Source organism: Chiloscyllium punctatum, chromosome 19 (assembly GCF_047496795.1).
Source record: "Chiloscyllium punctatum isolate Juve2018m chromosome 19, sChiPun1.3, whole genome shotgun sequence".
In the NCBI taxonomy this organism is placed as follows: Eukaryota; Metazoa; Chordata; class Chondrichthyes; order Orectolobiformes; family Hemiscylliidae; genus Chiloscyllium; species Chiloscyllium punctatum.
This window is the reverse complement of record NC_092757.1, coordinates 88,634,666-88,761,586: the sequence shown is the minus strand read 5'-3', so window position 1 is coordinate 88,761,586 and position 126,921 is coordinate 88,634,666. Positions and strand designations below refer to the sequence as shown.

At 41.5% G+C, this 126,921-nt stretch overlaps 3 protein-coding genes across 11 annotated transcripts in view; all 3 read right to left on the bottom strand.

Moving 5' to 3' along the window:
* Positions 1 to 24,819: 24,819 nt before the first annotated feature.
* On the bottom strand, positions 24,820 to 79,995 carry gdpd1 (glycerophosphodiester phosphodiesterase domain containing 1). Of its 4 annotated transcripts, XM_072590010.1 has the most exons (12): positions 79,930 to 79,995; positions 79,631 to 79,801; positions 65,846 to 65,888; positions 45,511 to 45,646; positions 43,154 to 43,199; positions 41,799 to 41,920; positions 40,750 to 40,839; positions 39,734 to 39,867; positions 35,627 to 35,686; positions 34,894 to 34,945; positions 28,339 to 28,499; positions 24,820 to 25,215 (listed from the first exon to the last, which is right to left on the bottom strand). In XM_072590010.1, the coding sequence occupies exons 2-11, from the start codon at positions 79,764 to 79,766 to the stop codon at positions 28,368 to 28,370; spliced, it is 951 nt and encodes a 316-aa protein (XP_072446111.1). In that variant the 5' UTR covers positions 79,767 to 79,801; positions 79,930 to 79,995; the 3' UTR covers positions 24,820 to 25,215; positions 28,339 to 28,367. The 4 variants fall into 4 exon arrangements, with proteins under 4 accessions (XP_072446111.1, XP_072446108.1, XP_072446109.1 ...); XM_072590007.1 differs by having other exon boundaries at positions 24,820 to 28,499; XM_072590008.1 differs by having other exon boundaries at positions 24,820 to 28,499; positions 79,883 to 79,959.
* A 10,988-nt stretch (positions 79,996 to 90,983) lies between these two features.
* Positions 90,984 to 109,276, bottom strand: smg8 (SMG8 nonsense mediated mRNA decay factor). Its single transcript, XM_072590006.1, has 4 exons — positions 107,631 to 109,276; positions 103,670 to 103,815; positions 100,294 to 101,178; positions 90,984 to 94,006 (listed from the first exon to the last, which is right to left on the bottom strand). The coding sequence occupies exons 1-4, from the start codon at positions 109,147 to 109,149 to the stop codon at positions 93,809 to 93,811; spliced, it is 2,748 nt and encodes a 915-aa protein (XP_072446107.1). The 5' UTR covers positions 109,150 to 109,276; the 3' UTR covers positions 90,984 to 93,808.
* A 3,598-nt stretch (positions 109,277 to 112,874) lies between these two features.
* The window catches only part of prr11 (proline rich 11), a 26,733-nt gene continuing 12,686 nt past the window's right edge, over positions 112,875 to 126,921 (bottom strand). For 2 of the 6 annotated variants that reach the window (XM_072590002.1, XM_072590004.1), the window contains 7 exons: positions 125,807 to 126,055; positions 123,807 to 123,905; positions 123,634 to 123,732; positions 123,138 to 123,244; positions 121,971 to 122,033; positions 120,244 to 120,337; positions 112,878 to 116,186 (listed from right to left, as the gene is read on the bottom strand). In XM_072590002.1, the coding sequence (XP_072446103.1) occupies positions 116,115 to 116,186; positions 120,244 to 120,337; positions 121,971 to 122,033; positions 123,138 to 123,244; positions 123,634 to 123,732; positions 123,807 to 123,905; positions 125,807 to 126,055 (783 nt within the window). In that variant the 3' untranslated portion in view covers positions 112,878 to 116,114. Of the gene's footprint in view, positions 116,187 to 120,243; positions 120,338 to 121,970; positions 122,034 to 123,137; positions 123,245 to 123,633; positions 123,733 to 123,806; positions 123,906 to 125,806; positions 126,056 to 126,921 lie in introns of all 6 variants that reach the window. The other 4 variants (XM_072590001.1, XM_072590000.1, XM_072590005.1 and 1 more) reach the window with 3 other exon arrangements.

Sequence of the window (126,921 nt, the reverse complement as noted above, 5' to 3'; positions counted from 1 at the left end):
GTTCCAATAAACATCATTGGCTGTGACTTGCATTGAGATATCCAATGATTGGGGATGGTGATATGTAAATACACCATCTTGTTAACTAGTGCTCCAAAATGGCTGCCACATTATAGACTGGGAACAAGCAAAGAACAAAGATCAAAGAAAATTACAGCACAGGAACAGGCCCTTCAGCCCTCCAAGCCTGCACTGATCCAGTTCCTCTGTCTAAACCTGTTGCCTACTTTCTAAGGATCTAAATTCCTCTGCTCCCTGCCCATTTATACTTCTGTCTAGATACATCTTAAATGACAATGTCATGCCTGCCTCTACCACCTCTGCTGGCAATGCATTCCAGGCACCCACCATCCTCTGTGTAAATAACTTTCCACGCACATCTCCCTTAAATTTTTCCCCTCTCACCTTGAACTTGTGACCCCTAGTAATTGGAGACCCACTCTGGGAAAAAGCTCCTTGCTATCCACCCTGTGTATACCTCTCATGATTTTGTAGATCTCAATCAGGTCCCCCTCTGTCTTTCTAATGAAAATAATCAAATCTACTCGATCTCTCTTCATAGCTAGCGCACTATGTACATCCTGGTGAACCTCCTCTGCACCCTCTCCAAAGCATTCACATCCTTGTGGTAATGTGGTGACCAGAACTGTATGCAGTATTCCATATGTGGCCCAACCAAAGGCCTATACAACTGTAACATAACCCGCCAACTCTTGTACGCAATGCCCCATCCGATGAAGGAAAGCATCCTGTATGCTTTCTTGACCATTCTATCGACCTGCGTTGCCATGTTCAGGGTACAGTGGACCTGAACACCAAGGTCTCTCTGTCCATCAATTTTCCCCAGAGCTTTTCCATTTACCTTATAGTTCGCTTTTGAATTGGATCTTCCAAAATCATCTCGCATTTGCCTGGATTGAACTCCATCTGCCATTTCTCTGCCCAACTCTCCAATCTACCTATTTTCTGACAGTCCCTTTCACTATTTGCTACTCCACCAATCTTAGCGTCATCTGCAAACTCGCTAGTCAGACCACCTATACCTTCCTCCAGATCATTTATGTATATCACAAACAGTGGTCCCAACACAGATCCCAATGGAACACCACTGGTCACAGTTCTTCATTTTGAGAAACTCTCTTCCACTACTATTCTCTGCTGCTGCCCAGCCAGTTGTCTATCCATCCTGCTAGTACACCTTCGAGCAACTTCGCTTTCTCCATCAGCCTACCATGGGGAACCTTATCAGTAAATGCCTTACTGAAGTTCATGTATATGACATCTACAGCCCTTCCCTCATCAATCAACTTTGTCACTTCCTCAAAGAATTCTATTAAGTTGGTTAGACATGACCTTCCCTGCACAAAACCATGTTGTCTATCACTGATAAGCCCATTTCCTTCCAAATGTAGATAGATCTTATCGGTCAGTACCTTCTCCAGCAGCTTCCTTAACACTGGCATCAGGCTCATCGGTCTGTAATTATCTGGATTATCCTTGCTTAAACAAGGGGACAACATTAGCAATTCTCCAGTCCTCCAGGACCTCACTAATGTTCAAGGATGCTGTAAAGATATCTGCTAAGACCGCAGCTATTTCCTCTCTTGCTTCCCACAGTCACCTGGGATAGATTGCATCTGGACCTGGGGACTTATCCACCTTGATGCCTTTAATAATACTCAACACTTCCTCCCTCCTGATGCTGACTTGACCGAGAGTAATCAAACATCTATCCCTAACCTCAATATCTGTCATGTCCCTCTCCTCAGTGAATACCATTGCAAAGTACTCATTAAGAATCTCACCCATTTTCTTTAACTCCACGCATAACTTTCCTCTTTGTTCTTGAGCGGGCCAACCCTTTCTCTAGTAACCCTCTTGCTCCTTATATACAAATCAAAGGCTTTGGGATTTTTCCTAACCCTAGCCCTCTTAATTCTTCGTTTCAAATTGGTCCTACTTTCCCAATATTCTTCCAAATCTTCATATGTTTTCAGTCGCCTAGACCTTATGTATGTTTCCTTTTTTCTCTTAGCTAGTCTCACAATTTCACTGTTATCCATGATTCCCTAATCTTGTCATTTCTATCCTTCATTTTCATGTCTGTCCTGCACTCTAATCAACCTCTCTTTAAAAGCCTCCAACATATCAAATGTAGATTTACCCTCAAACAGCTGCTCCAATCCACATTTTCCCAGCTACTACTGAATTTTGCTATAGTTGGTCTTCCCCCAATTTAGCACTCTTCCTTTAGGACCACTCTTTGTCCATGAGTATTTAGAAAACTTGTGGAATTGTGATCACTATTCCCAAAGTAAGCCCCTACTGAAACTTCAATCATCTGGCTGGGCTCATTCCCCAATACCAGGTCCAGTATGGCCCCTTCCTGAATTGGACTATTTACATACTGCTCTATAAAACCCACCTGGATGCTTCTTCCAAATTCTGCTCCATCTAGACCTCTAACAGGAAGTGAATCCCAATCAATGTTGGGAAAATTAAAATCTTCTATCACCACCACCATGTTGCTCCTACATCTTTCCGTAATCTGTTTACATATTTGTACCGCTATCTCATGCTCACTGTTGGGAGGCCTATAGTACAGCCCCAACATTGTTATCTCACCCTTCCTATTTCTGAGCTCTGCCCATATTGCCTCACTGCTCGAGTCCTCCATAGTGCCTTCCTTCAGCACTGCTGTGATATCAGATGGGATATAAAAGCAAACCATTATTTAAATAATACAACTTGCATTTACAAGGCACCTTTATAGCATAGTAAAATGCCCAAAAATGCTTTGCAGGAAATAAGCACAAAGTTGGCACTGAGTCACATTGAAGATGTTAGGACTGGTGACCAAAAGATAAGTTTTAAGAGTGCACTGAAGGAGGAGACAAAGACAGTTAAGAAAATAACTCAAAAGTTTACAAAGGCTGTTGAAAGTAATGCTGGACAGAATAAATTTGGAAGTTGCACAAGAGACCAGAATTGGAGAAGTTCTGAGATCTGGAAGGGTGGTAAAGCTGGAGGAGGTTACAGAGCTAGGGTGGATACAGATAGAGAAACAGTACAAGGCCATGTGTGTTTTGAAAAAAAATCTTCCTGTACAGTTAAGAGTGCGTCAGAAATTATGGTATTCGTTCCAAGTTCCCGATAAGGACCTGTAATCTCAAGCAAAACTGTTAACTGTTACTCAGGAAAATGGCAACTTTGAGATCAGCAGGAAGTTTCTTAGTTCCGCTATTTGTGATGAATTTTAGCTTTTGATATTGGAAGGACATGTCTACAAACAATAGTCAGACCATTTCTAGGAAATGTATGATTAAGGAATAGTAGGGTGCTATAACAGGCAGATGGTGCCATTGGCATTCTGGAAGGAGGTGATCTAATGGGCCAAATCTGATCTCATGGTGTTTAGAATTGAAGATGCAAAGCCACAGCTCAGAAAGGTTGCATCTGCCACTGTTTTGTGTTACTCAGCGACTTTTATTTATACTGAAATAACAGATCAATTTAGGACAATCCTTGCCATCTGTTCCATCTGGATCAGTGCACAAATTAATCCTTCACCCCATAAACACTCCAGAGAGCAATAACCTCTCATGCTGGCTTGTAGCGTGGTCTGTATGAAGAGTTTGAAACAGTTATGTGACTAACCCATGGACTCAGTTTACCAGTGTTGCACTGTGTTATGTGTCTCTACAATTCAGTCACAAGTACAGGCTTCATTTTATTGCCCATTGTAAACCGCCCTTGTAAATACAAACACGACATTCGATCTCACATTGACACTAGCGACAACCTCATCCCCATCTCATTTGACCCCTCCACTGTCTCTGATTTGTCACACTGCTTGCCTGACATCCAATATCAGATGAGCAGAAACTTGCTGCTATGAAGAATTGTGAAGACTGAAGGCATTGTCTTTAGTTTGATACATTAACTCAATTGTCACTGACCTTCCCACCCCTCTCCATTTAACTGTTTGAGGCTGAACCAGGCTATTCACAGCCTTGGCGATACATATGACACTGCAATATCTGTGTGGCTCTGATAATGCCTCTTTTGTGCATCTCAGTCCTAATTGCTTTACCTTCAATTGTTTGGGCTCCAAGCTCTGGGAATTTCCCTCCCTATGCCAATCTGCCTCTCTACCTCACTTGTATCTTCTATGACACTTTTTTACAACCTGCTACTTTGACTAAGCTATTGGTCATCCTACCTAATATCTCCCTAATTGGCTCAGCATCATGCTTTTGCCAACATAGAAACCTCGAAAATAAGAGTTGGAGTAGGCTATTTGGCCCACCAAGCCTGCTCCACCATTCAATATGATCGTGGATGATCCAAATTAATTGAAACCCATCCTTCATAGTTTTGTCCATTCAATTAATCAAGCAATATCTCTTTGTAATTTTATGCTTCTTCCTCTATGCTGCTTTCAATGCCGTCCATCTTGGTGTCAATGAAGAAGTGTCTTCCTATCCCATGAGCCTCCTGGTAGCTCAGTTGGCTAGTTTGTGATGCAGAATGACACCAACAGCATGGGTTAAATACCCACGCTGGCTGACATTACCATGAAGGACTTTCCTTCTCAACCTCTCCCCTCGCCAGAGTCATTTTGACCCTCAGATTAAAACACCACCAGTCTTTTCTCTCTAATGAGAGGGCAGTGGTATGATATGGTAGGACTGCACTTTACTGATGTGGACTTTCATAACACTATTGATTCTTAGGCTTAGCATTGGATCTACTCTGAGGCATCTCTTTTCAGAGTCTCTCCATCATCACATGATCTAACTCATTACGTAACCTCACTATTTTCTAAATGGAGAGAAAATTCACACATCTGAAGTGCAAAGAGACCCGTGATTTCATGTCCAAGATTCTCTCAAGGTAAATTTGCAGGTTGACTTGGGAAGGCAAATGCGATTTGCCATTTATTTTTAGAGGACTTGAATATAAAAGCATGGATGTACTTCTGAGGTTCTATAAGACTCTGGTCAGACCACATTTAGAGTATTGTGCGCAGTTTTGGGCCCTATATCTCAGGAAGTATATATTAACCTGGGAGTGGGTTCAGAGGAGGTTCACAAGAATGTTCCCAGGAATGAAAAGCTTAATATATGAAGAATGTTTGAGGACTCTGGGATGATACTCAATGGAGTATAGAAGGATGAGGGGGACACTTACAGAATACTGAATGGCCTGGACAGAGAGGATGTTGGGAAGATTTTTCCATTGGTAGACGAGACTTGGACATGAGGGCACAGCCTTAGATTAAAGGGAAGATTTTTTAGAATGGAGATAAGGAGAAACTTCTTCAGCCAGAAAGTGGTGAATCTATGGAATTCACTGCCATGGAAGTAGATAGGTTTTTGATTGTCAAGGGGATCAAGGGTTACAGGGAGGAAGTGAGAGAATGGGGTTGAGAAACTTATCAGCCATGATTGAATGGTAGAGCAGACATGATGGGCTGAATGGTCACTATTTACTTGTACAGTTATCAGCCTGTAAATTCCTGCAATACTTTAAATGCAGGTGGCATCTGATCACCCATCCTGCAAAAAGCAGTGCAAACCATTGTAGTATATTTTCCGTCAGCATGACCAATGGAAGCCTATGGTTGCCATTGCCCTCCTTGGGCATGTAGGAGGAGTAATTGAGACTTCAACATAATCCTTGCAAGACACCATGAACTGTACCCTGCTAATTTGAGTACCTCTCTTTATATCCTGTTTGTCAGCTCAATAATGTGCCTTCAATTTCTTTGACTTCAGTTTAAGTCAACAGTCTCTTATGAGGAACTTTATTAGATGTCTTCTCAAGGTCCATATAAATAATATCCATTGACACTCCCCAACCATTAGTCATTTCTTCATAGAAAAAAAATTAGTTTTATTTTTCAGGTATGACAATATATTCCAGGCTGCCACTTCAGCGGCAGTATAGTAGGAGCGTGCACTGTTTAAGGTGCTGTCTCTTATATAAGACTGCCTGTTCTCTCAGATGGATTTATTTGGCCATTAGTTGAAGAAGTGGTGGGGTATTCTCTCCAACCTACTAAATGATATGTATTACTCAATCAATATCACTGAGAACGGATGATTATCTGGGTTCATTAGCTCATTGTTATTTATGGGACACCAGACACTCCTGAAGTCACTGCTCCACTTGGATCTGAATAGCAGCAGGAGATTCCTGCAAAGCTGGGAGAATGCTTCAAGAATGTCCTGCGGAACAGCCTCCATAAAGAGGTTAGATGTCCCCTACTGACTGATGGGACATATTTCAGTTTGTGACCCTCCAAAAAGGAAAAAGCTCAGTTGCAGTTTGTGCACTGAACTCATCAAGACATCTCCAAACTCATTGAACAGGAGTGGAATCAAATCATTCTTGAATGCGAGGGGCTATCTGTATGAAGAGAAGCTTTATGGAATTTTAATGTATGCAAATTAATTGCCTCATTACATTACAACAGTGACTGCACTTAATTAGGAGCAAAGTGCTTTGGAATGCAGAGTCACAATAGTCCCTGAGGGCTGCTCTCTCTTTAGACTGAAAAACAACTGCTGTTGAGATTAACCTTGGGGTTACTACACCTCAGGTGAAGAATAAAGTTAAGGCAGGACTTTCACAAATAACTTCAGCTAGATGGAGAAACTGAACCCCATATTGTTGGTGATACTCCACATCAGAAACCAGCCATCCAGCTAAATGGACATACCAAAGCCCTGACAGACTACTGACTGACTCCTGCTTCTATTCCTGTGTTCTTATGTCCTCATGTCCTCCACCTTAGGATGTTTTGAGACCGTGAATGGCACTAAATAAAAACAACTCCCCCTTCCTCAGAGAACAGCACTTTTCTTTGTACTTCCCGTGTCATCAGATCATTGCTTCCCTCTTCCTGTGCATTTTTCTTTCCGTACACCCTTAGCACCACCCTTGGATTCAACCAATTTTTAGTCCCTGTGCCTAGCAATAGAACTCATTCGCCTCTAACCCAACCTTACTTCACTGTTCAAGGTCTCATTTACACTGCTAATCAACTCACTCTCCAGCATTCTGAATCTTATCACTATAGCTCAATTTTCAGGTTGCACAGAAACTCCTTCATGTTTTAAATGCCCTTTAGACGAATGTAATCCTTTATTTGACTACTTTGTTATTTAATTCCATATCAGTAAACAACTTAATCTGCTCACTTGATTCCACATTGTTCAATTTCAGATCATTTTTCTGCCAACTCCACATTTTTTCTGATTATCTGCTGATTTGGTGAATGTATTTTTGAGCTATTTTCCAAAGTCGCCCTGTTAATCTCCTCAAATATCACCTGTAAACTGTAATTGCAGTCAATTGTGGACCAACATTCCTTCATTTATTGATCCCTAATTAATTTTGATGTCAACCCTTAAAGACAATACGTGTGTTCTCTCATCATGAACTCAGAATTCATGTTGAGATTCAACTCATTCAACTGGGTTCAACTGAGATTCAACTGGGTGATTCAACTCATATCTCATCTGATCTTCGAACCATTTTATTAACTCATTATCAATGTCAGTCATTCCAAATCAAGATCCCAATAGGTCCCTTGCTTTGTCATCAACGGTATTCAGGATAAGTGCTGAGCTCCCGTTCTTTCTGATTTCAAAGTTCACCCAACATGGGCATTAATAGATGCATAGAAAATAGAAGCAGGACCAGACCATTCAGCCCTTCGAGGCTGCTTCACCATTTCAATACTATCATCGTTCATCATCCATACTCAGTAGACTGCTCCTGCTTTCCCCCATACCTCTTGATCCCTTTAGTCTCGAGTGCTATATTCAACTCCATTTTGAAATTATGTAGTGTTTAGGCTTTGACTGCTTTCTATGGTAGTGAATTCTACAAGCTCACCACTGAAGAAATTTCTCCTCCTCTCAGTTCTAAATGACACACACATCAGAGGCACAGCCTGAAGGCTCTATAGTTTCCGTCTCTTGGTGCTCCATGGCTCAAGGTCTTACAAGATGATTTTTGTCCATTGCACCTGCCCCAAGCTTCAGTACATCTCTCAGCACATAGTCTTGGGTCTGGGAATGCTGCGACTTGCATTTGTTGACACCTGTTTGTGTTTGCATTGAAAAACCAGCAAGTTTCAGGCAGAGCGTCTTTCACTCAGTTGATGGTTCTCCAGATCCAGTTGATATTTGTCTCTCTGCGTGTTTCTGGGAACAGCTGGAGAGTCCCTGTTTCATGGAGCTGTTCGGGATAAATCTTGACAAAAATCACTGCATTTTGCTCCAGAACCTCTTTGCAAAGGCACTTTCCAGAAGGAGGTGGATAAGGACAGTATCCTGCTAGCCCTATTTAATCAGTTCTCCTATTACTTCAGGACTCTATTGATACACAGAGGTCCCTCTGTACGAATTCACTTCTCAATATCCAAATACCAAGGCTCTCTGAGATACATGGCCATTGGAGAGACCGCATATAAGAGGAACATAACAATTTGTGATAGAAATGGAGAAGCTTTAGAATGACAGAACAATTTGACTTGTATGTTAAGTGGAAATTGACAGTCTTCTCTTCATTCACATATGTGATTGAAAAGAAAGATCAATTCTACAACAAAGGAAGATTGAACTCTTTGTGGAATGACTGAATAAAATGTATGTATTGCATACTGTAGTTAAAAATTATCTGAAAGACAAGATGAATGGGTTAAGTACAAAGATGAGCAACTTGAAATAAAACAGACTCACTGCCACCTTGTGGTGTTTACAATAAACTGCAGAGGAGCGCACAAATATTTTACCTAATCAACATCCAGGAAAGGTGGAACTTGAATCCAGCTGTCTCGCTCAGAGGTAGGGACACTACCTGCACCGCAAGAGCCTCCAGTGGAGGCCCCCTTAAACATCTCAGATCACAGAGACATCTAGCATCACATAGCCTATTTATCACAACTAAACTCTCAGCTATGATACAGCAACTGTGGCCCACCTGGGAATTAGTTGTGTTGAACAACTTGCATAAAAGGTAAATAAAAAGAATGTTTAGTTCACAGTAGAGCTACCCTCTTGGTACAGTGGAAGTGTGTCATTGTAGTATTGCCCCTACAAGAGTAATCCTGAGCTAAAGCTCTAGGGACACAGTTCAAATCTTACCAGCTAGTGAAATCTAATGAGTAAAACACAAGTTAAAAGCTATTCTCAGTGATATTACCATGACCCATTGTCCGTTGTAAAAACCTATCTTGTTCCTTGATGATCTTGTGGAAATGAAATCTGCCAAACTGGCCTACCATATCGTACTGTAGGAGGTTGACTTTAAGAATGATCTACCTCTTATATTATCTCTGTCATCTTCCATTCCTCTTTGCTATCGTGATACTGTTTTAACATGTTTGTGTGACATGAATATTGAATCTTACAGTGCAGAAAGAGGCCATTTGGCCTATCACATCTGTAAAAATCTTCCAAAGAGCATCCCACTCTGACCCAACACAACCACTCCCCACCTTTGTAATTTACCATGACTAATCCACCTAGACTGCACATCTCTGGACAATTTTACCACCGCCAATCCATCTAACCTGCATATCTTTGACTGTGAGAGGAAACTGGAGCACCCAGCAGACATAGGGAGAATGTGAAAATTCCACACAGTCAACCAAGGATGGTCTCTAGTGCTATGAGGCATCAGTGCTAACTGCTGTGCCACCATACCAGCCAACATGTTTCTTCTTCTTATGATCTGGAGTATTATCAATCAGTGACCCTCCAAGCCCCTTTGTGTGGAACACGTAACTTCATCTTGGAAGGTAACATTAAATCTCCCACTTGAAACATTTACCTGTAGAATCATTGTCTGTCCAATCTTTCAATTTTGCCTGTGAAACATTTAAATACTTTTGTGCTGCTTTACATTCTTTGTGAGATTTTCTAGAAATATGGACATTGAGAATTCATCTTTTTAATCTCAAGAGCTTTTCCCTATTTAATTTTAATAGATCTCTTTTCTGTTATAATATCTTATCCTCTTACCTCATGGCCACGGCCTTAGATTAATTCAAATGGAATAAGTCCAGCAGATTCATTTGGGAAACTTTGGTGGCAAACAGTAATACATCTAATCCTTTGCCCCAATGCTGTGGGTATTCGAGACAGTATCCTTAATCATGGTTTTGAGAGTTGGGTGATATTTCTCCAAACTCCCTGTGTTTGCAGATTGTACACAGTTGATTTCAATTGTTTTATACCCAAAATGCTGAAGTCCTCCTAGAAAACCTTTGACACGAAGTTAGGAACTTTGATCAGATTGTATTTCAGTTGATAAGCCATAATGAGTAAAAAGAACCGAGTTAATATTTTCTCTACCTGAGCTATAATTGTCCTTAAAGGATTAGCTTCCAGAAATCAGGTTATTGCATCCATAACTGTAAAGATAGAACATAGAACATAGAACAGTACAGCACAGAACAGGCCCTTCAGCCCACGATGTTGTGCTGACCACTGATCCTCATATATGCACCCTCAAATTTCTGTGACCATATGCATGTCCTATAATCTTTCCTATAATAGGGCGACCAGAACTGGACGCAGAAATCCAAGTACGGTCTAACCAAAGTTTTATAGAGCTGCAACAAGACCTCACAACTCTTAAACTCAATCCCCCTGTTATTGAAAGCCATTACTGATGTCCTGCTGTTCAGGGTTCAGTGTTTACTGCACACAGCCACAGGCCACAAATTATATACAGTTTGTAAGAATGTTGTTCTTGTTCATTACCACATGTGGTTTGAATTTAACTTGCTGAGGGATATTGTGGACCTTTCTTCCCTGAGGCCATTCAACAATTTATTTTCTTTTTCAAATGTATTTATTCATTCACAGGATGTGGTCGTCATTGGCAAGGTGAGCTGTGGTGAGTCACCTTCTTAGCCACTGCAGTCAACATGATGTATGCCATTGGTGCCATGATGCTATTAGGGAGAGATTTTCACAATATTGATCCAACAACACTGAAGAAATAGCGATTTAGTTCGGGATTGGGATGGTGAGTGTCTTGGAGGTAAACATGCAAGGGATGGTGTTCCCATGCATCAACTCCTTTTGTCCTTATAGATGGTAAATGTCACAGGTTTGGACTCTGCTGTTGAATTGCTTGTAGATAGTACACATTGCTGTTATTTTGATGTATTTTAAGGTGCTGAATTGGCTACTGCTCAAGCAAGCTACTTTGTCCTGGTTCATGCCTACCTTCTTGAGTGTTATTGGAGTTGTAATCATCAAGGAGAGTGGGGAGTATTCCATCACACTGTTGACTTGTGCTTTGTAGATGGTGGACTGGCTTTGGGGAATCAGGAGATGAGTTACACATTGGATATTCCAAGCCTCTGAACTGCCGTTGTATCCACAGTATTTATATGGCTAGTCCAGTTCAATTTTATGTTATTGGAAACTCCCAGGATACTGATAGTGGGGTATTCAGTGATGGTAACACAATTAAGTATCAAGAATAAGTAGTTCATTTCTTTCTTATGAAAGATGGTTATTGCCTGGCACATGTGTACTGTGAATGTTACTTGCCACTTATCAATCTAAACCTGGATATTGTCCAGGTGTCTTGCTGTATGTAAGTATGGACTGCTTCAATATTTGAGAAGTTGCAAATGGAACTGAATACATTCCAACTGACAGTGCACATCCCAATGTCTGATTTTAGGAGAGATGGAAAATCCTTCAGATAAAAGTTGAAGTCTTCCCTGTAACAATGAACGTACTCAATGAATGGCAAGACACTAGGATGTTCAGAGGAAGAGGGATCTTGGAGTGCTTGTGCACAGATCCCTGAAGGTGACAGGACAGGTTAATAGGATAGTTAAAAAGGCATATGGGACACTTGCCTTTATCAGTTATGGCATAGATTATAAGAGCAAGGAGGTCATGTTTGAGCTGTACAGAACTTTGGTTTGACCTCAGCTGATGAATGGCTTTTGCCTAAAATGTCGATTTTCCTGCTCCTTGGATGCTGCCTGACCTGCTGTGCTTTTCCAGCATCACACTCCCAACTCTAATCTCTAGCATCTGCAGTCGTCACTTTCGCACAGCTGGAGTACTATGTGTAGCTCTGGTCACCATACTGTAGGGAGGGATCTGATTGCACTGGAGGAGGGGTTGCAAAGAAAATCCACCAAGATGTTATTGGCGGGGTGGAGTATTTCAGATATGAAGAGAAGCTAGATAAACTTGGATTATTTTCTTTTGAACAGAGAAGGTTGATCTGGTGGAGGTCTAAGGATATGAGGGACATGGACAAGGTGAATAGAAAGCAGCTGTTCCCCTTGATTGAAGAGTCAATAGCCAAGGGGTATAATTTTGAAGTGAAAGGTAGGAAGCTGAGAGGGGATTTGAGGATTTTTCTTTTAGCCAGAAGCTTGTGGGGATCTGAAATGCACTCCTAGGGAAGATAGCTGAGATGAGAAACTTCACAACCTTCAAAAAGTACTTGAACCGTGGTAACATTGAAGGTTATGGGGCTAGTGTGGGTGGGACAACTGTACATGGTAATGTATATTTGTTGGCACAAACTTGACAGGCTGAAGGGCTTCTTCTGTACTGAATGATTCTTTGATTATTTTGGGCCAGTCATTGCTTCAGTGTTTGGCACTTCCTGCATTAGTCACAAGATGGTGACATTAACCACATTCCAACCTCTTTCAGACACACAATTTACACTATACATACAGACGTATTACCTGCACATTTTATCCCAGTAAAATAATTTGAATAATTAGACATATAGCATTCTTGAACATGAGAAGCAATACTTGTAGTTATATGTTAAGACATCTTGAAGGGGTTATATTCAATGAATTACTGAGAATGATCACTATTGTAATTATGAATAATAGTGTAGAAGGAATCTATACAGTGATGTTCCAGGGCTTTGATAAAACTAGTCAATGAATCCCATTCAATTGCTCTTCCCTGAGTATTTATCTAAAAATTTATTTGAAGATCACTATTGAATCATCTTCCATTGACCTTTCAGACAATATGCCCCTGATCCTAACTCAATGTGTCAAATATCAGAGTATTTTCAAATCCTCATCGTCCTCTGCTACTTTTGTCAATCACCTTAAGTCTATTTCCCTCTGGTTACCAATCATTTACTCATTTGGAATAGTTTCTCCTTACTTATTCTAGCAAAACCCTTCATGAAGTTAAACAACTTGTTTAAAGAAAACCTCTAAATGTGAGGATATGGTAGTGTATTGAGATTAGTAAACCTGAGGTCTTTTGAGGAGACATCGATTCAAATCCTACTTGAACATCTGATTGAATTTAAAATCAATTTTCTGGGGAGGAAGATAAAGAGTTTGAGGACTCTGGGTCTGTACGTGATGGAGTTTTGCTGGATGAGGGGTTTCTTATGGAATAATATATAAATACTGTGGCTATAACAACAGGTCAGAGACTGGGAATACTGCAGGAAATAATTCACCACCTGTTTCCCCAAAGCCTGTCCATTCTCTCTAGGGTCCTGAAGAGGAGCCAAACTGGACATGAAACATTAATTCTGTATCTCTCTCTCACCAAGGATGCCATAAAACCTGCTGAGTTTCTCCAGCATTCTTTGTGTTTTTTCAGATTTTCAGCAACCACAGTGTTTTGCTTTTAATTCATTCTAACCTGCTGTGCGAAGACCCAGAAAAATCCATCCTCTCTGGTGACATTAGCATCACCTATTGGCAACTGATTGTTACCACACTTTTGGCCCAGATCCACATAGACAGTCGCCGGAGGCAGGAATTGAACCCGGGTCCCTGGCGCTGTGAGGCAGCAGTGCTAGCCACTGTTTATGTGGGTAAAGACTTGTACAGTATTTACATAGCACCTGTCTCAACCTCGGGTCACCTCAAAGTATCTTACAGTCAATTATGTACTGTTTGAAGTGCACTCGTTGTAGTGTAGGAAATGCAGCAGTGAATTTGCACACAGCCAGCTCCCATGAGTAGCAATGTGATAATGACCAAATATAACTGGGTTGATAGTGAGAAATTTCCATTGGATCCTTCCTACACATACAGAGTCTCACATCCTCTGCAAATCGCCCACAACAGATTTTCACCCAACTCCTTGAGGCATGTACCTTTGCAAAGGTGTGGAGAAAGATGCAATCGTTTTTGTCAAGGTTCACCCTTAGCAGCTCTGTGAAGCATTACTCTCTTCTACCAGCTGTTCACCAGTGTGCATGTTAAAACAAATATTCTGTGCCTGGAGGACCATTAACGTGGGTGAAAGGCAGTCTTTGATCTGCCAAAAACTTGCTGATCATTCTCAACTGAAAGCTACATATTGCAGGATCCAGGACTACAGTGAGTCCACGCTGAGTGATGCATTAAATTTTGGGCCAGCACTACAGAGGGAACTTGTCACTGACTATAAAAGCTTTTAGTTATTAAAACTGTGTAGGGCCCCTCAGACTGTACACCTGGCAGGGAATGTACACTGATTATTGAGACTGTATTGAAATTGCATTGAGGCACCTCAGAGCAGAACATGTTGCAGGCAGAAAAGCTTATTTCTATTGCACTTTTTATAATCTTCAATTTGAAAAATGTTTTGCTTTTGGGCTGAATGCCTGACAGTGAAAGAATATTGTAAGTATTAGCTGCAACTGTGAATTTAATAAGTAACGCACGATATTGGAAGAGACGGAATTGTTTTGCACTTTATAAACAGGTAGTTCTTCTATAATGCCGCAGCTGCGTTCCAGCAAAACCTCATGTAATAGAAAATGCTTAATATAAATAATGAGGCCTATGGGAAAAATGGTTAGGGGCAGACCAGCAAAAAACACGACCCATGATCACTCAAAAATCACACAAAAGTCTAACACAAAGTATAGCACAGCCTGAATGAAGGTATAAGTCATATTTATCAATTAAGCTAAGGTAAATTTAACACCGTACACTTGAAAACTATTGTTAATGCAAGGACAGAGGATCATCATGGTGCGTAGGTAGACTTCGTCATTCCTGTTGAACGAGCTATATCACATATTCTCTCCTTACACTGAAAATGCTTTATAATATCTATCTTCTCTTCCAGTGTTATTGCCTTTCTTATGCGTTCACCACTCACAATTTTATCTTCAGGACGCTTCTTGCTAACATGTTTGTCACTATACGCCTCCATCTTTTCAAAAAAAGGGGATAATTTAGAAGTATGCCTTTCACAAGAAGCTGCTCAATATACCTCTGTCAGAAAGGCAGAGTACAGTACCTCTTGCAGAAAGCTGCTCTGTTGGCAGCTGACATCGGCGCATGCACAGAACGGTACGAAGGCTGGCGCTTGCACAGAACAAACTTGCGAAATGATCACCCTTGGAATCACGCTGTTGAGAACATAGATAAGCGTTCTCAAAAATACTGTTCCTTAATTCCTCAGCGACGTTCTAAGCAAATCGCGCTCCCGGAACGCAAATTATCTGAGAACTACCTACAATGTCAATTTTGCACAGCTCTGTAATGTACCTTTATAAATCTTTAGAACAAATTACATATTTGGGGAAAAGAATACTGACCTTACAAGGGGTGAATGTGATTCTGTAGATGCCAGTTAAATAACTGTATCCATTCTGTTCACAGATTCATTGGAACAGAGGATGTTGTACAAGTAGGTGTTCAGTCCCATGAGCCTGCTCTATCATTCACTCTCCTTCACTCCTTTGTTGATCAAAAATCTATCCACTCAGTCTCCGGCCTCCACTACCTTTTGGGGAAGACAATACGACACACTTATTGTCCTCTGAAAAAGAAATTCTCATCTCTATCTTACATACAAATTAGGAGGAGTAGGCCATTCAGCTCCATGGCCCTGATCCAATATGAGAGGAGACATTCAAGTCATATAAAGCCAAATATTGCAGATGCTAGAAATCTGAAACAAACACTGAGAATACTGGAGAATATGTGTGGGAATTTTATTATAATGCTTTCGACAGAGGCTCCAACATCTTTCAGGTCTGAAGTAGTCATACTATACTCAAAACATTAGCTATGTTTCTCTGTCCACAGATGTTGCTAGACTGTTGAATTTCTCCAGCATTCTCTGGATTCATAAGTCATGACAGATCTGATTATTCCACATTCCCTTGATGACCTTTCTCATCAAGAATCTAGCTACCTCTACGTTAGAAATATTTAGATGCTCTGCTTCCACTGCCTTTTGAGAGTGTCCCAAAGACCTATAAAGCTCTGAGAAAATTTGCCTTCATGTCTTAATGGGTGATCCCATATTTTTAAATATAGACCCACAGCTGTGGATTCTCCCACAAGAAGAAACACCCTCTCCACATCCCTCTGTCCAGATCCCCCCAGGATCTTGTATTTTGCAATGGAATCCCCTCTTATTGTTCTAAACTCCAGCAGAACAAGACACCAGGTATTGGTGTAGAATCATCTCAGAACCCCTTCTAACATGTTTATATCCTTCCTTAAATAAGAAGACTAAAATGGTACTCCTGATGTGATCTCATCAGTGGCATATACAGTGGAAGCACAATCTCCCTACTTTTGTGTTAAATTCTCACAATAAACTATCACATTCTATTAGCTTTCCTAATTACTTGCTGTACCAGCATACTGACCTTTTATCGAGAGTTAGATGCTGAAAAAGCACAGCCAGTCAGGCAGCATTCAAGGAGTAGGAGAATCGATGTTTTGGGCATAAGCCCTTCATCAGGAATGAGACTTGTGGGTCAGGGCTGAGAGATAAATGGGAGGGGGGGATGTGGTTGGGGGCAGGTAGGTGGAAAAGCAATAGGTGAATAAAGGTGAGGGAGAAGGTGATAGGTTAGACGGGGCAGTGATTGACGCGTCTGGAGGGCAGTGCGGAGTTGGAGGCTTAGGACTAGGAAAATGGGGGGGGGGGAGAGGAGGAATTAGGAAGCTGTTGAAATCCACATTTATCCCATGTGTTTGGAGGGTCCTAAGGTGAAATATGAGAAGTTCCTCCTCCAGATGTTGGGTGGTAATGGTTTGATGGTGGAGGAGGCCCAGGACCTGCATGTCCTTGATGGAGTGGGAGGGGGAGTTGAAGTGTTCAGCTAGGGGGGTGATAGGGCTGGTGGGTGTAGGTCTCCCAGAGATGTTCTCTGAAACGATCTGCAAGAAGGTGTCCTGCCTCCCAGATGTAGAGGAGACCACACCGGGTGCAACGGATGCAGTAGATGACATTGGGACAGGTGCAGGTGAATTTCTGACATTTGTGGAAGGATCCCTTGGGGCATTGGACGGAGGTGAGGGGATGGTGTGGGCGCATGTTTTGCACTTCCTGCGCTGGCAGGGAAAGGTGCCAGGGGTGTGGTGTGGGCTAGTGGGGGTTGTGGACCTGACGAGGGAATGGTCTTTTTGGAACGCTAATAGGGGTGGGGAGGGAAATATATCTCTGGTGGTGGGGTCCGTTTGGAGATGATAGATGTGGCGGAGGATGATACATTGTATGTGGAGATTGATGGGGTGGAAGGTGAGGACCAGAGGGGTTTTGTCCTTGTTGCGTTCGGAGGGGTGGGGTTCAAGGGCAGCAGTGTGTGAAATGGAGGAGGAGCGTTGGAGGGCATTGTTAACCACGTGGGAAGGGTAATTGCAATCATGGAAGAAGGAGGCCATCTGGGACTTTGAGGTGGAATTGGTCATCCTGGGAACAGATGGGGTGGAGGCGGAGGAATTGGGAATAAGGGATGGCATTTTTGCAGGAGGTAGGGTGGGAGTCGGTGGGCTTGTAGTATATGTCTGTGGTTAGTCAGTCACCAGAGACGGTGATGGAGAGGTTCAGGAAGGGGAGGGATGTTGCTGAGATGGTCCAGGTGAATTTGAGGTCGGGTAGAAGGTGTTGGTAAAGTTGATGAACTGTTCAACCTCCTCATGGGCGCATGAGGCAGTGGTGATACAGTCGTCAATGTAGTGGAGGAACAGGTGGGAGGGGTGGTGCTGGTGTAACTGCAGAAGATGGACTGTTCCACATATCTGACAAACAGGCAGGCATGACTGAGTCCCATGCGGGTGCCCATGGCTACCCCTTTGGTTTGAAATAAGTGGGAGGATTGGAAGGAGAAGTTGAGGGTGAGGACCAGTTCAGCCAGGCAGATGAAGTTGCTGGTGGAAGGGTATGGGTTGGGACGGCGTGAGAGGAAGAAACTGAGGGCTTGGAGACCTTTGTCGTGGCAGATTGATGTGTACGAGGACTGGATGTCCATGGTGAAGATGAGACGTTAGAGGCCAGGGAAATGAAAATCTTGGAGGAGGTGAAGGACATGGATAATGTCACAAATGTAGGTAGGGAGTTCCTGGACGAAGGGGGACAGGACAGTGTTGAGGTAGGAAGAGATGAGTTCAGCAGTCCTCACTTTCTCCTACTAACCTTTTATGTTTCACTCACTGGTTCAGCCAGATCCCTTTCCATAAGTTCAGAAGATATAGGGGCTGAATTAGGCCATTTGGCCTATCGAGTCTGCTCAGCCATTCGATCATGGCTGATATGCTCCTCATACCCATTTTTCTGCCTTTTCCCAATATCCCTTCAACTCATTACCAATTACCATTTTAAAGCTATGCAATTGCTTACCATTTATATAGTATGCTTTTTTAAAAAACTTTCCTGCCCAAATGGACAATTTCAGTGTTTTTCACATTATAGTCTATTTGACAGATCTTTGACGACTCAGTAAACCTCTCAATATTCCTGTGTAGCCTCCTTTGTCCTCCTTACAATTTAGATTCATTGGTTTGATCAGCAAATTTAGCAACTATACCTTTGGTCCCTTCAAGCAAATCATTTATATAAATTGTAAAAATTGAGATTCCAGCATGGATCCCTATAGTACACCACTCATAATACCCTGCCAAACAGAAAATGACTCATTTCTGCTGATTTGCTGTTTCCTATTAGCCAATCTTCTCATCTTGCCAATCGACAGTGTTATCAATCAGCACTTCAAAGAAATGGTCTGCACAGTTTGGATTCTGCCAGAACTCTGCTTGTGACTTCATTTCAGCTTTCGTCAGTAAGGTGTTCGACAAGGTTCCCCTTGGGAGACTGGTTAGCAAGGTTAGATCTCACGGAGTACAGGGAGAACTAGCCATTTGAATACAGAACTGGCTGAAAGGTAGAAGTCAGAGGGTGGTGGTGGAGGGTTGTTTTTCAAACTGGAGGCCTGTGACCAGTGGAGTGCCACAAGGATCGGTGCTGGGTCCACTACTTTTCGTCATTTATATAAATGATTTGGATGTGAGCATAACAGGTATAGTTAGTAAGTTTGCAGATGACACCAAAATTGGAGGTGTAGTGAACAGTGAAGAAGGTTATTTCATATTACAACAGGATCTTGATCAGATGGGCCAATGGGCTGAGAAGTGGCAGATTGAGTTTAATTCAGATAAATTTCCCAAATGCACTTTGGGAAAGCAAATCTCAGTGGGACTTATACACTTAATGGTAAGGTCCTAGGGAGTGTTGCTGAACAAAGACCTTGGAGTGCAGATTCATAGCTCCTTGAAAGTGGAGTCGCAGGTAGATAGGACAGTGAAGAAGGCGTTTGGTATGCTTTATTGGTCAGAGTATTGAGTACAGGAGTTGGGAGGTCATATGGACTGGTTGGACCGAAGGGTCTGTTTCCATGCTGTACATCTCTATGACTCTGTGCACACTATCTATATGGACTTCAGTAAGGCATTCAACAAGGTTCCCCATGGGAGACTGGTTCGCAAGGTTAGATCTCATGGAATACAGTACTGGCTTGAAGGTAGAAGGCAGAGGGTGGTGGTGGAGGGTTCTCTTTCAGACTGGAAGCCTGTGACCAGTAGAGTGCCACAAGGATTTGGATATGATCATAGGAGGTACAGTTAATAAGTTTGTAGATGACACCAAAATTGGAGATGTAGTGGACAGCGAAGAAGGTTACCTCAGATTACAACGGTATCTTGATCTGATGGACCAAGGGGCTGAGGAGTGACAGATGGAGTTTAGATAAATGAGAGGTGCTGCATTTTGGGAAAGCAAACCTTAGCGGGACTCATAAATTTAATGGTAAGGTCCTAGGAAGTGTTGCTCAGCAAAGAGACCTTGGAATGCAGGTTCATACCTCCTTGAAAGTAGAGTTGCAGATAGATAGGATAGTGAAGCAGGTGTTTGGTATGCTTTCCTTTATTGGTCAGAACACTGAGTATAGGAGTTGAGAGGTCATGTTGCAGCTGTACAGGACATTGATTAGGCTACTTTTGGAATATTGCTTGCAATTCTGGTTTCCTTCCTATCAGAAGGATGTTGTGAAACTTGAAAGGGTTCAGAAAAGATATACAAGGATGTTGCTAGGGTTGGAGGATTTGAGCTATGGGGAGAAGCTGAACAGGCTGGGACTGTTTTCCCTGGAGTGTCAAAGGCTGAGGGGTGACCTCATAGAGGTTTATAAAGTCATGAGGGGCATGGATAGGATAAATAGACAAAGTATTTTCGCTGGGTGGGGGGGGTTCCAGAACTAGAGGGCATTAGCATAGGTATATGAATGGGAAAGGTTTAGAGGGATATGGGCCAAGTGCTGGCAAATGGGATTAGATTAGGTTGGGCTATCTGGTTGGCATAGACGAGTTGGACTGAAGGGTCTGTTTCCCTTTAGGGTGAGAGGGGAAAGATATAAAAGGGACCAACAGGGCAACTTTTTCACACTGAAGTGGTGCATGTATCGAATGAGCTGGTACAGATGAAGTGATGGAGACTGGTACAATTATAACATTTAAAAGGAGTCTGGAAGGATATATGAAAAGGAAGGGTTTAGAGGGATTTGGGCCAAGTGCTGGTAAATGGGACTAGATTAAGTTGGGATATCTAGAGGCATGGACAAGTTGGACTGAAGGGCCTGTTTCCATGCTGTACATCTCTATGACTCTATGCCACTCCTACACTATGAGCTTTTATTTTCTACAATAATTTTTGGTGTAGTACTTCATCAATTCTGTTCTGGAAATATAAGTACAGTGCATCCATTGGTTTTTCTTTATCCACAGCACATTATTTCCACAAAGAACTTGAATGAATTGAATAAGTGTGATTGTCCTTTCACAAAACCATGTTGATTTTACCCAATTACTGTGAACTTATTTAATGCCTTGCTATTAACACTTTTTAATAATAGATTGAAATATATTTCCTATGGCTGGCCTGCAGTTTCCTGCTTTGTCTCCATTTTTGAATAAAGGAGGTATATTTGCTGTTTTTGGTCTAATGGAACCTTCCCTGCACTTAGGAAATTTTGTAAAATTAGAACTAATGCACCATCTCCCTAGCTATTTTTTTTAAAAAGACTCTTGGATGACATCCATCAGGACCTGGGCACCAACAATTGGCTCAGTATTGCTTCCCTGATGATTGACAGTTTCTGATTTCTTCCCTCCCTTTCAATTTCTGGTTTACAACTATTTCTGGGATGTTACTTGTACGCTCTGTAATGACACAAAATATCTATTCATCTGCCATTTCCTTATTTTCCATTATTAATGTCCAAGACTTACTTCCTATAGGACCAATTGTCATGTCACAAAAAACAGATTGCTGGCAAAACTCAACAGGTCTGGCAGTATCTGTGGGGTCAGAGTTAACATTTAAAGTTCAGCAACTTTTTGACAGAACTGCAATGTTGTTAACTCTTTTCTTTGTAAAGTATCTGTAGATTTCCTTATGATCTGTTTTTATATTTCTAGCTAGCTTTCTCTCATACTCTTAACTTTTCTCTTATTAGATTTTAGCAGTGATTTGCTGTTCTTTATTTTATGTCCAGTCTTCTGACTTATCACCCATTTTTGTGTAATTATGTGCTTTTTCTTTAGGTAGACACCCTCATAACATTTAAGAAGTATTTAGATGTACCTATTTGTAATGCCAAGTTCGGGGAAATGGGATTAGAATAGTTAGTTGGCTGTTCTTGACCAGTTAAGACTTGATGAACCAAAATGCCTTTTTCTGTGGTATAGACCTCTATGACTGTTTTATGAAGAGAGAGATTTGGGAGACTGGATCTGTATCTTCTGGAATTTTGATGAATGGGAAGTTACAATATTGAAACTTAAAATTCCAACAGGGTATGACACAGTAGATGTAAATGGGACATTTCTCTAGGGTGACGATTCTAGAACCGTGGGACATTATCTCAAGCTAAGAGGCAAGGCAACTTTAGGACTGAGATAAGGATGAATTTCTTCACACATAGGTTGGTGAATCTTCGTAATTATGCAGCCCAGAGGGTTGTGGAAGCTCAGTTACTGAGTGCATTCAAGATAGAAATCAATAATGATATTTAAGTGGAAGAGAAATAGTACAGGAAAATGGCACTGAGATGATCAGCTACAGTGGGGCAGACTCAATGAGCTGAATGGTCTAAACCTGTTCCTACTGTATCACTACTGACCTACCCCTTTACTTAATTTGCCAGTTCATTTTTGATACCTTTGCTTTCACGCCCTTTTAAAACTTTAAACCACTAATCTTAGATCCATTCCTCTCAGTCTCAAACTAGATGTACAATGCAACCATAATATGGTTGCATTTTATGTCTGAGGTAATTAATTAATTCAACCTTGTTCCACAATACCAGCTCCACCCTGCTTGTTGATTGGTTCCAGAATGTGCTGCTCTAAGGAACTGTCCCAGAAACAGTGTATCATTGTGGTTACCTTTGTCTATTTGAATTTTCCAATCTATATGGAAATTAAAATTCCCCATAATTTTCAATGTATCATCTTCCTCACCAATTCCTATTCTTATTTCTTTTATATGCCACCGAATCTTGTTATGCTTTGGTAGCCTGTCCAAACTCCCACAAGTGACTTCTTGTTTTTATCATCTCTAGATCATCCTTCATCATTGCATATTAATTTCTACAGTGCACATAGAAATGAAAAATATTGTCTCATAACCTTCATAGAAATATTGCTGTATAATGACACAGATTGTGACTTCAGTATTGAAGTGTACATGAGACGGAGGTACGACCTGTAGATAGGCAAAGGTTGAGGGATGGCTCTGTTTGTTAGTGATGGTATTACCACAATAGAAAGGGAATTACTATTGGAAGTATATTCATAAACAGGGCCTTGGGTTTTATCCTCTTACTCTTTGTAATCTCTAGCCTGATGTGTTGATTTAATCTTATATTTGTATACACCAACCCTTCCCATTTATCATTTCCAGTAACAATACCTCTTACTTCATTGCTACTTTTTGATTTAACCAGATCTTCACAAATTTGATCCTTTTCCTCTACTATTCAGTTTAAAACCTACTTCCCTTGTTACATAGCTCCCTATAAGACTGGGCCCAAAACTGTTGGTGTCAAGACTGCATTAGTGGTACAGTGTCCACTTTCCCCAACAGTGGAGAGGGAAACCTCAATATTAAGCGATGGCCCTCGCTTTAGTCTCCACCACAAGAGAAACATCCAGTGATTATCCACATGATCCAGTCTCAAGTTCTTATATGTTTCATTAAGTTCATTGCTCATTCTTCTCAACTCCAACAAGTTGCACTGTTATAGCATAACAAGGGTAATACAGAGAGAAAGAGACACAGCAATCACTAAACTATTATCAGCTTCCAAAAGCTGTTACTGTATACATAAACAGCACTACCCCAAAAAGGCACAATATCTTGGGGCCAGAGTTTCTTGTTTGGGGCCCAGTTGAGAAATTGCACTCTTTGCCTACCACTTAAAGAATGCAATAATTTTCATTGACAAAAATCACATGCACAACTTTCTATGACAGCCGATTTGGACCCTGTATTAGGATTTAAATTTGTTTGAATTCTCTATAGGGAAGAATGTATTTGTGCAGTAACCTGATAATTTTATTAATGACTAAAAATGAGTTTATTAGTGATGTTTCAGTTTTGGTGTTTAGATTATCAACAATTTTAAATCTTTTAGGTGGTTCCCAATTTACCAAGTCCAACTTATGCTTGTACCTACAACTGATACAAGATAATTTTAACGATCTGACGTGTGGAAATTTCTTCACATATATGAATGGCTATTTTATATTGTACACAAGTTGGACACTATGCAGTATAAGGCAACTTCTAAACGTATTCAAAAATGGAACTCAAATCATAACCTGGGGAATGCCTGTTTGTATTAACAAAAATCTATATAGAACTATTTAAATATTATTGGTGCACTCTAGCCAGTTTTTTAAATAACATGCCAGCTACTGCTTATGTGCCTCAGAAAATGAACACAATTTGCATAGCTTTCCTGAGTTGAAGGTAGAGGGGGACATACAGCCAGATTTCTGAGCAGGGCCTGATCCAGACTGGGAGACAGTGAGGTCTACAGATGCTGGAGATCCAAGTTGAGTGTGTGTTGCTGGAAAAGCACTATATGTCAGGCAGCATCTGAGGAGCCCTACCCCCTAGACTCCCAGCCTCATTCCTGGTGAAGGGCTCCAGCCCGACACGTTGATTTTTCCTGCTCCTCGGATGCTGCCTGACCTGCTGTGCGTTTCCAGCAACACACACTCAACCGTGATCCAGACTGTCCTGTTAACTGGTGTGATAAAACACAACTTGTGTTTTAAGTTTGCCAACCTTTCTTACTCTCATCTAGTTGATTATAACCAATGTAATCTGGATATCATGAGTGGTGGCTTGACTGTCTCAACTGCAAAGAGTAGGAGTCTGTGCATAACTCCAGGAGGGGACCAGACAGACAAGGGTAAGGTACCACACATTTGGCACTTTGTAAATAAATCACAACAGACACTAAAACAGGCAAGTATATTAAAGATTTTAAAAAACATTAACACTAATAAATCACAACATTTTAATTACATTAATGATTGTTAACTTACGCACAGCGTTTAGACCAACACAAAATACATCCAAGTTGAATTATTACAGTGGAAAACCCCGTTTTGTCCATGAATCCATTTCAGCAGCAAGTAGGACATTTAACAAATAAGTAAAAATAAAACCCAAACATTTGATGACCAGCAAATGTTAATACAATCATTTTTTTTAAAAAAGCTACAATAAAACATTGAAACAATCCCAACACTGCACTTCAATTGAAGAGGTGCCTGTTCTAATGCATCAGGAAAGCACAGTCTATCATTGCCATCTGAACTCAGACACTGTGCCTTGGAAAGGTTGAGTGGAGATCTCTCATCTGCATTACACAAATTAAAAGTGTTCTCATCAGTTCAATGAAATTTTGATACATGGGGCAGAATGGTACTATTTCAGGAGGCCCCATGCTCATGCTGAGGAGACATGGGTCCAAATCCCATCAGGGCAGCTTTAGTACAATTCATGACTCTGGAACAGAAGGCAAATTGAACAGTGATCATGACAAGGACTGCTGGTAATAAGCCACGTGGCCTACATGTGACTCCAAACTCTTAACTGTCTTAAAATAGCTGAGCAAGCCTGTCAGTTAAGGTAAAACAGAACTGCAGATGCTGGAAATCTTAAACCAAAACAAAGCTCTGGAGACACTCAGCAGCTCTGATACTAATTGGTAGAGAGATAAAGTGAACTGGCCTTCAATACAATGGAAAAAATAGCTGAAGGGAATCACTTGGATTAAAGGTAATTGCTGGGTACCCTGTCCCAGTAAACTCTATCCCAGTCAGAGTCCACATTTGAAAACAGCAACAGGCAGGATATCAAATCAAAAAGCATTCAAATGGAGTGTACTCTCCTGGTTATAGGAGGCATAGTTAATAAGTTTGCAGATGACACCAAAATTGGTGTGGTGCAGTGAAGGTTATCTAAGATTACAAAGAGATCATGATCAATTGGATCAAAGGGCTGAGGCATGGCAAATGGATTTTAATTTGGATAAATATAAGTATTGAGTGTAGGAGGGTGAGGGATGACCATATTGAGATTTAATAAAATCAAGGAGGGCATGGATTAGCAAGGGTCTTTTTCCCTTGGGTGGGGGAAGTTCAAAACTAGGGGGCATAGTTTTAAAAAGAGAGAGGAGGACACATGGGGCAACTTTTTTAAAAACAGTTCATAGTGTGTGGAATGAATTGCCAGAGTAAGTGGTGGATGCAGGTACAGTTACAACATTTTAAAGACATTTGGATAAGTTCATGAATAGGAAAGGTTTGGAGGGACATGGACCAAGCACAGGCAGGTAGGACTAGTTTAGTTTGGGACTATGATCAGCATGGACTGGTTGGATCAAAGAGTCGGTTTCTATGTGCTGTATAACGCTGACTCTGTATTGTATATTCAAACAAATCCTGGCCAATCCCCACACAGTTTGCTGACCTATCCTGGCACCCAGATGAGCAAAGTTTTGATTTTAAAAGTGTTGTCCTTGCTTTCATAACCCTCACTTATCAGTTTAATCTCATGCTACCCTATGATCCTCTGAGACCTCTATGTTCCTCCAATTCGGACCTCTTGCACATTTCCAATTTGTCTCTGGCAACAGTGCATGCAGTCATCTGGATCCTAAACTTTGGAATTGCCTCCTTAAACTCATCGGTCTCTCTTCCTTTCCTCCAAGCCATTCTTTAAATCAAACAATCCTTCATTTGAGCAATTTGTTGTCCACTGTTATCTTCTAATGTGACTCTGCCTCCCATTTTGTTATGCATCTGTGAAGAGCCTTGGGACATGTTACAAAAGGTGCTATGTAAAAGCAAATTGTTGATGCAAACTACTAAGGAGAGATTCATAAATCATAAAAGAATATAATTTATTACCTTGTGATTAAGACTTGGACCTATCAGACTTAATTCAATGGGAGCAAGTCTACTTACTCATTGAAGCCTGGCAAGATCTTATTCATCTCGCCTCCCCAGTTTGGTTGGAGGGAGATGCTGTTCTTAATCAACTTCTCAAAACTAGAAGCATTTACTTCTCCCACCTCACCTACCCCTCTCCCCAAAATCACAATGCTCAAAAGCAGAGTCAGAAGTAGTTGAGGCCTGATTTTGAAGCTTCAAACTGAACCACATACAAAGTAGGAAATCCCCATCTGCTTCCTCTTTCAATCCTGCAATACTAACAAAAATCACTACCCCTTACTGATTCTTGTATTTAAGAAAACAAAAATGGAAAACGATGGTGTCACAGGTCTGCTGTCTGAAGAAAGAGACAGTTAACACCTCATACTGCTGAAGAGAGGAACATGGTGAAGTTCTTTTTTGCCTTGCAGTCTTCAGGACAAATGCAAGAATGTCAAATTTCCAACAAGCAAAACTGCTTATGTTACAAAGAAATGGAATACCAATTGGTTGGAAAGGCTGGCTCTGATCAACTAAGGCATTGCTGTGGCAGAAGCAACAGGGAACTACAGGCTCAAGCTCTTGGACAATTAGAAAATGACTAATTTACTCTTGTCAGAAGCAGCCAACATTCATACAAACAAACAGTCTCTGCATTATTCACAAACAAAAGTAATCTTGAGCCTTTATTTTTGCAAAGCCTATAGTTCCCCATGTTTTTCTTCCTCCAGGATGGTGCCTCAGCTGGAATTGACTTAAGAAATCCACACCCTTTTTCTCTTTTTGGTATAATTAGCTGTGACTAACTGAAATTTGGCATTTTTGCACTTATCCTGATGAGAGAAGGATGCAAAACATCAACCACATTCAGCACACCATCATGCCATATTCCAGGTACGGATTCTTTGTTGATATATCACAATCCCCTCTCCACCTAAATCTTTTAGGCCAACAGTGAACATACACTAAGCACATAGACAAAAATTGACTTTCCACAGGTCACTAGCCTAAACATTTCCAGAATGCCGAATTCAAATGCTTAATGAGTGGTGGGAGTAGACTTCAATCAACACTTTCAAAAATTAACAGGATTAATAATCAAAAAAGTTTGGGTTTTGGGACTAAATGGAATCTCACGCTGTGAGCCAGGGCTGAATGGTCTCCTGTGCAGTAAGATTCTGTGATTCAATGGTTTCAACTATATCATAATATAAATCCATTAGGTTGCTTTATATACAAACTTACATGAGTCAGTAACAAAAGATAAATGTGTCATATTCCTGACCAAGGAGGAGGGTGTTGCCCTCAAATAACTAGACTCAGTCCTTGTAGATGCTTCAAACAAAATTATTAACGTTAAAAGATGAACGTTTTCTGCAACCATAAATTAGTGTTAACCGACAATGAACAAGCCTGAATGATTGGGAACTGCTCTGCTATTGCTACAGTGAACGTGGTGGGTGCTTGTATTACAAAAATACTGAATTGACAGGCCAAAGCTGGTATTATAAGCTGAAGGGTTTTCTTTCCCCTCTGTCACCCACCTTCACCCATGCCCTTCCCATCTCCATTCCTACTGATCTCTGCAAGGATAGTGTTCCAGAAACTTCTTCAACTGGGATGGATAGTCTGTCATGACACCAGTCGCTCCCAAATCAAAGGCCCTCTTGAAGTCTTGTTCATCATTTAAGACCCATATGTAAATCTATAGGTGAAAAGAACAGGGAAGCTGATTACAGGTAGGGAACAAGTTATAGGCCAACAAACTACAGGTCATTCTGGTGTAATGCGTGTCGTGTTAACACAAATCAGCTATAATGTAATGAATCAGGGATGTTGCTTGGATAATGCAAATTTTCTACTGAGCAGGTATCGTGATTTTCTATAGCAATCTTCTACAGTGTAATTTTCTACTGTGTTTTCCAATAATGCGGTTTTCTATAGTGAGAGTGTTTGCAGGGGTATGCAACTGTCCTGTTCTAGCAGAATGACCTGTAATCCCCTCCTCCATCAACAATGTAAAACACACTCAGCCTGAGCCCCCACTGCACCCTGAAGAGATACTGAGATGCTTGGGAATTTCTTACAATATCCCCTCCTTCCCCTTAAAACCTCAAAAACTACATCTTTGCTTTAACCCACTTGAGAAGTTAAATCCTCCTGTAAGGTTTGAAACATGCAGTTCTCATGCCATGTGGGAATTTTAGGAGGCTACATGTCTAGGAAGCTTTGAACTCTGTGCAATTTGGGTGTGCTGTCGAGCATCAGAATACAGTTTTCTGGTTATAGTTTTCAGAATGTAGCTGCCCTGTGAACACAAGTTTAAGGATGTTAGATGGATGTGCATTCAAGTGATGGGCCTTTGGGGTGTCTGCTTTTAGGGGTAGACAAGGGAGCCTGTAACTTATTCTAAATCTTGCATGTAGTGCTTAAGGTTTGGAAGTGAAGGACAATGCCCTGCAGAATGACCTACATGCCGCAACCAGTGAGTCTGTATGACAAAAACAGGCAAGTTTTAATTAAACTTAGGATTTTTAGGAGCGGAGGTGGAAGCTTTGAAATAAGGGCCAGTAAGGTGATGTAAATTATTCCCATCTGCCAGTGAATGGAAGATAGGAGAAATGAGGATTTTTAGTATGGTTTAGGAGGACTTCCTAATCCTGATATTAAGAATTTCTTTCGTTGCCTCTTGACTGAGATCAGTGTGATTTGCAGAAAGTTCATTATTGGTTGAAAAAGTCAAAGTATATACAGTAAAGAGGGGCAAAGTGTTCTTAATACAAGCAAGCTGCTAGAAATACCAACTCTGGTTTTGATGATTCTGGATAATCTAAGATGGAGGACGGGAAAAATTTCACAGCTGCTCCTTTTTGAGGTATTTTAGGTGCTGGAGGTGATTTCCTCAAACCCCAGGAGCAGCAATTACTGTTTTATGTGCTTTGCATTGTTTTGGAACTTTGGGGAAAAAAGTCAAAACAGCAGCAGTTTTAAAAAGGGAGAAGAACAGACAAAGGAAGCACATGGTGGGGGAGGGGGAGGGGGACAGAAAAGTGGGGTGGGGGGGGTGGACGGAAGGGGACAGAGAAACAGACACTGCCTTTGCTGTTTGAATTCATGTATCGCTGGACATCAGAGTGCATCTGGGAAAATTAAACAGTGAAATTCACAACTGATCTTGGAGAAACTGTTGGGCGAAGTTCATAGCACAGAATCAGATAAGTTAATTGTTGTTTTAAGTGTGGCCTACAGAAAGTCTGCAGTAGTGAGTAGAGTTGGTTCTTTCTTGATTATATATTTTTGGAGACATGTCTCTTGATTAAACTTAAAATATAAGCCATAACTATTAATTTAACCTGGGGCAGTGTTTGTAGAAGAATAAGATGGTGTTATTTTCTGGGTCTATAGATTGTGAAGGAGCAAAACATGGCCTTTAGTAGAGTGCTATGTATTTGTCAGATGTGGGAGTTTAAAGAGAGTTGAAGGGTTATTCCGGATTACATCTGCCATAAATGCTGTTGCTTGCGAATCTTCTCAGATCAAATGGATCGGTTGGAGAGAGTGTTAGAAGCAATGAGGAATTTGCAACAGCAACAGTATGTGATGGATGGCAGTTATAAGAAAGGGAGAATATAATCTCAAATACAGCCACATTGATGGGTTAATTCCAGGAAAGGTAAGAGGTCGGCAGCTAGTGTAGGAGTCTTTTATGGATATACCCATTTCAAACAGGTATGCTGTTTTGGAAAATGTAGGGAGTGATGGATTCTCAGGGGAAATGTAGCACAAACAGCCAAGTTTCTGGTATTGAGACTGGCTCCAATGCAAAGAGGGGTACGTCTGGTTCCAAGAGATCAATTGTGTTAGGGCATTCTGTAGTCCGGAGGTACAGACAGACGGTTTTGTGGCCAGCAGCGAAAAAGCAGAATGGTGTGTTGCTTCCCTGGTGCCAAGATCAAGGATGTCTCAGAGAAGGTGCAGAATGTTCTCACAGGGGAAGAGGGGCCAGCAAGAGGTCATGGTCCCCATTAGGACCAATACTATGGGAAGGGAGATAATAGAGAGTAAGGCAGAAATTTACAAAGGAGGTCCTTGAGTAGTAATATCTGGATTACTCCCAGTGCTACGAGCTAGTGTGAGCAGGAATAGGAGGATAGAGCAGATGAATACCTGGCCGAGGAGCTGGTGTAGGGAGAAGGATTCACGTTTTTGGAACACTGGAATCTCTTTTGGGGTAGAAGTGACCTGTACAAGAAGGATGGATTGCAACTAAATTGGAAGGGGACTAATAATATACTGGCAAGGAAATTTGCTAGAGCTGCTTGGGAGGATTTAAACTCGTATGGTGGGGGTGGGCCCAGGGAGATAGTGAGGAAAGGGATCAATCTGAGACTGGTACAGTTGAGAACAGAAGTGAGTCAAACAGTCAAGGCAGGCAGGGACAAGGTAGGACTAATAAATTAAACTGCATTTATTTCAATGCAAGGGGCCTAACAGGGAAGGCATATGAACTCAGGGCATGGTTAGGAACATGGGATTGGGATACCATAGCAATTACAGAAACATGGCACAGGGATGGGCAGGACTGGTGGCTTAATGTTCCAGGAAGGATAGAAAGTGAGGCAAGAGAGGAGGGGGAGTGGCATTTTTGATAAGAAATAGCATTACAGCTGTACTTAGGGAGGATATTCCTGGAAATACATCCAGGGAAGTTACTTGGGTGGAACTGAGAAATAAGAAAGGGATGATCACCTTATTGGGATTGTATTATAGACCCCCTAATAGTCAGGGAAATTGAGAAATTGAGTGGGCGGCACGGTGGCACAGTTGTTAGCACTGCTGCCTCACAGCGCCAGAGACCCGGGTCAATTCCCGCCTCAGGCGACTGACTGTGTGGAGTTTGCACGTTCTCCCCGTGTCTGCGTGGGTTTCCTCCGGGTGCTCCGGTTTCCTCCCACAGTCCAAAGATGTGCAGGTCAGGTGAATTGACCATGCTAAATTGCCCGTAGTGTTAGGTAAGGGGTAGATGTAGGGGTATGGGTGGGTTGCGCTTCGGCGGGTCGGTGTGGACTTGTTGGGCCAAAGGGCCTGTTTCCACACTAAGTAATCTAATCTAAAAAAAACAAAATTTGTAAGGAGATCTCAGCTATCTGTAAGAATAATAGGGTGGTTATGGTAGGGGATTTTAACTTTAAACTTTCCAAACAAACTGGGACTGCCATAGTGTTAAAGGTTTAGATGGAGAGGAATTTAAGTGTACATAAGACAATTTTCTGATTCAGTATGTGACGTACCTATGAGAGAAGATGCAAAACATGATCTACTCTTAGGAAATAAGGCAGGGCAGGTGACTGAGGTGTCAGTGGGGGGAGTACTTTGGGACCAGCAACCATAATTCTATTAGTTTTAAAATAGTGATGGAAAAGGATAGACCAGATCTAAAAGTCGAAGTTCTAAATTGGAGAAAGGCCAATTTTGACGGTATTAGACAAGAACTTTCAAAAGCTGATTGGGGACAGGTGTTCACAGGAAAAAAAGGGACAACTGGAAAATGGGAAGCCTTCAGAAATGAGATAATGAGAATCCAGAGAAAGTATATTCCTGTTAAGGTGAAAGGAAAGGCTGGTAGGTATAGGGAATGCTGGATGACTAAAGAAATTGAGGGTTTGGTTAAGAAAAAGAAGAAAGCATATGTCAGGTATAGACAGGATAGACCGAGTGAATCCTTAGAGTATAAAGAAAGTAGGTGTTTACGTAAGAGGGAAATCAGGAGGGCAAAAAGGGGACATGAGATAGCTTTGGCAAATAGGGTTAAGGAGAATCCAAAGGGTTTTTACAAATACATGAAGAACAAGAGAGTAACTCGGAAGAAAATAGGGCCTCTCAAAGATCTGCAAGGCGGCCTTTGTGTGGAGCCACTGAAAATGGGGGAAGATACTAAATGAGTATCTTGCATCAGTATTTACTATGCAAAAGAATATGGAAGATATAGACTATAAGGAAATAGATGGTGACATCTTGCAAAATGTCCATATCACAGGAGGAAGTGCTAGATGTCTTGAAATGCGTAAAGGTGGATAAATCCCCAGGACCTGATCAGGTGCACCAGAGAACTCTGTGGGAAGCTAGAGAAGTGATTGCTGGGTCTCTTGCTGAGATATTTGTATCATCGATAGTCACAGGTGAGGTGCTGGAAGACTGGAGGTTGGCTAATGTGGTGCCACTATTTAAGAAGGGTGGTAAGGACAAACCAGGGAACTATAGGCCAGTAAGCCTGATGTCGGTGATTGGCAAATTTTTGGAGGGAATCCTGAGGGACAGGACGTACATATATTTGGAAAGGCAAGGACTGATCAGGGATAGTCAACATGGCTTTGTGTGTGGGAAATCATGTCACACAAACTTGATTGAGTTTTTTTGAGGAAGTAACAAAGAGTATTGATGCGGGCAGAGCAATAGATGTGATCTATATGGACTTCAGTAAGGTGTTCGACAACGTTCCCCATGGGACACTGATTAGCAAGGTTAGATCTCATGGAATACAGGGAGAACTAGCCATTTGGATACAGAACTGGCTCAAAGGTAGAAGACAGAGGGTGGTGGTGGAGGGTTGTTTTTCAGACTGGAGGCCTGTGACCAGTGGAGTGCCACAAGGATCGGTGCTGGGTCCTCTACCTTTTGTCATTTACATAAATGATTTGGATGCGAGCATAAGAGGTACAGTTAGTAAGTTTGCAGATTATACCAAAATTGGAGGTGTAGTGGACAGCAAAGAGGGTTACCTCAAATTACAACAGGATCTGGACCAGATGGGCCAATGCGCTGAGAAGTGGCAGATGGAGTTTAATTCAGATAAATGTGAGTTGCTGCATTTTGGGAAAGCAAATCTTAGCAGGACTTTTACACTTAATGGTAAGGTCCTAGGGAGTGTTGCTGAACAAAGAGACCTTGGAGTGCAGGTTCATAGCTCTTTGAAAGTGGAGTTGCAGGTAGATAGGATAGTGAAGATGATGTTTGGTATGCTTTCCTTTATTGGTCAGAATATTGAGTACAGGAGTTGGGAGGTCATGTTGCAGCTGTACAGGACATTGGTTAGACCACGGTTGGAATATTGTGTGCAATTCTGGTCTCCTTCCTATCGGAAAGATGTTGTGAAACTTGAAAGGGTTCAGAAAAGATTTACTAGGATATTGCCAGGGTTGGAGGATCTGAGCTACAGGGAGAGGCTGAACAGGCTGGGGCTGTTTTCCCTGGAGTGCTGGAGGCTGAGGGGTTAGGCTTAGGACAGGAAGGGTGTTGTGGGGGGGGGGGGGGGGGTGAAGACATTAAAAAAGAGAGACATATGGGGCAACTTTTTCCACACAGAGGGTGGTACGAGTATGGAATGAGCTGCCAGAGGAAGTGGTGCAGGCTGGTACAACTGCAACATGTAAGAGGCAATTGGATGGGTATATGAATAAGGAGGGTTTGGAGGGATATGGGCCAGGTGTTGGCAGGTGGGACTAGATTGTGTTGGGATATCTGGTCGACATGGACGGGTTGGATCAAAGGGTGTGTTCCATGCTGTACATCTCTAACTGCTGAAAGAAGACTGGAAAACAAAGGAAATATTGGATGCTCTCTCAAACAAAGATGCGTAAACCTTGGAAAGGACATTATTCTTCCAAACCGGAGTTTTGTACATATGGCTCTATGGCTCCCCGAGACACATACCATGATGAACATCACTCTGCCTGAAGGACCATGAACCTGGTGAAAGATGCCCTTTGGCCTGCCCAAAATTTGTTGGCCTTGACAGTGTTGCATACTGGCACATTCCAAGGTCAAGGACTTTGTACTGAGGGATGCACTAAAGCTTAGGGCAACTGCTGCTGAGGCCCAGTGGGGAAAGACCACAGTCTAAGGTCTTTCTGCTTAAGTATAATGTGGGATGGTTTAGTTATCAAATCCTCTCATGCCTCAGTGTAAATAGTGTCCTGATAAGAAAGAAATGCCTTGGGTTTCTTTTACAACTGGAGGACAAACAAACAAACGTCTTCTTCCACAAGGATCTCAGATGTTGAAGTCACACAGGCATCACACAATAAAAGTGCACGTTTTACCTGAATGCCTCGTGCTTTCAGATGCTCAAACAGCGATGTCCTCATTAGCAAACTGAGTGGAAATGAGAAATACCACAATTAACTTTGGGATTCACATTCCCAACAAAGCTGAATTTACTCTTGCACAGCGGTTCAAGAGTTTTCACAAAGACCAGAGAACTGAGCTATTGGGGACACAGCTTCACTTTACCCTGGTACTCTGGCTGAACTAAAGGAGCTGCCTCACTGTCTCCCAGCCATAGCACAGGCCCATGTAATACCTAAGCTCATGTGAGGATGCCCTGTCCCTCCAACTCCATTAAGGGTCAACATGCCTCTCTGCAGACCTCAAGAACTTGCTACGTGAATGCAAGACTGAGGCAACCCACATTCCCCAAAAAGCTGAGTTTCCCCAATTTCCCCAGCCTGTCGTCACAGGGAAATTGAGAAGTTCATTTCCCCATAGGAGGGGGGACACAGAGTATAGCAGCAAGACGGAGAGACGGAGAGTGAAATAGATGGGAACAAAGGAAATAAGTGCGAGAAGACAGCATTCGGCCCATTGACCCTACTGTCATTCAGAAAGATCACAGCCGATCATCTCGCTCTTTTCCTACCATTCCCAGTACCTTGATGTCTTTGTATCCAGAGAGGGGGGAAAAGAGAAACAGAAAGAGTGAAGGATAGGGATGAGGATGGGACAGACAAATAGAGGAACAAGCAACTCAGTGTCCATTCCATTGCAAGAACTCACGTGTCAGCGAGCCAAATCATAAACCGGTAAATCCTTGAGATCTTCTTTGAATCTTTTAACCTGGATATGAAGCAAAAATACATTTGGTGGGGTGGGAAATGTAGCATTAATTTCCTGTTAATGCCTTGCCTGCATCACCTGTAACAGGGACTTGTGACACTTCCAACACTGAAAACACCAAGTGGCAGAATTATAGACCTTTCCAAATGTGGCCCATCTCTGGAGAGAGCAGCTAAAACACCTGGTGAAATGGTGCAGATTGGAGTCTGTTAGATAGGATAGGGTGAGGCGGTTACACAAACTGAAGATCAAAGCATTAAACCTTAGGAAAAAGAATGTGATGTTCAAACTTCTGAAAGTTAAATTTTAGGCTATGTAATATTGGCCATGTGGGTGTGAAATCAGACAGCAGTGTCTCACACAGAGGGTTGCATTAGAAATACGTGACCCAAAAAGCTGTGGAAGCTAGCGGGGTCAAGTGAAATTCTCCAAGGAGAAAAAGTGAGGGCTGCTGGAGATCAGAGTCTAGAGTGTAGTGCTGGAAAAGCATAGGTTAGGCAGCATCCGAACAGGAGAATCGACATTTTGGGCACAAGCCTTTCATCAGGAATATGCCCGAAATGTCAATTCACTTGTTCCTCAGATGCTGCCTGACCTGCTGTGCTTTGTCAGCACTACACTCCTGACACAAATTCACCAAGACCCAAGATTACTAGACTTTGTAAATGAGACTGAGTGCAGGTGGGATGACTGCTTTGCAGGATATCTCTGCTCTGTTGACAAGAATGAGCCACTCCTTGCTCCCATACTCACTTCTGTTGGTGGTCTGCTTGTTTTCCAATGAAGCCCAAAGCCACTTTAGAAGCAGTCCTCGCTTTTCGTTTAGGCACTTTGCAGCCTGAGGCTCAACATCAGGTTCAATAACTTCAGAGCATGAACTCTGAAAACTCTAACCTGTATCCTCTGTCTCCTCTCCTCATATCTCTATACCACCACACCTCTCCATTTCTTGATTGGTTTCTCAGTTTGCTTTTAATAGAACTGACTCATGTTCTGCAATTAACACATACTTACGGATCTAAATCCCTTCCCTACAATCTTTACCTCTCCCTTTAGTTTTGTGACAGAACACAGAACAGTACAGCAGAGTACAGGCCCTTCAGCCCACTATGTTGTGCTGAGCATTTATCTTAAATCGAAGATCAACCTAACAATTTCTCCGACACCTACATACCCTTCAATTTCTGCTATCCATTTGCTTGTCCAGCAGTCGCTTAAATGTCTGACTCTACCACCACCCCTGGCAGTGCATTCCACGCACCCATCACACTCTGCATAAAGAGCCTACCTCTGACATCTCCCCTCTACCTTCCACTAATCACTTTAAAATTATGACCCCTTGTGACAGCCATTTCTGCTCTGGGGAAATGTCTCTGGCTATCTACACTTTTTATGCCTCTCAGTACCTTGTACACCTCTATCAAGTCATCTCTCTTGCTTTTTCTCTCCAGTGTGAAAAGCCCTAGCTCACTCAACCTCTCCGCAAGACAAGCCCTCCAATCCAGGAGGCGTCCCGGTAAATCTCCTCTGTGCCCTCTCTAAAGTATCTACATCCTTCCTATAATGAGGCGACCAGAACTGGACACAATATTCCAAGTGTGGTCTAACCAGCGCTTTAGAGCTGCAGCAAAATCTCATGGCTCTTAAACTCAATCCCCCTGTTAAACACCATACATCTTCTTAACAACCCTATCAACTTGGGTGGCAACTTTGAGGAATCTGTATATGTGGATCCCCAAGGTCCCACTATTCCTCTACACTGCCAAGAATCCGGTCTTGAAACCAGTATTCAGCATTTAAATGTTACCTTTCAAAATAAATCACTTTGCATTTGTCCAGGTTGACTTACATCTGCAACTTCTCAGCCCAGCTCTGCATCTTGTTAATGTCTTGTTGTAGTCTGCAACATGATCTATAATACCACCGCCCTTTGTTATCAGCAAACTTACTAACCCACCCTTCCACTTCGTCCAAGTCATTTATAAAAACTACAAAGAACGAAAGCAGATCCCTGTGGGACACCACTGGTCACCGACCTCCAGGCAGAATACTTTCTATCCACTACTACTCACGGTCTTCTTCTGGCCAGCCAATTGTGTATCCAGATGCCAAATTTCTCTGTATCCCATACCTCCTAACTTTGAGTGAGCCTACCAGGGGGAACATGATCAAGTGCTTTATTGGAAACCATATACACCACATCCATGACCCAGCCTTCAACAATTTGTCTCATCACAGCCTCAAAGAACTCAACAAGGCTTGTGGGCATGATCTGCCCCTTACAAAGCCATGCTGACTATCTTTAATCAAACTATGTTTTTCCAAATAGTCATAAATCCTGTCTCAGAATATTTTTCAGTATCTTGCTTATCACAGAAGTAAGATTGACTGGTCTGTAATTCCCTGGGATTTCCCTATTCGCCTCCCTCCAATCATCCAGTACTACCCCTGTAGAGAATTAGGATGCAAAAATCACCAGAGGTGCACAAATCTCATTCCTTGCTTCCCGTAGTAACCTTGGATATATCTGGTCCGGCCCCGAGGACTTATCTATCTTTATGCTTACCAGAATTTCCAGCACATCCACTTTCTTAATATCAATCTGTTCAAACCTATTAACCTGGTCCACTGTGTTCTCACTATCAATAAGGTTTCTCTCTCTCTCTAACGAATACCATAGCAAAACACTCAATTAGGGCCTTCCCTACCTCTTCAGACTCCAAGCACAAGTTTCCTCCACCATCCCTCATCGTCCCTACCCTCCCTCTCTCTGATCATTTTCTGATTTTTCACGCAAGTATAGAATGCCTTAGGGTTTTCCCTAATCCTTCTCGCTTTTCCATGTCCCCTCCCATCTCTCCTCAGTCAATTTTTGAATTCTTTCCTAGTTATCTTGTAATCCTCTAAAGCTGTGCAAGCTCCTTGCTTCCTCAACCTTAAGTGAGCTTCTTCCTCCCTCCTGACGAGAAGCTCCCCTTCTCGTCATAAAAAGCTCCTTCACCTTACCATTCCTTGCCTGTCTCAGTGGGACAAAGTTATCCAACACTCAAGTGCTCCTTAAACAGCATTCACAATTCTATTGTGCATTTCCCGTAGAACAATTGTTCCAATTTATACTCCACAGCTCCAGTCTAATAGGAGTATAATTTCCCCTCCCCCAATTAAATATCTTCCCATACTGTCTGTTCCTATTCCTCTCTGTGGCTGTGGTAAAGGTGAGGCAGTTGTGGTCACCATCACTGAAGATCACATTCTCTTCTGTTCAATTTGCTCTTTCTCATCTTTATTACAGAAAAATACCAATCACTTTTCAACCTTTTTCCAATTTCAAAGATTCAGCAATTGCAGCATTTTGCTTTTGTTACTAGAGTTTTGCTTGGTCATAGTACCAATTGAGATGAAACAATGGCAAGTAAAATAAAATGGCAAAGCAGACTTGAAGAGCTGAATAGCATATTTCTGTTTCTATGTTCCTTATTCTCTAAATTCCGCTTTATGGACATACCTGTTACAAAGCTGATGTTCTGGGAGATAGACTAAAGGAGAAATGGGGTTAGTGGGTTTAGTGAAGTGCCATGAAGAACTCCAAAAATGCTGACAGGGTGGCAAAATTCAAGCAGGATTGCAATCCACGGCACTGTCCATCATGCCTGCTGTCGTTGGGATGTGGGGTATCAATAGGATTATACAATGATGCCAGATACCTGAAGGCTGAACAGGTGGCTTATCTAGTCCACAGCTTACATTAATGTGGAAAGCACCCATGCAAACCCATAGTGCAAGTGTGGGGGTGGTGGTGGGGTGTTAATGACATCTAATGGGAGTAAAGCAAACAGAGGGCACGACAAGAATTAGCCCTGCCACCAATATAAAAGGTATCAATTCACCATCCACGACACTACCAATCCTTCCAATGGATCTGCCATGACAATGCCAATCTGCTCCACCCTGTTTATTCACCCTTAAAATGCCAATCCACCCAACGGTGTTATTATGGCAACTGTAATCTACACAATGACATTGCAGACGGCAGAAGAGTTCACTTACTTCAGCATAATGGAGGGCATGGGTATCTCCAGGAACTGCTCCCGAATTGGGAAGAAAGGCAGGAGCCCCGTGTAAAACAACCCCAGTATAAGAAGCACTCGCTGCAGACTGAACAAGATTGGAATGTTCGGATTCTGTCAAGGAAAGAAAGAGAAAGTCCTTTAGACAAGGATTGACAAGTTACAAAGCTTGTTGTAAATAGCACAGCCAGTCTTTGCCTGTATGAACATACAAATTAGGAGAAGATAGGCATTCTATCCTTCAATCCTGCTTTGCCATTCAATAAAATCAACAGTTTGTGTTTTAAATTCCACACATTCCTAGCTACTCCTGATAGCTTTTGATTCTCTTCTGCCCAGCAATATTCTATCTACCTCTACATTAAGAAATATTCAATGTCAGAAATTCGACCAAGACCTCTTAGACAGCATCTTCCAAGCTCTCACTCACTTCCATCTAGAAGGGGAAGAGCAGCAGTTACATGGGAACACCACCAAGTGCAAGTTCCTCCCCAAGCCATTCACCATCCTGACTTGGAAACGTATTGCTATTCCTTCACTGTCTCTGGATCAAAGTCCTGGAATTCCCTCCCCAAAGATATTGTAGGTCAACCTACAGCATATTAACTGCAGCAGTTAAAGATGGCAGCTCACCAGCATCTCAAGGGCAACTAGTAATAGACAGTATATGTTGGCCCAGTCATATGCCATGAAAAAAAATTCTACATTTGGCCATGCAGCCACTGTTGTACAAACAACATGGCTGTTTCTATGCAAACCATCTTTGATATGAAAGATTAATTAATTCATACCCCTTAGCATCGAAGGGTAGATATATTAGCAAACAACCAGGAGGACAACTTATTCTTCCAACAGTGTAGTGAATCTTTAATATCCATTGGTAGCCTAGTTTAGTGGGGCTAAACTTTAACACTTTTACCACTCTGGTTAAAGAGATTTCTTCTGAATTCCCTATTGGATCTCTTGGTGTATCTCCCATATTGCAGTAAAACTTACCGTCTTGTAACATTTCTTCACAATATTGTCACTGGTGTTGCCCCAGACAGTGATGTCCTGTCGATTAAACTCCTTCACCAAATCAGATACCTGCCAGACAGACACACCAAATCTGGAGAAGTTAGGACATTCAGAAAACCCAGAAACATTAAGCAGTTTCATTACACAGCTTTCTACTTTGTGCCATCAACACTGTTAAACATCAAAAATGAAATCACACTTTGTGATGATCCTTTAATGGCATTGATGTTGCCATGACCTTACTCCTCATTTCCATGATCACCTTCAGACTCTCACCTACAGGCATCTTGTGCACCATCCAGTTTGATGGAGCCATCATTGGTTGTTGTGCCTATCGCTGGGCTTTTCTCTTTATTCTCTCGAGTTGTGGACACGAGCTGATCATTTGTTGCCCACCCCTCATTACCCTTGAATATTTTGGCTTGCTCAGCCATTTCAGAAGACAGTTAAGAGTCAACCACATTAATGTGGATCTGAATCACAGTAGGCCAGACCAGATAAGGACAGCAGATTTTCTTTCATTTAAAGGACAAGAGAACATCAGTTGATTGTCTAACAATACTCAACCCTAATTTCATGGTCACCATTCCTAGTTTTTATTCTAATTTTAACCAGCTGTCATTGTGAGATTTGAACCCATGACCCCAAAGCATTAGCCTGGGCATTTGGTTCACAAGTTCAGTGACATTACCACTACAGCAAGGTCATCTGTACTGTGGGATACTGGAGATTGTTAACTAAAGAGAACATTTCTGGGCCAAAGTTTGGGCTATAAGAGAAGATTGAACAGTTCTTGCAAAAATGGGCTGAATTCACTGAATCCATGCTGGAAACCTCAGATCAGAGTGTGTCTGTGAAAGAGTTAATGCTCCAGAATAGGATAATCATGTCAGGAACAATTCTGATATTGGTCATCAACCTTAAAATGTGAGCCTGTTGCTGTCCCTCCAGAGACTGTTTGCACGACTGGGTGTTTGTGAATATTTCTTCATTTTATATCTTAAATTTATTTTTCTCCTTTTTGCTACCTTTTCAATGAGTGCATCATTGTTGACCTTGATGTCAATGTTGATGGGAATCTTTGGAAAGGCTTCAAGTACTTCCCGCAGGAGAGGGATCTTTCTGTCCTCTCCTCCCACACAGAAGCAATCTAAAACAAAAGGACCAACAATCAGTTGCAGGATAAATGGTAGCACTGGACCGGTTGCACAAAGACAGACTGCACCATAGTGCCTACAGGTCAGAGTTACCAAGGTATGCAATCTGGCAGAATGGGCTTGGAACTGATTTTTCTGCTTGTGACATTCAGATTTCTGCACATCACAGTGCCTTCCCCAACAGAGGCACAGCACCTTGAAACCAATCTCCACTTCTCTTCCACAAACACACATTCCCACTCCCTTCAATATCAGTCCTAACCTGGTCTTTTGTATATCACATCACCCCATATCCTTTGCTCCTCCATTAGTGGCCTTGTCTTCAACTGCCTGGGTCCCAAACTCTGGAATTACCTTAAGGTGCTCTTCCATACCATTGAAGTCACTCCCTTAAACTCACCTTTTTGACTGAGTTTATCTTCCAAATATGTGAACAATTAATTGGGAGTGGGCCAGTCCATTCAATTTGTTGAGCTTGCCCAGTCATTCAAGATGATCACAGTTGTTCTGATTACTTGACATTCCTCTCTCTTATCACAGGAAATCACTATTACACTCAACAGGAAATTCAAGAGAAATTGTTTTACCCAGAAAATGGCAAGTGGGAGATTTTGCTAACCACAGGGCAAAGTTGATATGAATAATATCTTTGGGCATCAATACTTTCAAAAAAGGAAACTGGGTGGAAATTGACACAGCTAAACCCTATATGCAAAATCCACCTACTGCTCTCCCACTGAACTCCATCCCACTGCTTATACATATTCAGCTGAACACCACCTAAAAGACTGAGGACTTTCTGAAGCAGAGGGGCTTGTGGGTACTTTAGTCACTATTATTGACTAATTATAAGAAGAAATGATTCATTAGGAAACCAATGACACAATGGGACAGTTTAAATTGAAGTTCACATGCTGAAATCTACTGGAATACAATTCAACTATCCATAGGTCACAATGTTGGTGCTGTACCTCAAAGTACACACACTCTCTCATGTCACACAGAATTCTTACATTCTTACTGCTGAGATTAGCTAATATTACTGCATAGAACATTACAGCAGAGATTCTCAGCCAAAATGGTTTCAGCATTAGGTGAGATGGCACAAGCTGCCCATGTGAGCACATAGTGGGGACAGGGTTGGAGAACTAGAGAACGATTGCTTTCCAGCGACACTACATCCTTAGGCCACTTCACTAGCTCAAGCAATTTGTGGATCTTCTCACCTTTCTTGAAAGAGACATGCAGCCTGCAATGGTAAGGTGGGAGCTCCTAAGACAGGTTGGCAGCAGGCAGGGAAAGGAGAGAAAAAAAAAAAGAGAAAACATTACATGTGTACATTGATTATTTCAGCCTTGACATGGAGTACGCACTTGATACCTCAAACACTTTCTCGCTCCAAAAATGCAAGTCAACAGTTACAGGAGTCACAACTGCGCAAAAGACAAGTTCAAAGTACAAACACAAAGTGACTCACTCAATGCAAAGTTAATTCTTTTGCAGAAGGGCGGACAAGGGTAGACAAAAGATCCTAGAGAAACTCTGGAACAAGAAGCAATCATTCCTCCTACCGCATATCTGTTCTGTACCTTACAACCACAGCTGTCAATAGGTTTTAAAGCTTTCATATGACCTCAACTGGCTTCAATTAAGACCATAAATTAGATGGATTGCTTTAGGCATTGGTAGCTCAACAATCCGTCTGATCTTGTCCTTCACAAATTTAATGTCCTCTTGGACTGCAACCCATCTGATTGACCCAGGGTCACCCAAATGACTCAGGAAGCAAAATACGCCCTTGGGTACAATCTAGTCCGGGCTCATCTAATAAACATTTGATAAATAAAGCTGTTCCTGCAGCATTAAAGGATTCCAGGGGTTGTGACTGCCTTTTCTAAAAAAGAAATTCACACAAGATGACTGATCAAGTAGATGATAACAGGAAAGAGGTTCTAAGTCACAAAATGGAATGTTCTGAAGTTAATCTAGCCAGGATTGGGAACACTGCTGCTTCGCTATCAGATTGTTCTTCATGAACTTTTGAACACTTGAGTTGTCCAAGGGTTGTGCAAGTTGCTACAGAAATGCAAAGTCCTTCTTTTGTGCAAACAGAGGGGGTCCTCCCTTCTCACCTGCAGTCCCCTGACAGCACTCCCCTAGTTCTGCACTAAGACTAGAGTCAGCTGTGGGTTAGGAGCTCAACTCCTGAAGTGGGGCTTGGACCTTCAAACATACTAACATGCTATAAGACTTGGCTGGTGACTGCAGTCAGGAAACACTTGGATATTATCCAACCCAAATTGTCATTCCAAGAATTTCAGCTATTTCAGACTGTTGTCAGGAATCAATATGACAGAACAGACTGAGTCAGACAGATTAAGTCTGTCTCCTTGTCTCAACCCTCCCATCTTGGCACTTACCCAGCTGATAATCTTCCTCTGTGCCTATCCTGAACTTGCCCTTTGCAGCTTTGAACTTATGGCCATTTGTACCTGTTGCACTGATGTTTTCCAAATGTTGAAATCTTAACCCAAACCTTTACACAAGAATAAAAAACTGAAAGAACTGCAGATGCACACTAAGATTGCAGGAACAATACATGAGAGAGCAGACCTGCATTGGTTGACAAAGAAATATAGGATAGCACACATTGAGAACTTTTAAAAACAAAAAATTCAGAAGTTGCTGAAAGAACTCAGCAGGCCTGGCAGCATCTGAGAAAGGGTCACTGTTAACTTTCATTTCTGTTCAGATGCTGCCAGATTGGCTGACCTTTACTCAAGAATGTACGGTTTGATAATTAAACATTATACAATAGTTCAATAGGACATTGAGCAGCAGCTGGGGGACTGGGGTTTTTATAAATTCCAATCACAACAAAGTGTACATCAGACCATTATTACAGGTGTGAATTCTATCTGGAGAAACTTGGCATTTAGCTTGCTTTTTTTTCTGTTGTGCAAGTGTTTCACAGCACTGGACAGCCACAGACACCCTGCATCAGCTCAGTAATCATCACGGAATCAGAATGTGGGGTTCTAGACTCACTCCAGAACATGAGCAGGTAATACATGCCAGTGTACAACCACATACACTATACTGTTGGAAGGTCAGCACTGGGGGACTGCCACAAGGCAATATTGGAGGGTCAGTACTGAAGCAGTGCTGCACTGAGAAAACTGGACTGCCGGCATCATGCCATCAGAGGGACAGCGCTCAGGGATCGGCAGCACTGAGGAAGGGGCAGCATCATTGCAACATTATATAATGCTGCCTATGCCTTTTACTCACGGGGATCAGAGAGATGCCCTGCTACTGTTCAGCCAAGAGCCAAAAAGGTTCTCCATGCATGCTATCCTATATTTCTTCCTCAGCCAATGCAGATCTGCGCTCTCATTATTATTCCTGCAACCTTGCTGTGCACAATATGGCTTATGACATTTAATGAAAGACAATTCACCATACATGACAAAGATGCTGGTAAGTCAAATGAAATTATGTGCCAAGCACTGCAAAGTGACAAAACCAATTTAAGGAAAATATAAGAGCTACTTAAAATAGCTTTCAAAAGTTTGTCACTTACTGAGAATGTGAGGTCAGCTATGTCCACATCCATCCCGGTGGTTCTTTTCAAATTGTCATCATGTGACACAACCACTTGGCCATCTTTGGTCATGTGACAATCAAGCTCCAGCATCTCTGTTCCCAACTGCACAGCACTGAAAGTCAAACAGCAAACAGCATTCCCATTACAAATAGCAAGGAGACCAGTCCAACTGTAAATTACTATTTTAATAAATTTTAGATGCAGGTGTTAAAAATGGCACCACCGCCACCCCAAATGCCAACTTCCTGGACAGCTTTAGTTCTAATATTGATAATTTGATGTTTAACAGTCTCAATGTTTATTGCCTGCTCTGTCCTGTCCTTGTTTCCGTCTCTAGAGTTTATCCATCTTACCCTGAAATGCTGCTATATTTACTCTGTGCACCAAAACCATGTCAACAATACTCAAATTTCTCTTGCTCTCACTCTGTACTCATGCAGGAATGCTTAATTTTTAAAATTAAAATTAAATTTATCGTACTAGTTTCACCAAAAAAATGAATGTATCTTAGAATAAAGGACACAGGTGGAGACCATTCAGCCCACCAAATTCATGCTCGCAGTCCAAAGCATTTCACGCTGACATAAAAACATCTACTAAATCTAGTCAGTCTCTTCTATCCCCAAAAAGTGGGTTTCTTCACCCAAGGTGAGGACTGTAATATAACATAGCAGAAATCTTTCTTTAAATTATATACAGCTTGAGGAGATGACATTCGGAGTAGTTTTGGTCTTAATATCTGAAGGGTACATTTGCAAGAGAGGGGCGGTGACAAAGGTTCACTAGGTGCAGTCCTGGAATGCACAGGCTATCTTCAGAGGAAGAATAGAATAGAATGGGTCTACAATCTCGAGTTAGAAAATGAGAGGTGACCTCATTTATGAGAGAGTCAGGTAAAAAGACAAAAATCAGGCCAGCATCCTAGCAACAGTGATCCAGATTCCAGTTCGACTCATCAAAACTAACTTCAGAGATTCACACCCCATCTCAATTCTTATATTAGGTTGATCTTTTCAGAGACGTTATTACACACCTCTGGAGATGAGGTTTGAACCTGGGTCTCCTACCACTGCACCATGAGAGTTCCCACACCTAATTTTCAATTACTTTATTGCTTTGTTTGTAAATAACCTCAATAATGGAACATATGCTAAATTGGGTTGCAATGGGCTTGAGACCTGGCATCAACTTTTGTTCAATTGCACTCCTATGAAATCCCTTGTGATGTTCAAGGTCTATGTAAATGCAAGTCACTACAGTAACCTAACATACAGGAGCAAAAATACCATGAACATCTTAGAATTGTTATCTGAAACAATAGTTGACATTATAGCTTTCAAACGTAACCACTCCATGTTGCTAAGTATTAATGTAGTTTCAATTGGACCCACTTTCCCTATAAAATAGGGTCAATGAGTCTGGAATCGGCTTCCCATTGATATTGCAGACCTTTGGAGATAAAAGCCTCCAGTCAAAATGTTTCCTTAGTGCCATCCATGGCTCAGTGGATAGCTGTTTTCTCAGAATGCTAATGGCTCAAATTCCACTCAGAGCTGAAACAGAATCCATCTCTTTCCATGCGGTACAGAGGGAGTGCAGGGCTAATATCTTTTGGACAAGAATTTAAACTGAGGCCCCACCTGCACTCTTGGGCACTTTTTCCAAAAAGCAAAGAAATTCTCTCCAGTGTCTAGACTAATATTTTCTTCTCAATAAACCAATGATCTGGTCACCATACTGCATTACCATTGTCCAGGATCTTTCTGTTCATAATGTTGCTGCCAATCTCCACAGTTCTCATTACTACTGGGAGATCATGGGAAAGAAAATGGATATTGAAATGAACTGTATAAAATTATAGGATGTCCTGGCGTGGACGGAGGCCATTAAACCTATTGTGCCTGTGCTGCTTCATTGAAAGAGCTATCCAATTAGTCCTACGTTCTCTCCCCATAATTCTGGGGATATTTTATTTTCCATTATTTTTCCCAAATTTCTTTCAAAAGCCCCTACTCAACTTGCTTCCAACATTTTCAGGCAGTGTATTCCAGATCTTAACATCTTGGCACAGATTAAGTTTAATTTCCCCTCTGGCTCTTCTGCCAATTATCCCAAACAGCATTGCTGCCAGCCTTTCAATCAGTGGAAATAATTTTCCTCTGCCTACTCAATCAATGCCCTTTATGGTTTTGAACCTGTCCATTAAAGGGCAATTTCTCCCATGTCTTCACACAAAGTATTTCGTCCCTGGTATTGTTCTAGTAAGTCTCTTCTGTATTCTCTCCAGTAGAAGCCTTGTGCTGCAGTGGGTAGCATCCCTTTCCATGGATCAGAAGCTTTAGTTTCAAGTTCCAGTCCAGGGTTTGATGACCATGGAAGATGCATTCACAGTTTAGCAACAAACAGGTTGAGTAAAGTCACTACAGTTGTACCAAATTAAACAAACTGCTCTTTCATTACAGCAGTTTAACTTGAGGGTCACCACGCCTCAGACAAGAGGTGAGGTTGAGAAGGCGTGTCCTTCATGGTAACCTCAGCTGGTGTGGTAACTGAACCCACACACTGTTGGCATCACAAACTGGCCATCTAGCCAACTGAGCAACCATTGAGTAATAACCTGCAAATCCTTCCAAAAAAGTACCGAAGGAGGGTGGATAAGAACCACATTATGGAAAGTAATTATTGCTTTCATCATCATTAGCCATAGTGCCAGGTTATCATGTGCATTTAAAAGTGGGTGCTACCACAGCAACTCAAACCTCACTTGGCAGCAGTACTGGGGGTATTGCAGACTGTTGGATGACTAGTGCCAATCCTGTGGAGTACAATTCTTGTCCTAGCTAGGGTGGATTCAGGAACAGCCTCTTTGCCCCATTGGAGGTCATAGCACTGTGGGTCATAAAGCTATGGAAACAGACCAGTCGGTCCAACTTGGCTGTGCCGACTAAATACTCTAAATTAATTTAGTCCCATTACCAGCATTTGGCCCATATCCCTCTAAACCCTTCTTATTCATATACAATTCCAAATGCCTTTTAAAGATTGTAATTGTACTAGACTTCACCACTTCCTCTGGTAGCTTATTCCATAAAAGCACCACCCTCTGAGAAAGAGTTGACCCTTAGGTCCCTTTTAAATCTTTCCCCTCTTACCCTAAACCTATGCCGTCTAGTTTCGGATTCCTCCACCCCAGGGAACAGAACTTGGCTATTCACCCTATCCATGCCCCTCGTGATTTTATAAAACTCTAAAAAGGTCACTTCTCAGCCTCCAATGTTCCAGGGAAAAACAGCCCCAGCCTATTCAGTCTCTCCCTATAGCTCAAACACTAACCCTGGCAACATCCTTATAAGGCTTTTCTGAACCCTTTCAAGTTTCACAAAATTCTTCCTATAGCAGAAAGACCAGAACTGAACACAGTATTCCAAAAGTGGCTTAACCAGTGTCTTGTACAGCCACAGCATGACATCCCAACTCCTATACTCAATGCACTGAACAATAAAGGCAAACATACCAAACACCTGCTTCACTATCCAGTCGACCTGGGACCCAACTTTCAAGTAATTATGAACCTGCTTCCAAGGTCTCTTTGCAGACCTACCTTTGAACAGAGAACCCAAGGAGAAGATACCCCCAATTTTTTGATCTCCTTCCTGAAATGCATCATCCAGACCTGAACACAGTTCTCCAGCTGGGACTAGTTGTAGAGAACTTAAATCCTGCTGACAGGAGAAACAGTGCTGAAGCGTTTCATCGTGCACTCATCAGGACAAATGCAAAGTTGATTGGCTGTCAACCCAACCCTGAGTAGCTGAGGGGTTGCCATGGAGAACTAAATGGGTACTAATATGCTCCCTGTAATTCAAAACAGTTCAAGTCTTGAAAGTGAATGGGTTGACTTGCCAATCATCAGCCTTTTCTTCTGCAGTATAAATTGTTGATATTATATGAAATTTATATTCTTGCATTTGTCCTCACTTAGGAAAGATAGTAGAACTGTCTTGCTACATTTCAGCTCTTATAAGGATGTGAAAGGTCAATTTAAGGGGGGGGGGGGGGGGGGGGGGGGAGGAAATGAACATGCTTGGATACAATTTGTTCTTGGATACAGTTTACATTAAACTTTAATCCGTTCCAGTTGAGCATTAAGACTTAATGGGGTTTCTTCAATTCACTCCTGGTTGGAGGAACCAGTCTATGCTTCTCTCATCTTAAGAGGCCAAAGCAGTGATTAAAACATTACATTAATTACACAGCTGATACCATCACAGCTATTTGTTCCTATATTCCTGTCCAAATGCCACCCTTGCCCTCTTTTCCTGAAGGCAATGACTCATTCTGCAGCGCCGCTTCATATCCTTTCTATACCTCACAGGAGGCCTTTTGTTAATCATGCAGGTTGATAGCCCATGTGAGATGCTAGGGGTAGCCACAAACAACATTTCAGCAGCACCTGTGCGGAAGTCAAATTTTGTGGCCATTTCTTCCTTAAAAAAGTAGAGACGCTATGAAGAAAAGGTGCATTTTTAAAAAGTGTTGGCTTTTAACACTAGGGTACATTCACCCAAGTTTTATTTCTTTCAGGTTAAAATTTGTTATTCATTAGCCTTGACTATATTCAAATATAATTTTTCAGTGGTGTCCGACATTCCATCCTCTGCAAACTTATAGTCATCCAAGTTCTGCTGTCCACATCAAAGATCACATCAAGCACCTTTTCCACTGCATCCCTATATTGACTGCTAGTTAAGCAACATCTTGACTTAAATTTTCATCCTCATTTTTAAATCCTGTTATCACCGCATCCCTCCCTATTGCCATAATCTCCTCCAGCCCATGATCCCAAAATCTCTGCAGCCTTTTTCATTCCAGCCTCTGGCACATAATTGACTTTGATTACCCCACCACCAAGTTTGGATGGCTCGCCCCTCAAATTTGGGAATCCTTCAGCAATCTTTATGCCCTGCTCTCCTGGCTTAAAACTATCCTTGATTACCTGTTATAAATTCACCAACTGTCTCAGGATCAAAGTTGGTTTCAGAGTCAGGTCTACAAAACAGAACAAAGGCCCTTTGGTCCATTGTGACCACGCCGGTCAAAAACATCAACTAATTATTCTAATCCCATTTCCCAGCACTTAGTCTTGAATGCTTTAACATAAGTGCACATGTAAATCATTCTTAAGTATTGAGGGTTTCTGACTCTACCACCCACATAGGCAGCAAGTTCCAGACTCTCACCAACTTCTGGGTGAAAAGGATTGGCCTCATCTCCTCTAAACCTTCTGCCCCTTATCTTAAAAATCTATGTCCCTCTGGTCATTGACCCCTCCATCATGGGGAAAACAATCTCTTCCTGTCTACCCTATGCCCCTCAATTTTATTTGTCTCAATCAAATTCTCCCAGTCTCCTTTGCTCAAAGGAAAACTACCTCCAGTTTTGCCCATAACTGAAGCCTAGACAACATCCTGGTACATTTTGTAGTAGCATTTGCAGAACAGATGTTTCACTGCATAAACGCACTAAATGAATGCAAGTGGTCTCTGTTGACTAGGTTTTTGAGGAATGAGCAAGGACACCATTGAGAATTGAATCATTTTGTCATTCCACATGCAAACACTTGCTAACATGAAACGGAGGCACGAATATTAAATCAGCAGCAAGTATAGACCTGCATCTTTTACTGAGAGCAAGAATCTCTCAGATCTGTGATCATCCTGAGGTAAACATATGTTAACATCCTTTCAATATCAAATTCCTTAAAATCACTGCCCAACATCTGGAGAGAAAGCAGTATAAGTGCCAAGTATTCCAGCAAAGAAAGCAGTGGAGGCTACAATGGACAGTCAGTAAGTGACAGTGTCATTCATATCTTACGAATAAATGTTTTTCAAAAATGCCAGGGCGGTTTGCCAAAGGTACAAAGTATTGCTGTTGAAAGGTCTGGCTTGTAACCTAATCAATGATTCATCACAAGGTCAGGTTTCAGGTCCTGCACATTATCAATGCAGAATGATTGTACAGACTGGCCTCTTAAAGAGATAAGAACGAAATGACCTGACAGGGGTCCAAGACACACTACAAGTGTTTGATAGAAACATCTTTGTCTATCCTATGTGTGGCATCTACATCTTGGAGCCATGAATATAGTACTGCCATAAATATAAGTCCACAGGGAATTCTGAACAGGTGTGATAAACTCCTGAATGTGGATCTCCAGGGTGGGGTTGAGACAATAAAAAAGACAAATTTGCATCTCAGTATCTTTCACAAACAGGATGTCCAAAAGCTTTTTACAAACAATTATATACTTTTGAATTCATGTTCTAATGTAGGAGACAGCAGCCAATTTGCATACAGCAAGCTCAAAGATATTGCACATACAGCCAAGTTAGTGGATGGGGCCTAGCATATTGTTTCAGCTCAAGACCAGCAGACAGTGTAGGGTTCCCTCAGTACTCCATTTGAGCAACAGTCCACATACATGCATTCACTCCTGGAGTGGGACTCTAAACATCTCACCACTCAGAGCTACCACCTAAAATACTCCTGTTAGAAAGCACAGATGCATATAAAGGGAAGTCATATAAGCACAGGAGGGAGAAAGGAAAATAGACAATCCAGTTAGGTTGATAAGAAACGTTTGTAATGAATAACCTGGATACAGCTCATGGACCAAATGGCCTGCTAACTTTTTCCTGAGCAGTACATTCTACATTAGCAGATGTTGTAAATGGGATGGCGCAAGTTGCAGCAAGTGATCAGGATCAGGACAATGGACAGAACTACACTATGGACAGAACTTCTTGGAAAGTGTGCCATGGGATCGCTCACATTCAAAAAGGTCAAATAGATAGAGGGTCAGTTTAATATCTTATCCCAAAGACAGCATAAGAGCATGGTACCGCACTGACATGTTGACCTTCAAGAGGTTGGGTTCTAGTCTTAGAATCAGAGCTTGAACCAAGATTCCAACTGGCCTGAACTGAAATCATGGCACCCCTTTAACATTCCACTAAAGCCCTAGCCCAATGAAGGATCTCCCAAAGCATGGGTCTCATGGCACGGATTATAAACCGCTTCCCTGATTCCCTCCCCAAATGCAATTCAGCCACTGGTTGGGAAACACATGACCCATCTTTAAGGTGAATTTGGAGACAGCAATGCTAAACAGCCCAGTCTACACATCCAGACAGGATCAAGGTCCTACAGCAAATTTCACTCCCATTAACGTCCAGTTAGTTGTCAATGTTTCCAATTTCCACAGAGTCAGGAAATGCTGGGTTAAATCATAATACAGCAGGAATCAGCCTGCAGGCCTAAATTCAGGAGCGAGGTGTGGAAAACAGGGAGAACATTTAACAAACAAGACAGTGACTGTCATTCCCAAGAATGATTTTAAATAATTCCTGCGCACAATTAATCCACATCTAATGTGGGATGCATATCCCATACAATACATTTCTCTAGGTTTAAGGGATTGCATGTTGATAAGGATAGCCTCAGACTACAAGAGAATTTAGACAGACTGGTCAGATGGAGCTAATCGGCAGCAAATGGAATTCAATCTGGCTACGTGGGAGGTGATGCACATGGGCAGGACAAACAAGGAGAGGGAATACATGAAGAATGGTAGGATCCTGGGAACTACCAAGAATCTGAGTGACCTTACTGTATATGTTCACCAGCCCCTTAAAAGGTATCAGGACAGGTTGATAAAGTGGTTAAGGCAGCATATGGTATTTCTGCCTTTATTAGTCAAGGCATAGGCTAACAAGGTCCTTTTTCTATGCTGTAGATTGCTATGGTTTATGGTGGATGATGGTGGTGTAGTTATCATATCACTGGAACAGCAATCCAGACTAATCTATCAGGGATACTGGTTCAAATTCCACCACAACCATTGCTGATGGAATTAAAATTCAATTGATAAAAGATGGTCTCATGAATGAGAGTTTGAATCACTACCTTAAAAAACTCCTCCTTTAGGGAAGGGAATCCTTACTCATCCTGGCCTACATGTAACGCCACACCCACAGCAATGTGGGCGACTCCTAACTCTTCCGCTGAACAGGCCAGGAAAGCCAGTCAAATTCAGCCAATTAGGAATGGACAACCAATGCTGGTCTAGCCAGTGATTCCCACATTCCACAAAAATTAAATGAATTGAAATTACCTCTGATTTTTTAAATATTAAGGTGGATTTGCAAGAACACTAAACAACTCTGCCCATTTCTACAGTCCCATGCTCCCAATATTCTATTCCAAATCATTTACAAAGGGGAAACCTGGTTTATTCAGTGGCAATGAATAGATAAAATGATCTACTAATAACACATTACATGGCTTCAAGTGAATGGAGGTAACTGCCCTGCAGCAAGGGGATTCTTTTGTGTCACAGTTATTTCTCAACACTTGCACTATTTCACATCTTCTCCAGAAAATAATCAGAGCATTTAGAATGAAGCTAGCAGTTAGCAAAGCAAACAGTAGAGCATTTTAATACAAATTTCCATCAGTGAAGGGGGCCACAGTGGAATTCAGAAATTGGTCTTGTCTTCCATGTTTTCAAAAACAACTGATAGGGAAAACAGAGGGGGAAAAAAATGTATTTTCTTCAAACTCTTTCACTGTCCTTTCACCCAGACCAATTCTGACCAACCGCAGCCGCTCATGAGGAAATACAGGTCTGATTCTGCTGAGAAAAGTACAGAAATAAAATTGACAAGTGATAATCCAATATTTTCACCCATTTCTGAATGCACATGTCACAGGCAAGGCCAGCATTGGTTTGTTATCCAGCCCTAATTTCCTTGAAGATGGTGAAGAGCCAACTCCTTGAACCACTGCAGTTCCCACAGTTCGACCTCTCGATAGTGGTTTGGTACAAAATTGTGATTTGTTTGGCCATTTCAGAGGGGGGTTAGGAGTCACCTGCATTGCTGTGGGTCTGGAGTGACATGTAGGCCAGACTGGATAAGGACAGAAAAAAAACCTGCAGATGCTGGAATCCAAAGTAGTTCTTCCAGCCTCCTGCCTGTCAAGACTGGGTAAAATCCACATCACCAGCTGGATTTCCACAATAATTGATGAATCCCAATCACTGGGATGGGTTTTTAATTCAAGAATTATTTATTGCATTTACAGGAGCTGATGGCACAGCAGTAATGAGATTGGGCTCATTACTGCTGGGTGCAGTAATGCAGGTGCAGACTCTGGGGAAAAGATCAAATCCTACCCCTCAGCTGGTGGGATTTAAGGTCAGTTGACAAACTATTTCACCACGGTCTCCATTGTTACCAACAGAACAAGAACCGAAAAAATGATTATAGACTGATCAGGCCGGTGCAGTTGGTTGCTCTTTCACCTTTCAGAAAGCAAGGTTTTGGGCTCATGTCTCACTTCAGAGACTCAAGCACAGGTTCTTGGTCAACGGCCCAGTGCATTGCCCAGAGAGTGAGAGATGCTCTTGACTGAGGTTGAGCCTGCCCAATATCTAGTGAGGGTGGGGAGGGAGAACAGGGCTGACTTCTATGGGTTTGGTGTTACTTCATTAAAACAGGATTGTCCAATCACTTACCTATATCAGGGTTTGTGGGCTCATGCTGAACACAAATAGTTGTTATGAAGGGTCATGGCACTTCCAAATAACTTGACTGTCTTAAAATGTTCAAAAGCCAGAGAATGAAAAATATTACAAAATTGTTATCTATTTTTAAAGTGGGGCATTTGAATAAGTCTTAAAAGTTTTGATATTTTGTTATAATTGCAACCAGAATTATGCAAAGAAATGAAATGAAAAACAAATATTATTCTTAACTTGCTCTAGATTCAAACACCTCTAATTAACCCAGTTGTCATTAACAATGCAGGACTGGGGAGATCAAAGATGGCAGCGACCCAGTACGTCTAAGTCTGCAGTGCTCTGCCTAAGACTTGGGCAGAGTGGGGCACACACCCTTACCTCCGCTTTTAAATCACTTAGGATAGCTTTTGCCCTGCGTACTTAGCCATTTTAAATCAAACTTGGACAGTTTGGTGTTCTTTTAAGAGTGACTAACAGCAAAAACTCCCACAGCTCGCAACAGATGGGGACCCCTCCCGCAGCAGCAGAGACATCCACAGCCACTTCGGGGGACTTACCTGATTTCCCTGGCTGCCAAACTCCAAGAGAAGTTCGACGCATTTATCGAGGAGACTTGATCCAGGTGGGAGTCTATCTCGGTCATGCTTCTGGGTCAGGCCCGGGCTCTGGAGCAACAAGTCTGGACCCTGGAGGAATGCATGAACGACCTCTATAATCGGGGTCGTTGGAAAAAATATTTGGTTGCTGGGCCTCCCTGAATGGGAAAAGGCCAGTTTGTGGATTTTTTGTTTTAAAAAAGAGCAAAGGCTCCCACAATTATTGAAGTTGGAGTCGGGTCCAGGTGGAGTGGGCCAACCGGGTTGTTGTACGCAGGCCTGGATCAGATCAGCACCCCCACCCGATCTTAATCCGACTCCAATGCGATAAAAAGGAAAAACAAAAGCTGAAGGCCTCCAGAGTCCTGGGGAAGGATCCCCAGGCCATGATGCACAAAAGTTCCAGGATGTTGTTATTTCAGGACTTTTCTCCAGCCGTGGTCCACAAGAGGGCATTCGATGAGGTAAAGAAGTGTCGAAAGACTTAAATATTCAATACTCCATGAGTTATCCGGCAATGCTGCGCTTCAGCCATGGAGGATCCGTTTATAAACTTGGATCACCGGAGAAAGAGAAAGAATTCTTGGACTCGCTCAAATATACTGCGGGACTTGAACTGTATGGGTAATGACTTTATTTTTGCTCCGCTTTGTTTACCCTTTTTTTCCTCCCCTTTCTTCATCTCGCTTACACTCATCCTTTCCTGGGGGTGGGGTGGGCTTGTTCTTTATTCTCTGATCACCTTTTTATAGCTCGTGCAGCTTATTTGATTTGTGGGGGAGAAGGGCTTTTTTTTTTAAAAAAAGCAGGGTTTACTTCTTTCTTCATCTTGCTTAGTTGCCCAATACTTGCTGGGATTGTAATTTTGTAACTTTATATATTTCTATGCTGTACTGTTTTTACTAAACACACCCAGGTGTTGGTGTGTGTCTCACTTTTAACTCTGGCTTTAAAAAACACTTGCATTCATTTACTCCATTTTATAATGCCTGGGCCAGGAGGGGTTATGGTGAGGTTATAGATAGTTAGTTATGCCCCCTGGGAGCAAGGGGGAAAGTCTCCTTTCAAATAGGTTTTGTTTTTTCTACAAAGGAAGAGTTTTTAATTGTGTTGATTTAAATATTTCAAAGAATTTTTGTATTTGCAAATTTTCTATGGTCTTTATTCAATATATTTTGGATGGGGTTCTTCCTCTTTGTGGGGGGGGTGGGGGTGTCTCAGGCTTGCCTGGAGGATCATGGCTAGCCATTCGCTTAGATGGTGCACCTGGAATATCAACTGGAGTAACTCACCAATCAAAAAGGAAAAAGATATTATCAAGTCTTAAAAGAGAAGGGGTTAATGTAGTTCTCTGACAGGAGACACATCTACTTGATAAAGAACACAAAGCTACAACAGGGTGGATTTGGTCAGGCTTTTTTTTCATGTTTCAGCTCAAACAGCAGGGGAGTCGCCATTCTAATTCGGAAGAATCTTCCTTTCCAAATGTTAAGCCAAATAAAAAAAAAGGGGTCTGGACGGTATATATTGATCAAAGCCCTAATACATGGACAGGAATATGGAATCTTGAATTTTTATTGTCCCCGGCACAACCTTTCAAATTTGTAACGGCTGCGTTCTCCAAGTCAATGGCTTTCAGGGTCTGCCGTACAATTATAGGGGGAGATTTTAACTGTATTATTGACCCAAAGATGTATAGGATACCTAGAAGCACTATGGGTATATCGGAGGTCTGGACAACTGGCAGATCTGAATAAAGAGCTAGGACTAGCAGGTGTATGGAGAGGTCTCCATCCCCAGGGTAGAGACTTCATTTTCTATTCTAACCCACACAAGTGCCATACCAAAATTGATGTGTCCGTTGCCCCCTTGACCCTTCTGAATTTGATACGGTCCTGTAAAATAGGTAATATAGCTTATTCTGATCGTGCCGCAGTAAACATGGAAGTCAAGACTAGGGATGATGGGATAGGCCCCTGACATTGGCATTTCGATCCTTTATTTAAGGATAGCAAATTCAAAGTATTTTTCGCAAGAATTCAAATCCTTAAGGGAAATTAATTCAGGTATGGCTAGTAACCCTTTGATGATGTGGGAGACCACAAAGGCATATGTGAGGTTGGTCATCTCATATTCCACGACCCAGAAAAGACAAAAAGGAGAGAACAGCGCCTGCTTCACACTCACCTGAAGGCAGCTGAGACAGTGTACATTGACAGGCCCTCCGTTACTAAGCTACAAAAGATCACAGCCCTTAGGGCAGCCTTGAATACCACACTTACCCAAACAGCAATGAGTGAAATATTATTCGCAAAGCAAAGATTTGAATACCTTGCCAGAAAGAAAAAAGCTCCCCAAGCCATTACATCCATGAGAGAAAGTGCTGGTACCTTGACTTGTGACTGTAAAAAGATCAATACAGCCTTTAGAAAGTTCTATTTTGAACTGTGTAAGTCGCAGGACTGAGAGGATAGAACTGGGAAGATGAAATCCTTTAAAAATTTGGATCTTCCAGGCCTAACCTCAGAGCAGGTGTTGATCTTGAATGCCCATTGACAACTGAAGCAGTTCGGTAGCTTCAGAACGGCAAAGCGCCTGTGCCAGGTGGATTCCAGGTTGAGTTCTATAAAGAATTTATAGGGGAACTGGCAGAGCCACTCAAATACGTATAATTACTCAGAGTCATGGCTGCCTCCCACCTTCATTGAGAGAAGCAAATATTTCTCTCATCCTCAAGAAGGGAAAGCCCCAGAAGATTGGTCTTCTTATAGACCCATATCCTAGTTAAATGTGGATTTCAAAGTTCTTTCAAAAACGTTAGCATTAAGACTGGAGAGGGTCTTACCATACATTATAAAAGCGGACCAGATGGTGTTTATAAAGGGTCGCAGATCAACTAATAATGTTAGAAAGGTCTTAAATATGATACAAGCACATCAACATACTTGGTTTAGTGTCTCCCTAGAGGCAGAGAAGACATTTGATCGGGTAGAACAGCCATATCTTTTTTATATGCTAGAAAGGTTAGTGTCGGAGAGGTGTTTACTAAACAGGTTTCAGTATTATATAATGATCCCAAAGCAGCAGTGATCAACGGTTTAGGCTCAGATAGCTTTAGTGTCGGCAGGGACCGTCATAAGGGATGTCCTCTTTCACCACTATTATTCACGCTAGTGATTGAACCACTAGCAGAGGCTATATGTACTGACCCTAATATAACTGCTCAGAGGGTTGGATCAGGCAAGCACAAAATTACTCTATGTGGTTGATGTCCTCCTTTTCTTGTAATCCTTTTAACATCCGTGCCTTGCTTAATTCAAGTGGTCAATCTATTTGTTATGTTCTCAGTTTACAAAATCAATTTTATGAAATCGGAGGCCATACCATTGGGAGGTCTTGCCAGTGTATCTGACTTACCGGACAGATCTCGTTTTCCCGTTCGGTGGTCACTAGAGGATTTTCTATACTTAGGTATCTTTATCACTCCAGTATTTGGTTAGTTGTACCAAGCCAATTACGTACACTTACTGGAGAAAATGAGGCAGGACTTCAACGCTGGGGATATCTCCCAATATCCTCATGAGGCAGAGTAGCCTTAGTCAAAATGAATATCCTACCTAGTCTTCTTTATCAGATAAGAATGCTCCCCTTGATGATGCAGAGACAGGCGTTGCATAAGCTTTATGGCTGGCTCAGCTCCTTTATTTGGAATCATAAACGGCCTCTTATCAAATTAGAAAAGCTGCAGCTCCCACAAGCAAGTGGAGGACTGGACTTTCCTGATTTCAGGAGGTTCCAATTGAGGTCCTTATTATCTTATGTAGCTGACTGGGTCTCTTGTGACCCACAATCAGTCTGGTTAGATATGGAGACCTCCCAAGCAAAATGTCCCCTCAATCTTTTATTTATGGACAAGATGAGAGCTATTATGGACTATTGTAAAAGCTTTATTGTATTAAATACAATTAAAGCTTGGAGGATAATGCGACAAGATTAAGGTAACCCGCAAAAAACCTCCCCTTATAACCCCTATAGTGGGAGCATTGGGATTCCAGACAGGGCTTACAGATGCTATATTTAAAACTTGGAAGTCCAGAGGTATCTCCTGCTTGGGAAACCTGTTCAATGGGGAGGTTAGGATGTCCCTTGAGCAGTTGCACCAGAAGTTTGGACTACCTAACAGGGACTTTTTTTGGTATTTTCAAATAGGAGACATTATACAAAAGACCACACAGATAGTCAATCCCTACAAATCGAATAGGGAAAGGAGAATGCTATGGCCGATGGGGCCACCCTCAGTCAGTACTCTTATCACTCACTCTGCAATAAAGGTATCGAAGGACATAGAACAATTATATAAAACCTGGAACCAAGAATTAAAGTTGGAAATCTCTTCAGAAATGTGGGAGGACATCTGGAAAAAGTGTCAGAAAGATCTCTATCTGTAATAGAACTCAGGCTATTCAATTAAAGATACTTCACAGGGCTCATATAGCACCTGAACAACAAAATTCAAGGCAGGAGCATCCCCAATGTGTCCTAATGCAAAATAGAAGTTGGCACTCTCACGCATTGTGAGAGCCATAAGATTCATAGGTACTGGGATAGAGTAGCAAATGCCTTGACAGAGATCTTGGGTATGGAGATTAGATTGGATCCAGAGTCCCTGCTTTTGGGCTCTTCAGATTTCTCCTCCCTGAATGTGCACAGGAGGAAATTATTTACCATCCTCTCCTTTTGTGCAAGGAAAAATATTTTAGTGAATTGGGTAGCTGAAGGCCCCCCCAGGACTTTCGAATCGGCACAGGAGAGTCATGGAATATATCCCCTTTGACTTCCTCACAAATATGGGGCACCAAAAAAATGGAATTATTTTATAAAATATGGCAGCCCTTTTTGAACTATATCGACACATATCTCAGCCATATTGTCCAGGGCTTTGTTTAGCTGTGGAAATGGTTCTGGCTAGCTCTGGGGCCTCCGGGAGGAGGATTCCTGTACAAAAACGGGTTTTTATGACGACTTGATGTAAATCTATTGAGCATGTATTTAATTACTTTGTTTACTGTTAGTAATGTAGGATATCCTATTTTATGTTTTGGCTGTTTGTACAACAGATTAGCAGTTAGTTGGATTTTCTTTTTCCTTTTTGTTTTATTATTTTTAATTTTATTTGTTTAATTTTATATTGGTGCTTATACTTGTTTGTATTACTTTTGTAATTTTGTAAAAAAAATCATTAAAATGTGTTTTTTTACAATAAAAAATACGTATTATAAAAAACAATGCAGGACAAGCAAGTCCTAGCACAAGAAAAGAGGAAGCGCAGTGTTGCCATGGAAATTTAGAAGGCCTGTCTTAGAACCTCATTCACGTTTGTTATTGAAAGACTGTTAAGGACAGTCCAGGGTGCGTAGAAAAGCAAAGGAACTGCCAAATCCCACATTATGTTCGAGTGTTTGTGGTAGCAGAAAGGTCAGAGTTGACACACATCATATGACTAACTTGATAGTCCTTTTTTTGGAAGTGCTGCTTTGCGGGAGAGCTCTGTTAAAAGTATAGCATAGCCAAGTGTCTAGCTTCCATTTTTGGATCATGGGAGCAGATAACAATGCCTTTTGGAAAATTAAGGAAACAAACTCAGATGAGTTGAAGCTGACAGGAGACTGAATTTAGTTTCTGTAACAGAGTTAGTTCTGAGAATGTGAGGGACAAGTTGATAACACTGTCAGAAAAGTATTAATTTTTCCTTAATTGACAGCTAGAGTACAAAAGGAGAGAAGTTATGTTAACTTTTCTATAAATCACTGATTAGGATTCTAAACATCATTCATTAGAAAATATGTCAAGGCCTTGGAGAAATTGTACAAGAAATTCACTAGAAAAGGGCTAGAGACGAGGGATCTCCGTTAAGTGTAGTAACTACAGAAGCCAAGATTACTCTCCTTGAAACAGAGAAGGTCAAGGGGAAATTTAATAAAATCATATACACAGTAAGGCGAAGACAGTCAAATCTCTATCTTTCATTCATCAAGAAAATTCGCTAAAATGTCAAAGCACGCTGATTGATTGACTGGTGCAGGCAATTCCACAGGAGGATACACCAGTTAGATCACTGACAGTTAACTGCCAAACTTTAACCAGCTTGGTTGATTGATATGGAAATGCCTTGCCTGGATAAATGAATGGCTGTCACCTATTTGATGCATTGATACAGTCGGTGTTCTTTCGGTCTGCAAAGAACAGAGCTGTTTTACTGTATCAGATGAGTCTACTTGCCATTAATTCAGCACTCTCCTTTCATACAGTATAGATGTTATCATTACATTGGTACTCTTGCTAAAAGAGCTGATACTGCAAGACAATTGATCCTGTAAAAATATACAATTAAAGGAGGCCCTTCAGCCCATTGAATTTTCAACAAATCTAGTTAATCACATTCCTCAGTCTGTGCATCCTGGCAATTTTTGCTCCTTCTGATATTTATACAAATCCCTTTGAAGGCTATCCACTGAAATTCTATCCAGCACCTGATCAGGCTCCGCATTCCAAATTCAAGCCACTTGTTGGGAGTAAAGATTTATTCTTGTGTCAGCTCAGATTCTTTTCAGAATCACCTTCAAGCTGTAAGCTTGAAAGAAAGCTGGAATTCCAAAGGATAGATGCCAATAGTTACTTGCCCCAATTTATCTTGAACAGAGGGGGTTGCTCAGTCTTTTCAGAGGGCAGCAGTTAACAGTCAATGCATCTGTAAGTCTAGAGTCACATGTAGGCAAGGATGGCAGATTTTCCTTCCCTAAAATGCACAAGTAAACAAGATGGTGTTTTGTTTACAATAACTGATTCAGCTGTCATCACTGATACAAGATTCATATCCCAGATTCATTCACTGAATTCAGCTGCTATAGTGGTATTTGAACCCATGACCCCAGAGTATTGATCTAGGCCTCTATTTACCAGTCCAGTGACAAAACCATTATGCCACCATCTCCTTTTTTATAAATCCTTCAGCTAAAGAAAACAGCCTCACCTATTTAACACATCCAGCACTGTCATGTTTTAAATATCTTTCAGATTACCTTGACCTTTTCAGCTCAAAAGGAGTTCAAAACATTTGGAAGTTGTCAAAGGCAAAAGGGGGAGACTGTTTTCATTGGCAGGAGGGTCTGTACTAAAGGACACAGGGGAGAGGAGATTATACTTCATGCAGAATAAAAGAAGAAATAGGTTCAGCGGGCTAGACTATCATTCAATAAGATTAATGACTGGCCTGATTATCATCTGATATTCAGTGCCCCAGGCTCCACTGTTCTTAGGGGAACACCATTCTACAAACAAAGTGACCCTCTGACAGAAGATATTTCTTCCCAGCTCAGTCTTAAATGGGAGATCCCTTATTTTGCAACTTTGCTCAGGGGAAACATCTTCACAGTATCGCTCCAGTCAATGCCCCTCAGAATGTTGTCAATTATTCAATCAGATCACCTCTCATTTTTCCCCCCCAAACCACAGGCTGAGACCCAAGTGGGGCACAGGATGAAAAACTGGGGTTGAAAAGTCAGACCATATTGACAGCAAATGCCAACTCTGACAGATATCCAATCCCCACTCGGGCAATTTCCACTGACTTGAGACATCAGTGGAGCTGGCTCCATTCTGGTGCCTTGAATTTGAGCCAGTGACAATCACAAGTTGGCCCTCAGTAGGGAGGTGGCAAACAGGGTGACGGGACAATGCTTTCATTACAGGCACCTCTATTTTATGCTGAAGTCTGAATTCTAACCACCCATTCTCTGTGAATGCATTATTTATCAGGTATAATACACAAGAAAACATGCAGTCTGAGCTATAGTCTTATGACAAATATATCACACACTATGGGTCAATTTGAATATAAGTTTTTAAATCACTGGATGTAACCTCAACCCCCATGACTGGTTCTTCCAACTCTGCAGTCACGTTGATTCAAAAACACCTGAAATGGTGTGAGAGAGAAACTGTTTGAAAAACAATGATCTGAACTTGACAATTGTTACAGCCATTCAGTCCATTGTGCCTATACCAGTTCTAATACGTGCTGCCAATCTCCTGCCTTTTCCTCACAGCCCTACACACCAAATCAACTAATGCCCCTCAATGCCTCAAATGAACCTGTCTCCACCACAATTTCAAGCAGTGCATTCTCGAGCCTAACTCCTTGCTAAGTGAGAAGATTTTTTTCCCCCTCATCACTGGTACAAAACAAGTTACAATTTGGCATGTGCAGCCTGTTTTGGTGGTGAAAACGGATTCCAATTGCAATTTCAACAAGAAATATTTGTAAACAAATTTAAAAATTGCATAATTGCAAGGCAAGTGGGACTAATTAGATAACTCCTTCAAAGAGTCAACATGGATGGGATAGGCTGAATAGTCTATTCTGGCACCCTCAGATTCTAACCACAACTTTTGAATAGAGTGCACGTCCAGCTAGAAGACATATTGACAATACTGCTCAAGGGGACTGGCTCTCTTTGCCTACCTCAGTGTGCAAATATTATTTTTGAACCCACAGTAAACTGTACTGCCCTTCAAATTAATCAGAGGGGCACAAGAGAAGCATCAATTGGCATGATGCAGGAATCATTCAGGCGCCTAAAGTCTGAAGGTTCCCAGACACTCATTTCACTTGCTTTCTACAATGGATTCATTTACCTTGTAGTCCCGAGAGACCAGTTTATACAAATACACTAAAGCAGAGGGCAAGATTACACATGCTTTCAAATGGAATCCTACAAGGCCAGCCCAGGCAGTGATGCAAGAAACTGGGTTGTGTTAACTCTTCTGCTTGTGGCTGGTGACTGCAATTCTCCCTGATTTGTGGCCAGCTTCTCTTCTCCCTCAGCAGAAATGGAGCTGCCTGAAAGGGTGGGGAATGGAAAGAAGAACCCAGGAATAGGATCTGGTCAGTTTCCAACAACTTGGGTCTGGATCATTGGGAGGAAGTGTTTGTGGGGGTTGGGGGGGGGGGGGAAGAGGCATGGAGAGTCAGGGATTTTTATTTTTGCTTTATTTTAAACTAAAACATTGGGTGGTCAGGTGTCACAGAACCTTACATGTGGGACAAGCAGAGGGCTGGAGAAACTCAGCACGTCTAGCAGCATCTGTGAAGAGAGTGTGTTAATATTTCAAGTCCAGTAACTATAGGTTGTTCTGCTATACTGCACATTTCACTAACTTATTCACTAATGTGATTGATGAATTGGGTACACTTTCTAAAGTATGAACTTTTAATACATGTGCTGGCTGTAATGTGATTACTTCACCAACACTAAGTGCTGTTTCTAAAGCACAATTTTTCTATAATTGGGGTTGCACAAGAACAACCATTGCATTATAGAAGAATTACCTGCACTCCTCATGAATAGATTGGGGGAAATCTCCTCCAGGGGCCAGTGCTGCCAGAGTATGGCTCCAAATAAAAAAAACAAAAGAAAACAAAGAACAGAAAAATTGTTGGAAAAGCCCAGCAGGTTGGACAACAACTGCTGAGAAAAATCAGTTAATGTTTCAGGTCCCATGACCCTTCCTCAGAACTGGAAGCAAGTTTATCCTCACAGTATGAAGCCTAAACTGTGCCAGCACCTCAATTTGGCTTGTTCCCTGATCGTGCCCAATTCCAACTGCCATCTGGAGGTCCGGTCTGGTCTCCAGAAGCTCACACCTGTCAGCTGAAGAGTAACATTGATGGAGGGCCCAATACATTATCCTTATTCCCTCTCACCATCTTCAAAAAAACTTCAGTTTAATGATCTTCAGGCACAATTTTGCCAGCACTGGATCTTACCAAGCTGTGGTTAACCATTATCAATTTCTGACTTGACAAATATTGACCGTCAGTAATTGACCCTGAACTCCCAGCATGTCAGAGACAAACCCTGTGATCCTGAACCCATCCACCAATTCCACTTGCGTTGTGATCTCAACCCCACTTGATACTTTGTGCTGTGCCTCCCTGCTTGCACCTATCACTCAGATAAAAGCCTTTCCCCAAGTACCAGATGTTAAGGTGAAGTCACTTCAGCATCCCATTACACGCTCAATTCAAATTACAGAATGAAAGACCCAGCATGGAGCTGGTGTTGCTTACTGCCTGAAGGCCGCCATTGTGTTTTCCAGGTTCTCTCCTGCACCTGTTGAAAGGGAAAATGGAGACACTTCAACATTCAGAGCTGAGCATTAGCTTTCATTGAAGATGACAGTTTGGTCACTGATGGCGTATGGCTGGTCAAAACAACCCTACCAGGTCACTCCCCACAAAACAAGCCACTGCCCTTCAAAGCTGGAACACCGTTTTAATTTAAACCATTGCATGCTCACCCTGAGCCAGTTTTGATCCGCGAATTAGACACTTGAACACAAACTCACATCCAACAGTCTGGTACAGCACTGAGGGTGTGCTACACTGTTAGTGATGCTGCCTTTATAATGAGATGTAAAGTAGAGGCTGACTGGCTGGCCTCTTGGGTGATCTTAAGAGCCCTTGGCACAGTCAGGCAGAAAAGCAGGAAAATCCTGGCCAAGATTTATACCTCCATCAATACCACAACAAGCAAGTGATTAATTATTGCATTGGAGTCTGCGGAAGCTGTGGGCAAATTGGTTTCTACGCTTCTTATAATATTCCTACACAAAGGATTTCAGTGGTTGTTACACATCTGAGGACATGATCATATTGAATGGTGGTGCAGACTTGAAGGGCAGAATGGCCTACTCCTGCACCTATTGTCTATTGACATCACCTTCTTTGGGGTCTTAACCTTATCTGCTGTGCTGCATAGATAAGTGATGCAGTTTGTATTGTTGGATTCCTTGGCAGGTTTTGTTTTCTTTCCCAGGGTGTGTTTGCTGCTGGAGAAGGAGAAATGGTGTAAATATGGGAGTGAGCAAGTGTGCACTTGTATCCAGCCTCTCCAGAAAATGACACTGAAAGATAACTGTAATAACACATGAAACCCAACTGGAAAGGAAAACCTTTATTGTTGAATATGATAACAGAGCTACTACTTGTGGCATACATTAAAATATACATTATCCTATGTATCTGTTTTTAATCAATTTTTTCAGATATTAATACAGCCCTGAAGTAGGTGGGACTTGAACACAGGTCTCCTAGCTCAGAGATTGCAACACTACCACTATGCCACAAGAATCCTTGGTCTGCTTTAAAGACATTTACAAATCAACCTGCTCAGGAGGTGGTGTCACACTGCTGGAGTAGGTGGGACATGAACCCAGGCCTTCTGGAAGAAAGGTAGGGACACTACCACTGAACCTCAACAGCCTTTCGGTCTGCTTTATAAATGTTTTCCAATAAACCTGCTCAGAGAAATGTTATCACTGGAGCAAGTAGGACATGAACCTGAGCCTTCTGGCTTAGTTAAAACACTCTGTGCTCCACAAAACCTTTAGTTTTATGTTATGAGGGCAAAGGTGATAGTTCTGTATGGACAGGCCATTGCCCATATCCAAGGGACTTCATACTCAAGCTCCATTGGGAAATTAATTTGTGATTCCCAACGGGTCTTGCAGGGGTCATCTCAACAATGGAATTTTGTTTTTAAAAATGTTGTGCATGGGATGTGTCAGCATTTATTATCCAATCCCAATGCCTCAGAAGGTTCTCAAACTACTACAGACCTTGGGGTGTAGGTAGACCCACATTACCATTGGGAAGGGAATGCCAGGAGTTTGACGCAATGACAGAACAAATGATACAGTTTGAAGTCAGGATGGGGAAGTTGCAGGTGGTGGTGTTTGAAAAAGAAACATCCTGGGGAAAAATTAAAAACAACTGTCACCAAAATGACTGAAAAGGTTACAACTGGTTTTGAGCAGTGTTCACTGCTGAAATATGACATTTTGGTACAGAATTGCAATGCCTGGTCCATTTAGCAACACAAACAAAAATCAGTGTTTAAACCACAAAACAACCAGTTACATGACCACTGGCTGCACAGGGGAGAGTTAACTTACCAAGGCAATGACAAATGAAGATAAATTTTGTAATCAATCTCACGAAGCTGGAAGACATACAAAAATCAGCAAACGAATAAGGCAGCAACTGGGGTATTTCCAAACATTCAACAGATCACTGCAGACCAGTCTGCAAATGTTTTGCTCTGGGAACCCTTACCATCTGTTCCACTTGTTAACAAACGGGTGGGAAATAGTTTCATCAGGAAAGCCATTACTTTTCCAGCAAACTTCATGCCCAAAGTAGACTCATTAGATTTGAGACAGATGCTGCCATATCTAGTGAGTTTCTCCGCACTTGGTTTGCATTTCAGATTTCCAGTATATGCAGTACATTGCTTTTATTGAATTTGTTTTTAAAAAGTTGTTCTTTTTGGGATGGGTCCTTCTCTAATTGCCCTCAAACAGGTCTGGTTAGTTACCTTCTTGAACCACTGCAGTCTTTTGTCTGATAAGACCACAAGAAATTCAGAACAGAAATAAGCCATTCAGCCCCTCAAGTCTATTCCACATTCATAAAAGGATAATGACTGATCTGACATTGCATTCATTTTCCTACCCCTTCCCCATAACCCATGATTCCAGAATCTCAGCTTTAAAGTATACACAAATATTATACCCCCCCCCCCCAAACCACCGGTAATTTCTCCAAGAAATTCCTCTTCATATCATTCGTAAATTGGTGCCCCTCTTACTGAAACTATGTCCTCTGGTCATAGGCTCTCTCATGAGGGAAAACATCCTCTTGGCATTTACCCTGTCAAGCCCCTTGAGAATCCTCTATGCTTTAATGAGATCACCTCTCATTCTTCTCAATTCTCGTGAGGAGAGTCCCAACCTGTTTAGCCTTTGACCATATCAGAGTGAACTTTCTCTGAACTGTCTCCAATGAAATCACATTTTCCTTAAGGGAACCAAAACTGCTCACAGTACTGCTTTCAATTTTAATTTGAGATTTTTAAAAATTGAATTCAAATTTCACTATCTGCAATTGTCTGCAACAGTTTCACATGATGAGGGCAGTTAAGAGCCAAACTCATTGCTATGGGTTTAGGGTCCCTGAAAGTCATCAGTGAACTTAGGTTTTTAAGTGACCGCCTGGCAGTTTCCTACACATTATTTGAGACTAGCTTTTATGCTGTAATACAAACAGAAAACTCAGGAAAAACTGAGCAGGAAAAGGGGGGGGGAACAAATTTTTTTTTAAGATTACTTACAGTGTGGAAACAGGCCCTTCAGCCCAACAAGTCCACACCGCCCCGCCAAAGCGCAACCCACCCATATCCCTACATCTACCCCTTACCTCACTACGGGCAATTTAGCATGGCCAATTCACCTGACCTGCACATCTTTGGACTGTGGGAGGAAACCCACGCAGACACGGGGAGAATGTGCAAACTCCACACAGAGTTGCCCGAGGCGGGAATTGAACTCTGGTCTCTGGCGCTGTGAGGCAGCAGTGCTAACCACTGTGCCACCGTGCCGCCCACAGAAAAAATCTGATTTTTTCTTGCAGGACTCTTTCAAAAGAGGGGACATATTATACTCAATGCTCACTTTGAAAACATTTTATATGGAACTTGGGCATTACAGGCAAGGTCAGCGATTTTGTCCACCCTTAATTGTTCTTGAGTGCATTTAAAAGCCAATTGCTTCAAGGCTGAGTGTCTGGAGTCATATGGGGGACACAGTGGCTAAGGATGGCAGATTTCCTTCCCAAAAAGGACACTGGTGAACCAGATGGATTTTTACAATTATTGCCGATGGTACACGATCACCATTAGAGTAGTTTTTAAATTCCAAATGTTAGTTTAATTTCAATTCAATAATCTACCATGATGGTATTCAAACCCATGGCCTCAGAGCATTAGTCTGAGTTTCTGAATCGTGGGTCCAGTGATATTATGACTGTGATACCACCTCTCCCCAAAACCACTTTCACAGGTGCTGCCAGACCTGCTGAGCTTTTCCAGCAATTTCCATTTGTGTTTCTGCTGAGTTTCTCAAGCAATCTCCTTTTTTATTTCTGAGATTCAACTTCAGCGTTTCAGTCAGAATTAATTATTGGAGTTTAAACTCCACCAGCTACTATGGTAGGATTTTTACTCATTTGCCAGAATTCCAGCGTGGGCCTTTGGTTTACCAGTAAAGGTCAGCCCTCTCCTCTATGCACTGTACAAGGGTAGAAAGACAAAATCAACTCATGCTAGCAGCATACTTGCAATTTCCCTGGGTCATTATCTCCAGCTTTCTTTCTCTTACTGGCTTCTTAATACATTTTAAGTTTAGAGGGTTGGTAACAGATTAAAGACCCTTGCAGTTTTAGATGCTTTAAACAGCAAATTGAAATTTATTTTTCAACTTTGAAGGGGTGCAGCAACAGAGTTTCGCAGGAGTCTGGGTCAATATTTCACCCACATTGGCATCATTAAAACACATTATCTGGTTGCGTGTAAACTGGCTGATGAGTTTCTGATGTTACAACAGGGACTACACTTGAAAAAAGTACTTCACTGCTTGTAAAGAGCTTTGGGGAAGTCCTAAAGATTCAATATAAAACCAAGTTCTAATGTTTCTCCCCAGGGCTTCCATTGCTGGTCCTGAGCAGAGGTAATTAATTCTTCAATTGAACTTGTGATGTTCATAGTTTGCAGGATTCAGTGATTTAACACGTTACAGCTCATGGCTTTTTGAAAGATATCCTTGACCACAGTCTGCTGATCTTTCTCAAGAAAGAGGATTTCAGCATTGTGACCACACATTCCCACTCTCATTGTCCACCTCCCCCAAACACACCCTCACTCATACCTTCACAGTTGTGTAACAGCACAAATGAGAAAATAAATGTTCTATTACTATCTCTCTGCACACTTCCCATAATCAGACACTGATCAATCTGTTAGGTGAATCCAGCTACAGTTGGATGACTGAGGGAAAGCAAAGTAAACAAAATTCTTGCTCCTGATCATATAACAATGATATAAACATGGATCTGTGATGAGTAAAGCATTTATAGGGCTTTTCTTGATTTGTTGGCAGCCAGCCTGCTCTATCACCATCCACATCTTTCTTTGACACAATTACACCTGGATTAGCCATTTCCATAAAGATATGCATGTTTCTTTTCAAATTACCCCACCCTTGTCTTTATAATTATATTCAGCACAATTATATTGTGCTCCTGACTCTGGCCACTTGCACAGCCCTTATTTCACCCATAGTGGCCACTCTGAGTCTAAGCAACTAAGAGCTCTGGAATTCCTTCAATAAACCTCCCTCACACCTTTAAAATTCTCTCTAATCAATTTATTCACCATTTGCCTGGATTTCACCTGATGCGGCTTGGTGTCAAACGTTGCTTTATATACTTCAATGAAATGCACTAGGCTTTTTGACTGTGTTGAAGGCACTACACAAATGTAAAAACTGTTGATGCTCCTTCCCCACATGGCAAAACAATATAGTCAGCCTCAAGTGAAGAATGCTTTGACAACAGGCCCTGTTGACTGTATACAAACACCCTGAGGAGCCTGGAGACCATATCTGATTTAAATTAAAAGATTGATCATAGTGCTTTGGCGTGGCTTGAAATATTAAATAATTGAATTCCCAAGAGATGAACTCCAGCCAAACCTTGCTGATCTGTATCTAGTTTAAGGATCGGATCTTGTGGTAGACCTAGAACTGCTGATTGATTCCAGTGATCAAAATCCATAGTCACAATTAGCATAGATTACTGTGCAACTTTCAAAGAAAAAATGCACTTGACCATCTATTACATTCTTAATGACTGATCTTCAGCTAAGTGCTGCATGATCATTGTTAAGCTTACTGAAGTATGGGGCAGCTACATCGAACTTAAGATATGTCTGTTTCTTTATTCTTCTTGTTGCTGGCTGGGCCAACTTTCACTGACCAACCCTGACTGCCTCAAAAAGGTGGTAGTGAGCTACCTTTTTGAACTGCAGTAGTGCATACGAGGTGTAGGCAGAGTAAAAGTGCTGTGAGAACAGAAACTCCAGGATTTTTACCTAGTAACACTTAAAAGGAATAATGATATAGTTCCAAGTCAGGTTTTTGTAGGACTTGTGGGGGAAACCATGGTTAGTAGTATTCTCATGTGCCTGCTGTTCCTCTTCTGTCTGAACTGCAACATTTGAGTGTTTGGAATACATGCCAAGTCTAAGCATCCTGCCCACAATGTGACCCTTTTAGCTCTGGTGTTGTACTCTAGTGACATGCACACTCTTGATGGTGTTTGCAGTCCTATATTAATTCCTGCTCTCTTCTGAGGAGTGGGCAGAGAGATCACAGGCTCATTTATTCTCCCTCCATTTTCCTCTAAAATCTTCAGAGCAGAGATGGATAGAATCTTGGGTAAGGGAAGAAAGTGGGTAAATGGGAACAGGATACAGATCAATTGTGAATGAGGGAGCTAGCTCAATGGGGTCAAAGAGTCACTGTTGCCATTTATGAAGCTGCACACAGATTGACAGTTAATGAACTGGGTCCCCTTTCAGGGCAGAGGGAATACCACAGGAATTATTGTCTGGTGTGGAAGGAAATCTTTGCTCATTTGCTCTCTCGTGCCTTTTCTTTAGAACCTTTCCCAAAGGTTTTCCAACAAAGCTGAATCTGGATGGAATGCTGTTTTCTAGGTGAGAAAATCTCATACATACAGTTTCCAATTTTATATGTTCCCAAGTACAGTACTGGAAAGTTAGACAGTCAATACAGTCTGCAGTCACAAGAATGAGAAGCAAGATATATAGAAACAAAATTAAGGTGCTATACAATAATATTGATCTCACTCCTTTCAAATGCTGTATCTACCCTGTCTTCATTGACTCTTGGACTCCACAAAATTTGAAATTTAAAGTGCCTGGGTCATGTTGAAAGCCTTGCATAGCCTCAGCTACTCATTTCTTGTAAGCTCCTCCAGTTTCAGATCCATTCCCCAGATATTTTTTTCCTCAGAGTCCAAACTCTTACTTGTTCCAGGTCTGTCCTCACACTTTGAAAGTTGCTCCTTAAAACCCTCTGCTCCCCAACTCTCCCTCAAACAAACTCTTCAAATTTCACATTCTGAACGGTCTTCTGTCACATCACTTAACACAGCTGACTTGATTGATACTATTTCATTTTACACCCAGTACATCTACATTAATTGTTGGTCGAGTGCAGTGGGAAGAGTGCATGCCTTGGAGTCAGCACCCTGGGTTCGAGCTCCACTCCAGGACTTGATGGCAATGGGAGGTGCATTCAATACAGTCAAACAGGTTAAATGTCAAGCTGGAAATTCTGCCAACTCAAGTCAATGGCAGGCACTAAGAACAGGAGAGGTATATGGTCAGCCATATGATGGAATGAAAGTAGTCTCTCCCAACACTACCCATAGTTTCAGGCTGCAACACATGCAAAAGTACATGTTGTTCACAACAACTCAGACTCCCCTGATGAAATGCAACATACCAGCCCCAAAATTTACATTGGGACATTTTGTTCTACATTCAAAAGGCACTTCATGTTATAAATACAGATTGTGCTTGTACTTATGGAATTATTCCAGGTGACCTGCACTGACCTTTTCCTGATCGGTGAGGGAATAGATTAAAGACACCGCAGTCATAAAGCTTTGACTGGGCCTGGTGTCCAGTATCTGCAATCACAATCACAAAATGTTATCAAGTTCAACCAGAATAAGCAAAAGAACAACTAGCTCCATCAGGCATCAAATGACTATTATGGAGGGCATGTTGAGCTTAGCCAGACAGCTTACTGGCGTTACAACTGACTTTGAATAACCGGAGTTCATAAGAAGTAGAATACAGACATCAGGAATGAAAGCAGGATTAGGCCATTCAGCTCCTTGAGCATCTCCTTCATTTGATGGGATCATAGATGACTTTCTCCTCCATCCCACACTATTCCCACATTCACGGTTTCCTAAGTCCCTGAAGTTCTATCAACCACTGTCAGTCCTGAATATACTAAAAAGGCTAAGTGTCCACAGCTGTGTGGGGAAGTTAACTCCAAAGATTCACAACTCTTATGCAATAAAGGAAAATTTTTCTTCCATCGAAGAGACTGTCCAAACTGGGGAAAGAGTCACTGTGTCCATGCCATCAAGACTTTGCTGGTGCAACAGTCCCAAGAGATGGTCTCCAGCCAGATGATCTGTACTAAGTGTCAGGATCTGATTCTGTGGAAGATCTGGAACTGCTGACTGATCCTTGTGATAGAACCCACAATCATAACTAGCACACATTATTGTGCAACTTTCAAAGAAACAAAAATGCTCTCAACCACCTACCACACTCTTAACAACTGAGCTAGAGTCAAGTGCTATGTTAGCATCATCAATTGTCAAAGTATGGGTCAGCTGTAATTAACCTCAAAAATGTGTTAATTTTTCCATGGGATGTGAAAGTCACTGGCTGGGTCAGCATTAGTTTGGAGAAACCATGGCCTAATGGTACTATTGCTTCACTATTAATCCAGAGAACCACACAACGTTCTGGGAACCTGGATCGAGTCCCACCATGCCAAATGGTAGAATTTGACTTCAATAAAAAGAAAACCTGAAATTAAGAATGTATTGATAATTAGAAAATCATTGCCAGTTGTCAGATAAACCCATCTAGTTCACTCATGTCTTTTAGAGAAGCAAACCACTATTCTTAGCTAGTTTGGTTAACATTAACTCCAGACCGACAGCTAACATCTGGGCACAATCACTGGCTTCACCATTAATTCTTGTGATTGACTAAGAAACTTATTGCCCATCCCGGATTGTGCCTTAAGGAGAACTGCTTTCTTAAACCATGGCAGCCCATGTGATGCTGTTACCCCATGGTGTTGTTGGAAAGGCAACTCTTGGATTTTCACCTAGTTCCTGTAGAAGGAATGGTGGCATCATTTTAAATTGGCACCCACCCCTCAGGATCAAATCTTTTAATGAAGTCACCTCTCATTCATCTAAACAAAATTCAAAAAAGTTTATTCAATTTCTAATTCTGGGACAACCCTATCATTCCAGGAACTTGGTAAACATTACTGCATGCTCTCCAAAGCAAGGGTAATGGCAGGGGAGACAATTGACCAGATAGCCAATTGCATTAGATGCAAGCTCCCAATTATTCTTGATTATTTCGCAGGATGTGGACATAGCTAGTAACAGCAGCATTTCTCACCTATCCCTAACTGCCCTCGAATGGAATCAGTCAAAAGTACATCGCTGTAGGTCTGAGTCATAAGTAGGCCAGACTGATTAAGGCTGGCAGATTTCCTTCCCCAAAAGTGCATTGATGACACGGATAGACCTTTTACAACAACCCAGTAATTTCAACATCACATTTACTGATACCTCAGCTTTTTATTCCAGATTTAATTAATTTTGAATTTAAATGTCCTAGTTGTTGAACATTCACTGTTGGATAATTAGTCTGGATCTCTGGTTTACTAGTCCAGCAACACCAAGTCACAGGCTTTTTTATCTTTACAAAGAGTGCATTGTGAAATTGCCTGAGTTCATTCTATATTCCAATCAGATACTAGTTCTAAAATAATATTGCTATTCTGTCTCCACCATACCCCTATTCCTTCCATCCATAAGCCCAAGTCAGACTTCACACTCCACATAATTTGGCTGAAACATTGATTAAGCAACTGTAATTGTATATTGCATCTCACAGCAAAGGCAGGCAGGAATACTGGAATCAGCAAATGAGCAAATAATCCTTCAAGATACTGATGATTACGAGAAGATTACACAGCAGAGCTATCATTGCAAGCACTGAATTCAGATAACCATAGCCCTGGTTCAGCAATTCACTGCAACTGAAGGGATTACAACATGGGCTTCGGAGAGGAGATGGCCTCATTATAATTGAGACATTATTTGGACCCCATCTTATCAGGTTGAGACTTCACTGCAACTAAGACACATTCTCCCAAAGACATGGGCTACCTTTCAAAGGGAAAGGCTACACCCATACCAATGGGAAGCCCAAACATGCGCACATATTCCAAGTCTCACAACACAACAGACAACTTCAGAAACCCTGTCTGCTGCCCTGGTCCCACCATAAGCCAACTCTAAGCCTAGATGTAACAATACCACACTTAAATTTACTGACGCCAGTCCACTCAACACAACAGGGAACATACCCTTTTCACCCAAATGACAAAACACCATTCAGACAGCTCATGCACCAAATTAATGCAATGCAAAACCTCTAAGCTTTTGATTATAAATATCACAGCAAGTTGGGGAAGATTCCAAATCAGAAATAAAACATGAACGCTGGTATAATTTCATCCCTATTCAAGGAGACCTGCAAAACTATGTCCATCTAACCTGACAATTTAGATTGTCCCTAACATGACAATTCAATGAATATGACTGGTAATTAATTGATCCACACTGATTGGAAAGCACGCAGTGCGTGCTGACTTATTTATCTGTATGGGATGGACTGGTTTTGGAAAGGATTATTTGGATAGGGATTTGTCAGGAGAAAGTGAGGACTGCAGATGCTGGAGACCAGAGTTGAAAAGTGTGGTGCTGGAAAAACACAGCAGGCCAGGCAGCATCCAAGGAGCAGGAGAATTGACGTTTTGGGCATAAGCCCTTCTTCAGGATTTGTCAGGAAAAGCAACCCAGCTTTTCAGCAAGCTCACTACCTATATTCAACCCTTTCCCATTCTCAAATAGCCTACACTCAGCATATGAATAATGGATCTTGGTGCATGAATAATAGATATATGTTGAGATGCACAATTTAACACAGGTAATTCTACCACTCAGCATATATGCAAGACAACTCAAAAGGCTTAGGTGCAGTTCATACCGTCCTGAATGGAAAGTAGTGAGGTACAAACCATGTTCAATCAAATCAGGCCAATGTTGGACCCCCAGTGAAATATGGGCATCAGGGCTAAACACAATTGCAAAGATTAATAACTCAGGTGACAGAGCAGGACCATTCAAGGGAAAGCATAAAAGTGGAATGGTCAGATCTGGAAACTGAGCAAACAGGAACTCTCATTAAACAATAAGCAGAAACAAGCTAAGACTCCAAGTTTGACCATCTGGACAACAAATACAAACATTTCAACAAGGATTTGAGACAAGTTCCTTCCAGAGATTTCAGTTCATTCAAAACCTGTTCGCATCCTATCCTGCACACACTTGCTGGTCCTGCTTTGCTGAACTATGGTTCAATTCCCTCATGTCTCCAATTTAAAATGGTCACCCTTATGTCAGACAGGATGTGTTGTGATGCAGTGGGTAATGACATCTGGGCTTAAGACTTAATTGTTGCCCACAGAGGTTGCATTCACAACATAGTCAAAAGGTTTTGAAATTAGCCTGTAAATTCCTCCAATATTCCCATTCTTACTGCCTGCCGTCAGTCATATCTCCTGGTCAGTCTTCCTGCAGAAGGCCACTGCAGCACATTGGTCAACACTATTGACCAATCCAAGCAACTCCAACCCTCTGAAATGAGAACAGGAGAAAAGACAAACAGGTCCGCATGTTTAAAAAAACAATTACACTGCCCTCTCAATCTCTAATCTTGTAAGATCAGAAGAGTTCCATACTTAGATGTACAGCACAGAAACAGATCCTTTGGTCCAACTCGTCCATGCCGGCCAGATATCTGAACCTAATCTGGTCCCAAATCTCTCTAAACCTTTCCTATTCATATACCAATCCAGATGCCTTTTAAATGCTGCAATTGTACCAGTCTCCACACTTCCTCTGGCACCTCATTCCATATACACACCTCACTCCATGTGAACACGTTGCTCCTGGGGTCCCTTTTAAACTTCTCCCCTCTCAACCTAAACCCATGCCCTCTAGTCCTGGACTCCCCAACCCAAGGAAAAGACATTGGGTATTTACCCTATCCATGCCCTTCATGATTTTGTAAACCTCTATAAAGGTCACCCCTCAGCCTCCGATACTCCAGGGAAAACAGCCCCAGCCTATTCAGCCTCTCCCTGAAGTTCAAATCCTCCAACCCTGGCAACATCCTTGTAAACCTTTTCTGAACCCTTTCAGATTTCACAACATCCTTCCAATAGGAAGGAGACCAGAATTGCATGCAGTATTTCAGTGCGCAGTATGTCCTGTATAGGCACAACATGACTCCCAACTCCTATACTCAATATTCTGACCAATAAAGGAAAGCATGCCAAACGCCTTCTTCGCTATTCTATCTACCTGCGACTCTACTTTCAAGGAACTATGAACCTGCACTCCAAGGTCCCTTTGTTTGGCAACACTCTCCAGGACTTTACCATTAAATGTAAATGTCTTGCCCAGGTTCACTTTTACAAAATGCAGCACGTCACATTTATCTAAATTAAACTCCACCTGTCACTCCTCAGCCCTTTGGCCCATCTGATCATGATGCACGGAGGTAACCTTCTTTGCTGTCCACTACGCCTCCAATTTTGGTGTCATCTGCAAACGTACAAACCATACCTATGTTTACATCCAAATCACTGATAGAAGTGATGAAAAGCAGTGGACCCAGCACCAATCCTTGTGGCACAGCATTATGCACAGGCCTCCAGTCTGAAAAGCAACTCTCCACCACCACCCTCTCTTCTACCCAGTTCTGTATTGAAGTGGCTAGTTCTCCCTGTATTCCATGAGTTCTACCCTTACTAACCAGTTTCCCATGGCGATCCTTGTTGAATACTTTACTAAAAGTCCATATAGATCACATCTACCACTCTGCGACCACAACCACCCAAAATCCTTTTCCCAGTTAGTGATGTTTTAAAACATACCATGTTGATAAAATCGTGCAACAACTCTACTCATTTTCTCTTCTAAGTCAGCATCTACTTATTTCTGAGCATTGGTCTGCAACTCACTGATGCTCTCCAATTCCATGTTAAGCTCAATGTCACTTTGGCAAAACAAAAGCACAACCAGACCTTAAACACACTGCAACACTGAAGCCCTACTTCTTGTTAATGGTCTCATTTTCGACTGCAGTTAACAGGGAGGGCAGATTCAGGACTGAAATGGCTAATTGACCAATTCCCCTTCCTCTCCCCAGCCTAGTCAAGAGATACAGAGACCAACTGCAACCAACCCACCTGAGAATGTCTGAAGAAACACAAATGTGGGATAGTCCTGTATGGCTGTATACTGGTAATCCAACTGAACTGTTTCGAAAACATCAAGGTTAAACATTTGACAGGTGACCTCAGACTATCCTAAAGTTTTAGTGGAGGCGAGGACCTAGGAAAAATCTCAAATTATCTCCCGAGAATTCTCGCCTCTGACGACTGACTCAATCATCCTCAGAGGATATCTGGGCACACACCATGACGGTGCATACTGTATACACGATCTGGGACAGGTTGAATGATTTCACAATCTCTCATTAGGTTCTTCGGCAGACAGCGTGGCGTCGACCGCTGATTGGAGAAGCAGGAGAAAATCGAGGGTGAAGTAGAAGGGGTCAATCAATATTCTAATGCCCGTAAAGAGAGAAGGACAAGAACGTTTTAAATTGGCCTGGTGACAAAGGAATAGCCGGCAGTGACAGGACGCGGGGAGAGGGTTCTTCATTCCCCCCGGATAAAAAGTGTATGTGCGAGAGAAAGAGAGAGAGTTTGTTGCTGGCGGATTTCGAAGGGTGTGGGAGAGAATATTGTCTGAAAATGACAACCAGAACGTTTTTTGGAAAAACCTTTCGCATCGTAACGCGCCACAAAAAAATCACGCAAGGATCGTCATTGTACAAGAGCAGCAATTACTAACTAAATAAAACCCCTGGAATGAGCACCCCGTAGAAATGTTAATAACGCAGAAAGAGCCTTGCAGTCTTTACCAAGATCCGCTCAGGTGGGGAGAGGCAGTTTATCTTACCTCCGCGGTGTGAGATATGCCGGCTCCTGAAGCTCTGTTTCTTCTTTTTGTGCAGCAACCCTGGGCACTTGAAGAGCAAAGCCGAGGACAGCACATAACCTCCCAGAGTGGACAGAATATACATCGTTGCTGACATTTCTCCCTCCGTAGCAGCCTCTCCACTTAATGCCCCTAAATAGAAAGATATAGATAAATAGATGTGCGCATTAAAAGGTATACACGGTTACAGCGCTTTAAAAAAAAAAGACACACAAGTAGGTATCCGGAATGAATGGGGAAAGATTATCGGCAGAATTGACCTGCTCCAGGGCCAGAGCCGGTCTGGAGGAGTGCGCCGTCACTCGCATCTGCGCAAAAAGACTCCCGGAGCGCCTTCCCCATGGGTCACTGATTTTGTTACAATTCCCGTGGTTGCGCAGCCAATGAGCTGCATGCGCAATCAGTTCGGCCCCGCCCCCTCCTAGAATGTTGCAACAATAAAAGGAGTCTACGGCTGCGCAGCGATCTGTCCGTCTGACACTAAAGTAACGAGACCATCTCCGATAGAAAGATGAATAACAAAGCTGGTAACCCCGGGAAACATGGAGGAGCTCAAGAGGGACTACGCAGGTTGGAGAACCGTGAAGCCCCTCTTTGAGTCCCCAGTGGACTGGTAGGAAACAGTAAAAGGGAACATAAAGAGGTTCTTCATCCTCAAAGGTGTTCAGGAGGCAAGAGAGAGGTGGGGAAAACTGTCCCAGCTCCAGGAAAGTATGCAGAACCTACTCCTACTGCAGATGATGGGGGTCAATGTCATGGAGGACCTCAAGGAGGTGAAGGGCCAGCAAGCCTTGCTCTTTGCCTCAGAGGCCTCCAAGATAATCTTCTGGGCCAGGGTCTGCTTGGTGGAGCAGGACAAGGTGTGCTCATGTTTCTTCTTCCAGAAGGTCACAAAGAGAGCTCTGCTCAGCAGCCTAAAGGAAGAAGATGGCTTGATAATGTCACCTCAAGTTGACGTCATAAAGATCAGCAAATCCTTCTATATCAATCTGTATGACACAAAGCCGACTGAGAGTGCCGCCTCCCAGTTGTTCCTGTCCTCTATCACAGAGGTCTTAAACGACAGAGCACGGGAGAGGCTGGACCAGCTGCTATCTCTAGACAAGCTGACCAAGGCCCTTGAGTCCTTCGAAAAGAATAAAACTCCCAGAAGTGGCAGCTTACCGGTTGACCTCTATTCTGCTCTGTGGGACTTGATTGGCCAGGACTTGCTGGAGGTGCATGTCAGTATGCTTTGGGCAGGTACCATGAGTGAATCCATGAGGAAAGGCATCATCACCCTCATCTACAAGTGGAAGGGGGAGAGAGAGGAACTCAAACTGGAGACCAATCTCACTGTTGAATGCGGATTACGAAATTCTGTCAAAGGTTATCGCCAACCGGGTCAGGTCTGCTCTGGGATCGGTGATTCACCCTGACCAAACCTGTGCTGTACCAGGCAGGAAGATTGCCGAGAATGTCTCACTCCTCAGGGATATGATCATCTACGTGCAGGACAGAGGGTTGGACACCTGCCTGATCAGCCTGGACCAGGAGAAAGCCTTTGACAGGATATCACACACTTATGAGAGCTGTTCTCTCCAAAATGGGCTTTGGGGAGGGAATCTGCAATTGGATCAGACTGCTCTACACCAACATTGTCAGTGCAGTCTCAATCAATGGGTGGGCATCAGATAGCTTTACAGTCAGATCTGGAGTCAGGCAGGGCTGCCCCCTCTCCTGCCTTGTGTGCTACATCGATCCATTTGCTGAGTCCATCAGGAAGGATGCGAGCCTGAGAGGGGTGACTATTCCAGGCAGCAAGGGCCTGCAGGTTAAGGCCTCCCTGTACATGGATGATATCACCGTTTTCTGCTCTGATCTGTGCGCAGACTCATGTGCATATGTGACCAGTTCGAACGGGTTTCAGGGGCCAAGGTAAACCGAGGCAAGAGTGAGGCCATTCTCTTTGGGAACTGGGCCGACCAATCCTCGATCCCCTTCACAGTCAGGACCGACCACCTGAAGGTGCTGGGTATTTGCTTCGGGGAAGCTGGGGCATGCACCATGTCTTGGGAGGGGTGTATCAGCAAAGTGAGGCAGAAACTGGGCAGATGGAAGCTCTGGTTGCTCTCCATCGCGGGAAAAAACCTGGTCATCAGGTGTGAGGCACTGTCATTGCTGTTATATGTGGCACAGGTCTGGCCTATTCCCAGAACCTGTGCCGCTGCAGTCACCTAGGCCATCTTCCAATTTATATGGAGGTCAAAGATGGACCAGGTATGAAGGGACTCTATGTACAAAGATCTGGGCAACGGGGGAAAAAATACACCCAATGCCACCCTCACCCTGATGGCCACCTTTGTGTGGGCTGCATCAAGCTGTGTGTGGATCCCTGGTACATAAACACCAAGTGTCACTACATACAGTGGTTCTATCTGTCCCCAGTGTTGCAAAGGATGGGCCTGGTCTCGCTGCTGCGGAACGTTCCGAGTAGTTGGACCGTTCTGTATCACCTCTCCTTTGTGGAGAAGTTTATGAAGAAAAACACCTTTGACCACAAGTCCATCAGGAAGTGGTCAGCATGTAGTGTCCTTGCGACCCTTCGGGAAAAGGAGAGGGTGGATCCTATCAAGCAGTTCCCTGAGCTGACAGTCAAAGCCATTTGGCAGTATGCCTCATCGCCAGAACTTTCCAACAAGCACCAAGACATGGCTTGGCTGGTGGTGAGAAGGGATCTGCCTGTGAGATCCTTTATGCATGACAGGACTCTCAGCCACACCGCATGCTGCCCTCTAAGTGGCTGCAGGGGTGACAAGACTATCATACCTCCTTCTGGAATGTGCCTACGCAGAAGAAGTCTGAAGAGGAATGCAGTGGTGTTTGTCGAGATTCGTCCCGAACAGCGCCGTGACGCGGGACTCGGTGCTCTACGGTCTGCTCCCTGGGACGCACACAAAGACAAACATCAACTGTGCCTGGAGGATCATAAACGCTGTGAAGGACGCTCTCTGGGCGGTCCGAAACCTATTGATCTTCCAGCTGAAGGAGTTGACCCCGACTGAGTGTTGCAGACTGGCACATTCTAAGGTCCAGGACTACGTGTTGAGGGACGCGCTGAAGCTTGGGGCAGCTGCCGCCAATGTGCGGTGGGGAAAGACCATGGTGTAATATCTGCCTGCCTAAGAAGAACAGGGGGCCCACGCAGTCATTTGGGCTCTGCTGACGCCTCAGCTAAATATATGGACATATGATTGATAAATGTACAGACCTGTATATAAAAATTATAAATTCTGATCTCTGTACGTAAGTTTTTACATATGTATGGCATGACCAACTGTACAGACCATCACTTTAAAGTATATTCTTGAAATTTAATAAAAGTGAGATGAATAGGTCACAAGTGCAATCTCTGATCTTGCAAAATGAAGTAAAAGATAACAAGAACAGAAATTGCTGGAGAAACTCAGCCGCTATGGCAGCATTCGTGAAGACAAAATTAACATTTCACATCCAGCTCGGCAGAGGTTACTGGACTGAAACAGTAACTGGTTTGTCTCTCGATCTGCTGAGTTTCTCCAGCACTTTGTTTTTATTTCAGATCTTCAGCATCCCGAGTTCTTTTAGTAAAATTAAAAAAAGCAAAGTCGCTGTAGTCCCAGAGGATTACTCCCTCATCACAGGTTAAACTATCGGAGGGTCACCACGCCTCAGCTGAGGGAAGTGGTTTAGAAGGTTGCATCGTTACTGTTACCTCTAGCCAGTGACAGAAACTGAACACACACTGTTGGCCTCACGCTAAATTGCAAACCAGCTGTCTAGCGGAACATCACTACTCTGCATTCTGGCAATCCTGGAGAAGAGGGGAGGAATGTCCTGCAGTGTGTTTTCAATTGCAATGGACAAGAGAAAAGAAGCTGAGTCGAGGTTACAAACTTGATTGGTTGAAGTGTCTGCATGATTCTATGATTAACCTCACTCTACCAACAAGTAGTACATAGACTGCAGTGGTTCAAAAAAGTAACTCAGCATGATTTCAAGGGTAACTGACAACAAGTAATAACTGCTGGCAGCCAGTGATGCCCATGTCCCAGAAATGAATAAAAAGCAAAGCACCCTTGAAACATATTAGTTATAACTGGCAACACTGGACATATGCACTGCTTAAAGAAAAATAATGCTGAGCAACAGAAATAAAAATATTCTATGAAATTACATATTAAACACAGCCCTTGGGACCTGCGCAACACTAAAATATTATCAGTTCTTTGTTCGGATTTACACACATCTTCAATGCATTCAGACACTTTTTAAATTTCAAATTTGCTCTTTATTTCGAAAGTTTGTACTTTTCCTTTGTGTGCAATACAAAACCAGTGTCAATGTGTAATATTAAGTTATACTTTTAACCTACATAATGGATTTTTAAAAATCTGACCAAATCTCACTTAAATATAGCTTCAACATCAATTTAAAGGCAGGCTTTTTATGCTAGAATTTTCTGACCGAGACAAAAAAAAGCCAGTGTACATTAGGGATGTCACGGTGACTCAATGATTAGCATTGCTTCCTCACAGTGCCAGGGACTCGGGTTCAATTCCAGCTTTGAGGAGATAGCGGGGACTGCATATGCTGGAGAATCAGAGTCAATAAAGTGTTGCACTGGAAAAAGCACAGCAGGTCAGGCAGCATCTGAGGAACAAGAGAGTTGACGTTTCGGGCATAACCCTTCAATAGGACTATCCTCTGAAAATGTTGGAAAGTGTGGCGCTGGAAAAACACAGATGGTCAGGAAGGGCTTTTACTCACATCAATTCTCCTGCTCCTCCGATGCTGCCTGACCAGCTGTGCTTTTCCAGCGCCACTCTGACTCTGATTGCCAGCATCTGCAATCCTCACTTTCTCCATCCCTCGTATGTTATGATACTTCAAGATCTTGGCCACTGTTCTGAGATTTCCTGCCTCCACTATTCTCTCAAGCAGTAAAATATACTAATACATGACAAATATTCTGAGATATAAATGCAGACATCTCGTCTGACCAGGAAATATTGACTCTGTAGGTGTGCTTTTTAAGTTGTTAACAGGGACACTACTTACACTTTTCTGAATCAGGAGCGTTTAATACTTGGGTGGGAGCCAACCTGTTACAGGCTCCATTCGAATGATAACTAAATCAGATTCAGACAATCCTTGCTATTCCCAGGTGCAGTTTGCACTTTCATCGACCTGGAGGTCACTGAGCTGTAAAAGATCAGAGAGGCAACTGTAGCAAAATATCTGCTTCTCATATGGCAAAAAAAGGCCCCTGAAAATAATGACACCGATATGCAAATAGTTGATCTTCAGATTGTTCAGGCTTGCATTTATTACAGCCCATAAAAGCAGTTTTCAATGCCATATTTCAATTGAAAAATCTTGTTTTCTTTTAGAAATTTTATGGATAAAGTGTATTTTTCTAAGAAACAAAGGTTAGCTGTAGCTTCACTGTATGCCTGACACATGTATTTTGCAAACTTAAACAATAATTCTGAGGCACCCAAACATGCTTTATGGAGACAAGTTAAATGTTATTGCACTTCACAAAATATTCCATAATTTTCAAGTTTAAATATTTAAAAATATTGTGAATAGGGTATATTTTGGAATATGTTTTTCAGCAGTCAAGATAAAGGGAAAGGAAAACATACCCAACACGACCCTCATCCAGATAGCTGCCTTCATGTGCAGCTGTAACTACATTGTGCATGGACCCTTGATACAAAAATAGAGATTCTGTTTGCCTCGGTGTTGTGAAGGATGGGTCTGGCAGTTTGTGATGGATTGCTCCAAGTAGACAGACCTGTGCTTTGTGGAAAGACTAACAGTGAAAAATGCCTCTGACAATAATTCTATCAGGCAATGGTCCACATGTAACTTGAGGCATTATGGGAAAAAGACGAAATAGATTCTGTTGGATCCTGTGCAGATTGAGTCATTTGACAAAATACCTCACTGCCAAAACGTCAAACAAGCACAAAATGCAGCATAGCTACTGGTGAGAAAGACCATTTCCATAGATGCCTGGAATTTTACTACTTTTGCATAATACCTTCAAGGTGGCTGTGACGGGAAGAAGATACAAAGAAGATCTGGAGAGATGCAGTGGCTTTTGTTGAGGTTCACTCCGAACAGCTCCGTGATACGGGACTCTCTGCTCTACCGGCTGTTTCCAGAGATGCACCCCAAGACAAACATTTCCTATGCCTGGACGATCCTCAATTTAGTGAAATATGCTGTTTGGTTTGTCCTCTTCTGAGTGTTCGAGGAGAAAGTGAGGACTGCAGATGCTGGAGATCAGAGCTGAAAATGTGTTGCTGGAAAAGCACAGCAGGTCAGGCAGCATCCAAGGAACAGGAGAATCGACGTTTCGGGCATAAGCCCTTCTTCAGGAATGAGGAAAGTGTGTCCAGCAGACTAAGATAAAAGGTAGGGAGAAGGGACTTGGGGGAGGGGTGTTGGAAATGCGATAGGTGGAAGGAGGTCAAGGTGAGGGTGATAGGCCAGAGTGGGGTGGGGGCGGAGAGGTCAGGAAGAAGATTGCAAGTTAGGAAGGTGGTGCTGAGTTCGAGGGATTTGACTGAGACAAGGTGGGGGGAGGGGAAATGAGGAAACTGGAGAAATCTGAGTTCATCCCTTGTGGTTGGAGGGTTCCTAGGCGGAAGATGAGGTGCTCTTCCTCCAACCGTCGTGTTGCTATGGTCTGGCGATGGAGGAGTCCAAGGACCTGGATGTCCTTGGTGTAGTGGGAGGGGGAGGTGAAGTGTTGAGCCACGGGATGGTTGGTCCGGGTGTCCCAGAGGTGTTCTCTGAAACGTTCCGCAAGTAGGCGGCCTGTCTCCCCAATATAGAGGAGGCCACATCGGGTGCAGCGGATGCAATAGATGATGTGTGTGGAGGTGCAGGTGAATTTGTGGCAGATATGGAAGTATCCCTTGGGGCCTTGGAGGGAAGTAAGGGGGGAGGGGTGGGCGTACGTTTTGCATTTCTTGCGGTTGCAGGGGAAGTTGCCGGGAGTGGAGGTTGGGTTGGGGGGGGGGGGGCGGGTGGACCTGACGAGGGAGTCACGGAGGGAGTGGTCTTTTCGGAATGCTGATAGGAGAGGGAAGGGAAATATATCCCTGGTGGTGGGGTCCGTTTTGAGGTGGCGGATGATACGCTGTACATGGAGGTTGGTGGGGTGGTAGGTGAGGACCAGTGGGGTTCTGTCCTGGTGGTGGTTGGAGGGGTGGGGCTCAAGGGCAGAGGAGTGGGAAGTGGAAGAGATGCGGCGGAAGGCATCGTCAACCACCTCTGGGGGGAAATTGCGGTCCTTGAAGAAGGAGGCCATCTGGGTTGTAAGGTTTTGGAACTGGCCCTCCGGGGAGCAGATGCGGCGGAGACGAAGGAATTGGAAATATGGGATGGCGTTTTTACAGAGGGCAGGGTGGGAGAAAGTATAGTCTAGGTAGCTGTGGGAGTCGGTCGGTTTATAGTAAATGTCCGTGTTGATTCGGTCTCCAGAGATAGAAATGGCACTGACACCCTCCTTCGACTGACTGAACTGGTCCTCACCCTGAACAACTTCTCTTTTCAATCCTCCCACTTCCGCCAAACCAAAGGAGTAGCCATGGGCACCCCCATGGGCCCCAGCTATGCCTGCCTCTTCGTAGGATATGTGGCACAGTCCATCTTCCGCAGCTACACTGGCACCACCCCCACCTTTTCCTCCGCTACATCAATGACTGTATCGGCGCTGCCTCGTGCTCCCATGAGGAGGTTGAACAGTTCATCCACTTTACCAACACCTCCCACCCGACCTCAAATTCACCTGGACGGTCTCAAATTCCTCCCTCCCTTTCCTAGACCTTTCCATTTCTATCTCTGGCGACCGAATCAACACGGACATTTACTATAAACTGACCGACTCCCACAGCTACCTAGAGTACACCTCCTCCCACCCTGCCCTCTGTAAAAACGCCATCCCATATTCCCAATTCCTTCGTCTCCGCCGCATCTGCTCCCAGGAGGACCAGTTCCAAAATCTTACAACCCAGATGGCCTCCTTCTTCAAGGACCGCAATATCCCCCCAGACGTGGTCGACGACGCCCTCCACCGCATCTCTTCCACATCCCAATCCTCCGCCCTTGAGCCCCGCCCCTCCAACCGCCACCAGGACAGAACCCCACTGGTCCTCACCTACCACCCCACCAACCTCCATGTACAGCGTATCATCTGCCGTCATTTCCGCCACCTCCAAACAGACTCCACCACCAGGGATATATTTCCCATCCCCCCCCCAATCAGTGTTCCAAAAAGATCAATCCCTCCGTGACTCCCTCGTCAGGTCCACCCCCCCCACCCCCCACCAACCCAACCCAACCTCCACTCCTGGCACCTTCTCCTGCAACCGCAAGAAATGCAAAACGTACGCCCACACCTCCCCCCCTTACTTCCCTCCAAGGCCCCAAGGGATACTTCCATATCTGCCACAAATTCACCTGCACCTCCACACACATCATCTATTGCATCCGCTGCACCCTATGTGGCCTCCTCTATATTGGGGAGACAGGCTGCCTACTTGCGGAACTTTTCAGAGAACACCTCTGGGACACCCGGACCAACCAACCCAACCACCCCATGGCTCAACACTTCAACTCCCCCTCCCACTCCACCATGGACATGCAGGTCCTTGGACTCCTCCATCGCCAGACCATAGCAATACGACGGCTGGAGGAAGAGCGCCTCATCTTCCGCCTAGGAACCCTCCAACCACAAGGGATGAACTCAGATTTCTCCAGTTTCCTCATTTCCCCTCCCCCCACCTTGTCTCAGTCAAATCCCTCAAACTCAGCACCGCCTTCCTAACCTGCAATCTTCTTCCTGACCTCTCCGCCCCCACCCCACTCTGGCCTATCACCCTCACCTTGACCTCCTTCCACCTATCGCATTTCCAACGCCCCTCCCCCAAGTCCCTTCTCCCTACCTTTTATCTTAGCCTGCTGGACACACTTTCCTCATTCCTGAAGAAGGGCTTATGCCCGAAACGTCGATTCTCCTGTTCCTTGGATGCTTTTCCAGCAACACATTTTCTGCTCTTCTGAGTGTTGCAAACTGGCTCATTTCAAGATCCAAGCTATGTGCTGAGATACACACAAATATCTGAGGCAGCTGCTGCACAGGCACAGTCGAGAAAGATAGTTGTCTAAGGCCTTTCCGCCATAATGTGCATAGGAGTTGTAAACCATAGAAAACACATTAGCTGTGTGTCTAACAAAGCGAGGTTGCATGATGAATATCAAGACCGCTGGAATTGTCTTGAAGTACTTCAGAGTAAAACATAAAGAGAGAAAAGTTTACCCCTATTGTACTTTTTTTTAATGATGTTTAATTGGAAATGTTTTGCCTTCAGGCTGCACCTTTGAGTTGGAATATACATTGTAAATATTAAGAGTGCTATAATTGTAATGAGGCACTTGAGTGAATCCAGCTGCATTGATGACCAGCTGAAGTTTATTGGACTCACTAATTTGCAAATCAAATGTTTTGTAATATACTTTACAAATTTTCTGAATAAATTGTAATTTTGAATAAAATGTTTGTGGAATTGCACTGTAGAAGTCCTTGCAGCCAATTTTGTGCATAGTCGACCCCCTCCAAGCATCAATGCAATGATGACCAGATAATGATTTTGTGCTTTTGACTGAGTGACGAATAGTGGACAGCAGGGATGACCATCTTACTCTCATTAAGAAAATAAGGCCATGTGATTTTTTTTACAACCACCTGAGCAGGCAGTTGGGGTCTCAGTTTAAAACTCAGTTGAAAGCTAACACGTTGGTTGCTGCAACTCTCCAAAATACGGCACTGCAATGTACAGGAATAGCAAATGAATGAGATGCTTTTCAAAAGTACAATTGAAACAATTTACATTTATAAAATACTTTTAACTTAGTAAAAAGTATCACAGAAATACAATTCAATAAGAACATGAAGAGTGAGTCAAGACAGATGATCAAACACCTGATCAAAGAGTTTTAAGGAGTTTTGCAAAAAAATGATAAGTGAGCTTAAGGGAAGGAATCCTCCAACTGAGCCTCTAGTTTGCTGAAGGGACAGCCCTCAACCAATAATGGGCCAACAGAACTCAGTGACACGCAAGAGGCAAGGAAGACAGAAACACATAGTTCACGTAGCGTAGTTCTTGGGATATGGGTCTCACAGACAAGGTTAACATTTGTTGCCCAATGTTAATGACTCTTGAGTGGCTTGCTAAGCCATTTTCAGAGGACAGTTAGGAGTCCACCACTACCTTGCTGTGGGTCTGGAGTCACATCTAGGCAATACCAAGTAGGAATGGCAGATTTCCTTCCCTTCATATGTGTAAGTTAACTAGATGCTTTTTTTTAAAAAAAAAGGTAATATTTCCATGGTTGCCATTATTGTGATTAGCATACAATTCCAGATTTGTTAATTTAATTTAAATTCCAGAGTCCTGATAGCGTTAAAAAAAAGGCCTCTGGATTACTGGCGATGTCACCATTAGGCCACTGATTCCCTGAGGGAGATGTTTACAGAAATAAGAGAGGGATGAAGTCATGCAAGCATTTAAAAACAAGGTTGACAACTTTAAAACTTGAGGTTTCTTCCCAGATCAGGGTCAAATGTCAGAAATGACACACGAGAGTTAGGATACAAACAGATGAGATGAAATTTATCAAGAGGAGAAAATGGGAGACAGACCAGGAGAACATTGGAATAGGAACACGAGACCTAGAACAAGAATTATACCATTTGGCCTTTGGAATCTACTCTGCCATTCGATAAGATCAATTTTTCTAATTGTTATCTCTACTCCACTTAACTGGCAGCACAACCCAACTCCCTAAAACTTGTTGCTTCCTTGTCTATCAAAAGTTCACTTAACTTTTCCTTGAATAAATTCAATTATCCAGTCTGTATTGTCCCATGGGGAAAGAGAATTACACAGACTGACAACCCAATGAAAGACAATATTTCTCCTCATCCGAGTCTTTGATGGAAGATCCCTTTTTCTTGATTTCATTTATTGTCACTTGTACCGAAGTACAGTGAAAAGCTTTGTTTACGAGCAGTACAGGCAGATCATAGTAAGCAAGGACATACAGATCATAGGGTAAAAAAAAAATTTTAAACAGTGTTCCCTTATTCTAGACACCCTCCTCGTAGAAGGAAAAATCCTCCCCTATCAAGTCACCTCAGGATTATCAGCGTTCTATGTTTGGAATAAAGACACAAAGGAAAATTTCACAGATGAGCTGAGAAAAGCAGACTGAATATTATGGATGATTAAGTAGCCAGTCCATTTAATTAAAACTATATCAATTAAAAGAAACACAATATTGCATTCTGTATTTTGGATTATATTCATGAACTTTTCAAGATTCACCAGTGTTAGTCCACACAAGGTTAGCTGCATCAGACAACAAACATAGGTTTCTCTGATATTGTACATTTCTAATGATGCAATTTCAAGTTCTGATATTGTGCTCTGCACTGCATAACAGCACCAGTGACCCAGAGTTAGGCTCCTATTCAAGCCATCCTGATTTGGAATTATATTGTCGTTCCTTTACTCTCACTGTATCAAAATCCTGGATCTCCCTCCCTGATAGCATTGAGTGTGCCTACACTCCAAGAAGGCAACTCAGTATCACCTTCTCAAGGGCGACCAGGGATGGGCAATAAACAATGGCCTTGCTAGAGATGGCCACTTCCCATGAACAAAATGAAAACAATGACTTAATTCAATCTCCTTTGAAAGGGTTCAGCAGTTGGAACATCACATTCATCTGGATGAAGAACAGATATTACATAAAGTAAAAAGGCACTGAAGTTACAGATTTTTGCAATTATATTTTAATTTGGGATTTGCAAAGTGAGAATTGGTATCTTAAGCCGTGAGGCATACTTTACATCTATTAAGAGGTTGTGTCAACATTAAATCTTCAAAATCAAGAATATCACACATCTAAAATTATCTTAGACTGCACTTAACACTCCCATAAAACTCAGCAACCCCACTCCCCACTATCACCTCCTCAGACTCCCAACTGATCAACTTCCTTCCACACAACCACTTCCAGGTTTGGGCCACAAATGTAAGTGATCAGACCAGATGCTCCACCATATTCTCAAGGATAAGTCTCACTCCAAATCATCAGACTGCCAAAGACCTTTTGATAGTAAGAGAAAGAAAAACTCATCACAAAACTCTGCTGACAGACTCGATGGATGGTTAGACTGGCACCACACTTCTCAGGATGTGAATGGAGTGCCACAATTGATATGACATTAAACTGGCCACTTTATCATCAACTCAAGGATCAGCCCACCACAGTAGGGCTCGTGAAACTGATCTGGATCCATGGACCCAATGGAAACTGTCACTCGGATGGCTGATCACCATTCATTGACAACAAATTTGCATTGGTGTCAGTGACTTAGTTGTGAATGATTTCAGCACCTAAATGCTTCCCACTTGATCTGAGCTCCGATTAATTTCACACATCAAAAGCCCTGCTCAAACACTTTGAGCCATTGTTTTGTAGAAGTTATAGGTTACTGCTGTATCGGGGGGAACTGATAGATGCTATTGGACCACAGTCATCCCGAGGAATTCTGCCCAGAAATACTCAAACTTCATACAACTGTTTATGAAGGAGAAAGTTAATTTTTAGGAATTTCCGTCAGCTCTCTGCTGGGACAAAATCCATTGCCATTCCCTTCACCCAATTTTATCCCTTCTTTTCTGAAGCTGCTGCTGGGATACTCCTCCACATGAGGCCAATGCTCTCTGAATCTCACTTAAGTAGCCATTCTTCATGTCAAGTCAGACAGTGAGGTTATTTGTCCATGGGGACACTACAACCAAGCCAAACCATAGCTGGGCTAGACACCTTCTAACACAGTTACTAGAGAGTCAGAAAGAGTCAACTTCCCATCCTAGTCCTCCAACACTGAGTTGGCTGAAATTCCAAGTCAGAAAAGATCAGGACATTAAACCTGGAACCACTTGCGGTGTCTGATTTAGCATTGCATTGGAGGGCACACCAATTAGCCAGCAAGACAGTTTAATTATTTTTTTTATATAGAAAGTCTCACCATTGATTTAGCAAACTTACCTAGCAACAGCTGAAAAGCAAAAGGTACTCAAAAGCCTCAAGGGACATTTGTTTGTCGCTGGACCATTTAATTAAAAGCTATCATAGTGTAAACATTCAAATTCAATTTACCATTCTGAGCAAACGTTTGCATGGGCACAAACCCAATGCAAAACCATAACAACAGTTAACTCTTCCCTATTCAGCACAACTTGCCAGTTAGGGTGCATCAGGTCAGACTGCAGGAGCCAGTGAGCTGACAAAACTTTTTTTTGTAACTTGCAGCACACCACGATGAATTTCAAGAGGATGCTGGACAAAAATTTGAGTATTCACTGCTACCCAAACCCACTTTTATAGACCCAGGTAAAGGTAATCAAGAGACCAATCAATAATGGGAAGCTGTCACTGGAGGTTTTGCAGTGCAGTCAGGATTTGGCTAAGGTTTCTCAGTAGCAGTATATAGACACTAGGATCCTTAATCAAAACTATGGTTTTTGATGAAAATCACTGAGCTATCCCTTTACATCTGACACCAAACCAATTGCTGCATCATCAACCACTGACAGTCACAACTGGGCTCATGGTTTCTGTCATATGACAGGGAAGAAGTCACTTTCCTAGAAAAACAAAGTGCTGATGATGTTTGTTCACATACTCCAGGGGAAAGTTTGACCAAGACAGATTGCATTTCATTTTACCAGAATATACACAGTGTGAGAAATACTGTAATAGGAAATTCCCATGGGCTTGGAGTCCTTAACCCTTTCAGTCAGAGAAAGGTATGTCTGCTTTTTGTTGAATGATTCTGGATGCACTCCTGGCCTGTTCAGGTGACAGGAGGATTCACATCACTGAGGACTTTTGGGTTTAACCCTAAGCTGTAGCTTGGGCCATGCCAACATATGATCCTTCCCACCTTTCTGCAAAGACAAGAGGTGGAGGGAAACAAGAACTCTTCTTTTTTCAAAAAGGCTTCACGTAACCAGGAAAGCATCTTCACTGTGGGATAGCCTTAAGGATCCCCCGTAGCACCCGGTAGCTCATCAATGGCTGGTTCTCTTTCGGGGGGAAGCAGGGTCCACGATCTGTGACGTAGGCATAAGGGAAACGAAGAACCCAGAGTCCATCTGGTGGAACAGGTATTTCCTGCTTCTCGGGGTAAAAGACAGGACAGGGTGGGGGTCCAGGCTGAACCTGCAAGGTAAAGAAAAATTCAATCTGACACACTAATAGAATCTGAATTCTTTCATTTGCAAATTTTAAAAAATGCAAAACATTGCATAGAATGGGGATTCTCTAAATCTACTACTAAACTTTAACAATGGACGTCACCAACAGTCCAGGGAGCAAACGCCTGTGCTCCTGTTAGAAAAATGAACGTGCTTTAACTCCCATTCCAGAGGCTTGACCACATAATTAATTGAGACAGACACTCCCACTTCAGTGAAGTGCTACACGACTGAAGGCACAGTCTTTCGGATGAGGCTATAAACCGAGGTCCCCTGTCTCCCCCCTCAGGTAAGTCAAAGGCCTGAACAGCAGAGGCAGTGGCTAAATGACCAAGTGAAATGTGCCAGCTCCCCCACCCCTCCACTGCAAGTTTTCCTCTTTAATGGAGTGGCTAAATTAGATTTCTTGGGTTAGGTGTTATCAATCACATTTGAACTGATTAGAAAATGTTTTCATGGATATCAGTAACATTAAATGGGTGCACAATAGTTAAAATTGCTGCCTTACAATGCCAGTGATCGGAGTTCAATTCCAGACTCAGGTGACTGTCTGTGTGGAGCTTGCACATTCTCCCTGTAACTGTGTGGGTTTCCTTTGGATACTCCGGTTTCCTCCCACAGTCCAAAAAATGTGCAGGTTAGGTGGGATTGGCCATGTTAAATTGCCCATAGTGTCCATGGATGTGCAAGCTAGATGGATTAACCATGGGAAATGCAGGGTTACAGGGATAGAGTGGGGGTAGTTCTGGCTGAGATACTCTTCAGAGGGTCAGTGCAAACTTGATGGACTAAGTGGTCTCTTCCTGGACTGTAGAGATTCTATGATTAAATGCTTTATTGTAGCCTCATCAACTACTGCAGGTTTTCTCTCCAACATCATAATGACCAATACTGATCCGTCCACTCATTTGTATCGAGCAATATCCCAGAATGCCCAAAACAATAAAGAATCAGATGCTCTGCTTCAGTAGTATCGATTGGTTAGATATTGGACCAGGAACCTGGCTGGAACAACCCAACTGCTCTTCTTAAATATGAGGGATCTTTAAATTACCCAGAAGGGCTGATGGGCCCTTTTAAATTTAACGTCTCAAAGATAACACCTCCGAAAATGCAGATCTCCCTCAGTGCTGTATTGAAGCATCAGCCTAGATCATGTCTTAGGAATGGGGCTGAATTTAAGACGTTATGACTTGAAGGCGAAAGTACTACCTCTAAGCCATCATTACCAGCTAGACTGAGTGTTAACTTTTGCCTCTCCGAGCCAGAAAAGAAGATATCAAATTGAAAATATCAAATTGTAAGGAGTTGGCGATTCTTACCAAATCCAACGTGCACTATAAAAGTTCAAATAAACAAATGTACATACTGAAATGGAAAATGGTCAAATTCAAATAAGATTTTACCACCTCATTTCATAGAGGGTGTAAATAACATTAAACACTCCACAACAATCCTGGGACATTTAATCAACTGAAGATTATCGATAAATGAATGGCAACAAGGTTGTTAATACTTTTGGACAGAAGAATTAGTTTTATTACACACACAGCTCTAATTTCACTCTGCTTTCTAAAATATTAAGGCCTTTGTTGTACTGTTTAAAGCAATTCTGACCATGACATTCAAATCCTTACAACACGTTCACTCATTTGCCTATATTTCATATGTACTTTAAATGGTGCCTGAAAACACATATTTTATGTCTTACCAAGATTTTGTTCCAATGCCATTTGGGAAACCATATATTTACTGAAGATGAAGAAATTATCAAAAGATTTCACTTTAAAGTTCTTATATTTAGAACCAACATACATCAAACGTAAACAAATAGACAAAGAATACGTGAAATAAAAAGCTTACTTAAATATCATATACAACAAAGATGGACCTTACAAAACCACAAACACATGCATCACTTTCATCTCATTGCACAAAAATAAAGAGTTTGGGCCTCTGGATTGCTACTGCAGGTGACACTTCTACTGTGTCACCACCCCTAATTATTGTGCAATGAAATAGGATTAATTATTGACCTTTGAATGCCGTCACCCCTAGGCAGCATAGGTGATGGAATTTTACATTCAATTTGAGGAAGAGAAGTGGGGGGGGTCGAAGACTATAGTTTTAAAACATATATCAGGGCAATTATGAAGGCTTGAAAGCAGAGGTGAATTGGAAAGTTAGACTGAAGTCAAAAAGTGTGGTGCTGGAAAAGCACAGCCAATCATGTAGCATCTGAGGAGCAGGAGAGTTGACTTTGAGCATTAGCCCGTCATCAGGAATTTGGGTGGGGGGGTGGGCTTAGAGATAATTGGAGGGCATGGGGCTTGGAAGGCAATGGATAGATGAAGGGGGAGCTGATAGCGATAGGTTGGAGGGGTGGGTGGAGTGGATAAGTGGGAAGGAAGATGGACAGGTAGGACAGGTCAAGAGGGCGGTGCCAAGTTGGAGGGTTGGACCTGGGATAAGGTGGGGTGAGGGGAGATTGGGAAACTGGTGAAATTGAGATTGATCCTGCGTGGTTGGACGGTTCCAAGGCAGAAGATGACGTGTTCTTCCTCCAGGCGTAAAGTAGTATGGGTCGATAGAAATGGAGTGGCAGACAGCAAATATGATATTCTAGAATATACAGAATACTTACAGTCCAACAAGTAGGAAACATTTCAAGGAATGGACCCACTATCTGTGGTTAACCCGAAAGATTAAAGATTGTATCTAACTTAAAGAAAAAGTGCATAATTGTGCAAGTCAGAAGATTGGACAAAATATAAAATTGCAATGATCAAAAATGAATTCTTAATTTTTCTTTCATTAAAGAGAAAGTGATCTAAAAATATAAAATAGATAGTAAGAGTTTCTATTAATATTGAAAGAGAAGAGTTAACAAAGTGAGTGTTGCTTCTATAGAAAATCAGACTTAAGAATGAGTAATAAAAAATGAGGAAATGGCAGATGAATTGAACTCTGGTAAATCTTGAAGATATTTTTCATCAATCTTTACTATATAAGATATAAGCAACATCAAAAAGTAGCAACAAATCAGGAAGTGGAAGGGAGGGAGGAATGCAGGAAAATCAGAATGACCAGATAAGTGATATTGAGTAAACTGCTGGAGCTGGAGGCTGATAAATTCACAGGTCTCAATGGACTTCATCCTAGGGTCCTCAAGGAAGTGGCCAGGGAGACAGTTGATGTATTGGGTTAATTTTCCAAAACTTCCTTGCTTCCAGGATAGTTCCATTGGATTGGAAGATTTATGAATGTAACTGTTTTATTTGAAAAGAGAGGAAGCCACAAAGCAAGAAATTACAGGCACATTAGCTAATGTAGAGTGAGCCACAGAGATCAGTGCTGGGATCTCAACTCAATAATAACTTATATAATTGACTTGGATGAAGGCACAGAATGTATGGTTGCCAAAGTTTCTGACAACACACAAGTATGAAAGTAAGTTATGAAAAGGAAATAAAGATGTCACAAAAAGATATTGATAGGTTAAGTGATTGGACAAATATGTGGTACATGGAGTGTAAAGTGGGAAAATGTGAAATGTCCAGTTTCACAGGAATAACAAAAAAGCAGTATATTATCAAACGGTAAGATTGTAGAGTTCTGAGCTGCAGAGGGATACGGGCATCTTTGTACATGAATCACAAAAAGTTTCAGCAAGTATTGGAAATAGCTAATAGAACGTTATCTTTAATAATGAGGGAAACAGAATATGAAAGTGAAGGAATTAAACAGAGCACTAGGGAGACAAATCTAGATAATTGTGCACATTATCAGCCGCCTTATTTAAGAAAGGTCATTGGAGACAGTTCAGAGAAAGTTTACCCAAACAGTATATGGAGTGGGTGGGTTATCTTAGGGGGAAAAGTTGGACAGACTGGCTTGTATTTGACGTTGTTTAGAGGAGTAAGGATTGAATCAAGTCAAACATAAAATCCTGATGGATTTTGACAGGGCAGATGAGGAGTGAATGTTTCCTCTTATGGAATAATCTATAACTGGATGGGGGAGTGGGTGGGAGTGCAATTGTCACTGTTTAAAAATCAGGCATCACCCAGCTAAAAAATAAAAGAGATTAGGTAACAAACTTTTCTTTGAGCCAATCCTGTGTTTTTGGAACTCTCTTCTTGAACAATTGGTGGAAACGGAGTCCTTGAATATTTTTAGGGCAGAGGTTGATAGTTTCTTGTTAAGCTAGGGATTGAAAGATCAGTCATAATAATCATGAATGATGGATCAGGCTTGAGGGGCTGAATGACCTATTTCTGTTCCTGATTTGTAAGCTGCATCACTTTCTGTGGACATGTGGCACCATAACTTAGCTAGGTTCACAAAAATCTAAATGGCACAGATCCCCCAAAAACTCCTTTACCTTGATCCTTTAACAGACCCTATTAAAGGACTTGTTTGACTTTGGTAAATCTAAGTGTCGTCAAATGGTCCATTTCACAATCCCCGCTATAACCCTGCCTTAAGCTATCTGGCTTCTTTAACTATACTTCACACACACATGCACACACACCTCTTCATAAATATATAATCTCTGTTCTCTTATCTGTTGCAGCTCTCTTTGTACTTGGCGACACAACTTTCAGCTTCAACTTACTTTCTACAAGGGTCACCAGGTCACATAGATGAGTTTATTTTTAAGTAATATCCATGAAAATTACAATTGATCCCATCTCCTAAAAATCCTTTAAAATATCCGATAAAATAATCATAAATTCCAAAAACCTTCTAAAGTAATTACAAATTTTCTTTTCAATATTGTTTCTGGGTCAAAAGGTTGTCACAACATGCCGTCAAAAGTCTTGTTTAACCTATTATCATATATGTTTGCCCACATTGTAAATTTCTTGGTTAACATTTCAATTCAATTATGCCATGTCAACTGTCACAATGTAATTGCAGGCTGTGGCCACTAGGTGACTCTGCATTTTCTCTAACAATTCTATCATCATCAGCTTGCTGTGGGCAGTTAAGAGATCCATAAATTACGACAGTGAAATCAACTTTTTATTTACTTAATCATGGGACGTGGATGTCATTGTCTCGGTCAGTATCTATTACTCACCCGAGGTTACCGTTAAGTTGGCAAGCTGCCTATCATTGCTTGTTGTAGACATGTTACCACAGCTACTTTAGTCTTGTATGTCACTGCTCTCTTCAGACAAACTGCAGGTTTGGAAGGGCACATCCAATAGTTCCACTGCCTATGAGATATTAAAGGGTTAATTTGTTCTGCTGATCTGCAGGAATTGAATGTTCCAAGGCGAAGGGTGGTATATCTGCGTCTTACAGGCAGAATGTAAGGAATTTACATTCCTATCCCTTGCCATTCAGAGCTATTTGTATGGCCATTTCCTAGCTACTCAGAGTAATAGAATTACATTATCATCTCCTATTCAGAAATTAATAAGAACACAGCAGTTAGAATTCTGGCTGCTCCGTGCAGTTAAAAAATGCTTCACAACAGATTTGGCCATTAAGGGATGAATTATATTAAATGTTTCTGGAGATGATCAGGTCACTGCATTGTCTCGAGTGGCATGTGACTGTGGGAGGATGGCTGGGGTTTGCCTTGTGGGCATTATTGACTGCGATGTAAAGATTTTGTATAAAGTAAGGACGGTTTTTTGTTCAGGGAGATCTTTGACACGGCTCTGCAAATCCTGTGAATTGTGTTAAAGGTTGGTCCAGAAAGGTCATACTGTATTGTGCTTAATAAACCGTGGCTGTTCACAGAAGTTGGCGTGTTGCAGTTGCATCAAGTGTGTAAGAATCTCAAGAAAAAGAACCTAACAGCTATGTTCAACAACTCAAATGACCATAATACACAAATTTCACACACTCAACATGATGTCTTTTTGACTCAAGCAACTTAATGACAATAATGCCTTCATTACATTCCCTACCATAAGCAACAAAAATAAATTGAGGACAGCATAGGGCAACCAGCAAATGCACTGACAACTGGTCTGAGTGTAAAAACAGATATAAACTGAAACAAATATACGTGAGGTATGATCATGAAATTATTTAAACTGACCTAATCCCAGGTCTCAAGGTAATGGTTGTAAACAAGTCCCATTTTCTTGATTTGTGAGCTTATCTCAAAGCTGTCAAATGAATTTCCACTTTCAAATCCCACCTTTGTTATTACCCCCTGGATTTCAGATACATGTCTAACTTGGCAAACCTACAGGGCACAAATAAACACTTTTGCAGCCAGGATCTTACCTGTGGTGTGAGTACAATCTGTAACGGGGCATCAGGAGCCACAATGAAAAGCCTCATGAGCTGGGCGTAGTGCGGCTTAAGGCCTCGGCCTTGAGATGGAGACAGGATGTACAAGGGCATGTCAGAGGAGAGGGCTTTGATGGCAGACTCTTTTGGCCCACTCCCCATTACCTTCATAATCTTTTCTGGCCCCGAGCACATGAATCTGCGACCCCGAGAATCCTCATATTCAAAGCCAACAAACGCCCGTGCGATGTCATCCCTCCGCCTGCCTCGGCCAATCACAGTGCCAGCCCGTTTGGTTGGCACAGATTTGTTGGGAGCAGGCCAGGAATTACTGTCCATGTCAACTTCATCCTCTGACCTGGTCTTGATGACTATGTCCCAAGGCATCAGGTAATTCGTTCCAGGAATGAAGCCACTCTGGTCCAGGCCCCTGTGAAAGTTGTAAGCTTTGGAAGGCCCCAGCTTGACGAAGGACCAACTTGAAAATTTAGGCAAAAGTCCCTTTGGACAGCTGGAATTTAACATGCCAGGCAGATATTCCACTGTGGATACCTGGCGATCCACAAGACTGGGTCTCTTTTCTGCTTTAGCTTCCCCTCCTTGGCCATGTGCATCTGGATTGTCTCCCCCTGCATGGGGGTCAGGGGGAAATGTACCTAGACTGTCAGTGGATTGTCCAAGACTGAGTGCTAGACTGAGACTCGTGCTCTCTCCTTGGGTTTGAGCCTCTTTTTCTTTCATTTTCTCTCCTTCACCCTCTTGCGGGGGCAGTGATGATACACTTGATTCATTTTTTGCTGGGGCTGGGTCGGGAGTGCTGGGTTGAAAGACAGGAAAGTAGAAGTGCTCGAGCTTCCCACAGCATTTCTCCTCTTGAAGCTGCAACAGCATTTTACAATAGTTAGATGACTTTATTTACAGCTTTCCCAAATTTAGCATTCAAATAAATTCTACTTTCATTCAAATCTCTGTTGCCTGCATCTTAATTCTCACCACGTCTTGTTCACACCATCACTCCTCTAGTGTTGATCTATGCTGACAATAACTCAACTTCAAAATTCTTATTTTGTTTTCCAGTCCCTCTATGCTGCTCTCCTCTCGTGTTTCTGTAACCTCCTCTCGCTCTACATTGGTCAGAAGCAGCTTTTCTCCAACAGTTCCGGCTTATTGCATATCCCCAATTTTCACCGATGAGTGTCATCAATTGATTAGGCATTATGCTCAAATTCTTCCTGAAATCTTCCCACCCCTCTCTTCTTTCAATATACTCCTTAAAATTACGTGGTTTGACCAAGATTTCCAGCCATCTTAAATTATTGTTCTTATGTGAATAAATGCAACACCATTGCACACTGAAAGTCAATAATGAGATAATGTTGATTAAGAACAGAAGAAACTAAGCCATGTGAATCCTCAATGTTGGTCATTGATATCAACTTCACTTTTGCACTTTATCCCCAATATTTATTAATATATTAATTATATTTAGATTGGTGGTATTAATTGGGGATTCAGTTATGTTCTTTCTTAGGGCTCTTGTGGCACAGTGACAGTATCCCTATCTCTGAACCAGGTGGCCAAGTTCATGACTCACCTGCACTTGTGATATGTAATAACATCTCTGTAACAGGTCAATTAGAGAAAAAAAATTGCTTTTGTTCTTATTTCAACACAAGTTGACTGAAACTCTATCTTATTTTAATATTTTTGTCTTCAGTCAGAACTGACCTTTATTCTACTTTGGACTAAGAAATTATTCTTCATTAGAAACATTTCTACTCCCTTTACCTAATGTTCCATGACATCTTTTGGTCTCAATCTTTTCCTGATCCTCTCTTTTGTTCCACTAGCTCTACCTCTTTTCTCAAGAGCGTGAAACCCATTGATCATGTTTCCAACTCTTTTCAGTTCTTATGAACACTCCTTGGACTTGAAATGTTAACTCTGTTTCTCTCTCAAAGATGATGCCAGACCTGCCCAGTTTCTCCAACATTTTGTTTTTAAGACTGAAATGATGGTTATTGGGTTTGGAGGTACAGATTTGTTAAATGCTTCTCCTATAAATAAAAGTTCATGAGCATGCAAATGTTAGTCTCCAGTTCTACCTTTCCTAACCTGGTTATGTGGGACAGAAACCATATTCCTCAATTCCCCTTAATGCCTACTCATTTGCTGATCTCATTCTACTCAACATTCCCTGTTATAACAGCGAAGTACTGAGGACACTTAAACTGACACAGAGAATGTTGGAGAAACTCAGCAAGTCTGGCAGCATCTGAGAAGAGAGAAAGAGTTAACATTACAGAATTGGAGAAGACTCATACTGGAAATGAAACATTAGTGGTTTGCTTCTCTCTAGATACTGCCTGACCTGCTGAGTTTCTCCAGCATTCGCGGTGTTATTTTCAGCATCCACCGTTCTCTAGAATAAGAACTACAAAGATTCACTATGAGAAACTTACTAGTTCCTCCAAAATGGCTAGACTCCTATCTTGAGATTATGCCAATAGCTCTGGGTTTTCCAGTCAGGTGAAACAACAACTCAGTATCTGACCTGTTTCAATTTTTTATACTGTTGAGAGGTAAATGATGGCCAAGGACTCTGCTCATACTTGAAGCCTCTCTGGTGATTTTTAACATTTGCCGACATCCTTCAAGAGGCTGAAGGGGCCGTGCCACAAAATCTCCGCTGAAGACGGGCAGCTTGGACAACACAGCATTCTCAGTACTGCACCCAAATGTCAGCCAGGACCGAGATGTTATCCTTAGTTTGGTGGTAGTCGACTCAGTTGTCAGAATTAGAAGGGTGTGGATTCATCATGCACTCCAGATCCAGAGTACATAATCCAGGCTGATAGTTCAGTACAAGTTCCGAGTGGATGCTACACTGTCAGTGGTAGGATCTTTCCACATGACCAATCTGCACTCTCATGTGGATGAAAAAGCGATTTAAGCAATATTCATTCTTCAACCAACACTATTAGAAAACAGATTATCTGGTTATTAATTTGTTGCCATTTCTGGCACCTTGCTGTGTGGGTATCAATGTAAAAAAATGAGGCTTCTGTGCTTCCTACATTAGAACAGTGATCACACATCACTGCTTACTGTAAATCATTTTTGGATATCCTGAGGTGGTGAAAGCTGCACACATGTAATTCTCTCTTTTATTTTTGTGTTTATTCTACAGAATATAAAGCATGTTGCCAGGCTTAAAAGACCAGCCAGAAGAAGGTCTCTTCACTGCCTTCGCTGTAGAGTGTAGGAGCTAAGTGATTGAGACAGAAATTGAATGGACACCGTAATCTCAAAAAATATTTGCCTCCTCATCCTTATATTGGTTTACCAGCTACAGGTATGCTTGCAATACCTGATAGAAATCGTAATTGCCCGCCTTGATGTCAAAGGGATCATCTCGAGGGGCTTGCCTGCGGCCGCAGTTGCAGGAGCTGGTGGAGCGAGCACGGCTGTTGTGATACAGCACGGGCGGGTTCCTGTCAGGTTCTGGTTTTTCTCCTGCAAGAGAGGGGCAAACACACAGACACACACACAAAAAAAGTATAGGGTATTCAAGAATAACTCAACATGTCTTTTTTACAACATTTCAATCCATCATCAAAAAGGGTGAAAAAGGCATGCACCCAGGCTTGGTTAATGATGATGTGCTTCTTGTACATACATTCCACTCTAAAATCTAAATGGCTCAAAAAGATAGTTTCAATAAGACAATTAAACAACTTACAAAGGGCAGCAATTTAATGTAAGCAAATGTAAATCCCACTCAGCATCAATAATATCCATGCAGCAAGACGGTGCTATAACTGGGAGTGAAGAACTTCATTTATGCAGATACACTTTACACTTTGCTGTTGTTCTTACAGCAGAGATAGTTAAGGGAAGATTCTATTGAGGTGTTCAATATCTTGAAGAGTTGATAGAATAAACAAGGAGAAACTATTTCTGTGTCAACAGCGTCAGTAACTGGGGTTTGCAGATATAAGGTGATTGGCTATATTGAGGAAATATTTTCCTTTAAACAGAGTTGTTGTGATCTGGAATGTGCTGCCTGAAAAGGCAGTGGAAGCAGATTCAATAGTATTTAAGGGAATTGGATAAATACTCAAGGAAAGTAAATTGCAGTGTTATAAATTAGAGAACAGATAGAGGATTGGTTAGCTAACAGGAAATAGACAATAGGCATACATTGTACAACACTGACAATGAACAGTGTGCCACAGGGATAAATGCCTCAACTATTTACAAACTCTAATGACATGGATGCAGGGATCAACTATATGGTTGCTAACTTTACTGACTTTACCTATCTTAATGTTATGAAGAGGATATAAGCACTCTGCAAAAGAATATAAATAGGATAATTGAGTGCGCAATATTTCAACAGATGAGGCAATTTTTTTTGTATTTATTCACAGGATGTGGGCATCACTGGCTAGGCTGGTTCTGATTTCCCATAGGGCAGTTAAGAGTCAATCACATTAGTCAATTTGGAGAAGATTTGTAGCTCAGGTTGAAGTTCAGAATGTAGGTTTGCTCGCTGAACTGGAAGGTTCATTTTCAGATGTTTCATCACCATACTAGGTAACATCATTAGTGAGCCTCCGGTGAAGCACTGGTTTTATGACATAAAAAGAAAGTAGGTCATAATACCAGTGCTTCACCAGAGGCTCACTAATGATGTTACCTAGTATAGTGATGAAACATCTGAAAATAAATCTTCCAGCTCAGCAAGCAAGTTTACATCCAATCAAACACATTGTATGGGTATGGAATCACTTGTAGAACCAGGTAAACGTACATTTCATTCTCTAAATTTCCTTCTCTTAGAGGACTGTGAGCCTATGAAACTCTTCCACAGAGAAAGGTGAAGGTGAGACCTTTGAATATTTTTAAGGCAAAGGTAGATTGACTCTCTTATTAGTCAAGAATTTAAACATATGAGAGGAGAGTGGAGCTGAAGTCAATGTCAAATCAGTGGTGATCTTAGTGAGAATCTGAAATTACTGGAAAAACTCAGCATCTTGACAGCATATGTGGAGAGAAAGCAGAGTTAACATTTCGGGTCCAGTTGACCCTTCTTCAGAACTGACTGTAGCTAGAAAAGGTATATGCTCGAGAAGGGGTTGGAGAAGCAGCCGGGAGTGAGGGGATTCTAAATAAGGGTCACTGGACAAGACCTGCTGAATATTTTTGTGCAACTTCTGATTTTACTTAATTTTTAGCATCTACAGTTTTTAAAAAAATTAACTATCAGAAGAGCTTGAAGCCTGGTCCTAATTTGTATGCTTGTATTAGTCTAATGAGTTGAATAATCTGATCGAAGAAATGGCAGAACACAATGGGCTGAATGAGATCCTTCTCTGCTACATTTCTAGAATTCTAGGAAATGAATGTCTGGCCATATGTTTGTGTATCACTGTTTGATTTAGGCAGGACTGGACTAAGCATGTTTTTCTTTAAAAAGATTCCAGATTTTGATTGATAACTGCTCCTGTGAAAGACCTGGGGAATCTGGGCAATGAGGGGACTATTCCTGGTCTCTCACCAACAAGACAACAATGGCAAACATTTGAGAGCGCGCGGATGTAAAAACAAATTGCTGGTAGAGAATCACCAGCATTCTGGTGAAAGTTCATTGAGCTAAATGTTAACTTTGTTTTGCTCTCCACAGGTAGTGCCTTCCTTGCTGAGTGTATGTAAAAATGTTTATTTCCGATCCACAATATTTTTCTTTTTCACGTTGTGCAAGCAACTTTTACAATTGCCATTGATATTCTGCAACCAGCCAATAGATGGTGAGGTGGAGTCAGAATGGCTATCCAACTGGTCCTCAAGGAATCACACATGGTTCTTACACATCATCTCTTCATGACTAAGGTTAGTGACTCAGTTATGCAGGGAATTACTACATTGTCTCTGTGTTGGCATTACAACATTTACTTCATAGTTCTGCCCTCCTACATCCCCCCCAAAGCTCATTAAAAAAATTGTGAAAAGTACCTGGTATAAAGGAAGCCATGTTTCTGGGACTTCCCCATTGCGGGACGGGTAATCTCCTGGGTCTCAACCTCTCTAAAGGTCTTACTTTTGCTGTCAATTTCACACAGCTCTGGTGCTTCTTCTTATTCCTGTACTGTTCATTTGTCTTCAACTTCTATCGGTCAATCCCTATGCTCAGTCTTCTGTACTTCAGATTTAATTACTAGATGAGCCTTCAGCCTGTGCCCTCCCAGTCAACTGGAGGTTCGCAAGACTTCCACAATTCTGGAAATTGGTCTCCCATGTATGGATGATGAGATATCAACACTTTCTACTCTATAATTAATGTTAATAATAATGTAAACATGATTCGACTGACTCCTAGCACCATGTAAACTACTTTTTAACTGCTAAAATATTCCACATTACACTACATTTTTCTACTGAAAGCTGCAAAATCGGCATATACGCCTAACCCAAATGGAATTGCACACTAGGTCAGTTAGATGAGTTTTAAAATCCGACAAGTGAGAGATTGGGGTAACTTTAGATTGAATTGGTGGGGAGGAGATGAAGTACCTTCCATGAAATAAGTTCATGAAACAATGGGCATTTAGGACAAAATGGATGCATCTATGTTAAATGTGCTTTCCTGGTTGGGCCTACAAATAATCAGTTACTGAATTTAATTTTATTCCTCACAATTTCTTCCCTGCTGGTCTAATACCAGAACATGATACTACTCAGTTGCAAATAAAAGCTTATATGAACTGCTTTGGATCCTTGTTTTCATGATATATGAAGCTTTGTCAAGAATATTGGGTTTAACACATCATAATGAACAGTCTACATAGTATATTATTGCTGCTGTACATCATGAACACACTCTGTGATATTACTGCTATTGAAAAATCAAGATTCTTATCAATGTCAGCTGTCTTATCCATTCAATTATACTATGAAGCCATTCTATAGCAGTCATAGAGTTGCTTCACTTCAATTAGCAATCCTAAACTCTTGATATAAAGCTGGCTCAGAGCACAATGTTTAGACATTTGACCATAAAGTCCTTATTGCATCTGCTGATAATCCCAACTGCAAGACAAATTCACACTCAGTTTCCTATTGTATGCAAACTTCCTTTAGCTGAAATGATAAGCCAAAATATCTCAAACATCCGTGTAGATATAAACATTATAAAATAATGCCAGTGCCTCTCTCTTCTCTCCAACTGTCTGGGGTGTTTGTATTCTCGAAGAATTTGCTAATAATTTACCATTCTTTAGTCTCTTTCCTATTCCAATCAAGATGAAATCTTCGAATTTATGACTAACCTGGTTTAGGCAGTAGATGGAATTTATGAACACAGTGTTGATCTGTTAAGCTTCTCTCTTCGCACAACTGGTGCCCGTTACTCCAAAACTTGTAGCAGTCTTCATGCAGCTGCATGGCATACTTCTGGAAGGCTGGCCCACGGGCATGCTGGCTGTAGACACGTAGGGCCTGTGCTAACTGGTTCTTATGGACAGTCGTGGTGTAATGGTGAGGTAGATTTGACTGGTAGGCACTATGTGCCAGCGGCAGGGCTTTTTGGCAACGATTTTCTGAAAACTTATTATCTGCATCCAAGAACCCTTCAAGTCCTTTTAACTGACCCTGTATCTTGCAGGACAGATCCCCAGTAAGAAATCCAAGTTCTTCTTCCTTACCGCTTAGCATGACATCATAGAGTTTTGAAGCCACTATTAACCAATTTTTATAAGCAGGAAGTTCAAAGTGGGATGGCTGTGGATTCCTCCCTACACTATCCTCAAATCCTTTTTTAGTCAGAACCAGCTCGACATGTTGCCATAGGAATTCTTTCAGGGTGCAGTCCACCAGCTGCCCACTGGAACTGTTGAGGCTGCTTTCCAGTACAAAGGATGGCTGGCGGACATGCCTCAGCATCTGATAGCGTCGTGACCCAGGCAGAGGGAGGGACTCCTGCTCCCTGATGGCACAAGTGCTTTTCAGCTGCCCAATCAACATACTGATCGGGTCATCCTCCTGCCCAGCCAGCACATAAACAAATGCCTGGTTGGCAGGAACAGTGAACAGACAGTTAATGCTCTGGTTAGTCAGGACCCTGCTCTTCCTGAAAATTCTGTAAATTTGATCCTCTAGGGCATGCTGGAGCCTCCTCTTTGGGGAATGCTTCTTGGGCTTATCCAGGTTCGAGGGATCGAGACCCTTCGGCTCAACCTTTAACGCCCCGTTGAGCTGGAAAATAAAGAGAAGTCTCGGGGGGCAGGGTCTACAGTTCAATCTCCACTCCTTCCCCACCGGGCAATCCTTAATCGCGTTCTTCAGGTAGGGAAGGACCTTTTGCCTGAGGGTATCTAAAGCTCTAAAAAGACGGTCGTAAGTGATGTCGAAGGAGCAGGTGGGGTGGACCAGGAGGAGGATGTGGGAGACAGAGAAAAGGTAGAGCAGATGGATACAGTGGAGCTTTTCCTCGCCTTTCCAGAACTCATGGGCCTCGGCGTGGGAAACCTCGTCGGCCAGGGCCCTGCAGGCCTGCAGCAGCTGCTGGTGGTCACAAACGGCGGTGAGGAGCAGGTAAAGGACTTTGCTGTCCTGGTTGTAGTAGCACTGCAGCAAGTTGTTGCCCTGATGGTGGCCGCCGGGCAGCCCCGGGTAGAGGGGGAAGACCGGCTTGTCGCACAGGGTGTTGATAATAGCATGTTTCTGCGCGCTCAGATCAGAGGTCTTGCCGAATATCCCCACCACGCACATCTCCTCATCTTTCCAGGACACCTCCTCGCCGTCCGAAGTCAACACGGCTCCCAACGCCCTGGCGACCGCCGCCGCCATCTTGCGCACCGTCCCGTCTTCAACTCCGTCCGGCGGAGGAACCGCTGCGCCCACAATCGTTCCCCACCGTAAGTCCCGCCGTTCATCTCATCCGGCCGGAAACAAAACCCTGACCCACATTTCAGCTTCAGGAATCGGTAGAGAACAATTGGATCACTCCTTCACTTCCCATCTCCTGCCTCAAACCCCCACCCCACTTATTGTCCCCTTTCTGTAATGATCGGGCTGCCAGGTCTCTCGGCACCAAACCACAAAATGTTTTTGCTAACTCTGGCATTTTTAATCTCCAGAAAAATATATTAAAAAAGACGATAGCTGACAGACCTGGCAGAGTCAGCCTTTGGGCGTGAAATTACTCATAATAACAGGTTTACAACGTCACGATGGCTAATCACAAGTCTTACTCTTAACACTTTCTCAGTGTTTACAAGGTCTGTTTTTAAAAAAGCTAAGTTTAAAAAATCCCTCTACCTTGCAGGACATCTTACCCGAATAAGACTAAATATTTCCACAAAGTAACACCCACTGAGCCACAACATTACCTCCTTTAGTTTTGCAGAGGGTCGTTCGCAAGAGACAACAATGCAATTAAAAAATCAAGATTTACACATAAAACATGGATAAATATATTGTAGCATGAGTCATTGAAGGATGGGGAAGAAGTTACAATTAAAGAGAACACAGGATAGTTAGATGATGGTTGAAACGCTACTGATTACCACATGTATAATATATTCTGGATTAGTGGTGCTGGAAGAGCACAGCAGTTCAGGCAGCATGAAGGGCTTTTGCCCGAAACGTCGATTTCGAAGCTACTTGGATGCTGCCTGAACTGCTATGCTCTTCCAGCACCACTAATCCAGAATCTGGTTTCCAGCATCTGCAGTCATTGTTTTTACCTCACATGTATAGTATACCCTATGACTTGAATATGAATTATTCATTTGCAAAGGCTGTGGTTAAAAGAGGTCCTTTAGAATAAGCCCTTAGGTAGTATATCGTATCGTGTACCAACCATTATTATTTATTTTAGAAAATCGTAATACATTTTGCAATCTTTGGGAAATATTCTTCAGAAAACTAATACAGAATAGATGAGTTTTAGAGAAAAAAGTATATTGGAACGCAGTTTTTAAAAGTTGCTTTTCTCCTCTTAACCTCTCTTCGTCACATCAAATTCTACAGGATATTATTTTACAGTTACTGTATACCCCTCTGCCATTTCACAACGCGCACAATAGCCAGTTTTTTTAAAAAACTGGAGCGAGAGAGCTCCCTGATGTCTGCAAAGTATCTGATTACTATTTGTAACCAGGTTAACTGCATACTGTCAGCATAATCATGTAAATTAACGCATATACGTTTCAAGTATTATTTCCTTGGCTAGATACTGATATTTTGGAATCATGTAATCTTGTAGTACAAGGCCATTTTATCTGTTGTGGCTCTTTGAAGAAAGCATCAGTTACGCCCATGCACTCCCGCAACCCCAAGAGTCACACATTTTCTCCCCAACTGTATACTCAAATTCCTTTTGAAAGTTACTACTGAAATCTACGTTCTGCACCGTGTCAGGTGAGAATAGATGTGAAAACCCCTGTATTCACAAAGCACCTTTCATAACCAGAGCATGCCCAAAACAGTTAAGAGCCAATTAAGCATTTTCTGAACTGCATCTACTATCGTATTCAGGGAAATACTCAAAAGTTGAACTTTTAGTTTTTGAAGAAGATCACAAACACGTGATCTGGAGGCATAGTGATAATATCATTGGATTCATAATCCAGATCCCCAAACAAGTTCTGAACAAGTGTTTGAATCCCATCATGGCAGATGTTGAAATTTAAACTTAGAAAAATCTAGAATAAAAAAAACCTAATGGTAACCACGTCACTGTTGTTGATTATAAACCACTCTGGTTCACTATTGCCATTTGGAAAAATCTGCCATGCATGGTTTGGCTGGTGAGAGACTCCAGGTCCCGAACATCTGATTGTTACAATAGGCTATTAGGGATACATTAAGTGCTGGCTCAGCCAGTAACACCACATCTCAAAAATGACAACAATGCTGATTTTATTATATGGTGCAGCCTTGATGAACGGTTAAGCCTGAAAAGTTGACTCTCTCAATCCTTAGATGCTGCCTGACCTGCTGAGCTTTTTCCAGTGCCACACTTGATCAACCCTGACTTCACTAGTTTCTGCAGTCCTCACTATCTCCGATTAAGTGATGCAACTACTGAATTGCGCTCTTTTATAGAATCATCCAAGTGATGACAAAGAATATTAAGGAGAGGCTTTTAAACTCCATGGGTCTGGCTTTAAATTGCTGGCATTTGAATTCAGTCACTTCAGAATTCCAAACAAGAAATTATTTTCTCACCAGTCTACATATTGGTGATTTTACCATTGAGAAAATATAACATGAAGCATAAGTGACTCCACTGTCTAGTTATTCATTGGACAAGTAAAGAATCAAACTCCAACTGAGAATAATAGAGAAAGATACGTAATCAGCTTGAAGCTCACTTCTGACATTTAGATGATATAAACTTTCATTCTAGCAACGGATGTAATAGTTTCAAATCTTTTACAGAATTTTCACAACTGAAAATAGTCTGAAGAGAAAGAAAATAAGGATTACTCAGAAAAATGTGTGTGTGTGTGTTTGGGGCTGGGCGAGAGGGAGAAGGTATGGAGATGATTGTGATGGTGGGGGAGAGAGAGAAAGAAAGAAAATATCAAACCTGATTCTCTGATGTATCACAGCCCATGGTTGGCCTAGAGAAAAAATGTCACCCAATGGAAGAAAACTATGTATATTGCACAAGGACAAGCTCAAACTCAATTGCAAGATAAATAGCCAGCAATACCAGGCCAATCATAGAGCACAGAAACAGATTCTTCGGTACAACTAGTCCATACCAACCAAGTTTCCCATAGTTAATGGATGAAGTTTCAGAAGCTACTTGTGCAAGCAGACCTTAGAAACAATTCAATAAGTTTTAAGGAGTTTAGAAGGAAGAGGTGTAAACAGCATATAATTACTGATTACTGTAGGTAGTTTTGGTGAATTTAGTGGAAGGCAAAAGAAAAATAAAGTAAGAAATAATGGGGAATTTAAATAATACAGGAAGCATTTCAAGACAGCAAACCTGGGAGTAACGGTCAGTAATTTTAATATCAGAGGATAAAATTATTATTATTGTATGCTTGTAGATTTGCACAAGTCTCAATGGCGGGGTGGGGGGCATTGTTTGTGTCTGTTTTCACGTATGTGGATGCAAGGTAGGGGAAGAAATTAAAATAGCCATGTTATAGTATATCTGTATAATCAAGAATTTTATAAGTACTTAAACATGTAATCCACAAACTCGGTTTTTCACTTCTGGTTTGGGAACAGCCATATCATTGTAGCATATATAGTTAGAACTATCTGCATTATGACCGGAACATTCACAATACATACCAATGCCACAATCTCATTCTTCTCCCAGGGCACATAACCATTAAATCATTCTCCCTATTTGATATAACATTCACAAAATTATTATATATCTGAAAGTATAATGGAGTTTTGTTCAAGTCAATGAGCCTAAAACAAAGATGAAAAGGCAGTTGTATTGGAATTATAGTGAAGAAAGGTTTCTTTATTCAATCAGGTAACCTGCAGAAAAGTAGGATGGTCAGATTGTTTCCATCCAATGTTCTCGAGTCATCTTTATCAGGTATTCAGAGCGAAAATAAATTGAGCAAACTGGCAACATTGCAGCTCTCATAAGAATAGTGGTAAGAAATTTCACTATGAATTTGATCAAGAAAGAAATTTTGATACAAGTGTTCATTGACTGTTTATTAAAAGTTTATATAATGCACTGGAATAGCATAACCCAGATTCAAATGCATTATTACAAAGAAATAACTTTTATAAAAGCCATTTAAAAAAATTAAGCGTGTACAAAGTTACAAATTGACAAAAACTATTTTTACCCTTTGTATAGTGCAATTTTCAAACCTGGATTGGCTTTTGGTTTTGCAATAACTTTGTCAATGATGGCCACAACTTTCACTTCTAAATAGTAAAAAAGTCAAAGATCTTAATATAAACCATTTTGTAACAATTACATTTTTTTGTTCAAAATGTTCCACAATATAAAGAAGTTCAACATTGCATTTTGCTTGAATTATCTCTATAGCTCTTTTCCATGTGGCATGGCAACTACAAGATCAATTCTCAATGATTTCAGTTAAACTGACTCCAAGATGATGCCACCAATTGACCCCAAAATGGAACAGTGCACCCAGTCTTCTTGCAAATAGAAAATTTACATTCAAAAGACAAAAAGCACTCTTCTAATTTTCTAGACTGTACTGAACAGAATAGACACTCCAATTTCTTCATTCAAGTTGAATCTTAGTAGATAAATTGATCAAACATCTTAGAACTCTAACCCACTGGAATTCCATTTGGAACTGCAAGCATGAGATCAGAGAAATGAAATCCCCTCAAACTCTTCCCAATCATACAATTTCTTCATGGTTATGCACAGTTAAGGATCACAGACAAAAAAAAAGAGTAATCAGAACAACATTGGTGATTACATTTGTGTTTGCAAACCAAAAACATTTTGTTCAGTAACTAGGCAAGCAATATAAACAAATTGACAAGACTATTATCATAATATTACTCAGAGATATACAACATTTTAATACTGTTTCCATATCAATGGGGAAAGGTAACAGACACTTATGAGATTTTCACATAACTTGACAGACCTTTTTCAGATTTCCAAGCAAATGTCAAAATACATGCCCGGGAACAGTATAACATTGTTATGGGCAATTGATATTTTGAACAACAGGGTTATGGTTAGGATTTTTAAGAGAATCAGAAAGAGTTGTGAAGGTTAGAAACTGTTTCTAAAGTATGTAAACCTGTTGAAAAGGAAAAATTGCTGCAGAACACTTCTCAGGAGACGGGGTGTAGGTAATTATTATGCTACTGGATACTGGGAAGCATTCTCCATTCACTAGACACACATAGAATCAAGGGCTTGTTCAGGGTAATTTATACCTGTTTACTGTGCAATAAAACAAAAAAAACTATTCTGAAGAAGGACTTGAAACATTAACTCTTCTTTCCACATATGTGGCCAGAGCTGCTGAATTTTCCCAGCAATTTCTGCTTTTGTTTCTGATTGCCAGCATCCACAGTTTTGTTTTCTTAGAAAAATACATAAACACCTATCCAGACAACCAAATAATTCAATTTCCAGCACCACTAAGACAGAATTTATAATAATAAACAACACATCATTTGACTCTATTCTGACTACTTTGGAAGACAATCTGATAATTTACCCCAACGCATTAAAAAAACACAGACGCAAGTAAGTACACTATAAGTAGATATTTATGTAGTTGAACATTAGGCAGTATTCATATGCTTTAAAATAAACAAATTAAAACACATTCAGAACTGTATCCAGCAGCTCAGAAGTACTTCATACAAGAACCTGAATCCAGAAAAGCACATCATCTAGAACTATGACATTTCAGTACTTAAGCTGAAGTTTATAAAAACATTAATTTCTGTAAAAACATTTTTTGAAATACAGGTACCATATACCCTTAAGCCTTGATTGATGGATAATCAATGATCTGGTGTATAAACTGATCCCTAACCTTTAGCAAAAAAACCAAAAGATGATTGGCTTCAGGTGAGTGGGTAGTGAGTACAAACACATTCATTGATTACCACATCATTTTAGGTAACTGCTCAGCTCCTCATATCTGCACATGTCAAGGCTTCTTTTTTAGCAGGAAAAGTGCCCAACCTGGCAGCTCTGTGACAGTAAGGGTGGATTTTAATCCCTCAAAATTACTCATAGAAGTTAACTCTCTAATTTTTAGCTAAAGCATTACTCTGCAAAACTAGACTTTTATATGAGTAAATGCAATAAGTATTAATTGGATAGGGAATAAAAGAAAGACAGAAATGTTTTGGGTACAAATTTTCTTTCCATTTACTGAAAAAAAGAAAAGCTGATCATCTATATCTTTGAAATACACATCCAACCACATCATGGAAATATCTTGGTTATTGTAATAATGTTCTGAGAACCTCTGGCATATTAACAAAAAATACATGTGAAGTGCAGATAGATACTAATGTGAGCAAAATAGTTCAGATGACAGAGCTATAATTGTTTTATATTACAGTATTCTCCAATTACATTGTTATTAACCTGGAGATGGTAACCCTTAAACTTGTGATCCAGATTACTTCATCCTCATCACATAAAAGAGGTGGTAAGTACAAACAACTATTTATTTGCTGCCAGTGTACACCAAGTCTTTTATAGCATTTGCAATGCTACAAAGTGCCATTTAATGCGTGGATTTGCAGTATACTGGCTTACTGACATCCTCTACTGCTGTGGTCCATTTGGGTTCACATTGGATCAAAGACCAAACATCTATCAACTCTATAAATTGCAAAAATCAAAGTTCAGGGCAAGTCTACAGCTGAAGATGATCATTTCCACAATAGTCACAGGAATTCAATATTAATAGATATTTAATAAATGTAGGGGAAATAGAATTAATTAAAAACAGAAAACCAAAAATATTGGAAAATGGAATACAATGAGCTTTTCCTACATTCTTAGATGGCAGTTTAAAAAAAATTGAAAGCAGAGTTGTATAAACAGATGACAGTATCACAGGTCAGGCAATTAATGATTACAGTATAAATACGTATTTGGTGCTGAAATTGAGTTATTTGTCAATAAGAAACAATTAAAATGTTGGACCATTTATAATGTGTCTTACATTGGCTCAATCCTTTTCCTAGTCTTGAGCTTGCAGACTTGCACTCAGGGGATAGTGTCCAAAAGGCAATTAGATTAACAACATCAACGTTAAAAGTTGCAGTTTTAAAACTAAATACATTGCTCCAAATTAGCTTGAGTTTTGCTCATCAAAGCTGGTGTTCGGAGTCAAGGAGCAAGGAGGACTTTTGGGATGAGCCATCTGAAATAGAGCAGAAAATTCATTAACTCAGCAAGCAGCAGACATTTCATAACATCGGTTAGACCAGCGCACTACTTTCTTCCTTTCACAAATCAAACAAATATTGGCTTCTTTTCATCTAGGTCAAAGTTCCCAAATTTTTTTTCTGCTGAGAGCAATTCAGAGATTTGAGCAGGAACCCCTAAGTGCTGATATTATTGCTGAATTGTTTTCTCAACTTAAGATGATGTCAAGTGAACAGCAACAGAAAATTCAAACAGGGCAAAAGGACTAGGCAGAAAATGTATTTCTAAGGGAAAGATTTTTTTCTCCCCCAAAATGGGCACCCTAGTGTTCATGACATTTCAGGATTTGATAACCAAGGAAGGTGCATTCAGGATACAGCCAAATAGGTCACATAATGTAAAAACTGTCTTTTTAAAAACAAAAAAAAAATCAATTGTGGACTGAAATGGGAAAAGGACAGTTTAAAAACCAAGAACTGTGGAAAGGATTACAGTATTTTTTGATAAGCAATTACTGGACATTTATTTTAAGTGCAGTTTAAGTGTTTTTAAAAAAAAGAATCAACCTGTTCAGTGATGTTATTTGACACCTCTGGAGCAGGTGGGACCTGAATCCAGGCCTCCTGGCACATAGGTAGGGGCATTACCATTGTGCCACAGGTAGTGGAACCAAGGAGTGTGTACAAAGGGTGATTGGTCTGTGAAGTGGTGACGAAGGCATGCTGTCTGCCAACAACTATGTGATTTACTCCCAGGCAGCTGAGCAGTTTGTGTGTGAATGTTTGGTCAGAAACCAGCAGACCTCCAATAAGGAAGATGCTGTTCTCTTCTTTGGAGTTAAAAAGCCTCAAGTCTGAAGAAAGTCAGTTTCATTTGTCTCAAAAGTTGCTGCAAGCTGTGGCTTTTAGCCAATAAGTTGGAGATTTTATAAATGAGAACCTTGCGGTCCATGCCTCCTACAAGCATGTAAAAATAACTAGAAAAGGAAAATTGAACAGCAGTAAAATACTGATGAGTTAAAAACCTGCAGACAGGGACCGTCGAACTGCTATCGCAATCCTTTCTCCAACCTGTTACAACCATGTGTTATTTGTATTTGTCTATTTATAATAAATAGTAATTCTTGTTAAATACTGAAAGCTGGTCCATCATTTCTGTTTACCTTGGTCTAAGAAACAGGTGAATTTGAGAATTTTGCACATGTTGAAGGGCAGAATGGCCTACTCCTGCACCTATTGTCTATTGATAAAACCTTTAATTTTTGTGATGATTCCAAGAAGAGTAACACTTCATTTCCAACAAACTACCACTGTGAGGTGCAACAGTATCAACCCATAAATCTTTACAGCCCCTGCCACTGGTGTGGGATAAGAGTGCGAGAAATTCCTGGTAAGCCAACTGAAGGAAAGAAATTGGATCCTCTACCACCGCTGTATGGACATGACAAACCAAAAGAAAAAGGATTGTTCACAATGCTTCAGAGAGAGAAAGTATGGTAACAACATGCTGCAATTTATTTCTCTACAAGGGAACCCATTAGCTCACTTTTTAACAAGCTGGAGCAGGGTACTTAAATTTCCTGAGGACAGACATTGCTTGGTCGATACATTGGAGTTTGAATAGAGTCAAATCAGAAAATCAGCCAGAAAACGGATAGTGCTGCAGCACCACCGATGGAGAAAACATATCTTACAGCTATTATTCAGTCTTCTCAGGTTCGCCACCGAAAGGTAGGTCTTGGATTCAATTCCTGACTCGCTGGGGTGACCAGCAAGGTTTCTTCTCCTCAACATCCCCTTGCTTGAGGTGTGGTGACCCTCAGGTTATACCAGCAACCGATCCAGTTCTTGTTCTCTTGTAGATGTGATCTATATGGACTTCAGTAAGGCGTTCGACAAGGTTCCCCATGGGAGACTGATTAGCAAAGTTAGATCTCACAGAATACAGGGAGAACTACCATTTGAATACAGAACTGGCTCAAAGGTAGAAGACAGAGGGTGTTGATGGAGGGTTGTTTTTCAGACTGGAGGCCTGTGACCAGCGGAGTGACACAAGGATTGGTGCTGGGTCCTCTACTTTTTGTCATTTACATAAATGATTTAGATGCGAGCATAAGAGGTACAGTTAGTAAGTTTGCAAATGACAGCAAAATTGGAGTTGTAGTGGACAGCGAAGAGGGTTACCTCAGATTACAACAGGATCTGGACCAGATGGGCCAATGGGCTGAGAAGTGGCAGATGGCGTTTAATTCAGATAAATGCGGGGTGCTGCATTTTGGGAAAGCAAATCTTAGCAGGATTTATACACTTAATGGTAAGGTCCTAGGAGTGTTGCTGAACAAAGAGACCTTGGGGTACAGGTTCATAGCTCCCTGAAAGCGGAGTTGCAGGGAGCTAGGACAGTGAAGGAGGAGTTTGGTATGCTTTCCTTTATTGGTCAGAGTATTGAGTACAGGAATTGAAAGGTCATGTTGCGGCTGTACAGGACGTTGGTTAGGCCACTGTTGGAATATTGCGTGCAATTCTGGTCTCCTTCCTATCGGAAATATGTTGTGAAACTTGAAAGGGTTCAGAAAAGATTTACAAGGATGTTGCCAGGGTTGGAAGATCTGAACTACAGGGAGAGGCTGAACAGGCTGGGGCTGTTTTCCCTGGAGCATCAGAGGCTGAGGGGTGACATTATAGAGGTTTACAAAATTATGCAGGGCATGGATAGGTAACTAGGCAAAGTCTTTTCCCTGGGGTCAGGGAGTCCAGAACTAGAGGGCATAGGTTTAGGGTGAGAGGGGAAAGATATAAAAGAGACCTAAGGGGCAACATTTTCACACAGAGAGTGGTACGTGTATGGAATGAGCTGCCAGAGGAAGTGGTGGAGGCTGATACAATTGCAACATTTAAGAGGCATTTGGATGGGTATATGATTAGGAAGGGTTTGGAGGGATATGGGTCGAGTGCTGGCAGGTGGGACTAGATTGAGTTGGGATATCTGGTCGGCATGGACAGGTTGGACCGAAGGGTCTGTTTTCATGCTGTACATCTCTATGACTCTCTCTCACTCTCTCTCAAATGAGATAGCAGCCATATAGTCTGGTAAGACTTTATGACTTTGCCTTTACTCTGGAGCTTTGAATAGTGGTGGTACATACTTCAATTTTCTTTCCATCATATAGCTTACATAATCTCTCCCACTCTTACCTCCTGCCATTGGCAGAGGTTAGAAAGATTTGCTGGTAGATACTTAACTTGTCTGGCCACATTTTGAACCCATCTTGGCTATCAAATCCTGGAACAGGACTTGAACCTGGAGCTTCTCTTCAGAATCAAGGAATCATTGCATTACAAATCTTTCCTCCATTAGTCGTTAGCTACATGCAATCAGCTCTGTTTCTGCAACCCCACAGTCCCAACATTCACCAATAACCCCAAGTTTGGAAATGTTTGAGTAAATTAGATGGGACATTGAAAGCTGGGCCAAACAGACTGGCCATGTTAGGCTTAAGCCAATGTTTTGGAGGCTCACTGTTGCGTAGTATAGTGAAGAAATGTCTGAAAACAAACCTTCCAGCTCAGTGAGCAAACCTACATCCAGAACCTCAACCTGAGCTACAAATCTTCTCAAATCTCGTTAAGCCAAGGTTGCTAAGTCTGGCCGATTCTAGCCTTTGTTTGGTGGAAAGAACCTGTCACTACCTAGTAACATCTACTTTAAAACTGCAAAATAGTTTATGCCCAGTATTATGCCAATGTTCCTTCAAATGATGTGGTATTTCGCAAGGAAACTATTTGGCACATCTCTAATACCTGAGCAGAAGAACTGTTAATTGACAGTCACCTTCTAGCCCAGTAAATGAAGCTACATGGGAAGGGACTAGTGGGCACACATGGAAAAGTTGGAAGGTAAAAATAAATACTTTTTCCTTGTATTTTGGGAAAAATAGATTATTTTGCATGTTATGAAGTAGTTCATGTTTTCTAAAACATGTTATGAAGTAGTTCATCTATGGGTGGAGGAGGAACATTTGAGGGAAAGCAATTTAATTGTTTTGCAATTACCTTAAATTTCCGTTTTAGTGCTTGTGTCATAACTGGTGTTAGTCCTGTTCCAGTGTCCCGGTTCTCTTTATGGAGAGGTGTGCCACCAGGGCTCCTACAACCATTATTTCACAGGGTAAGTAATAGTATCCAACACCTTCCCAAAACACATTCTTTCAATTCAAAGTTACTTCTGGCATCATCTGTTTTATAGAGCAAGGTTCAAATGAATTACCAAGTTTTAAAACAAAAACAAAAAATTATTGGAGAAACTCAGCACAGGTCTGGCAGCATTTGTGGAAAGATAGTACAGAATTTCAGAAACCAGTTCTGCAGAAGCATCACTGGACTCGAAACATTAACTGTTTTTCTCTTTCCAAGGATGTTGCCAAACCTATCGCCTTTCTCCAGTAATTTCTATGTTTTTGTTTCGGATATGCAGCATCTGCAGTTGTTTTTTTCTCCCCAGGGTTTGAATGTCAGTTTTAATAAATGATGAAACAATATTAATTTACAAAACTTCTGTTTCTGCTTCAGGCACTGCTAAGTACTGAGAGGATGGCATTTTAGGAAAAGTAATTTAATGCTCGATAAAAATGGGAAAGAACTGCGGATGCTGGAAATCAGAATCAAAAACAGAAAGGCTCACCAGGTCTGGCAGCAGCTATCAAGAGAAACCAGTCAACGTCTCAGGTGCAGGGACCCCTCCTAAAATTTTCCAGCAATTTCTGAATTAGATTGGCACCTTACTTGGGAAGGGGCCAAACGTAGAAAGGAAAACTTCTGAATAACAGCAAGCAAGGGAAGACTGTAAAAGTGAAAAGGCTTCTTCTGGTTTACATTATAGATGGAGTATGGGTATGCCAAAGATATAAAAATCTCCAATGTTTTATTTCTAAACAATTGAGCGAGCCAATTTTAACAAGAATGGCAATAGAGTGCCACTATTGTTTAGCAGATGTGGAGTAGTGGTGAGAGAAATAAGCAAAAGTCCCTCAAATATTAGTCAGGAACATCCTACTGGAAAGATGTAGAATTTTGGGATAATCATAATCAAACTTGACAGCAATATTCACCCTTAGTCAGCGACTTTCCAATGTTCACCACCTCAGATCATCTGAATAATGTAGGCTTAATACAGGAAAGAAACCAGTTTGATTAAAACTATAACTCAAGGTGGGATAAGTGTTTCCAATAATGAGGTGAAAAAAAAAATGTTCAGGTTATGATTTAAATGTCCAGTTGTAATATACATGAAAGAAACAGAAGAGAACTTGCTTCATCATTTTTATAAGTAGTTGGCTGTGATATACCAAAATTACTATAGTTCATTATAGATTGTTTAAAAATACAGCAAAATTGTATTAATTGGCACCTACAGGACCAGGAGTGTATCCAATGGATCAAATATTCTGGATAATCCAGAGGTCCACAAATTCAAAGTAAAAATGCACATTAAGTAATAGAAATGCAATACAGTGGGTAAACACATCACTATTATACTTTATTTACTACACGTCATTCAAATAATAACATAAATAAAACTTACTGGCAGACAGCCTTTTCACTTGCACCCTCAACTGCCAACTTGGACATTTTGGAGATTACAATAATATGGTAAACCTTGAGTATTTCAGGCATATGTTTTTTTGCCAGTTTATTGAGAGTGGCAGTCCATTCGTTGCCAGTTAAAACAATGTTTGCTGTATTTACAAAAGTGAATAATGACATGTATTAGCTAATATTACCTTTCTATAGCAACTTTCTTTAGACGTTGCCGAAAATCGACCACAGGTTTATGTGGAGTGTTCCTAATTAAGAAAAAAAAGTCCAAAATTGAAGTTACATTTAGGCAATTCTTCATTTAGATACGACCTTGAAATTTGGAATATTATGCAGACACCATAATTGTACAGCTAGTCCTTTAAAAAAAAATTGATGAAGGCACCCACTTTTGACAAGATTTGAACCAATAACATCTTTTACCTTTGGCTCTCATTCCTAATTAACAGAAAAGTTCAAACTTAGAAGATCAAATCTTCATAGAAAAATAAGTTCACACAGAAGTGTTCAACTTGTTACTTTGAGAAACAGAAGTAAATTTGTTCAAAACATAAAGCAAAATCATTATCATAGTCTGAGTGGGCCCCATAAAAGTTAATGCAATAAACTTCTTGCTGAGAGTTCTGACGACGAACATTTTGAAAACGTTGTCTTATTCAGCTATAATTACACCAAACATAAACAGTGTAATATTGTTTTGATGCATTGTTCATTATTAAAACTTGCAATTCAGGGTGTGATAAAGATTTCCATCTGTGTCAGATGATTCAAGTTCCACTCCAGGGCACTGAGGACATAATCTTGGATGACACTTCTAGTGCAGTACTGACGAAATGCTATGCAAGCAGAACTGCTGTACATTAGATGAAGCATTAAACTGGTGCCTTGCACACCCTCCCAGGTGGATATAAAGAGATTCCATGATAATAACTCAAAAGCAGGGAACACCTCCCAATTATTACCATTAACATTTATTTCTCAATTAGTATCTCTAAACAGGGTTTCTAGTCATAATCATATTGGTTGTTTGTAGGATCTTTATGTGAAAAGGGCTGCAAGATTTAAAATATAACATACTGAACACATTTCAAAAGTACCTGTATTTTGTTATAAACCCTTGTCATGAAATATTATGTAAATCCAAGTCTTCATATTTTCTACTCTTTCGACAAATGCAAATGTTCAATTTGGAAATAAAAACCTTCAAAACTAAAGATTTTAACACTTGCTTAAAAACATATTGCTGATAAATAATCATACTGAAATGCTACATATAATTGAAATAATGGTTATTTTGTTACACTATTTAGGGATCACAAGATCATTGGTACGAAAGGATCTCACAGGCTTACATCATTTTTGCTGATTTCTGTAGTTGGTTAGCTTTTGTCTGGAAATTAAAGCCTTGTAGATCAGAAATTGTGACTAAAGGAGATCTTTTCTTTTCTGGTGTATTCATCTGCAAACAAAGAATGCATCGTCGTACTTCAGACAATAACAATGAAGTAACATGAACATCTACACAACCGAACTTCCAGGCACATCAATGGTTAGGAATATCTGTAACTTATTACACATATTATGCAAAGTTTAAAAATATATACACAGCACAATTCTGAAGTGAAACGTCTTCCTGTTAAATATCATTTTCATGATCTGGCCAACCAGAGATAATTATTTGTTTGCAATTATGGTCTATAACTTAGCTAAAACTTGTAATCATTATTTTGCTTTTTACTTTGATACAAGTAATGCAACAGCAGGATTAATTATCCTCTGCTCCTTCACATATTGTTTTGAAAATTCCAGAAAGATTTGTTTGAACAGAAATTTGTACACAGTTCTCACCTCTAGTTCATTTACTTTGTTCTGCAACTTCCTCAGTTTCACTTCAAGTAATTCCTTTACTGTCACAGATAATGATCCACCTATTCTCTCAGGATCAGTCTATGAATGCCATAAAGTGTTAGAAAGCACAGTCTGTAATAATAAAACAATAGCCTCATAATATTAACACCAACCTTTTTTATTTCAAATCCGTCTGTAGTCTTCCTTAGTTTTACATTAATCAAATCTTTCATAGTTATGGACAGTGGTCTGTTAATTTCCTTAGACAGCGCCTATGAAAGCAAGGAGACAGCAATGAAAAAATCTACAAGTCACATTATTATTTTGTTTAGAATTGCTTCAGATTATGCTCAAGACAATCACTGTCATATTTAAAACTTCCAGAGTTGAGAGATTGACATTTGTTGGCTCCAAATTAAGCAACAGACAGGAATTTTAACATTGGTGAAAGTGAATAACAATGAAAGTTAAGAGTAGTATATCAACCAGATTTCCATGGCACAGTCCAAGGAAAATTACCCTAATTTTACAGGATGAAGTAAGTGAAGGCAGAAATTGAATTTTCACTTTGAAAGCTGTCCACAGTAATTTGTCACTTGCAGCTTCAATGCAACCAAATGTCCCATAATTTCCTCAGACTCTTAACTAATCACTCAATTTTCTCAATATTAGTTGTTCCATCCTAGTTGCTATTTCATGATGATTCTGTTGCAAGAGAATTGGCATAGAAAGGCATGCTGTGTCAAAACATTTTAATTCTCAGATTTGGGCAGCACAGTGGTTAGCACTGCTGCCTCACAGTGCCAGAGACCCGGGTTCAATTCCCGCCTCAGGCGACTGACGTTGTGGAGTTTGCACATTCTCCCCATGTCTGTGTGGGTTTCCTCCGGGTACTCCGGTTTCCTCCCACAGTCCAAAAATGTGCAGGTCAGGTGAATTGGTCGCGCTAAATTGCCCGTAGTGTTAGGTGAAGGGGTAAATGTAGGGGAATGGGTCTGGGTAGGTGGCGGGTCGGTGTGGACTTGTTGGGCCGAAGAGCTGTTTCCACACTGTAAGTAATCTAATCTAATTCAAGAAAACACCATAATTTTTCTTAGTTCCCAACTCCCTGCCAATGGGAAATGCTCTCTTCTCTTCCTGTTTTCCACTTTGACAACAATGGAACAGAACGGATTTGGACTTGAATCTGATCAAATGGGGGCAATAATAATAACGCCTCATTTTTCAAATTCTGCCACTGCATACTTCATGGCCTCAGCTCAACCTGACCCACAATTATACCACTGTTCCTTCACTATCCAGGGTCAAAATCCTAGAGTTTTCTTCTTAATAGCACTGTGGATGTACCAAAATCACATGGACTAAGTGGTTCGAAAAGTCAACTCAGTGCTGTCATCCCAAGGGCAATTTGGGATAGACAATAAAGGCTGGCCTCGTCAATGATGGTCACATACTCGAGTCCTAGAACCATACAGCACGAAAACATGCTGTTCGGCTTAACTCATCTTTGTTGTGAACAAATAAAATATTTCGGAATAAAATCTTAAAATGGCATTCCTTCTGCTGCAGAAGCAAAGGGTCATCTTGAGAGTTGACTCCATGAACAGATGCAGGAGTATCAAGAGTGGATCAAAGTTGACACTCTGCAGCTTTGGACTTCAGAGTTCAAGCATCACGGAGACTGCTTCCTCATCCTACAACTGAGATTAGATTCAAGTATATAATTTATGTAGCCATCTACATCACATTAGCATCTTCTCAAAACTCAAGATTTAGAGTCAAAAAATCTTAAATATCGCAAGGTCAGAAGTCATACAACACCAAGTTATAGTTCAACAGGTTGTTTTGAAATCACAGGCTTTCAGAGCACTGCTCCTTCAGCCAATGAAGTCACTTCAACTGATGAAGGAGCAGTACTCCAAAAACCTGTGATTTCAAATAAACCTGTTGGATTATAACCTGGTGTTGTGTGACTTATGACCTTGTTCACAGAGTCCAACACTGGCACCTCCACATCATGGCTTAAGTATCTCAAGTAATAATTCTACAAAAGTTCTGTAATTATTTGAAAACAGAATGAAAATTTCTTGATGATTATAAATAAACATTAAGACTGCAATTTACATCTTAATTTTTATTTTAAATCTCATTCTACAACTTAACACACACTCACTTGCAAAGAATTTTCACTCCTAGTTTTCCGCTGAATCTGCAGTGGTTTCTGCACAAACACAGAAGGTGGTGGTAGTGGAGGAGGGGGTGGTGGAGGTGGAGGCTGAGGAAGGGCTCCAAATGGTTTTTGTGGTAAGGTACGACTCATGATTGGCTGCACTGGCCACACTGGTATTTTTGTAGGGCCTGGAGAGAAATCAACATATTTTCGATAGGAACATGAATCAGCACCTTTTGAATTATTAGACTCCTGTAAGAGATAAAAAGAGAAAAATTCAAGGTATTAGGGACTTTTTTTGGGGGGATGTGGGGTAGGGGAGTTATTTAAAACTACCAACTGACATTGCCCATCGATATATACAAACACAAAACATTACACTGTACTGTGTAATGCAATTAATTATTCTATTTATTGTGCAAATATATTCCTGTTAAATTTACACATGTGGTGCAGCTAACACTTAAATAAGTTTTACAAATTTCCAGACAAAAACAATTAAAAATAAAAATAATAAAAATAATGAATTATGCAAATATGAATTGGTGTGAGACCATAATGGAGAATGGAAAGTTCACATTTTGGGGATCGAATAACAGTCTGAGTCAAGGTTACTTTTGTATTGATGTGCACACCAAACTACCTTGGATTCAGTGTTGACTTGTGTTCACAATTTTGCAGAGCATACATACATGTTCCTCACTAACCCTGCTCATGTACATGACACTACATTTACCTGTATTATAATCTGCCAAAATTATGGGCCGTTCCTCTCAACTTTCATCCAGTTCAGATATAGATTGAGAAGAGTAAAATGTCATGAGTGACTGATTCCCATGCAGGTCTACTGTCATTAATAACAAATACCTGCATTCAGGAATACTATCAATTTCTCGACCAGCCTAAAATTCACTCCTAATCTCATATGATGTTAATCTTTTTGAATAGCCTATTAGGCTATTAGCAGCTTGACTTTTGAAAGGCAGATTAAATATTTTGATCAGAACATCTGCCTCTGCTAAAGAGGCTAATAACTTCCTCAACAAATTTAACAAGACGCTATTTTCCCTCTCAGAAATCATGTTAAGTGTACCTAACCTCTGGTGTTGAGGTGTTCA

What these genes read in the sequence shown, in the direction of transcription:
- smg8 (XM_072590006.1), bottom strand. Translation starts at nt 109,149, where the DNA reads ATGGCGGCGGCGGTCGCCAGGGCGTTGGGAGCCGTGTTGACTTCGGAC. An exon ending in GCAATTACGATTTCTATCAG is followed by an intron (nt 101,179 to 103,669) that starts GTATTGCAAGCA and finishes ATGCTGTTGCAG; the next exon opens with CTTCAAGAGGAGAAATGCTG. An exon ending in AGATTGTACTCACACCACAG is followed by an intron (nt 94,007 to 100,293) that starts GTAAGATCCTGG and finishes TTTACCTTGCAG; the next exon opens with GTTCAGCCTGGACCCCCACC.
- gdpd1 (XM_072590007.1), bottom strand. Translation starts at nt 79,766, where the DNA reads ATGTCAGCAACGATGTATATTCTGTCCACTCTGGGAGGTTATGTGCTG. An exon ending in GCATATCTCACACCGCGGAG is followed by an intron (nt 65,889 to 79,630) that starts GTAAGATAAACT and finishes CCCTTTCAACAG; the next exon opens with GTGCAGGAGAGAACCTGGAA. An exon ending in ACAATGGCGGCCTTCAGGCA is followed by an intron (nt 45,647 to 65,845) that starts GTAAGCAACACC and finishes TTTGACTTTCAG; the next exon opens with TGCTGTGCAGTTGGGAACAG.